General features: G+C 40.1%; 2 protein-coding genes and 1 long non-coding RNA gene across 6 annotated transcripts; 1 reads left to right on the top strand and 2 right to left on the bottom strand.

The window, feature by feature from the left end:
* The first annotated feature begins 6091 nt into the window (after positions 1–6091).
* On the top strand, positions 6092–54989 carry PDE6C (phosphodiesterase 6C). Its single transcript, XM_046654426.1, has 22 exons — positions 6092–6564; positions 12595–12747; positions 12852–12941; positions 13896–14036; positions 17787–17861; positions 18853–18917; positions 19021–19087; positions 24045–24092; positions 27733–27882; positions 28471–28614; positions 29835–29903; positions 34068–34214; positions 34454–34561; positions 35182–35291; positions 38909–38996; positions 47715–47815; positions 49597–49704; positions 49790–49853; positions 51784–51858; positions 51974–52057; positions 52419–52575; positions 54616–54989. Exons 1-22 carry the CDS (start codon positions 6106–6108, stop codon positions 54675–54677), a joined length of 2565 nt encoding a protein of 854 aa, XP_046510382.1. The 5' UTR covers positions 6092–6105; the 3' UTR covers positions 54678–54989.
* Positions 20467–33083, bottom strand: LOC124235893 (uncharacterized). The gene is made up of 3 exons (XR_006887598.1): positions 33020–33083; positions 20722–20828; positions 20467–20631 (listed from the first exon to the last, which is right to left on the bottom strand). It is a non-coding gene; the product is annotated as an uncharacterized LOC124235893 (long non-coding RNA).
* A 3624-nt stretch (positions 54990–58613) lies between the features above and the next one.
* On the bottom strand, positions 58614–91629 carry LOC124235834 (protein FRA10AC1). 4 transcript variants are annotated; one of them, XM_046654317.1, is made up of 15 exons: positions 91444–91627; positions 91273–91342; positions 89353–89429; positions 87939–88034; positions 87761–87806; positions 85235–85311; positions 83803–83886; positions 83125–83209; positions 77898–77943; positions 75381–75494; positions 74187–74229; positions 72216–72334; positions 67384–67422; positions 61024–61102; positions 58614–58788 (listed from the first exon to the last, which is right to left on the bottom strand). In XM_046654317.1, the coding sequence occupies exons 3-15, from the start codon at positions 89427–89429 to the stop codon at positions 58746–58748; spliced, it is 948 nt and encodes a 315-aa protein (XP_046510273.1). In that variant the 5' UTR covers positions 91273–91342; positions 91444–91627; the 3' UTR covers positions 58614–58745. The 4 variants fall into 4 exon arrangements, 3 of the variants coding, with proteins under 3 accessions (XP_046510273.1, XP_046510274.1, XP_046510275.1); XM_046654318.1 differs by lacking the exon at positions 67384–67422 and having other exon boundaries at positions 91444–91629; XR_006887578.1 differs by lacking the exon at positions 74187–74229 and having other exon boundaries at positions 58729–58788.
* Positions 91630–123480: the final 31851 nt, after the last annotated feature.

The following is a 123480-nucleotide window of genomic DNA, read 5'->3' on the forward strand; positions in this document are numbered from 1 at the left end:
CGTAGATAATATACACAGAAGTTCATTTCCTTCCCATACTTCATGGAGAGACAGACCATATTTCATTCATCTTGGTATCCATCCCTCCAACTTTTCCATGGGATTTATCAAGAGACTTGCACATAGTAGGTGCTCAATCAATAAATATTCATTTAATTTGTTTTACTGAAATCAGTCACTTTAGGTAAGCTTCATAAAATATTTATTTAAAAAGACCTGGTCAGAGATTACTCTTTCTAAAATATAATTTCTCAGGATTGAGCACTTCTGACAGAGGTGGCTAGCTGTCCTTCCACCAAAAGATTTGCATCCGTCTTCCATAGTGTAGCTTATTGGGAAGAAGCTGCCCTGCCAGAGGACACCTACCCGCCTCCTGCAGCTCTATAAGGCCATGTGCCTAAGTTTTGGTGGATGGGATGTGGACAAAAGTGCTGTGTGTCACTCCCAGACAGAGCTTATAAAAGCTACCCGTCCAGTTGTCCTTGCTTCCTGTCTTCCCTCATCTGCCTGCTGGTGGAGGCTTCATCAGCCTGGGACCCCACCGGTGATTCACTTGATTTGAATGAGAAATAAACTGCCATTGGATTAAGCTGCTGAGATTGGGGGCTAACCTATAACAGAAGTTCGTATTACCTTAACTAATACAGCAGCAAACAAGTCACTAACTCCTGGGAAACATTGAAGAACGTTTTACCATAATTGAAAGAACAGCTAATGCAAGAAATTTATGTCCCTACCCTCAAAAAGATCAAGCATTTCCAACCAGCTCCATTTTACAAACTGACATTTACATCCACATCCTGACAGAGAGGCCAAGACAAATGAAAAACAAGGAAATTGGGTAGCATTTATCTTCTGACTCCATTTAAAAGATGCCAAAATGATTGGTGGGAAAATGAAAAGATTAGTTATTCAGCCAACATTTTCAGGTAGAAAGAGTCAAACTAATTTTTTCAGTAAGTTTTTTTCAGTGGATATAAAGCCATCAGTCAGTTTCATCAATTTAGTTGAAAATAACATGGATCCTACCAACTGAATTATCTCTAAGATACCTGGTCATACTAACCAACTAGGTGTAGGCAGAGACTCTTGTTAGAGCAAATGAGCAAGGTGAAAGGGCCCTTTGAAGTTGGCTGCCGGGATGTGCTTGAAATCCCTGCCTTGAAAGGATGCCTTTTGGTGATGAATAGTGGTAGGAACAGCTAATTTGGCTCAGGTGGAGCTGAAGAGTGGGTTCAATATAATGATCCAAAATGCACTGAGTTAATCCAGGATATTATTGTTAGTTTCATATTGGTACTTCAACCTCATAGGCATATTTTTTGACTGTTACATAAGCATTACTTCCTGTAGAAATAGTTAACTGTAGTGGAAAATTTTAGCAACGATGGAATTAAATATTACATGTGTTCATTAATATAGTATATTACTGAAAAATGTAAACTTGTTAAGTAGAAAGTTTAAGGTAGTTAAATCATTCTTTGGTATATTCGTAGGCTTTTAAAAAGAATTTCCTGGAATTTTCATTTAACTCTTGTATTGTTGTTTAACATTTTGTATTCTAGATTTTGAATTCCTTAAAGGAAAGGTCTTTGTATATTTCTCTGTAGCAGTTAGTAAGATGTCTTATACAACTTATAGGTGCACTGTTTAATTTCATCCTACTTAAACCGGTAGTTTTGGGGTAGGTCACTATTATTTACTAGCTGAGTGAACTTGAACAAGTTACCTAATTTCTCTGTGCTTCCATTTCTCACCTGTAAAATACAGATAATAATAATACCTACCTCATAAGGTTGTTGTAAGAATTAAATGAGATACTATGTGTAAGGGTCTTAGAAGAGTTGCTGGTACAGATTATATATTATAATGTCAACTATTTTTTGGATGAATTTTTTATTATCATTACCTTGGGGCTTATATTTCTAAAAACATTCTGTGTAAATAGAATGAGTTTTTGCATCGATTTAGTTGTTGTTTCAGAGATGTTTTATCTAAATAAATGATTGTCAATGTCTGTAAAATCTAAGATATTGACCTTTTTCCTCATTCTGTTTACCAGTTGATGCTCTATTAAAAAAAAATCTCTGCTTTAAATGAACTGGAAATGCTGACATAAAAATTAAGCAGTGAAGTTTAACAAAGTCAACAATTATTTTATAGTGTGAAAAAATCATTCTAAGTGGTCTGTTTGGTAATTTTTAAAAAATACTACATTTTCTTAAATTTTGGGGTTTTTTAATGATTAGGACTGAACAGCCAATAAGAGACACAAAGGCCTTGTCAGCACAGGCCAAAGACTCTGCAAGGACCCCAAGGAAGAAGAGCCGTGGGGATGATGGCACTCACTCAGGATAGGAGAAAAGGAGAAGGATTTTGTGTGTATGTGCTAAAAGACAGGCTTCCAATATTTCCCTTAAAAAAAGAAACTTTGTCTTTATAAAATGTCGTCCAATACACAAAGCAGTCACTAAGGACCCCTCTTTCCTGCTTGCTTTTCCTAACTGATCAATTGCCTAGTCCTGTCAATTGTTGCCTGGAATTATGTCTTACATTTTTCCCTTTCTTTTTCATTCCCAAGCAACCTCACTCATAGCTTATCAAAATAGCCTTAAAAACTTTGTTTATGAATGAATGAATTTCTTTATTACATAAATTATGTGTATATTCATTGTAGATACTTTAGAAAAATCACGTAAGCAAAAAAGAAGAAAAAATTAATGTGTTGAGTCCCACCCCTTTGAAATAATCACTGTTAACATTTTGGAATACGCACCTCCAGATATGTGTGTGTGCATGTGGAATTGTACTGCAATACTATCTTGTAATTTACTGCATATCATAAATATTTGTTCATATCAATAGGAGTATTAATATAATAGGATTATTAATAAATGTACAGCTTCCTATTCTATGGATATAAGGCCATTAATTTACTCAGCCTCCGAGTATTGAATATCTAGGCTACTTCTAATCTTTTACTTTTATAATCACTCTTTTGATGAACATCCCTGTAACTACATTAATCACATACATTCTTAATTATTTCTGTAAGATAAATTCATAATAGCAGAATTGCAGGGTCAAAGCCTATACACATTTTTAGGTATTTGATAATGAACCAAATGCAAGATAGCTTCTTAATCTGTATCCCAATGTCCAATATTTCTTTTCTCCAATTCATCTCCTAAGTACAACCAGATTAAGTTTGTAGAGAAGAACCCTAATAATGTCATTTCCTACCCCCAAAACTTTCCAGGGTTCAAAATGCTCAGTCTAGCCTTTGAGGCCCCTGTAATCAGGGCCCACCCCAACTTTGCAGATTCATCTCTCACTGTTTCCCCTGTTACTCTACACTCCATGCTATTGCTTCTGCTGATACCACCACCCGGAACACATTCGATTTACCCTATCTCCACCCGCTGTAGATGTGATCCTGTATCTATATCCCATTTCTATACCATACGTACTCTCATAGTCCTATGAATGTACCACACTTCTGGGATTAATCATATTCTGTTCTATGTTTCATAGCTTTTTATATTCTAGTCTTATCTCCCTTACTACACCACAAGTGCTTGCAAAGCTCAGACCAAGGCTTTGAATAATTGTCCTCTGCCTCCCCTGCAGTAGAAGTGTAACAGTCAGGATTGACTTGGTTATGCTGCAGAACAAACAACCCTCATATCTCAAAGGCTAAAAACAAAAGAGGTTTATTTCTTACTCATGATGCATGTCCATGTCAGGTGTGCAGGGGGCCCTGTTCCATGACATCCTCACTCTGGGATTGAGGAGGCCCCTCCATCTGGAACTGATGTGGCTGTAGGGAGAAGGGAGAGCTGGAGCGTCTCACACTGGCAAGTAATTGTTCCTACCTGGAAGGGACATTTATGCTCACAACCCATAGGCCAAAATTAGTCATGTGGCCCTACCAAGGCAGGAGGGCAGAGAGTATAATCTTCCTACATAACTAGGAGGAGAGGAGAATCAGATAAGGGGGAATATGAAGTCTCTGCCACAGGAGCTGGTATGGTGTCTGCTTATAATGGACAATCAATAGATGTGTTCAAAAAATGAGCAAATGAGTGAATCCAGAAGTAGTTATAAAAACAAAAGAATGCTGACTATAATAGCGTATGTTTCATCTTTAAATTAATTTGCATTTCTATGAGTAGAGGAATATTAACATATATGGGTTTTTTGTTTTTCCTCTTACGTATAAATCTGCATATGAAATACAGAGATGTGTTTTTCTCTCTGTTTAAAGAGGGAAGGATGGAATCGGGGAACTGTGAGCACACCACACACTCTTGAGAGAAGTAGGAACTGCACCGTAGCTGCACAAAATAACTAGATAGAAAGAGTGTCCACAACGGTGTTAGAAGAAGATGACAGTCCCATAGGAGGGACCATCAGGTGACTCAACTCCTTTGTCTCAGGAGATAAACCTCTGCATTATTCTAATTGTAATGAGATGCAAATAGGATGTTATGAAGTAAATAGTAATTTGAAGAGGACCTTCTGGAGACCAGACGTGGGTGTGACAGAGGGAGGTGCAAGAAAAGGCATGTGCTTAACAAGGCCCTCTGAGGTAGTGAGCGGTCTCAACCACAAGACGTGACAGCTCCACAAATGCCAGTTTGAGTTCTGTCCCCCTGGGAAGACCAGGTTCTGACCAAGAATCTCTCATTTCATGACCGGGAACCAGCAACCTCAACAGATCTCTTCTTCTTTTTTATCTGATAGGACTCTTATCACTCCAGTGAGGTAAATGTTAAGTCTAGAGAAGTAAACGACACCCATCGGGTTGCTATTTTTGAAGTGGACTTAAACATGGGTATAACAATAACTTTAGAGTCACTGTAACGTGTGTTTTCATTCAAGAGGATCTGTTATATAATGTTTGTAGCTTTATTGAAATGCTTAAAAGACCTTGACTAAGTTTGAAATCAGCATTTAAATATTCAAGGAAATTGGTTCATGAAGTGGGTAGTTTGACTTATTAGTTGCATAATAGTGTTTAAATATTTGGGAAAATGTGCTTAATCGATGTAAAAGCTTCATAAACTGAACATTAAACAAAACTAAGTAGTGGTAAGTGTTCTTTCCACTCCAGAAGCCCCTGAGACGTTAAAGATCCTAGCAACAGACAAAACAGGTTTTATCCAGTAGATTTAACAGACTGTCCCTTGGAGCAAAACTGCATGAGGTCTGGCTATTACTATTGAAAACAAAATCCAAACTAATATTCCCAGCAGGAAAACCCAGTTAGCAGCTGCATGGGTTGCCTTTTACGATCATGTTTTTTGACAAGGATTATTGTTGAAATTGGGGCTTGATTAGGCTTGGCCCACAGGCAAATGTTGTGCTATGTTCGCCTCTCCAGAATAAGCCCAAGGTTTGTTCCTTTAAAACACTTCCAAGGTCAAGCTTTTAAATGAGGGGAATTGAGAGGTGAGGGCTTTAGAGAAAGAGTAGTCCAAGTAAGCTGGAAGATCATAAGACTTTTAAGAAAATGAAAGATTAATATTCCATTTTATGTTGCATTGATGCTAAAAAGCTTCCGTTTTCCCCAAAGGTTGATTAAAGTTGCCATATAAACAAACACACTTCCGAGGTCTAAATAGTTTCATTACAGAAAGCTATCATGAAAGAACAAGTCAAATTGTCAATCGATGCTGATGTAATATAATTAATGGATATGTCCACGATACTTCTTGCGGTGGAGAGCAGCCAACGTTCAATTATTTTTCTGAAATAGTTACTTCGACTTGCCACTTGGCTGACTGAGCTAAGATGCTCTAAGGATTCTCTAGGGACTTAGGAGCTAATAATGCTTAGGGATTTGGTGACCTGAAGAACTCGTTAATCCTGTGCTTCCAGAATCTCATTCTAAGCCAGCACCTTCTGTCACATCCCAAGTTACAGGCAGTTTGAAAGCTCTGCTAAGCAACCATTCCGCTGGGCCTTTGGGGATCCCACGAGGTACTACTTAGGGGTTCTTCAGTAACTTTGACCAGGATGTATTTCCTTCTTGGCACTATGCCCCGGGTAGTACTCTGAGGGTCTTTCTTTCTGAACAACAGCATCAAGGCAAGCCACGCCATGGGTGACATCAGCCAAGAGGCCGTGGAGAAGTATCTCGAGGACAACCCTCAGTTTGCCAAGGAGTACTTCGACAAGAAGCTGCGGGTGGCGGCGCCAGGAGAAACCTCTGAGCACAGCGGGGCCTTCCCGGGGCTGACAGCGGCGGAGGAGGCCGCCCTCTGCGCGGAGCTGCTGCTGCTGGTGCAGGAGGAGACGGGCAGCGCCGAGCTGACGGCGCACAGGGCCCTGCAACGGCTGGCGCAGCTGCTGGGGGCCGACCGCTGCAGCATGTTCATATGCCGGGCCCGCAACGGCACCCCCGAGGTGGCCTCCAAGCTACTCGATGTCACCGCGACCTCCAAGTTTGAGGACAACCTGGTGGTCCCTGACAGAGAAGCTGTGTTTCCATTGGACATCGGGATAGTGGGTTGGGCGGCTCACACGAAGAAAGCCCTTAATGTCCCAGATGTGAAAAAGGTAGGTGACCTGAAGACAGTGGGGTGGAGATGAGGTGATGGCCGGTGGGGGAAGAACAATGGGAAAGAGAACTGGGTTCAGGGGGCCATCCTTGTGGCTTTGATTGGCCCCAACCTGGGGAGTTGGGGCAGGAGGGAAGAGGAGCATCCAGGCAGGGAGCCGCCAGATTTAGCAAATAAAAATACAACATGACCTGTTCAATTTGAATTTCAGATCAACAATGAATAACTTTGTAGGGTAAGTATGTCTCAGGTAGCATTTGGTGTTTTATTGGGCAACCTACCTGGGCCTGTTACCTTCCACACCTGCTCTCTTAGAGCTCCATGCTCTGGGCACTATCCTTCTGAACAACACCGCAAAGCAGGCTGCCAGCTGCAGAGATCAGCCAACAGGCCAGATGCCAAGACTCTTGAACCGCTCCCCACGCCTCTCACTCCCAACCCTTTGAAGACACTCATTTCTTTGGGATGGATTGGCTCATAAATAGATTCTTTCAGCTAGAGACCAAATGTGCAAAATGAAAAAAATGATTCCATTTGAAAGTTCAGGTGTTCACATTGAGATCACTAGAAATGTGAGTTTAGGTAATGATTAAGTGCAGTTGACCATGCCAACCCCCCATAACTCAGACCTATCACGAATAAATTCCAAGCATGTAAATAGGACATTTGGACCCTTCCTAAAACAACAGCGTACTGTAGAAATACAAGGCATTGTCATGCTCTTTTGAAAACAGAAAAATTAACTCTTTCTTCTTACCACTGTAATACATGTTCGTTTTAGACAAATTAGAAAATAGAAATAAACAAAAAGAAGGAAATGCAAGTCGCCCATAATCCCTCTGCACAGCAATAACCATAGGCACAGCCTGGAGTTTCTCCTGCCAGCCCTTTTCCTACACAGGGACCCCGTTATTATGATTTACTGTTAACAAAAGGGGAGACGTCGATTATGATGGAACGGAGTTGAAATGCTTTCTGTGCCGGGGTTTATTGCTTGCTTGTGAAGGGGGCAGCTGGAGCGGGGAGGATAATACCCTACGTGGCTCCTGAAGCTGATTACAGGAGGAGGGCTGCACAGATCCATAAGGCGCAGGAGCTGTCAAACATTAGCAACACTCGGCAAACAACCACCGGCCAGCCCTCAGGGGCAAGGGTTGTCGTGGGCACCATAGGGTGCTCAGGCCTTTACGATCCCTCCCTCCAGTGAGTTTAAGCTAGTTGAAGTTGGCTTTTGAGGCTGACCACAGCTGCTTTAGGCGACTAAACTGATTTGCACCCTTCAGGCAAAATTCTCTGGACACCAGTTAGGAGGCTATGCCCACACACCCTGAGGTTTTCTCATGGGAATACACTTCTTGCCAGTCTCCAAGGGAGGCCATCTTGAAAATTACTAGGACATCAAACTTAAGAAAGTGACATTCAAGATTTTTTTCTGAAAAAGCGTTTTAAAGAAGAGTTGGGCAAAAAGATTTTTACCATAATATTTTATTAATGAGCCCAGTTCTCAAAGTTGAGGTGAAAATAATAGAATAGAGCTGCCTAAAAGATCAGATGACCTTGGTCTGTTGCTGTCCATGGTGAGAGTCACTGCATGGACAGGGCAGTAAGGGGAGGGAAGCGGGGGGAGGCGGGGAGGGTCTCGTCTCTCCCTTCTCCCCATTCCTCAGGACTCCTGGCTGTTGCATGTGGCACGGAGACCTACGTGTTGAAGACAGGCACCCTCCTAAGCTCAAAGGAGAGACAAAGTCCTAATTTGTTCTCCATTTGTACTGCTTCTAGGCATTTTTTCCCCCTAGAGTGGTGCTTTTCAGCTCTGGATGCACCATAAATCAAATTAGGATCTTTTTAAAAAATACTAGTGTCTAAGATTCTCAATAGACTAATTACACCAGACTCGCAGAGGTTGGGGCACAGGCATTCGTATTTTTGAAAAGCTCTCTAAGAGATTCTGATATGTAGCCAATGCTGAAAACCGCTGGTCTATTGGGGGAGCAGATGCAAGAAGAGGAAGTGAATTTCAAGTCAACTGCAGAACGTTAGAGATGGAAAGGGCTCCCAGAGTCTTTAGTCCAACTCTTTCCTGGGGCAGACAGGAAGCTGAGGTCATGGGAGCTGTATCTCTCCCCGAGTCCATGGTGTGGTCAGTGAATGAGGAGGGCTGGAATAGAATCGAGGCCTCCTCTCTCTGTGTCCAGTGCTCTTTCCACACTACCCCACATCCCTGCAGTTTTGCCACACTTAGTTTCTGTCATAAAATCTGCAAAGAGAAAGGAGATGGAAACCGATGTTTTAAAGGAAATTTCTATTAATTCTGTAACTTTTCATTGCACTTGACAATTTATAAGGTATTTTCTCACTCCTGATCTGATTTGATTCTGACAAAGACCCTGTGCAGAATGCAAGGACCATATTTTTATTTCCATCCTGTATATGTAGGAATCTTCTCAAGTCAATTAGGCAGGATGTGGTGGTTCTGAGACCATAACTCAGGTCTTCTGTGGCCTCCCTCTTTCTACCACACCTCTGACTACACTTCTCTCTGGTTGGCAGTGTGGGTGCAGGTGAGGAAAGGACTTCTCACACCTAGGCAAAGAGACAGAGCCAGACACTCCTGACATTGGAGGTCTATGAAGGTGGTAACATGGAAGCCACATGGTGTAGGATGAGAGCATCGGGCTCAAACAGACCTGGGCACAGATCCAGTTGTAAGACTAGGTAGCTGTGTGATGGATTGAGTTTCTGCACCCGAGAAATGGACGTCACCAAATGTACAAATTAAATGTACATAAAGTGCCTGACGCCTAGTAGGTGCTCAATAAATGACAGCTATGATAGTATTATATTTATGCCACGAGGGGTTTTGGGGACTGGGTGTGGGCGGCCAAAAAATGGTCAATGATTATTGCCTGTTTTTAAAACAGGTTAAAGGCAGAAAAACTTTTAATAACAGGAAACTGAGAGAAATCCTTTTCAAGTTAATCATTTCTTTTTCTATTGGGAAAGCTGTTGATTAATACTGTGGGTGGTTCTCATTCTGACTGTGGTTTAAAAGAAAGCCACGGGAGAAGTCCTGAGTTTTCAATAATTAACAGAGTGCTTATAGCTCCCTTTTCTCCCTCCGCTCTCTGCTTTCCCGCCTCTCTTTCTGACTCCTGATCTCAAGGGTTAAGGGTATTTAATCAGAATTTAACGATGCTGAGACTGGATGAGGGGTCCAGGCCTCCTGCTGCTCTAAACAGTGTTCTCCACTTGCCTTCAGTGGCTTCTTTGAAGAAGGATCATTGAGGGAGTTTAATCCGAGAAATACAGGATTTGTTCAAATAAACGTCACAAAGGCTTGTTTGCTCAAGTGAAAATGAAAAACTAGAAAGCCTCATCTCGCCTGATGGGTGATTTTATCCAGGGTTTTCTAATACGATAATAAGCAAGCATTACATTTTGAAACTAATAAGCCATTTTCTCCAAACTTCCAATCGAATTTAAGAACATTTCCTTGTGTTTAGAATCTAGAATAAAATAGCATCAAATGTTGAAGCTGCAGAGTGAAGTGTGTTTGCAAAGAAATGCTGCCTGGCTCCATCCCATGGTGTGTGTTCCTGGCATTTTGATTATTCTTTTAGTGCCCAGAATTGCTGTGTAAATGAAGGTGATCACGATCTGTAATGGGTAATAGATTAAGAGGAAAATGAAATACGAGCTGGCATGGGCAGGCAGTGGATTAAGAGAAAGAACCTAACAACGTCTAGAGACGTCTTGGCCTGATGGTGAAGATGCTACAGGAAGCAGAGAGAAGTAACTGAGAGAGGAGTTAGGAAAGAAAGGTGGCTTTTGATGGCTGGGGTCAGGGAGCTGACCCTCTGGAGGAAGTGTGCTCCTGGGCATAGGAGGCCTCATCAGCTAAGAGCATCTAACTTCTTCAGTGATTAGAAATGTTTAGAAAAGCTAGAACTAGATACAAAATAGAAGTTGCAAAAGAGAACTACTTCTCATCCAGGGAGGCCCGAAAAATCCCAGTTTCTTTTCCCAAAATTTCTTGAGCGCCTACTTTGTGTCAGACACTTTTCTAAGTGCTCTAGTCTTACTATGTTATTCTAGTTTCATGACAGGGACTCTAGACAGTAGATAATATCATTATCCCACTTTCGGATTAAAAAAGAGGACTCAGAGGCTAAGTAGCATGCCCAGGATCACACAGATAGTAAATTGAAGCCTGGTTTCAGCTGAGGAAGCCTGATTCCAGAACCTTCTTCACCATGCTGTCTCCTAAATAAAGACAGAGTTGTTTGTGTGGCTCCACTTTGGGAAAGGTACAGAAGAGATCGGGGGTGAGGGGCTGCATTTGACTCCCATGGTGTCTCACATTTTCTTTGTGAATGGTCCCATTTCCAGGGATCCTCCACTGGAGTGATTCACTCCCTAAACGTACAGTTCCCTGGGGAAGACAGATTCCACTCTAGGAGATTAGGATTCGGTGGGTCTGCTGTGAGGTCCGTGAATCTGCATTTATCTGCAGATGATTCTGAGGCACAGCCCAGGACTGCTGCTCTGGGCTGAGCTGCGAGCTCTGTTGACCAGGCAGGTCTTGTTCCCTGGTGGAAATTCTGGCCTGGAAATCACACACCGGTGGACTCTCACATTTTTACTTTGGGAAGCAACGGAGTCCAGCCTCCAAGGTTTGTGCTGCTTTTAAAAGCACCACCAACAGAGGGAAATGAAAATAACATGACTTGTGAAAGAAACATCATGTTAATTTTGGCCAATAAGTCTCAGAGTCAGGCTGAAAATACAGTTCTATTTGAAGAAGACTCAGGTTCAAAGGGGAGATGGTAAGGACCCACAGAAGGCTGAGTCTACCCTCATCTAGAGTGGGTATTCCTCTAAATTACAGCTAAAAAGATAATTGCCATCCTTGACCTTCTTCTCAAGCCTTCTATTTGTGCGTCTCTCCAGACTCATCACTCTGCCCTTTCCATGGTTAGTGTGTTAGAATCATCTCTTGCATCTACCACATGAAGCTTGTGTCTGGGATGATCCACTTCTTTTCCCCCCAAAAAGAAATAAAAAGTATAAATGAAAGACGTTAGCTTGGTAAAACATTGAAAAACTGCAAAGTATCTGGTGCTGGCAAGAGGGTGGTCCTCTCACACATGACCACTGGGAGCAAAAATTTCAACCTTTTGTAAAAGTAATCTGTGTAAGTAAAAACTATATATGCCTGTTGATCCAGCAAAAAGGATTTCCACCTTGGGGAATCTATCACATGAAAATAAAAGCAAGAATGATTAGTGCAGCGTTGTTTGCAGAGGGGAAAACTATAAATAGGCTGAATCGATGGAGGGTGGTTGAGAGGATCATGGAGCTCCCACACTGTGGAGTGGTGTGCAAGAATCTGGAAGACGCGTTCACATCCATATGCATCGGTCTGGAGGGAAGTCCTTCAGATATTGTTAAGCGATGAAAGTATTGTATAAAAGTAGAAAGGAAAATTTTATTAAGAAAGAAAAGAAAAAGCCTTTGTCCAAGCACAGAGAAAGGCTTAGAAGGAGACATACTGAGCAGTTAACACTGATTTCCACAAGTAGGTGAGAGTAGGAATTTGGGGAATTGACTGGTTTCAAGTGCACATTTTACTTTGGTAATTAAAAAGAAGAGCTCTATGAAATATGCCTTTAATCTCAGCCGTGCTCGCCTTCCCAGCACATGCTTTCTGTCCATTGTAATCCTGCATCTTTCCCTCCCCTCTTAGCACACTTTCCACTCGGCCATGACATCACCTCTTTTCTCCCGGCACAATCTCAGCCTACCCTTGGTAGGCCATAGCTAGATGGGAAATGCTCATTCTGAAATGGGCAGTTTCATTCTATGCAATCTTAGGATGGGAGTGGGTGGGAATGTTTGGGACCTCTGTGCTGAGGCCCTGCTTATCTGTTGGTACTACTTCAATTAGAGAGAATGATCTGTTGCCATTCCTAGATCTACAGTCCGTGATTCTGTGATGCTTTGGCCAATGTGTGAATGTATCTTTCAGAACAGCCATTTTTCTGACTTCATGGACAAACAAACTGGGTATGTCACCAGGAACCTGCTGGCAACCCCGATCGTGATGGGCAAGGAGGTTCTTGCTGTGATTATGGCAGTCAACAAAGTAAATGCATCTGAATTTTCCAAGCAGGATGAAGAGGTAATGCTAACTCTTGGAATCCTGTCAGAGGCTCAGGAAATTTATTTGTTGTATAACAGAAAGAAAGATATCACACCTAATTTGTTTTTCTCTGCTGTCTGTAGGTCTTTTCCAAATACATCAACTTTGTTTCTATCATCCTAAAGTTTCATCATACCAACTACTTGTACAGTATTGAATCCCGAAGAAGCCAGGTAAAGGGAAGGGGATGTTAATCACTCCATGCTGATTTGTTCTGACAAAGGCACCCAGAGATGACAAGCCCAGGCCCCTCCCATCCCTTGTAGGGGTTTAAACCACATGGAGCAGATCCTCCGACTTCAATCCCAGGTGTCCTCTTGTCGTCTGACCCCCCACCAGCACTACCTCTCTGACCCTCCATCTGTATGTATAACTAGCTTTCCTTTCTTCAGTTTATATCCTGGGTAGCCATGGTTACTTCATCTATGAGATGATGATGATATGTATAGTACCACCCCACTTGGTTGTTGTGACTATTAAAAGATGAATTAGTTCACATAAAGCTCTTAGCAGTTGCTAGTACATAGTAAGGCTATTAATTTGAGAAGCAAATCACTCCTCTGAAGTCTTTTGCCTCCTTGAGCCAAAGGGATAAAGGACAACATTGGTAGCCAGGATACCTGAGTCTGGACCACTCTCTGCACCTCAGTTTCCTCATCAGTACAATGGTGGGAGGGAGGTCAGCGTGGAGGGATTCCAAGGTGCCCTCCTGTTCTAACTTTCCAGGTAAGGTTACTTCTAACTAGTCCAGGATGCATGGAAAGAGGCATGCGACTTTCTCCCAGGGCTGGCAGGAGCCAATGTGCTGCCAGTACTGGACCCCATGCCCAGGGACTGTGTCTGCATCCAATTTTAGATCACTTCACCTTTGGAGCGGAACATGTGGACGTGGGGACCAATCATGACTTTTCTCCCTTCATAAACCCACAGCCTTGCAAAGGTCTACTCATTGTCCCACTTAGAGCATCTGAGTGGTTTGTCGGATGTGTTCGTGCTCAAAACTGGAATTGCATTGTTTAGTGATATGTATTCGCTCTGTGATGCACCTCCTGTTTCTTCTGGCTAATGCTCCATCTCTTCACAGTGTATTTTGTTCTAACTGTTTTCTTTTCAATACCTACTTTCAGATCCTTATGTGGTCAGCCAATAAGGTGTTTGAAGAGCTCACAGATGTTGAGCGGCAGTTTCACAAAGCTCTCTACACTGTTAGAACGTACCTGAACTGTGAACGATACTCCATTGGACTGCTGGACATGACCAAGGAGAAGGTTCTCACTGTTCCATACATTTGTCTCACCTAAAGTCACCTATAAAATAGACATCACATGAAATGTGATCCATTAAAAAGTGGATATACTATGTAAATAATCATGCTAGATCACAAGAACCAGTGACAAGAAGGTATGGTACAGAGGGGAAAGTGTGCATTTTGGAGCAAAAAAGATCTAGACTTGAATGTTGGCTCTTCTGCTTCCCAGCCGTATGTGTCTTGACCAAGTCTTTGCTTCTCGTTTTTAAATTAGTTAATAGATTTTATTTTTTTTGAGAAGTTTTATGGTTTACAGAACAGATGAGCAGAAAGTTCAGAGTTGCCATATACGTCCTCTTCTCCCTCCCCCTAGGTTCCCCTATTGTTAACATTTTGCATTGGTGTGGTACATTTGTTACCACTGATGAATCAGTATTGATACCTTACTTTTATTCACTAAAGTCCGTAGTTCACATTAAGGTTCACTCTTCGGGTTGTACAGTTCTCTGTTTTGACAAATGCGTTGTGTCACCCAGCCGCCATTACACTATCGTACAGAATAGGTTCCCTACTCTAAAAATCCGCTCTGCTCCACCTCTTCATCTCTCTCTCCCCTCTCCAAACTCCTTGAAACCACTGATTATCTTACTGCCTCTATAGCTCTGCCTTTTCCAGAATGTCATATAGTTGGATTCATGCAGTATATAGCTTTTTCAGATTGACTTCTTTCACTTAGTAATATGCATTTACTATGGCTCCATAGTTCATTTCTTTTTATTGCTGAATAAAATTTAATTCTCTGGATATATTACAGTTTATTTATCCATTCACCTACTGAAGGACGTCTTGGTTGCTTCCAGTTTGGGGCAATTATGAATAAAGCTGCTATAAACATTGTGTGGACATAAGTTTTCAACTCATTTGGGTAAATACCAAGGGATGCAATTGTTGGATTGTATGGTAAGATTATGTTTAGCTTTGTAAGAAACTGCCAGCCTATCTTCTGAAGGAGCTGTACCATTTTGCATTGACACCAGCAATGAATGAGAGTTCCTGTTCCTCCACATCCTCATCAGCAGTTGGTGATGTTAGTATTTTGAATTTTAGTCATTCTAATGGGTTTGTAGTAATATCTCATTGTTTTAATTTGCATTTCCCTGATGACATATGATGTGGAGCATCTTTTCTTATGCTTACTTGCCATCTTTCTATCCTCTTTGGTGAAATGTCTGTTCAGATCTTTTGCCCACTTTCTTAAATTTAAAAAAATTTTCAAACCGTTTGCTTTCTTTTTTTTTTTCTAGATTGGCCCTGAGCTAATATCTGTTGCCAATGTTTTTTTCCCCCTCCCCAAAGCCCCAGTACATAGTTGCATATCCAAGTTGTAAGTCGTTCTAGTTCTTCTGTGTGGGACGCCTGCCACAGCATGGCCTGATGAGCGGTGTGTAGGTCCACACCTGGGATCTGAACTGGCAAACCCTGGGCCGCCAAAGCAGAGTGTGCAAACTTCATTCAGCCACAGGGTCGGCCCCCTGCCCACTTTTTTTTTTTTAAAGGAAGTTTAGCCCTGAGCTAACATCTGCCATGAGTCCTCCTCTTTTTCTTACTGAGGGAGATCGGCCCTGAGCTAACATCTGTGCCCATCTTCCTCTATTTTATATGTGGAACACCTGCCACAGCATGGCTTGATGAGTGATATGCAGGTCCGTGCCCAGGATCCAAACTGGCCAACCCCAGGCTGCTAAAATGGAACATGAGAACCCAACCACTACGCCACTGGACAGGCTCCCCACCCTGCTTTTTAATTAGAGTGTTTATTTTCTTATTGTTCAGTTTTAAGAGTTCTTTGTGTATTTTGTATACAAGTTCTTTATTGGATATGTGTTTTGAAAATATTCTCTCCCAATCTGTGGCTTATCTTTTCAATCTCTTAAGAGTATCTTTTGCAAAGCAAGAGTTTTTAATTTTAATGAAGTCTAGTTTTTCAATTTTTTCTTTCATGGATTGTGTTTTTGGTGATGTACCTAAAAAATCCCACCAAACCCAAGTTCACCTAGATTTTCTCTTGTGTCATCATCCAGAAGTTTTATAGTTTTGCATTTTGCGGTTAGGTTTTTGGTCCATTTTGAGTTATTTTTTTGTGAAAGGTGTAGGGTTTGTGTCTAGATTCATCTCTTTTGCATTTAGATTTTCAGTGTTCCAGCACAGTTGTTGAAAAGACTATCCTTTCTCTATTGCCTTTGCTCCTTTGCCAAAGATCGGTTGACTATATTTGTGTGGGTCTATTTCTGCACTCTCTATTCTGTTCCACTGATTTATTTGTCTGTTCTTTCACCGATGCTGCATTGTCTTGATTACTGTAGCTTTATAGTAAGTCTTGAAGTCAGGTGGTGTCATTTCTCTGACTTTGTTCTTCTTTTCAGTCTTTTAACCTCCGTGACTCTTGGTTTACTCATATGTAAAATGAGGATGTCTCTCTTATCAGTTGTGAGGGTTAAGGATTATTTACAGACTGTTTATGTATAGGTATAGTATCTAGCACATAGTAGGACATAATAATAAATGAGAGTATCAATTTGAGACTTTATATTCTGAAAAGTTAAAGTTATTGTAAAGTATAAATAATGAAATACTTAATATTATTCACATACAATATAATGTTCATTTCTCACCTTAATTAATTAATTCTGTTGGAGCGCTCCTAGTTCAACATAACTAATGAATACCATATCATTTATTACCCATGTGATTGGAAGTTATTTTTTCAGAGTAATTGTTCTAAGTGGATAAATATAAGACCAAGCAGGAGAGCTGAGTTCTGATGGTGGCTCTGGGACTTTCTAGCTGAGTGTATTGGTTAGGATGTTTTTGGCTGCATGTAACATCAGACCCAGCTAAAAGCATCATTAACGACAAGACAGTTATTACTGCATTTAACAAGAATCCCAAGGTAGGGAAGTTCCAAGGCTGGTTAATCCGGAGCTCAGTACAGTCATCAAAGTCCCAGGTGCTCCCCATTTTTTCCTGGCAAGGTGCCTGCTACCTTCAGCATGCTGGTGAGGTCTCCTCTTACGGTGGCAAGATGGCTGCTGCAGCTCAAGGCATGACACACAAACATGACAAAATTTCTTACGAAGGTCGCTTTCATCACCTTTCATCCAAGGAACACTTTTCCACAGAAGCCCCTTGGCAGACTTCTCCCCTTCTTTCATTCTCCACAACTGGGCCACATACCTGCCCTCAAATTAATCCCAGGCACCTCCTGTTGACCGCTCATGGGCTGTGCAAGACCCATCTTCCCTGAACAAATTGCCACCTGATACCCAAGTAAAACCAGGTTCTGTTAGCAAGGAAGAGGAAGAGAACGGATGCTGGGGAGACAGACAACACTGTTGACCACTCTGCATGACCTTACCAAGCCTCTTAACCTATCTGTATTTAGTTTAGTTATGTGTAAAAGAGCTGCTATCTGTTAAGTACTTTTCGCTATGTGTCAGGATAGGTGGTCTGTATTATTCATTTAATCCTCACAAAGACCCTTTAGTATAAGTTCTATCGTGAGCTACATTTTACAGATGAAAAAGGTTAAGTGACTTGTCCACTGTCATGAGTTCATGAGCAGTACTGCTGGGAATTATAGGTCTTTTCCAGCTCTAAAATTCCCTAATTATATAAATTAACATAAAATATGCAAACACAGGAAATTCATATAAAATATGGTAGGTCATGGAACAGTTTGTTTAATAACGTTTAATTTAATTGCCTCTAGGAGTTCTATGATGAATGGCCAATCAAGCTTGGAGAAGTTGAGCCTTATAAAGGTCCAAAGACACCAGATGGCAGAGTAAGTGCAGACGTCTTTCCTTGATGACATCCATGCTAAAACCAGAGGAAGCCGTGCATAGAGGAAAAAGCACTAGCCGGAGAAGGCCTGGGTTCTAGTCCTGAAACTTTCTGAGGGAACTTGGAGTAGTAGAAAGAGCCCTGGACTAGGATACTGAGGTTCAAGCCCCAGCTCTGCCCCAAGCCAGCTGGGTGGCCCTTGTCTTAACTCATTATTTAACCTGTTTCCTTTTCTGTAAAGGCAGGGCTTGGTGGATCCACAGTTCTCAGTGCGGAGGGACACATCAGAGCCACCTGCACAGCTTTTTCAACACACTGTGCCCGGGCCCTTCTTCTGATGTGCTGGATTGAAATCTCCAGGGAAGGGTGGGGTTAGATTTACTGCCCCCCTTGACAGGAAGCTTCTCAGGACAGGCACTGTGTTTCACCACTGTGTCCCCAGCACACAGGAAAGGGAAGGTAAAGGGATGGACTGTGTCCAGGCCTCAGGTTCTTCATCTGCCCAAAGAAGTAGAGAGACTAGTTCCCAAGTCCCTTCCAGCTTTGACAGTGTATTGGCTGAATCCTGTTTCTGAGGCAGCTGTTCTGAGAAGCCAGTGCTGGAAGTGGGTAAGGGCTCATTGTACAGCTGGGAAGAGAAAACATTGACTGAGCTTGAGAAATTACATGATTTGTTCCACTGAGTTATCAGTCAAGTCTTTCTGGAAATCAGTTAAAAGAAAAAACAAGATTCCCTTAAAAGCTGTTTGGGTGAATTCAACTTTTAAAATTTAGTTCAACTGGCTTGTTCATGTAGATAAATGGCCAATAATATTTCCAGTTTTATTACAGGGTTGTAATGAGGACATCATTAGTTTGGTAGTAGTTATGCGGAGAAATGTGATGGGGAAATAAGGTTCTATTTAAATGAATTTAAAAGTATAAGTTCATCAATGAAAAGTATTTTCTTTGGGAAATAAAATTATGTTCATAATCTTTCCATTTTGTCTTAGGAAATCATCTTTTATAAAATCATTGATTACATTTTACATGGAAAAGAAGAGATCAAAGTGATTCCGTGAGTATTGTCATGATGTGGCTGCACGAGTTGCTTTTTTATTTTTGTACACAGTGCATTTCTTTGTGTAGTAAAGATTTTCTTTCTTCTAATCATTCTCAAGGACACCTCCAGCAGACCACTGGACTCTCGTTAGCGGGTTGCCAACATATGTTGCTGAAAATGGATTTGTAAGTTACTGAACAAATTCAAATCTTAAATAATATTGAATGAAACTCTTATTAGCTAAAAGATGGAAACAGTTGTGAAATCAAGAATGCACCAGGTGAGGGTGAGGTGGCCACTTCCTTTGGCACAGGACATGGGAGAGAGGAATCTTGGCAGTCGAAGGTAGGTTAACCAGAGGCTCCCAAACTCTATATAAAAATATTTTGTCAACACGAGAAAGATTCATCCATCCCACAACTTCTTATTCTGCAGCCACACAAATTTCAGACGTGAAGTCCATGACTATGATTCATGCTGGGTTTAGTTTGATCTCAAGTACAGTTACCTTGGTCAAGACTTTTGGAGTATGGAAAATTATTGACGAAAGAGAAAAATAGAGAGAGAACTTTGCCACTGACTGCAATGCAAAATGTAGTGAGTTGACAGAGGGAGTGCAGATTTTTGCTCTGGTTTTCAGGTGGGAGGGGTTGGGGTGGACGGCGGTCAGGTCTGGCTAAGAGAAGTCAGGGGTGGGGAAACAGCAAATGAGAGATCTCTGGGAGGTCCCATAGCTCTCAGGTCAGGGGACCAGGGTCACCATAGCTTTCCCACTCAGCCTCAACCACACTTTCCTTCCTTCTCATGGCTGGTTTCTCTCCCCAGCTGGACTCTCTGCCATCTGTGTCATTTTTTGGCATCCAGATGTCACCCTGCAAGAATATTTGATGCTTTCAACATCTCTTTATGTTGATGTTTTTCCTTCTTCTCCCTTCAAATCCAAGTTTCTGAAGTAGGTTTTTAGCGTTTATTTGCATGTTTGCTTGTTCTTTAGTGTCATCCTTGTGTTTTTGGCAGTTTTCATCCATCTTCTTGTTTAGTAAATGGGCCTGTGAATTATAGTGACTAATAGAGTCACCCAAGGATCATAGAGAAAGTGAAACAAAACCTAGGTTGTCTAATATTCCCTTCTACTGTCACAGATTTGCCTCTGCTCAGAGTGAAACTTGCTGGCTGCAGAATGGTGACAGAGAGGAAAATTCTGAATTGGACTGCAGAATAATCTTTACACACAGGGGTGCTTTACTTTGGGGTTTCAAGGAAGAGGCCTAAACACCGGGCTCAATGATTCCAGGACCAGGTGGCCTCAACCAGGTGACATGATCCCTTTCCCTAGTGTAGAGACATGTCAAAGGGAAGAAAAGAAAAAGAAGAGAAAAGAAATTTTATTTCTTTTAGGAATAAGCAACAATATATACTAACAAATATCATGTTTTTAAAATTGTTCCAAAATAATTGAAATTTTTAAAAAACGTCAGTCTTACCTTTATAGTGACTTGGTGGTAATGCCCAAAACAATCTGATTCCTTCCTAACTGAATCCATAGATGCCACAATTTTTCAGCCTCACTATATAGCCAAACAGCTTGCCCATTGGCCCCCATCCTTGGTTTCCTGGCAGGCCGACTACTAGGCCCCTATTTAGAGCTTTTATCACGTTTAATATTCCCAAAGCTGCCGCAGCCAGTGTAAAAGAGTTTATGGCCTGATTTTTCAGGACCTCTTCTCTCCTAGGGAAACAGTTAGAGAAAGGTAATTCCTCAAAACCCAACCGATTGAATGGTTAATTTGCCAAGTCATCCATCTGCCATAAAACCAACCTGCAGAGGGATCCATGCCCGGAGCCATTGAGGATTTTTTCCAGGTTCTGGTTCTTTCGCAGATTCCCTGCACTTGCTTTCCTGCCGACCTCCCCACGAGGACAACACTAAAGAACAAGCAAATATGCAAATAAATGCTATAAGTGTATTTCTGCTGGGAGCCCAAGATGGTGGCAAACTGTTGTAAATAGTTTAAGGTAGTTCTTTTATTATTATTATTTTTTTTTATTTTGTTGAGGTCACCTTGGTTTATAACAGTGTGTAAATTTCAGGTGTACATCATTATATTTCGGTTTCTGTATAGTCTGCATCATGTTCACCACCAAGTCTAGTTTCCATCCGTCACCGTACATTTGTGTCCCTTTACCCCTTTCACCCCTCAGATCCTTCCCCTCTAGTTTAAGGTATTTCTAACCAAATTGCTTGTTAGGCGAATTAGCATTTCCAACGTGAGTTTTAGAGAATTGACCTTGAGCCAGTTCCTGGGACTCCATAGTTAAGATGAACATACATCCCAGTTTGCCTGGGATAGCTTCTCTTTATACCTATTGTCCTTGTGGATTATTAATAGTCCTCCCTTTCACTCTCAAAAGTGAAATCCTGGGGCTAGCCCGGTGGCCTAGTGGTTAAGTTCTCTCCACTTCAGCGGCCTGGGGTTTGCAGGTTCGGCTCCCCAGCACCGACCCATACACAGCTCATCACGCCATGCTATGGAGACATCCCACATACAAAATAGAGGAAGATTGGTACAGATGTTAGCTCAGGGCCAATCTTCCTCACAAAAAAGAAAAAAAGTGAAATCCTATTATATGTACTTTTGAGAGGCAGAACCTACTAAAAACATACATAATTTGTGTATAGGGAAGGATTTCTCAATATGGACACTATTGATGTTTTGGGCCAGATAATTCTTTGTAGTGGAGGGCTGTCCTGTGCATTGTAGGATGTTTAGCAGCATCCTTGCCCTCTACCCGCTAGATGCCAGTAGCACTATCCTGCTTGTAACAACCCAAAATGTCTCAGACTAATGTCCCAGACATTTAATGCTAAATGTCTCCAGGAGGGCAAAATCGCTCCTTGCTGAGAATGACTAGTCTAGAGGATGACATCAAACATTTCAGCAGACTCAGCCAGAGTAACGCCATTCCGTGGGGTACCTGCTCTAACAGCAGTGGGTTCTGGTGAGGAAAGCAAGAGGCTATGACTCAGGAGCCCCGGGTGCCTCGACTCAGTCATGTCTTGGGCAAATCCCCTGGCAAATCCTTGACTTGGGGCAAATCCCTTGATCTTGCTGGGTTTTAACGTTCTCATCTGTAAAATGAGGTTGTTGACTTGTTGACCTAATTATCTAAGAGATGGGGCCTTCAAAAATTTTTTAAATGCTATTTTCTGGGTAATAAAAATGATCTGTAATTTTAACCATAATTATTTGTATATATCTCATGCTCCTCTAAACTGTATGAAAACTTTTCCTTTTAGCTTTTTAAAACTTTTCCCTGGGTCATTTTCTCACAAACCCAGAAGTTCTTCAACTGGACCTTGCTGGACTTTGGGGCCCTGGGCACACAGAGTTCTCATGAAAGAAGTAAATCCTGACAGATATTAACTAGACTTGGTGTGGTGATCATTTCACAATATGTACAAATATCGAATCATTATGTTGCACACGTGAAACAAATACAATGTTGTATGTCAATTATATCTCAATTAAAAAAAATTTTTTAAGTAAATCCCAGCTTTGAATGGGGAAATGACAGATTTCAGTTTAGTGATTTCTTATAGCTGAAATCATTTAGACATTAAAAGCAAAAATTAGGTATATTTCTAGAATTAGAGGCATTGAATACAGGATCAAACTAAGCTGAAATCAAGATGATGTGGAAACACAGAAAGAGAGAGAACGGGAGGGAGGGAGGGAGGGAGGGAGGATGGAAAGGATTTCTGGATACCGAGTTAAAAGCTTGGCCTCTAAGACTTGGCCCATCTGTAGGTGTTCCCCAGAGGCCTGAAAGTGTGGACTGAAACAGATGCTGCTGATGGAAGGGTGAGAAAAGAGGACTAAGCAGCTTTTTGCCTCTTTAAAACACACCTGAATGATGCTCAGACGATCAATTCATGTTATTCATTCAAATTAGATCATAAAATTAATGGATGGCACCAAAAATCGTTAAATTCTTAGGTTAGATATGCTAATAAAAACTTTGAAAGATTTGCACATTTGCTTTGTAAGAGTAGCACAGCAATAGCTGACATGGCTCAGCCACCCTCGGAAAGCGCTTACCTGGGGCCTGAGGGGCCAGGTTAGTGCAGAGGGTAGAAGCCTGCTCCTACCTACCCCCAAAATCGAAATCTAGATTTTTCAGGAATTTTGAGAGCAAGTTGTTAAACTATTGGCAGCTTCAAATCGCCCATGGTAGAAGTAGTTACAACATGGAAATTGGCAAATAATGCAAATCAGGGCTTTCCCCAACTCCTCACCCGGACCACCCATCCCACCCATCCCACCAGCACCCTCACTGGAGACCCCACTTCTAGTTTCACCCCATGAATTTGAACAAAATCACTTAACCTCTTTGGGCTTCTATTTCCTCATCTTTCAAAAGAAAAGCGTGAATTTAATTACTGAAGTTCCTTCCAGCTTTAAAATGCTGTGATTTCAAGTATCCAATATAATTTTGGTGGGAAGAAAGATATAGTCTTTTATTAAGACCCATTTGTGGATATGACACAACATACAGATAATTAAAAATGACCCAAACTGGAATACTTTCTTGTCCTTATGGATGTGAGCAATAGTCTCTGAATTCAGTACTTAAAGTGATGTCTCATAGTGAATATTTACTTTGGTGTACCTAAAAGCTTGTTTGGCTTTTTCCTCCTGTTCCGTGGCCACCTTCTTCCAACACGGATCCCACATCAGAAAAAAAAAAAAAAGAAAAAGAAAACAGAGCCTTCCCAGCATTGCTGCCACACCTGCCCCAACAGAACGGCCTTTCTGCTCAGATTTCTCCTCTCCTTGGCCTAAACAGCTAGTTGCGCTGAATTTGGAAGAAGAATCTTTAGAGGCAGGGAGAGTAAGAAGGAGCAGAGATAGATGGTGCTAAATGTCGTCCCATGACTTAATTAGCAGAAGAGAAGCTGAATTCCATGCGCTCTTAGCACATTTGGCCTAGCTGAGGTCCCGTGTGGCTAATTCGCTTTCGAGCATTCGAGCACTTTGCAAGAAACCCTCCCAACTGATGCATTCTTTCTTGTTCTGCTTTGTGGGTTTAATGGCTCCACCACACGATGTTTCAGGACTTTTGTCTCTTCTTGCTTTACAGATATGTAACATGCTGAATGCCCCTGCAGACGAATACTTCACTTTCCAGGTAACCTTGCTCTCTGCCAGGCCTCACAGCTCAGTCCAGGGAGGAGGGGAGCAGCACAGTCTCCTCCACCCTGCCCCACCCCACCCCGCCCCCAATCCCCACAGTCAACCTGTGCTGAGCTGTGGCCAGGAGGCACACGCAGGGCTTATGTCCCTCTCACCCTGGCTGGGCCAGGGGCCAAGTAGCAGATTCTTCACTGAAGGGACAAGAGGCAGGAGGAAAAGAGGGAGAGTGAGAGAGGAGATAGGGTGTTTGCCAACTGGTGTTTGGGGGCCCTGCCCTTCTCCATTCTCCCCTACTCCTGGTCATCTAGTACCAGCAACATGCCTCGCACATCACAGGTGCTCAATAAATGTTCTCTGCATGGATAGCTGGCACCTGAATTCAGCCCTCTGGGTGGTTTTCTCGCAGCCCTTTCCTGCAGCTCATGGCAACCGTTACGCGGAAAAGGAAAACTTCTTACTGGGTCCTCGGGGGCCTCACCTGCCGTCAAGGCTCTCGGTTTTATCCTTCTTCCTCCAACATCCAGAGATCCAACATGCTTTCCCCACCTGTCAGCTCTGCCACCCCCGCATCTGTCACTCCCATCTCCTCCTCACCTGTGACCTCTGTTACCCCCTCCCCACCTGACCTTGGGGATAAACTGGCATTTGGCTCTGCAGCCGCTCCTTTTCTGCCTTCTGGCTCTTGTTCTGTGTCCTAGGTTTAAGGAATGTCCAGTTAGAGCCCTAGTCCTGGTCAGGAGTAGAGACTGTCCTCCCAGTGGGGACCTTGTCTTCCTGCCTGTCACACAGATACACACAGAGAGCTCAAGCTGTGCCTGGATGGGGAGGCCAACCTCCTGGAGGGCGAAGGGCACATCCTCAGCAGAAGCAGCAAACCAGCCTGGGGAAACCTGTGCACGTTTGCTTAGCGACATGGAAGATTTCCCTCTGCTCTGCCTGCTCGTCCTCCTGCTCACTGACACGGAAAACACGCAAACACCATATGGTGCATGTCCTCCAGCTCCTTGCTTCTTGTAGCCAAAGCTTACTCATGACCATGCTGTGCCCAGCCCTTACCCCATATTATGGCAATTCGGGGCCAGGAAAGAATGCACAAGCAGGAAAAAGGGGACAAGGACTTTCTAAAGTGTCGGAAACTTTAGTAGTCATTGTCTAAACAGGGAGGGAAAGGAGATGGCCCGGGAGAACCAGGGCCACGCTCTGAGGTCTGTGGACTCCTGCTTTCTCTCGTGCCACGCTGTGGCTTCCACGGGAGAAACCACACTGGTGCTCTGATGGCCCTGGCAGACAGGAGGCTGGGGCAAACTTCAGCCCATAGGAATTTCCCAGCTCTCCAAGAAACGTCAGTGTGGTGCCCATGAAAATGCACTTCTCAGGTCTCCCACTGTGGAAAGGATAACCATCCAATGGCTGCTGGACTCAGAAATCCACTGTCACAGATGCACTGAGGCCAGGCTTCCCATGGGCCACTTTCAGCTGCTGGCTGAGTGTCGCAGGGATGCTAAAGCAACCCAGCCTCCTCTGACTGACAGTGTTGGCCCTAGGAGTCCCCAGCAGACTCATAAAACAGCACTGTGGTCTAAGATGCTTCCACGCAACCCTCCCTCCTTCCCCCTCTCCTTAGCCCTGGGTCAGACCTGCATCTTGATGGTGTTCTCAGCCTCCTCAGGCTCCCTCCCCATTTTCGCTCACGGCTTTGCCCCTGTGGATTATTCCAAAGAGCAGACAAGGATAGGGCGGCTGCCCTCCCCAAGGCTCCGCCCTGTTCTGCCTTCCCCTTCTCCCGCCTCCTGCTCATTCTCACTAGTCCCTTTTGCATCTGGGAAGTTAATGGAAAAACCAATGATCCAAAGCAAACCTTTGGTCAGAGCAAACCTGCAAAGGCGGTGGTTCTCAAACTATGTTCCCTGGGGACACAGTGTGTTAATTTCTTATTGCTGCTGTAACAAATTACCGCTCAGTAGCTTAAAACAATGCAAATGTGTGATCTTACAGTTCTGGAGGTCAGAGGTCAGAAAAGCTTATTTTGGAAGTTTTAAAAAAATATACATAGGTGCTTTGGTTGTGAAGTTATTTTGCACACAGGTAATATATTTTCTGCTATTAATTTTGTCCCTAGGCCATGTGAAGGTCTGAGTATATAACTATTTCACAGCGTTTTCCAAGGATGAAGACTCTGAGAACCGCTGTGCACTGCTTTTTTGTCCTAAAGCTTTGAAAATTAGGCAACATAAATTGAGGTTTGGTTTCTCTGCTTTTCATTCCAAGTAGAAAGATGAGCTCTTCAACTAATAAACAATCGTTTATTGACCCCCTGTCACGTGCCCCAGGCGGTCCTATCACGTAGGTGGAATTCAACCATTCATGGCACAGCTGTTTGGTAAGGTTAGAAAATAGCCTCAGAGACAAAAATAAATGATTCTGAAGCATTTGAAAAATATCTGAATGCTAAATTGTATGGTCCGGGCTGTGGTTGCTGTTGGAATTCTGAAAAATCAGAGTTCCGTATGGGCGAAAATGAGTCAGAGGAAGCTTCATGGGGAAGGCAAGAGCGAACCCGGGCTTCCGCGGATGCTAAGGAAGCCAAGGGCAGACCGAAGAAGGACTAACGCGCCGTGTTGAGTCCTCGGCTACCTTTGCCTTGCTACAAAGCGTGCGGGTGCTACCCCATGGTTCTCAGCCTTCAGAGGCCATCAGAGTTACCTGGGGCACTTATTTATAATGCTTCCCCAGAGATTATGAAACAAGCTAAAAAAATCTGTTTTGTGTGGTCCTTGGGTCACACTTTGGGAAACACTCCTAAACTTCCGTGTCTGCATCCCCCACGAGACAGTTATCTTGAGGTTAAGGCCTGTGATTTATTCATTTTTGTACCACAAGGAACTAGCCCTGACACATCATAGGGACTTGACAGATGTTTACTAGTTGGCCTCATCCCAGAACAAAAGATCTTGATGGATCAGTCAGGAAACAGAAACCACAATGAGGTATTGCATCAGAGAGAATTTAATGTAAGGAATTAGCTAAACTGGTGTTGGAGGACAGAAAAAGTGAACAGGGAACACAGAGGTAAGTGCTTCCCATCCCTAGGGCTGGGGGGACAAAGAGAGGAGGGGGTTGTCACAATACAGACACTTGGTACATTTAATCGAATGTACTAGGACACTTGTATGGCTGTATAGTCCTAGCCATGTTCTGACACAATGTAGGAATTGTGCGTCTAACACCCAAAGATTATTCTCTTTTTAAATTAAAAATAGCCCAAGGAGGGAGGGTGGCTATAAAGAGGTGGTGCAAGGGAGCCCTGTGGTGATGGATTAGTTCTGTGTCTTGATTCTAGTGGAAGTTGCATATATCTACACATGTGATGAATTTGCATAGAAACACACACACACACGCATACACAAATAAATAGATATAAATCTGATGAAATCAGAATAAGCTCCGTGGACTGTACTAATGTCTCGTTCCTGGTTTGGATAGTGTACTACAGTTACAAGATGTTAGCATTGGGGAAACTGGGTGAAGGGTACCTGGGACCTCTCTGTACATTTCTTTTGCAGCATCCTGTGAATCTACAATTATTTCAAAATAAAAAGTTAAAAAAATAACGTAAATGTCGTTATTGTTTGTAGAAAGGACCTGTAGATGAAACCGGTTGGGTCATTAAAAACGTCTTGTCCCTGCCTATCGTCAACAAGAAGGAAGACATTGTGGGAGTGGCTACATTTTACAACAGAAAGGATGGAAAACCTTTTGATGAGTATGATGAACACATTACTGAGGTAAGTGCAATTATAAAATAATGGAGGTAAATGAAATTCATGAAATCATGGAGGAGGCATTTTTTGTTATTCTGGAATGATATTTGGGAAGGGCAATTAAGACATGAGTCACACATATCTGTAGTCAATATGTTGTTATTGTGTATTTCTATTTCCTGACTTCTATAAACTGCAACATTTTCTACCAAAGTATGAACTTTTGGCTTAGTCAAAGTTCTTTACAATATTGGGAAATTGGGAAAGAAGGTTTCTATCTCTTTTCTCCCCACCCCCTCTTCTATTTTCTCTCCTTCCTCTTATCACCCCCAGGCCTCTCTCTGATTTTCAGGTCATGCTTTATCCTACTGGATTTTTTGTAATTCTTCTCCTCTAATAAAGTTTTTGTGGTGCATGGTACACTTTGAAAAGCAAGGGCTTAGCCAATTTTATTGTCTGGTGCTAACTATTAGTATGATTTTTCTTAGGTTAAAACAAAGAACTGGGTTGTTGATGGTGGAAGGGAAATTGATAAGAGAACATGCAGGTTGTTGCTTCCAAATTAATTTTCCTTTAATTCTAGAGAATCGAATCACGTATTATCCCTTTCAGACGCTCACACAATTTCTTGGATGGTCTCTTTTAAATACTGACACCTATGATAAAATGAATAAGCTAGAGAACAGAAAGGACATAGCTCAGGAAATGCTCATGAGCCAGACCAAAGCTACTCCTGATGAAATCAAGTCTATTTTGGTAAGTGGGGAATTCAGTCCTGTGGACATTAGGTGGTATCTAACCATGGATTCTGGAATTCGTCTAATTATTCAGAGGTCTGACAAATGAGAATAGGTTTAGTCCTGGTCTAAGGAAGGGGAGACAAAGAAGGAGGGGTAGGGGGATGACCTGGGTGGCCCACCATACACAGGGTGTTACGAGACTTCCAGGCTGCTTGGTTGGAATAGCACTTTGTTAAAAAACAGCTCCTGGGTATATGGGAGCTGGAGTAGTGACTGGTAGATTCAAGTGTGTTAACAAGCAAGAAAATATTCTCAGGAAGGGAAATGTATTGGTCAGCTATTGCCATATAATGCGGCATAACAACCAAACACCTCAGTTATTGTTGTAACAGTAAGCATCTTTTCTGATTCATGAATTTGTGGATTGACCAGGCTTCAATTGATCTTGGTTGGGTTTGGCCCCAAGCTGTGAGTCTGATTTGCTCTATGCATCTCTCACCCTTCTTGACCAGCAGCTACCTGATGGATGTTCTCCTCACGGTGGTGACGGAACTGCAAGACAGCAAACCCAACTGTGCAAGCACATTTCAAGTGTTTACTCACATCACATTCACTAAAATTCTCACTGACCAAACTTGACCAAGGCCAGCATCATGGATGGTGGGAGAGCAAGTAGATATTAGCAAACAGTGTTTTAATTATCACCAAATGAAAGGAAAATATCGCACATTCACTGTGTCTATTCTTTTTATTTCCATACATTTTAGAGTGTTTGCATAGGTCTAGTTTTGCTGGGGTGTTTTTTCATTTTGTTTTTGGCTTTGCTAGGTGTTTTGAGAATTAAGAGAATTTTATTTGAGAGTTTGAGATGTTGAAGATGAGAAGGTCTGAGGAGAATAAAGGGAAATTGCTATAAACTAATAAAAAACAGATGTAAGCCACTCGTTTTTCTCTTTCTTTCTTACCTACGTACAAACAACCCACATCTCTTTTTTTTTTTAAGATAGCTATTGATACATTTTTAGGGAATAGAGAAATCAATTATATTACATTATTTATTGGAGAAAACTGTTCATAATAAGGTGCTTTATGTCTTTGTATCCAGAATGCGTCTTTGTCACATAACTCATTATGGCATATTTTCAATATATTTTAGCTGATTTTAAGAGGAGAAGAATCAGATACAAATCTTCTGCTTTATAGGAATTTCACACTGCAATTGCTTTTGCATTTTAGAAATATAAAGAGAAGCTAAATGTAGAAGTAATTGAAGACTGTGAAGAAAAACAACTTGTCACAATTTTGGTAAGTGTTTTGCTTCTGTCCTTAATGCCTTTTTAATAAGATATATTAGGACACACTTTCCCATTTTTCAAGTAAATGTTGAGTTTCCTCATCCCTGGTACCTTTCAAGGCTAAAAAAAGGGAGATTTCTTCTAAAGAGTCATCTTCTAGCTCCCTGTTTTTCTTCCTTTTTCTCCCCTGCAGTCCGATCCACACAGATAATTTAGAAACACAGCTAAACTAGACTGTGGCATAAGGGATTTCAGGCACAGACTCTAGAGATATCATGGCCTAGTTTATTTTAATAGCTCTGGACTTCACCATGGCCAGCCCAGAAGACACGTCAGGATTACAGCAGAACATAGACCCTTCTAGGCACAATTATCATCTGCCATCTCTAGCTTTTCTCCTGCACCCTGGAGGAATTTAGTTTTTTCCCATGGTAGTTAGGCTACCCCTATTTCTTCTGGTTGAAATTAACTTCTTTCCCACTTCATTAATTCTATATTTTATTGTGTCTGCTGTTAAAGTTCACTCAAATCCATTTTCTACAGTTTACTGTTAAAACCATCCAATAAATTATTTTAATTTCAGAGGTTATCTTTTTCAGTTCTAGAATGTACATTTAATTCTGTTTTTTAAAGATTCCAACTCTGTATTAAAACTCTTCATCCTTTTATCTACTTTGTCTATCTTCCCCTCTATTTTCTTGAATTTATTGGCCATAATTATTTTAAATTCTCAATCGCAATCCCTGAATCACCTACAGGTCTGCTTCTACTGTCTCTTTTTACTCTTGGGTTGCAGTCATTTGATCATTTTAAAGCACGCTTCATATTTCTTTCATTGAGAACCAGGCATTATGGATAAAAACTTGGAGGGGCTCTGGGTGATACTATCTTTCTGCAAAGAGAGCTTGATTTTCTTCTGGGGGATGAAGAGCATTGGCTTTAGGTTTTGTTAGGGATGGTCTATTTCAGTTTTGCCCTTACTACTGGAGTAGAGCCCTTATTTCTAGAACAGCCCTTCTGGGATCCCAACTGAAAGCCTGGGATATTTACCAAGCCCCTAAACCTCGAATTTCAGAGGCTTGACTTCCATCTGATTGACATTGAAATAACATCACATTTATTTCCCTCGTAACTACCTCGTCCTGTTTTCCACTGCCCCTTTCTGATCTGTGATATAAGTCTTCTTTCTAAGGTAAGACATACTGAATATCTCCTCTTCCCATCTTTTATGGGCTCTGTCCTCCCATCCTAGCTCTTGGCTCTGTGGCCACAGAGCCATTGGCCTTTGATCCCTTTTTGAGGGTCCCATTCCCACTCTGCATATTTTCCTGTCACCTGAGCTCTTCCTCCTTCTCCTCCTCTCCTTGGCTTCACCTCTGAGCCCTTTCCTCTCACACTGGGCCCAGAAGATGACCCTTCATTTTCCTCACCTGTCCTCAACAACATGCATCTTCTTGTAAAACCAAACTTTAACTGACATCCATGACACTTAGGAAACTCTCCAGTTCTCTATTTAGAGGAGGAAGGATTTTTGTGTTGGAGAAGCAATAAAATGGACAAAGAACCAGTAGCTTTACCAAAAGATAGCCTATTTTAAATGTAAAATCTGCTCCAGGCTCATCCCAAATCATTGCTGCATAACACCTGTTGCCAATCTTCCTCTTTTTACTTGAGGAAGATTGTCACTGAGCTAACATCTGTGCCATCTTCCTCTATTTTGTATGTGGGATGCCACCACAGCATGGTTTGATGAGTGGTGTGTAGATTTGCACCCAGGATCCATAAACTCTGGGCTGCCAAAGCGGAGCATGTGTACTTAACCACTACGCCACCAGGCCAGCCCCAAAAGCCTTTATTTTTATCAACCTCTCAGTATCATGGACTTCAAAATATCTGATTTCTGTATTCAAGTGTTATTTTATTGGTTCTCCTGTAACTGCAGATGGGGCCTGGGAGTCATGGTTCCGAGAATTTCTTACTTTGTTTCCCGCTGAAGTACACGTTTACAGTTTAGTGTGACTGACCCTGTGATACATTAAAAAGCATTTTCACACTTTATCTTTACATAACACCCTGAGAACTGTAGGGCAGATAAGAGGCTACGTGGCACCCCCCCCCCCCCACACACACACCTCATAACTCTCTTCTCTTACTTTGATTCTTAAAATATGTGCTGTTCTCTGTCTCCCCATGAAAATGTATGTTTCAGGGGCAGCGAAAAGGTCTGCTTTATTCATTGCTGTGTCCCTAATTATTAGGCCACAGATAGGAACCAATAAATGTTTGTTGAATGACTAAATAATAAAATGAATAAATGAAAAAGAAGAGTGTGTATGGGCAAGAAATCTTGGAGGGTTCGGAGAAAGAAAGTGATGAGAAGGAGTAGCAAAGGGTTAGGGGCGTCCTATGAGAAACGGAGAAAGGAGCTTTGTGAAGTGTTACTATGGGCCCTGAATTGAATCCCCTCTAATCTTTGAGATGTGCAAATAAAATTGGAATTGCTTTTGTTTCATGAGGAAGATTGGCCTGAGCTAACGTCTGTTGCCAATCTTTCTATTTTTGCTTGAGGAAGATTGTCACTGAGCTAATATCTGTGCCAATCTTCCTCCATTTTGTATGTGGGATGCTTCCGCAGCACGGCTTAGTGAGCAGTGTGTAGGTCTGTGCCCAGGACCCGAACCTGCAAACTCTGGGCTGCCAAAGCAGAGTGCATGAACTTAACCACTACGCCACTGGGCCTGCCCTCTGGAATTACTTTTTAACTAAAGCACTAAAGACAAAAATGTTACTATTATCATTCACATTTCACAGATGAGATCACTAAAGCTTGTTCAGTCTGGGAAAGGTAGCTAATCCAAACCCAGAACTGAGCACGGGTCTCCTGACTCCAAGCCATTGCTTTGCAGGAAAAAAAAAATCTCTGCCTAAAGTGACAGTCTCAGAGTGGCACTGGTGAGAAGGGAGCCGCAGGGAGTGGAGAGGAGGTGGAGGGTGCGAGGGGCCAGCCCAGACTCGGGGGTTAGAGGACCAGAAACCATAATTTTACTTAAAACAGCTGTATACCATTTGGTGTTGAAATTTGTGTAAATAGAGTGTGAGCCATCCCCTGGGGAACCGTGCACTTACTGAGAGAAGTGACCACAGCACCGCAGCGAGGACATGCAATGGACTCAGTCACTCCCCGTTGAACTGAATCGCTCCTGCGCGTTTATCTGGTGCACCACCTAGTCCTTGCTGCCTCCTGCCTCCTGGCACTTTCTCTCCTCCCATGGGAGCACCTCCTCCCTGCCTTCTGCCAAATCAGCTGAATGCACGCTCCTCCAGAATCTCCTGCTTTAATTCCCCCAGCTGGCCGTCAGTTTCCCCCACAGTCACAGGCCCTGGACGCTGTGCTCTGTGAGTATTCTCAGCTCGCCCTTTCTCTGGTCTGTATTGCATGTATAACCATTTCAATAAATTCAGTTCCTTAATGGCAAGATCCAGATTTTTATTCCCCAAGCCATGTCAATATTCATGTGCCGAGTTCACTGTTTTTTTCACATAGGCCTAAATCCTAACAAGGGGTGGATTAAATGAGATGTCTCCAAGCAAACCAATATATTGCAATGTCTTCATTCATTCATTCAACAAACGTTTGCCCAGGACCGCCATGGGCTGGGCCCCACAGTTGGGATACCCCAGCAAACAAGATAGACACGATCCCACCCTTGTCAGCTCACAGTCTAGTGGGAAAGTGCCACTGAGCATGTAAAGAAAATACAATAGAATCAAATTAAGCCATTGTTTACTGTCTAAGGAATATTTCTCAAATAGGCAAAAAGAGAAGTTGAGTATTGAAAATGGGTAAGTTTGCTGCAACTGAACATTTTATTTTGCACCAAAGAAGGAAAATAGCCACTGCAGTCGAATTTGGAATTGAATTCCATCACTTAGAAAGTTTCGTAGTATAGTCCGGTCTCAGTTTCGCCATCTGGAAACTGGGGATGACCGTGCACGTTTGTTGTGAGGATAGTGTATGTAAACTGCGTAAGCCAGTGCCAGGCATGCAGAGGCTCCGTGAGGGGCACGTGATGGCCTTTCATTATAATTTTGTTTTATGCCCAATTCTGGATATGTGCGACTGAAGGGAAGAAAGATGAATGTAATCTGAAACAGTCCGTCCCTGTTTCAACAGAAAGAGGACTTGCCGGACCCGAAGGCCGTGGACCTGTATGAATTCCGCTTCAGCGACTTCCCCATTACTGAGCACGGGCTGATTAAGTGTGGGCTGCGGCTGTTTTTTGAAATAAACGTGGTGGAGAAGTTCAAAGTACCCGTAGAGGTCAGACAGTGTTTAATTTAAAATGCTGTGACATTCTCTTGCTGTGCTCCACTCGGGTTTCCCGGGGCTCAAAGGATTAACTTCAGTTTGGAGATTAAATTATTACTAACTTTGTAAATATAGCAGCTTAAACTCTGTAAACAAGACAACCTATCTTTTTAGATAAGATTTTCACGGACCTTCTGACCTTTTGAATCCTATTCCAAAGTCTGAGGGGTGTTGTCTTCTTCTGGGGACAGGTTCTGACCAGATGGATGTACACCGTGAAGAAAGGATACCGTTCTGTCACTTACCACAACTGGCGGCACGGGTTCAATGTGGGGCAGACCATGTTTACTTTGCTGATGGTAGGTACAGAGTGTCATAAATAACTGTAAACCTGCACATGGCCCACTTGAGCATGGCAAGAAGTGGATCCGGTCCATCATTTTATTTTATTTTTCCTTTTTTTTTGTTTTTTGTTTTGGTGAGGAAGACTGGCCCTGAGCTAACATCTGTTGCCAATCTTCCTCTATTTTATATGTGGGATGTCACCACAGCATGGCTTGATGGGTGGTACATATGTCCACTCTCAGGATCTAAACCCACGAAGCCCAGGCCGCCCAAGCAGAGCATGCGAACTTAACCACACCACTGGGCTGGCCCCAGTCACTCATTTTAGATCAGTAATTTTGGAATTCATGGCCACAATCCCATAAACCCCAAACTCCCCTGTACATGATGCCAGGGAACGTGGGTATCCAGTGCTTGGCTTGATCCCTCTGACATTTGTGTACTAACCTCCTTAAAGGAAAACTCAGTTACCTGCTGGGTTTCATAATTGCCCGAAATGAGCTACAATACTCACAAAAAGTAAAGCCAACTTGCTCTGAAAACACTGCAGCTCCCCTGCTCCGCTGCAGGCAGGCCTCACTGCACGTGCTGCAGAGGTGTCTGAATCCAAGTAAATATATATATGCTTCTTTAGACAGGAAGACTAAAGAAGTACTACACGGATCTTGAAGCTTTCGCCATGCTCGCTGCTGCTTTCTGCCACGACATTGACCACAGGGGCACCAATAATTTGTATCAGATGAAGTAAGTGAACACACGCAGCAACGGCGACGTACTAGTGACGTTTGAAGGTGCCTAAGGCTCCATCCTTTAGCCTGATCAGTTCCTCTTTGTCATGTTTAGGAATCGCAGGGCCGTGTTCTATTCCTTGCGAGCTTCGGCCCTCGTGGTGTCCACCCTTTCTCCCTGACTGCCTCCCCTTTCCTTCTGTTTCCATCTCCAAATGTGCCCCTGCCTTATTGGTAAATGCCTTCACTCCTTTTTTCAACTTCGTTTAATCCGAGTATTGAATTCCTACATTAATGTGCATTGATCTTAGGCTGACGCTCTTGTGTGTACATCCCTGGGTGACGCCCCCCAGCTCAAGCTAGGGAATATTTCTCCCTGGGCGCACCACCTCTCACGCCCCTGGTCCTTTTGTTTCTGCCGAACTCTCCTTCAGCTGGCCCTGCCTCTTAACATCATTGCCATCTTCCTCTCTTGCCTCCAGAAAGGGTAATAATAAGGGTGTGAGCTCTCAGCTCACACAGATTTGGGGTCACCGGATTCACAAGTTATTCAAACTTTCTAAGCCTCGATTTCATCATCTGGAAAATAAGAATTATAATACAGGTACTTCACAGGTAAGGTCGTTGTAAAGATTAAATGAGGTCATGCGTAGAAAACACTCTGCTCGTGGTAGGCTCTTGGCAGTTCATAAATATTAGGCATTATTATTATTGCTGTTATTATTATGTCATTGGCAGTCTTCAAAATTCATCAGCAATGCCCATGGCCAGCCGAGCTCCCTGATAGTGGTTTTTAAGATGCTCTATCTGCCTTAGCCACACTCCGTCCTCATCTCTGACACACGAACTACCCCTCTCTGGAGAGAGTGAGATGTTTCAGAGAGACTGCGCTCTGGAGTCTGGTTTTGTGGGGTCCAACTACTTCCTGGTTGAGGGATCTTGGGCAAATCACTTAGTCCACTTCAGATTTAGTTTCTTAACTGTAAATTGGCTGTGATATTGACCTCTCAAAGACTGTTGTGAGAATCAAATGAAATTCTAAATGTGAAACTGTATAGTAGTTGCTCAAGAAAAACTTATTCAATGAATGGAAAACGCTTGTGAGCAGTGAATTCTCACCTTCAGCAACTCTACCTATTGGGATTTGTCTTGAAAAGTGGATCTGCATTCTGGCTTTGGGCAAGGGCCGGCTTCATCTCGGGAGGTTCCAGCCCATGCCGGCCATTCTGCACTCCTGAACGCAAGTCTCCTGACCGTCACTGAGTTCTCTTCCTGCCTCCTAGTCAGTAGTGCATTAGTCAGTTCAGTTCCAAAGGAACTAATATTTATTGAGCATCTATTGTGTGCTAGAGATCAGACTAAGCGCTTGGTACCCATCACCTCGTTTAATCCTCACAGTACTCCCACATGGGAGGAACTCTTATCCCTGGCTTTGACTGATGAAGAAACAAGCTCAAAAGGGTACAGTCCACCTTGCCTTAGATTGAAAGAAGTAGCCGACTTGGCTGCAGCATCTCGCCTCCAGGTTTGCAGGAAGGATTCAGCCACATCCCTGACTTCTACTTTGGCTGGCGGGTGGGGTCTGTGTGGGTCCCTCTGTTTGTTGGTGACTGGCATGCTGAATTTCCTCTGCCATTTCTCTCTGTAAACTGGAGAGCAGGAACATGTAGTGATGGCTTTGTTCTTTTATAGGTTTCTTTGTTCCTTTTTCTTGTTTAGTTTTTCAGTTCTCTTACCTTCGGTCTCCTTCACTCTCCCCCATCTTGTCCCAGAAGGAATGCAGTTATCCGAAAAAAATCAGAGGAATTTTAGAAATTTATCTCATCCCCCATCCCACGAAGGTCTCTCCTCCACTGTATTCCCTCATGTGTCCTCTAGTCTATTTGATTATTTTCCACAGTGGAGAATCCACTTGCTCACAAGGCAGGCCATTCTATTTTTAGATGATTCTGACATTCTTCACAATATTGAACAGAAATTGGTCTCCCTATAACTTCTATCTGTTTGTCCTAGTTCATGTCTCAGGAGCTGCCAAAATGCATATAATTTCTCATCCCCAGGCTATTCCTTCATATGTTAAAAAACTATCATTTCTCTCTCCCCTTTTCCTGGTTGAACACACCAAGTTGTTTTAACCAGTGCTTATATAAAGTTTCCATACGTATAATTCTTATTTGTTATTCTTCTCTGTACCCACTCCAATATCTTATGTCATTCCTAAGTGCACGTCTCGGGGCTTGACACTAATGCAGACATGATCTGACGCACTTTATATTTAATCCTAGTTAAATTTCATCTTCTTAATTTGATTCTTTATTCCACTCAAATGAAATTGCCATTTAAATTGCACTCTGTCAGCCAATGGATTAGTTATTTTTTCCAGGTTTTTATTATCTGAAAATTGGATAGTCATGATTTCCATCAATATTCGTTCAAAATCTATAAAATTGTGCATCAGGACAAAACTGGATTTGAACTTCATTCATTTTTTAAAAATCTCCAGTGCTGACACAGAGTTGGTATTTGAATATGTGTGAAAATTATGAGCAATTATAATATTGGTCAGACATAGTCTAATTGTTCCCTAACTGGAGGATTTGTTTACCAGACCTTTTAGTGGCTTGTTCATGACTCCTCCCCTCCTTAAAGTTCTGTTCTTTCTGAAATAAAATGAAATGTCTCTACTAAGGCTTCCACCCATATTTCTGATTTCTTCCGTCCTTAAAATTATTTATTCCATATTTCCATAACAAAGTCTTCACATCATCTATGTAGCCCTTTGACCTCATCCTCTCTCCATCTTTTCCTTTTTTCACCTTTTTCTTTGCTTTTTTTTTTTTTAAAGATTTTAGTTTTTCCTTTTTCTCCCCAAAGCCCCCCGGGTACATAGTTGTATATTCTTCGTTGTGCGTCCTTCTAGTTGTGGCATGTGGGACGCTGTCTCAGCGTGGTTTGATGAGCAGTGCTATGTCCACGCCCAGGATTCAAACCAACAAAACACTGGGCCGCCTGCAGCGGAACGCACGAACTTAACCACTCGGCCACAGGGCCTGCCCCTCACCTTTTTATTTTCAATGTTGTTTCCCCTTCCTCAAAAAGAAAGAATTGAAGAAAGACAAGGTACCAAAGACTGAGGTCCCCACTTACATAAAACTGTGACCTAACCCTTAACAAATGGGAAATTTAAGTTTAAATTTCTGTCACTGTCTTGAAAGAGGAAAGAAATTTTATTTTATAATCATTTTCATTTTGGTTCCTGGAAATTCTTAATCAACGCTTTCTGTGTGAAGAAACATAGGGTTTGCTACGTGGTCTGTAAGTCAGAGGCTCCAGAGAACCACCATAAGCTCCAGAGAACGTACAGATTTTAGATGCAGGGGGTGAAGCAAACATTCTAGTTTAAGCAATTCAGTCATTTTATGCATTCAACAAATTAGGGTTTTTTAAAGGACATATTCTCATCTTCTAAATCTAAAAAATCTTTTCCAGTACATTACTTTTGAGCACTGAGTCATTAGGAGAGAAGGAGAGAGAATAAATGAAAAAATCCTCAGCTAGTGAAGATTCTGTGTTGTATTGACTTATGTGTAAGCTTTAAACAGCTAAAATTACAGCAAATCCTTTTCCTCTTAGATCCACGTCTCCGTTGGCAAGGCTTCATGGATCTTCCATTTTGGAGAGGCACCACCTGGAGTACAGTAAGACTCTACTGCAGGATGAGGTACGTGAGCCTCTCTCTAGGCTGGCTCCCAAGCTCTGGATCAGCGCACTAACCCACAGAAGATGCTTATAAAGAAGATGGCCTTGAGTTACGGCAGTTGACAGTGTACCCATTATTGAAATCATGAACAGAAATTGCTATACTGGAACAGTTTTTGAAAAACCAAGTTGGAAGTAGCAGAGATAGAGAAAAGAGCCATGGAAAGTCATAGAATCTCTGTGGGTCTGTGGGGAAAGAAGAAAAAACTTATGGTGGATGTGAGAGAGATCTGTGCACCCTAAAATATGTATGAATGCAGAGAAGAAAGGAGGCTCCATAACGAGTGATTTTCTTACTCATGGGGCCCACACTGGAAAGCGTTGTCTTTATCTTTGAGAAGGTCAAGTCTGGTAGTGGAGGCAGGCATGAAATTGGGCTATAAGACAGAATCTGACCACTGCCATCAGAAAGGCACTGAGTTAAGTTCAGAGAGTTCTGGAGGGAGATGCCACATACAGGACTGGACAGACCATAGGGGAGAAGGAGGGCTGGACACAGGGTGGCTTTTATGCAGGAAGTGGCTTGAGCTTGGTCTTGAATTCACTTAGTATGTGCTACTTACCTTCCATAGACGGTAGTCATTCTTCCTCCCTATCAATTTTATTTAAGAGGTATCTAGGCTTGTGGAAAAGTTGTGGATATAATCTAGTTATAGTTTAAAAAAAAATCTCTTGAGAAAGTTCCAAACCAAAACTGGGTAAAATGAGTCATTATTAGATGGAGGGGAACCCTGTTTTGTCATAGAAGAAGAGGCTTGATTAGCATCACACACGCTCGTTAGGATCACTAAGCCCTCTGGAGAGCGCAGCTTTTCTCCGTTTCTATAAGAATCTTTTATTAAAGGCTCAGAGGAGAGAATACACTGAAGTATGCCCAAGTTTAGAGACAACACTACATTCTTCAAGGCAATGAAAAGCCAAGCGGGAAAACTTGTAAGGCAGAGTGACCAGGCAGAAAAGTGGAAACAGAAAAAGAAATACTTGAGTGTTTTTAATAGCCTGTGATCGAGGCTGTGCCCAGACACAGGGACCTGGACCAACTGCGCAGGAACGTGGATTTCACAGGGCGGCGGGGCAGCCTGTGAAAAACAGATCCTGGGCTTCATTTCACACTCACTGACTGGGCTCTCTGCGGGTCGGGCCCAGGAATCTGCATTTTTAATAAGAACTTTAACAACTCTGATGTACAGCCAGGACCTCTCCCTGCAGTAGAATTTACACCATAAAAGTGATGATAATATCTGTTCCATGAAAATTAGAAGGAGTAGAATTGAAAGAAGGTAAGAGTAAATTGTTCTTACCCAATTTCTTATGAGTCTTTGTTTTACTGGTTGGGACAATCTTGTATTTTCGAGTAAGAATTTTCTATACAATCCGCTATGTGATACCAAAGGCAGGTAGTGTCAAATAGAATTTATCATTTAATTTTACATTTACTTACTAAAGGAAAATATCTTTTAAAACTACAGCCAAATATTGAAATGTTTGACATTGGAGCACTCCTAGTATGTCGTATGTTTTTCCTTTTGGGATTTGAGAGTTTATAACAGAGTTACGGTTTTCCATCTTAATTTTTTTTTTTTAGTGTTATTTACCCCGCAGTCCTAACTGGTTTTGATGGCTATATAAAGGCGTTTTATTCTTTCTAAAAGGAATATTGCATCCCGGTAATCCATACCACCCTGGCGAGGACCTGTCTACCATGCTATTCGACCTGCTAATTGCAGACCTTTTAAGACCTGTAAATAGCGTCGCCAGGCAATGCAATCACAGAGCTTTTTATGACCAGGCCAATTGAACGCGGAAAGAAATGAAATCTTTAGCCATCAGATGTTCTTTATACATTTTTGGAAGACAGTGTAGTTCTTCTACTTATTTATTTTTTGTATAAAGAAAATATTTACATTAAAAAAACTTTAATTTTTTTAAATAAGAGAAATCCTTAGGATTTTCCAGCAATTTTGACAGTTTGCGGGCATGACTCAGACATTTTGTTTGCGTATTATAAGGCTTTGACCTAAAATGTCCGTATAGCCCAGTAGAGTTGGAGTCAGTGCTTTGAGGATTAAATCACCTGTATTCTAACCAGACAGAGATCGACCCTTGAACCTGTGCTAGACAGAAAACGCTTCTTAGTCAAATTTGTAAGAGTATAGATTTTAATACTGTAGCGTACTGTAGAAATGACAAAATAAATTGCTCAGCGTAAATAACAGAACCCGTTTATTATTCAGAACACTTCTTTATGACGTTTATGATCATTTTACTTACGGTTTTTCATGCCAACTCCATCTTGTACAAAGAAGCCATGAAGAAATGACCACATCTTGTGTGTGGTCACCAGTGAGCCAGGAACGTGTTGGCCACCTTCTCTCAGGGGTGTGGCAGCTACCACGTTGAAGACGTGAGCTGCCTGTGCTTTCTCTGGCCTCACCAGAGAGCCCTCATCAGAATGAATTAGAGCCATTTCTGCCTACCTTGGTGTGCTACACAGAATTTCTATTTTTATTGCCATTTTAATAGTAGGGAAAGAACAAAAATAGACTCTTTCTGATGGCAAGTGAAGCCAGCTGGGCAAGTGGGGGCCCAGATGGAATGGGGCTGGGGGTTAGGCCTCCAATTATGTAGATATTGAGTTTCCTTTGCTATTCATGTCTAGTATATTCTTTATAGCCTTTTTTATATATTTATTCTTTTCCATTTTGTTTTGTTTAATTTCCTCAATCTTATGGGCTATGTCCCCCAACATTTAAGTTGTTTATTCTCGGCAGCTTTTTTTTTTTTTTTTTTTGAGGAAGATTAACCCTGAGCTAACATCTGCTGCCAATCCTCCTCTTTTTGCTGAGGAAGACTGGCCTTGAGCTAACATTTGTGCCCATCTTCGTCTACTTTATATGTGGGACGCCTACCACAGCATGGCTTGCCAAGTGGTGCTATATCCGCATCCGGGATCCGAACTGGTGAATCCTGGGCTGCTGAAACGGAACATGTGCACTTAACCGCTGTGCCACCGGGCCGGCCCCATCTGGGCAGCTTTTAATGTGAATTTCATCAACTATAATGCTTTTATTTTCAGTTTCATTTTTTTATTCTACTACTGAGCTTCACTAGTTCATTTTTAATTTTACTATTGTTATCTGACAACATCATCTTTGAATTCTTATGTATTTGAGACAATGGAGAATTATTGGTGTGAATTTTTCACGTTTCACTCGATATTTCCTTTGGTATATTTTTTACCTGTCTTTTATTTGTGTTCCTTTCTTCCTTTGTTTTTTCTTAAGGTTTGGGGGAGTGTATGAATACACTACCTTTATTTATTCAGTCAACCATTGAAAGACATTTACATGATTTCTGATTCAGGGCTATTACGTATAATGTGGCTATGACTATGTAGTATGTGTCTTTTCATGAACACGTGCATGCATTTCTGATTGCCGTATACTTGGGAATAGAATTGCTTGGCCACAGGTGTGCGTATGTTCCGCTTTAGTGGGTATGGAGAAACAGTTTTGCAGAATGGTTGTACTAACATACGTTCCTATCGACAGTCAGTTCCAGTTCTCTGCATCCTCTCTAAAATTTGATGCCTTCCCTCTTTCTCATTTTAGTCATTAGGGGATGCAGTATTATTGCATGGAATTTAATTTGTATCAAATTAAATAGCATTGATCAATACCTATGAGATACAGTTTCATACGTTTATTGGCTTTTTGATATTTTTGGGGTTGCTTGACTTTGCTTTCAACTTGATTTGTGGGAATTCTTTATATATTCTGGTTTACATGTCTTTTGTTGGATATGTGTATTGCAAATATCTTCTCTCTCTCTCTGTGTTGCCTTTTCACTCTCTTAATGGTGGACTTTGGTGACTAGAAGTTCTTGATTTTAATATAGTCCATTTGATCAAAATTTTTAGGAGTAGCTCTTTTTTTTTCCCCTCTTAAAAAAATCTTTGCTACTCAAGGTCACAGAGATATTTTCCCCTAAAAGTGGTATTGTTCCTCCTTTCTCATTTAGATCCACAATCCTTTTATAATTTATACGTGGTGTGAGGTAGAGATCAAGACACATTTTTTTCCATGTGAACCTAGTACCATTCATGTAAAAAGTCACCCTTTTCCACCACACTTCAGCGCTACTTTTGTCATAAAGCAGGTAACTGTACAGGCGTGACTCCGTTTCTGCCCTCTATTCTGTTCCACTGATCAGTTTCTTTCTCCTTTGTCAATACCGTGTTATCTTATTTACTATAACTCTGTAATAAGTCTTAATGTCTTATGGCATAAATTCTCTAGCCTTGTTCTCCTTCAAGATCATCTTGGCTTTTATTAACCTGCCTTGGCTTTCATTAACCTTTCGCATTTCTGTAATATCAGTTTATCAACTTACAAACACACACACACATACACAAACCTGTTGGTATTTTGGTTGGAATTGCATTGAGTCTGTAGGTTCTTTTGTGGTCTTTATGCAGGGGTTTTATCCTATTCCCTATTGGAAATTACTCGTCCCTTAATGCAAACAGCTCTCCGCTGAAGAATACAGGGAGAGAAGGGTGGGAATGAACTGAGGAAATCGTCAGCTTCCTATTTATTATCTCCAACACTCTTTCACCAATTCTATTTCTTTTGTGTGGGGAGCACACCTCTTTTATTTTGGTTTTCCAGAAGTTGGTAAGGCCTGTGTTGAGCAAAGTCCACAAAGCTACAGGCTCCCTGTGTTAGGATCTGGCCATTGCTGTCTGCCTTCGTCACTTCTTGTTACCCATGGCTTTCTCTTTGGCCCAGGAGACTAAGCAGTAGGAGTCAGTACAAATGTCTATCAGCATAGCTTTTCCATCAACTCCTCCTGGGCCCCTGTTCTGTGGTGTCAAACTGGATCTTCAGGGACAGCCTGATGTCCCTTGTGTGCTGTCCACATCCTGAGACCTCTTGCTCTAATTAAGGTATCACGGATTCTGCCTTTGCTAACTTAAAAAAAAATTGCATATGTATGTATGTATTTAATCCTCATTTTTTTCCAAAAAGGATTTAATGGAGTTTCCAAAAATACATATAACGTTAGAGAAAAAGAAAACGGTGGCTAATGGAAAAATAAGATGAAGCATAGTAAAGGCCCCAACTGTGCATAGTGAGGTATAAACATTTGTTAGACATGGGCCACAAATTTGGTCAAGAGCTTTTTAGCAAGTGTACAAAACACAAGCAGGCTCTTTTATACGAATCTATATCCATAGCTTAAAAAGAAACCACTTAGGAGCTCTCCTTTTAGGAAACTTAGCTATGAAAGGAAGAAAAGAGAAAATGTAAAAGAATATGGAATTAAGAAAGGGTTTTTCAATCAGGAGACCTGTACATGTTTTTCGATGAAAATGAGAATGAGTGAGAAAAAAAGATAGGTGAAATTCAGATATATTGTGCTATCAACAGAGGAAGCCGTGCTGAAAAGTTAAAGGTACACCCATTTTTCTTAATTATACCAATTTTAAAAGTATGTCATTCTTCTTCCTTTTTTTAGTCTAATATTAATTTACTTTATAAAGTGAAAGACCTTTTGACAATCTGTCAGCTTTAACACAGTTGTTTCATTATTTTGGATTGGAAAAAGGTATGACTTAAATGGAGTATGACAGTGCTAGTCCTTTTTATTTTTATATCTTTCTTTATATACATAGCTTTTTCTCTCACACACATGTATATTTGGCAAATAGCGACAGGTATCCAGGTTTACAAATATGAGCAACATGCATTAAAATAATTGGTACATAAAAAATAAATATTGATTTATTTGATCGATGGTTGTAGATTATGCACTCTGTCCAATCTGACACTTGGTGGAGACAAGAAGGCCTATCCTAAGGGATTATTTATTTAAATTCAGCAGCCTGTTTTTCTCCTCTGCTAATCTTAATATTTTTTTGTGTGAGGAAGATTGGCCCTGAACTAACATCTGTTGCCAATCTTCCTCTTTTTGCTTGAGGAAGACTGTTGCTGAGCTAACATCTGTGCCAGTCTTCCTCTGTTCTGTCTGTGGGATACTGCCTCAGCATGCCTTGATGAGCAGCGTGTAGGTCTGCGCCTGGGATCCGAACCTGCGAACCCTGGGCCACTGAAGTGGAGTGCAGGAACCTAACTGCTACGCCACCAGGCTGGCCCCTATAATGTTTTTATTTGGTTCTTTTTCCTAACCATTTTTTTGTGTGTATTTTAATTTTATTTTTTAAAATTACACATGTTTAAGGTGTGCAACATGATGTTTTGATATGCATATACATAGTGAAATGATTACTACAGTCAAGCTAATTAACAAATCCATCTCCTCACACTGTTACCTTTTTCTGTGTGTGTGTTGAGAACACCTGAGATCTACGCTCTTAGCAAATTTTCAGTATACAATGAGTATTAAAATGACTTCATGTGCTATTAATTTGTCTAAAAGTTGAAGGCATTTCCACACAGCTCCCTTTCTCCCCAGTGCCTCAGTCAAGGACGGCTTTAAGTGTTCCTGGATCTACAGAGTATGTGTCGGAAGCACTCATACACATTACTTTTGGAACGTAACAATGTATATCAGTGGATAAAGAAAGGCTGCTACTTGCTTTTGCAAATATGCTGCTGGGTCACCACCAGTCCAAAGGAAGACCACCAAAATCAGGAGCAGGTTCAGTGGGATTAAAATTCCAAATGCCCCATTTACTCCTCCTTTTTCCCCCGCCAATCCAGACCAGGTTGAAAATACCCTATATCCAGAAAATTGGGTCAGAGTTCACGCCCAAGGGGCTGCTGTGAACTGTCTCAAGAAGGAAGTTGGTTTTGATGTAGACAAGCTTTCTTTTTGTTTATTGTAATTTGGCATGATCATCAACAGCCATTTTTTCCATTCTATCAGTTTAAAAAGACTAACTGTAGTTGCTATTATGAACTCATTATTTTAACAAAAAATATCACAGCTTCCCTTTCTATTATTTATATCTGCTGTGTAAAATACCATTTTTCTTGTCCTGGATGTTTGTTATAGAAAGATGACTTTGTATAATATATAGTATAGTATTGAAAACTTGAGTTCTTGTCCATTTCTTGCTTTTTAACATTTCAATCTCCTCGAATGACAGAGAGCCATATTTGGTCTTGGGTTTGTAATTCTGTTTTAACTTGGAGCTAGCTTCAAAACTTTGTATAACAATAATAATGATACAGCAATAATTAAATTTTGTAGCAATTGACAGTTTTGAAATGCATTCCCAGTGACCGTCTCATTTGAGTCCACATTCCACAAACATTTAACGGTCGTAGACAGTGCTAGCGAGTTAGCAGCGCAGCTGTTATCCTTGTTTAAGAAAACAAATACTCGCAGATGTTAAGTGACATGTCCAGGATTATTTAACTACCAAGCGGTGAAGCTGGGAACCGAACCTGGGCTCCTTGTTGCGAGGCAGTGCGGTGCCGTGCTGCCTTGGCTTAGATACCAGCCCTGCCGTGTACTAGCTGTTTAACCTTAAGCAAGTTACTTAACCTTTCTGCTCTGTGGCTTGTTGTGAGGTTAAGCGTCTTCATAAAGCACTTAGAACAGTGCCTAGTAAGTGGTATACCTTGTGTGAATGTTTGCTATTGTTATTTGGGGCTTAGTCCAATATTCTTTTCTAAATTTTGCTGCCTCTGTCTCTAGGTAGGTTAATAGACTATTTCCTCTTTCTTTCCAGTGGAATTTTTCTGTATTTCGTAGAAGTCAACAATTTCATAGCTGTCAACTTCATTTGGCAAAACCACTATACATCCGTCCTTTGGCCTGTATGCCTAAAATGGTGTACTTGAAATATCAGACCTTTTGTAAACCACTCCCAGGGGGTGGCCCGGTGGCAGAGTGGTTAAGTTCGCCTGCTCTGCTTTGGTGGCCCAGGGTTCGCAGGCATGGGTCCCGGGTGCGGACCTACACACTGCTCGTCAAGCCATGCTGAGATGGCATCTCACATAAAATAGAGGAAGATGGGCACAGGTATTAGCTCAGGGCCAATCTTCCTCACACACAAAAATAAACAAACAAAACCTCTCCTAGATTCGCAGTCTCACTTTCTAGAACACTAAGAAACGAAGCTGATCCACATGTGAAGAGAGTATCAGTGTGAAACTCTTTGAAGAAAGGTCTAGTTAAGTCTTTGTAAAATATAATCGCAAGAAAACATTTGAAGAACAACTTGGGAGGATTTCATTATTTTTTCCTGTGTACACATGAGTAGTAGTATAATTTGCAGAAGTTTTCCAACAGTTTCTATAATCACTCTGAAATTATCTGGTGGGTAATTCAACATGTCTAACAATTCGACATCTACCAGGCATTCTTTATTAAAGCTTCTCAATTAATACAAGCAAATTTTAAGTCTATTGTTATTTTTTTAAATGGTCCTGGAAAAAACACTTATATTTACTCCAAAAACTTATACATTGATTACAGGAATATTTGCTCATAGTATCTCCTTTTATAGTTTAAATTACCTTACTCAAAGCACAGTAGGGGCGTAACTTCATCGAAGAGAGAAAATTGAAAGCAAAAAAAGTGAGAGAAAGACCTAGTTTTTCTTCTCTCTATAGTAGAATAGTCTTTATTTTGTTAAGCATTGTTTGGTTGTTTGTTGAATGAAAGGCAACTTAATGATTGCACTTTGTGAATTTTCATCTTACAGAGTTTAAACATCTTCCAGAACCTAAATAAACGCCAGTTTGAAACAGTTATTCATTTGTTTGAAGTTGCAATAATAGCAACTGACCTGGCTTTATACTTCAAGTAAGTACGGAACCCCCTTGCACTCTGGGTAGTTCTGCCTTCTGTAAATGGTCCCTTGCATTAAAGTTCAAAGGCATTTATTCATTTTCCTTTTGGATTATCAATAGAATACTCTCAAGATGAATGATAGTGAATTTACTAGACGTCTGGAAACATGTTTTAAAAAGCTAAGCCCCTAATATTAATTAGTTTGTTATCTGAAGAAGTTTGAATTGAAGAATATGCAGCAAGGTTGGTACACTGCCAGAAGAGTGACGCGCCAAAACCTTACGAGGTGGCTTTGTGTCATGGTGAATTCCTCATGGTTCAGAGTCTGGTATGTAGAGCTGCAGGCATAGACATTTCATCCTGCCCGAGTCTGGGGGCTGAAATATGTTGGCGATACTGATGCACATTAACCAAACTCACAAGATTCTGACTTATATACAGCAGAGCACCAGCCTATTTATAATACTAATAATTACCGAGGAGACCAGATACTCTAATCTTCTGCATGCTTTCTTGTCAGTGAACTATAAAGTTGCTTGCCAAAAATGCATTAGGACAAGATAACTAGTTATAGAATCTAAACATTTAAAGACTTGAATGGGCAGTATCAAATTGTGCCTCTCGGATCCTTCTTAATTAAAAATTTAATTTTTACATAGTTCAGACATGAAGACAGAAACTTAAAATAATATAATTGATATCCAAATATCCATGACCCAGATTCAACAAATGCTGAGATTTTGCCACACTTGTCTTAAATCTCTCTTTTTTTTTTTTAAGGAGAAAAAAAGTGATGCAGTGAGGCATCACACCCCTACTCCACCATGAAAAACCCCTTTTTCTCCCTCACAGATGTCACTTTCCTCAGGTTGATGCGTGTTTGTTCTTTCCTCCCATGTTTTGTATGGTGTTGTGTGCTTTAAAATTTTCCGTAAATGGTATCATACTGTACATACCTTTCTGCAACTTGATTTTTTCACGCACTATGTTTTAAAGATTTCCCTTGATGGTAAATGGAGATCCAGTTCGTTCATTTTAACTGTATATTCAACTGTACGAATACACTATGATTAACTTAGCCATTCTTCTATTTGTGGACATTTAGATTACTTCTAGTTTTTCATCATGGCCTTCAATCCTTCATTGTGCCTCCTTATAGATACATGACAGTGTCTCTAAAATACACACTTAGAAATGGGATCGCTGTAGGGTTTGCATATCTTCCATTTTATACCGCATTGCAAAACTGCCCTCCTGACTCATGCCAATTGAAACTCCCACCAGCAGAGTTCACGTTCCTGTTATCCCATACCTAGATGACTCTTGATCTGGGCACATTTAATCTACTTATTTGTTGGTTTTGTTAATCTGAGTATGAGATGGCATCTTATTGTTGTTCACATTTGTATTTTCTTGTTTACCAGTGAGATTGAGCATCTTTTCATATATCTTGGGATCTAATTTTTTGTTGGTTTTATGCATTACATCATCTTATCACAGCTTTGGCCTTTATGTGTATGTTATGACCTCTTTGTCACATGAAACCTGTAGTTTTAAGGTATTCACACTTATCAGTTTTTTCCCTTTATGGTTTGTGCTTTTGCTGTTTTAAACCCTTTCTGTGCCAAGGTTACATGGTCGTTCCCTGTTCTCTTATCCCCTGGACCCTTAGATCCACTATGTGGACATCTGATGCAAAGTGGGAACATGAAGTCTGAAAAGTACTTATTAAAGATACCTTTTTATCTCTGGTCTTACATGCTAAAACTGTTGCACAGCTGTATCTTTTTTAGGAAGAGAACCATGTTTCAAAAAATTGTTGATGCTTGTGAAAAAATGGAAACTGAAGATGAGGCCATCAAATATGTAACAATTGATCCAACCAAAAAGGAGATCATCATGTGAGTAGTCAGAATTGTATCCCTCTTTGGGCAAAAATAGCTTATTTCAGATTTCTATTTTAACCGTTTTTGCTTCCTTCCAAAGGGCGATGATGATGACTGCATGTGACTTGTCAGCTATAACCAAGCCCTGGGAGGTGCAAAGTCAGGCGAGTACAGCTCCGTGTCCTTTCCTGTCACACTCTCAGGTACTGTCTAGGCCCCAGGGAAGAGTGAACACGAAGACATCTGGCAGCCTCAGAAGTTTGTTATTGCTATCAAGTCTATGACTATAGATTTTGTCAACGATTATCTTTCATTACCCTGGACTTGTCTTCTAAGACAACTGGTTTATCATTTTAAAACAAGAAAAAAGGAACTTGAGAAGTTAAGACAAAAATAAAATGTTCCCTGTTAGGTTTCTGTTAACGAAGAAAGGCAACTAGCTCTCAAGCGCTGACAAATCTCAGTGAGATAAGAGGTCATTGGGTCGGGCCCCACGACAGGCCGACAGAAGGAAGCTTGGAAAGAAAATGCTTTTTGAAAAGAATTCCTTATCATTGAACAGGCTGTGAAAAGTTTCTCTAGAATTATTTAGGGAATGTCTGAGTTTTTAGTAGAGGAGCTAAATGAGCACCAGACAAGGAGGAGCCATTAGTGCTTTCCTCTATCAAGGGTGGTTGGCTCCTACCATCTCTTCTTCAACGTGCTGTCAACTAGAGACGGCACCGTCTGTGAGTTCAGGTTTAAGGGTGCCTTCCACAGAAGTTCTTCCCCAACCTTGGGGAGAGTGGGGAGCCACTAGTTCACCTCTTGATTTCTTACAACTTGGTTGAAAGAAGCTTCTCTTTTTCCCTCAGTAACCTCTAGGGAAAACCCTAAGGAGAAGAGAGGTCGGAATTCACTGGGTTCAACTCTGAATGTGATTAATATTTGTAAAGATAGAATAATCGGATCCATTAAGTCCACAACCAGACACTCGTGCTTCTTTCACCGTGACACGCCTGCTCTTCATCCTCTAGTCTTTACACAATCACCCAAGCCAGAAAGCTGGGGTCTTGCTTGAGTCCATCTCCCCCCTTTCAAAATCACTCCTGTCTCTCATCCTTGCTCCCACCTTAGTTCAGCCTTTCCTCCTCGTCTGTCACAACTGTGGCGGTAGCCTCCTAAGTGGTCCTTTCATCATTATCTCCCCAACCTTCCTGTTGCTGGGATCGTTTATAAATAGAGCTCTTCTCAGCCACTCCACCACTTAAAAGCCTTGTAAACTCCCCATTGCTGGAGGTTTTCCACCTTTTTTAAAAAAATGAAGTAAAGTCCATTTTCCTCCTACAAAAAGTTGTACAAAGGTCACTTTATAAAAGAGAACAGAACAAAGTTACCTTATCTTAAATCTCTCTTGGCCTCTGCCTTCTTGGGCTACCAGTACACTCTGGAGGAGCCCTAGGGCTCAAAGGATGAGAACCACCCGCCTAGAGAATTAAGTTCAAACTCCCCAGCAAGGCTCACGTGACCTGTCACCACCGGCCCTTAACCCACCCTCCCTGTTTATTTCCCTCACTTTCTCCCCCGTCACTGCCTCACACTCTGGGATCCTACTCAAACGCTGTACTTTCCGTTTTATCTCTGATCTTTACTCCCTTCTCCTTGATCCACAGCACTTCATACTATTACTATCACAGCACTTGCCACATTGTTTACATGACTGTCACTAGACCGAGAGCATTTTCAGGAAAAAGGTCACATTCTATTCCTCTTGGCAAGCCTGGCTCATGCCAATGTAAGGCAGATAGCAGGTGTTCAATAAACTTGATAGATATTGGGTTTTAAAAAACTGTATAGATTAACCCTCAAATATCCTCACACTGTAATCAAAAAAAGCTGTGTTCTAATCTGTGTGTGCATGTGTGTGTGCGTGCCCACAGGCAGATACACAGACGGTCCTCACCTTAAGATGGTCCCACTTGACAATGGTGTGAAAACAACTCACATCCAGTAGAAACTGTGCTAGAAACTGCATCCTTACATATCACTCAGTAACAAAATGCAAATTCTCTATTAATAAGTCACTTCCGTGAACCAAGTCTCTCTTATTTGCAGGTGGCACTTATGGTTGCAAATGAATTTTGGGAACAAGGAGATCTGGAGAGAACAGTGCTGCAGCAACAACCTATTGTAAAAACCTTGACATAAAAATGCACTACTTATTACGCATTATCACTACAAGTCAGTCTATTTTGTTCACTGAATCTTAGAAAACTATCTTTAAAGGATTTATTTCTCTTTCTAGCCTATGATGGACAGAAACAAAAAAGATGAACTACCTAAACTTCAAGTTGGATTTATTGATTTTGTTTGTACTTTTGTATATAAGGTAAGTAACCAAACATATTCGAGTGAAATATATAACCATCTGGATGAGAATTCTTCTTTCAAACTGTAACCAAAATCAAAAAGTCACCCACATGGAAAGCCATTAGGAGTGTCCTTGTTTCTCCAGTGTTTGAGCTATTCCCTAATCTTTCATTCAGGGGTGGACTGAAAGGTGAAGGAACTCAGATGTGAGCAAACCAAACGGACTGACTTAGGCAGGAAAGTTTCCATGGCACTGAGTTCCACTCATTTTAGCAGCTCTGAGCACTGTAACAATTCCTTACAGCTCCTTTTCTGCATATGAAAAATATTGAAAATCAACTACATGATTTAGGTAGTTTCTGACCTAAGATTCTCTCTAGGAATTCTCAAGGTTTCACAAAGAAATCACACCTATGATGAGTGGTCTTGAGAATAACAGAGTGGAGTGGAAATCCCTAGCTGATGAGTATGACGCAAAGATGAAGGTAATTGAAGAGGAGTTGAAAAAGCAGGAAGAAGGAAACGCTATCGAAAAAGGTTAGATGTAATCTTGTTTTTGCTTCTTGTAAAGTAGCCAGAAGTCAGGCTGAGCTTAACCTCACATGATAAAAGCATAAACAGTGAAAGCAAATTGGAAACTTGCTTTCCTGTACACAGACTGGTAATTATAAGAAGGTGATGGGTGGTTTTCAGATTTTTTCCCCCAAACAAGAGCTTAGGTATAATTCCAGATGGAAGTGACTGGTCCAGTTGAAGTAGGGGTTGGGGTTAGGCTTCTTCAGCCACCTAGAAGGTGGCTCCTGGGTGTACCTCTGCAGAATACGGAGTTTTTAGAAATAATATGAAAACCATAGAATCAGTGGGATCAGAGTTAAGTGAGAAAATAATTTTAATCCCAACAGTATGCATTAGCTGTGAGACTTTGGGCAACTTGCTTAACCTCTCTGAACTGAATATTCATCTCTAAATACTGAGGTTTTACAGATCTCCAGCCTCACTTCCAGACTTAAGGAAGCTCTACATGTAAAGTGAAGCTGGCCAGCCGAGCGGGGTGACCTGAGTGGTACTCCAGGACTTTGCCTGTGCCTCAGATGTCTCCGCCCTGTGCTGTTTTTCCCGATGAAGTTTCTACTCCTGAAGTCTTTCTGTTAGGTTTAACATTATCCTCAGAAAGCCTCTGTTAAGATGCTTAGAATCAACTATTAGTTCATGAGATGACGCAAATGTCATCTTGAAGTGGAATGCTAAAGTCACGGCTTCGTATTTTGTCTTGAGAGTTCAGCACTCAAGAGGTTTTGTAAGAAATTGTTGTTTAACAAAGAAATCATCTCTATCTGGAAAGGCCTTGTAAAACAGAAGATACAACATTCCTTTTAGATGTTTCTATTGTGTTTGGTGTATTTTAAAGAATTCAGAGAGAGAGAAAGTATTCGCTTAGAAGGTTAAGGATGTCCTTCAACAGAATAAAAATGGGAGTTTCTGACACCTTGATATCCGTTCACTTAGGTATTTATCGAGGGTCTATTCTGTACAAGGCCCCGTGTTAGGCAGGCCCTGGGAAAGGGGGTCCTTGTCTCACAGAGCTGACCATCTGGTGGGGGAGCTAGACATCAAACCAGAAAATGGACAATTGATTATCTAACTATAACTCTCAGAGCAAGCATGAGGTGTGTACCTGGGGCACTGGGGAAGGATTTCCTGAAGAAGGATGCTTATGCTAATCTCTAAAGACAGTAGGCTTGGACTAAGAAAGGAGGAGGGGTTGGAGAGGAAGGGAACGAACAGAATATGCACAAAAGCCTTGAAGTGGACATAACCTTGATGCAGCTGAAGAACTTAAAAAATTGGTTTAGTTGGAGTCTAGAGAGCAAGGGGGGCCAAAGTACCAGATGAAGCCGGTAACGCTGGCAGCTCTGCCCAGAGCCTGTTGCCCTGAAGGCCTTGCTAAGGATTTGTCCTCCAGAAGAGGCAGGGGAAGTCGTTAAAGGGATTTAAACAAGAAAGCGATAAGATCTGATTTGCATTTCAAAAAGATGATAGAAGTAGTAATTTGTACTGAGTGAGTGAAAAGCAAAGGTATTTCCTAGTGCAATTACTCTCTATCTCAATTTTATGATGAACAGGGTATCAGGTCTTGTCAGTGGCTCCTGACATTTTCTTTTCATAGTCAGTATATTGGATATGGATCTTTGTACTTCATTTGCATAAAAAATACTTCTGAATTTGTTTCCTACTACACTGACAAGTCTCTGTGAACCAAGAACATTATTTTGTATCTCCAGACGACAAGCTTTGTGCCTGGCACAAAGCAACAACTCAGATTCCCAGACTGCATAGTTCAGTGGCTCTCTTAAAAAACAGATGTTTAATTGGCTAATCATTTATTAGATTCTTTTCTTAAATGGACCAATTCTGAATATGAATTCAAGTTTTTAAATGGTCAAACTCTTAGTACTTGCTGTAAGTTAAATCTATTAATTAGGCTATAAAGTTGACATTAATATCATAAGAATGTTAGAATAAAAACACTATATATCCACTGACTCCCAATAATACTGCTTTTCTCCTTTTTACTAGCTGCAGAAGATTCAGGAGGTGGTGGTGATGACAAAAAGTCCAAAACATGTCTAATGCTCTAACAGTCCAACTGGTCTAAATTTCAAATATTCTATCTACTTTTGAAGACAGAAAACGTTCAAAGAACGTCTGCAAATTTCATTCAGCAAACCATCAAGTAACAGAGTAAGAGGATCTTCTGAAAAGCTACCCTTGTGACCATCAAGAGAAAATATATTGCTAGCCTGAAAACCCTGAGGGTCAAATAAAGTTCAACAAAAGTGCAAAATAAGATGAAAATAGGTGCATTTTTGGTGCCAATTTGTTTTAAATTAAAAATATAAAATCCTAAAACTAGTCACCACTTCTTTTTTTGCAAGTTCTCCTTAATTGTATTCATTTGCTAGGGCTACTGTAACAGAGCACTACAGACCACGGGGCTTCAACAACAGAAATTTGTCTTCTCACAGTTCTGGAGGTCCAAGGCCAAAGTGTTGGCAGGGTTGGTTTCCTGTGAGGCCTCTCTCCCTGGCTTGTAGATGGCCGTCTTCTCCCTGTGTCTTCACATGGCCTTCCCTCTGTGTGTCTGTCCTAATCTCCTCCTCTTACAAGGACACAGTGCTATCGGATTAGTCCTGCTCATACGACCTCATTTTACCTTAATCACCTCTTTAAACACCCTATCTCCAAATAGTCACATTCTGAGGGACTGGGCGTTGGAATTTGAACATACGAATTTGACAGGGGACGTTATTAGCCCATAACATTAATAATTGTGATTCATACCTCAACTCCCTTCCTAAGCCAAAAACCTCTCATTAACATATCTGAATGTAAATACAGTACAGAATGTATAATGTATGTAAATATATATAGGAAACAAAGAAAAAGGATGTCAAATATGATTCCATCTGAAATGCTTATCATCCCTTCCCTCTACTTTTCAGCCCTGATAATGGAGTGGTGAAAACCACAGCACTTCTGGCAGCATATAAACTATGTCTTCGTCCTATGCCCTTCCCTCTCCCCAGGTCTGAAATCAATTATTTTACATGTAACTAAGAATATTCTTTTATGTTCACAAGTATTCTTCTCATTGAAAGAATTATGAATTTATAAGACATTACCTGGATAATCCTAATACAAGTTAAATCAGCTATTATGCAATATTAAGAAGCATGTGATTTGATTAAGTGAGAACTTTACTATCAAAAGCAATCTGGAAGGACTTCAACAGAGGTTACTTTAAAAAAAATGATTACTAGAACTATCTACCAGACATTCTAAATATTGACTTGTCAAAAGAAACTAAGGACAATCAACTACTTCTACTACATGGGGCATGCCTGAACATCAGGGAAAAGATTTCTTCCTTTACCTATCTATAATCATACAACAAATTAAAAACCAAACCAAATAATGGTAATTATGTCGTAGATTTTCTTGTCAAAAGAGACCTCAATTATAATGAATCTGATGATCTATGAACCTCAAATGTTTTTATTATACAGGAGATACTGTTCAATTTTAGCAGCCAAGAAATAAATCACCATTTGTTACATTTTTACATTTAGTACTTAGAGTCACAAGATTGTGACTCTCATATTCGAAGGTAAGGTCCACAAGAAGAAAGACTTTTTGTCTATTTCTGACTGTTTTGCTCATAGCGCTATCCTTGCACCTCGAGTAGTGGCTAGTACAAGGTAGGTGCTCAGTAAATACGAATGAATAATACTTTGAATAAATGTCATAACAAACAGGTATAATGAGTGTTTTTAAGTTAATAAAATATTTTTAGGGAGAAAAAACCTCAATATATACACTCAAATGAGTACTATTTAAGTGATCACCGTGAGCAAGTGATACATGTGCACTTTATTTCCATTGCTTAAAAGAACTCTGAAACTCCACTTCTAGGATTATTTTAGAACCTGCATGAGAAACTCTCCTTTTAGCCTTATGTGATTTTGGACCCCTAAATATCGGTCAGCTCAAAGAACTCCCCGTCCTCAGTCACTAGAAAGCAAACTGAGGGGTAGAGATGTGCTACCACTGAAGGTGTGCAAAAACAGACGCTTTGCTCAAGTAAGTATACGAAAGCACAGCTGCACACCACTGACAGCACCATAGCCAAGTCTGAGTAGGTATGGTGGTGAATTAATCTTTAAATTCATCATCTTGAGGCCCTTTCAAAGACTCCTTAAAAATATGACTCCCATTATCTGTCTCTGTGTATGAATGGATTAAGTGTTGTGATTATACGTACTGATCTAAATGAACTTTATAAATGAATTTGATGTCCATAAACTATACTTGCAATACCAAATATATAGATCTATTTTAAAAGGATCTTTAGATATTCTTTCTAGTCATCATTTAATTTTGCAGGAATTCTGTTTTCTGATGACCACTAAGAAAATACATATGTGTTATATATCTGTCTATCTCTCTATTTCTTTTTGCTTGAGGAAGATGAGCCCTGAGCTAACATCTGTGCCAATTTTCCTCTATTATATATGTGGGATACCACCACAGTGTGGCTGACAAGCGCTGTAAGTCTGTACCCAGGATCCAAACCCGTGAACCCAGGCAGCCGAAGCGGAGTGTGCTGAACTTAAGCACTACGCCACGGGGCCAGGCCCTGAATATATTTTTATCATAAACATGTTTAGCTACATATATTCTATTATTATATCAGTTTTGCTGCCAGACATTTCAACACTTTCTTCTCAGAAATCACGATTCCTTTTTATTCACAAGTAGTGAGATGAAAAAGACACAATTTCTTTAAATGAGGGGACTTCAGAACAATGTTTATCATTAAAAACAACACTGATTTAGTCTTCTGATGGTTTAGAAATGACTGCATAATTATTTCCTACCTAGTTCCTTTGTAGCAACGTCCAGCACAGTGCCTCACATATAAAAGAAGCCTGATAAATATTTGCTGAATTAATGAACAACTATTCAATAAAAGGAAAATCTCTGATACTAACCATTTAAAAATAAGACATTAAATTACTTATTTTGCAGTTTAATGCCAATCAGTCCATGTTTAAATGTCATTTAAAATAGTCTATCCTCAACAAAATAACTGGAATGCTATGATCATTTTCTACAGGTCCTCTCTTTTTATTCACAAATCATGTATCGTCTCCTCTATCCATCTCTTTGCTCTTTATAAAAATAGGTCTTACCTTTTTTAAAAAATAAATCATTTTGAAAATTTGATAAAAACTATGGACTCTTTCCCTAAAAAACACACATACTCCAGGAGGTTTACACATAGATTCTAGGAGTGTTCAGATCTCCTGAAGCATATCCACTGACTCTTGGGAGTATGGACCCCAAATTAAGAAGTCACAATTTATAATATATCTCTGCATGTAAGTATATCCATATTTGCATGACGGTATCTGAGACAAGCTCTATGCACACAGTATTATTTAGTTAAATTATCTTACTGCATATTCTCTATTGGAGAGTCAACTTTTGTCAACACATCCACCGTTTTAGACTATTGGGACCTCATTTGGCCCTCTGTGATACTAATTTACTTTATAAGAAATTACCTACACACTGGGAAGTCAAATTTGATTCTAACAAACTCCCTTAAGTGGTAGAGGTGAGAAGGAAGCAAGAGAAAGCAAAAACAAAGAAAAAAAACGGCAGCTAGAAACAGGTGGTAATGGGAAAACAGGTGGTTAAAAGAAAGGTGCCAGGGTATCAAAGGAAAGTAAAGAAGTTGAAGACATACTTAACTACTTTATAATACTTGTGAGACCCAAATGATTCTAGTAATTTAAACTATTGAGGCAAGGGAAGATAAATATGAATCAAAATCAATACCAAAAAAAAAAAACGCTACAAAATACACGAACAATGGAATCTCTGTACAGTGTACTAGCTCCATCCTCTAGGAGCCACAGACGGAACAGAGTTGTAGCTAAGCAATTAAAAAGATATGTTAGGGATGGGGAAAAGTGTCTCCAACAGAACTAAAAAACTTCCAAAGCATCTGACATCCCGAGAGTAGCTAGGTTTTTATTTCCAAAGACAAATCACTCAAACTGGAACTTGGAGATAAAACTTTTGTGAAGAGTTTTGAAGTGTACTTTCACATTAAGGAATGCAGGCTTCTCTCTTCCATCTCACAGAAATAAATCTTGAAAATACTCATCAAATTCTTCTTCCCTATTTAAAATAAAAAGTATACATATTGATTAAAATCAATAATTAGAGAAAAAAATCACTAGGAGACACATTATATGATAGTAATAAAAATAAAATACTTTAATTCAACATATTTGCATAATTTCTTCTATGTATCAATCTATTTCATAATTCAGCCATCAAATAACTCTTAGCTTCCACAATAATCATAACTATACCCAGACTGATTAAATTTAAAATGTTTTACATATTGGCACCTCTCCCTAAATGTATTTATTACCTAAGATTTTACTTTAAAGTACTTTGTGAAATGCCATCGCTTCTCTTGACTATTTTGGTTGACTTTATAACTCCTCTGTTCATTCTCATTTCAAATTATGGTCTAGTCAAGAAATGAAAGAAGAAGAAACTATTTTAAGGAAAAATACAAGTCTTACTCCTAGGAATAGGGAAAATCTGCTTAGGCTACAGATTTTTATTACTCTGAGAACAGTAAATACGTATTTGCAGCAGTAAAGATTATGTCTAAAAAAACAGAACTGTGACAGGAGATACTAAATTATTTTATAATGTGTTAAAATACTCTGAAAATTGTAAAGTACTAAATAATATTAGTGCTAGGATCCAAAGTGGTATAGTGGAAAGAGCACAGGTTTTCAAGTCAGACAGTGTTTAAGTCCAAGTTCTGTCACTTATGAGCTGGGTGAGCAAGCTACTTAACTTCTCTGGGCATAGTTTCCTTATCTGTAAAATAGAGAACACTCCATCTCCTCAGAGAGCTGCTTTGAGGATTAAATGCATGCACAGTTGCTTTTCTTCCTCCTCGGAACAGGGAATCAAGCTGGACAGTCAAATTCAGTCTACCAGTCTCTTTAGAAAATGTTCTTTTAGATCAGAGAGTCACAACGGGATTCCATCATTCAGTTTTAAATAACTGTGAAGGCATAAAGCCATCACAACCATGTTCAAATTTTTAAAAATTAATTATAGAATCAGATAAAGCCGATTTAAGAATTATCTGCAATTTGATAGTCCCCATGCTACAGTCCCTTTTCCCCAGCATGACAGCAAAATGTAGAAGAATTTTAAACATTTTAGTAAGAACTTAAATACATGAAATTAGCTGAATCTCTGTGTGGACTCAGATGTTCACTATTTGATCCCTGTCAAGTTTCTATAAGGTTGCAAAGAGTTTTGGATTATGAAAGCCTTCTTAGGATTTACTCATGTATCTTTATTGCCTAAAAAGGTGAGTTTACTCTAAGACCTATTCTATCATTTTCAGCTGTAAAGCTCTTCAAGGGGAAGCTATACGGTTGAAAGTTTAGTCAATAGTTTAACTAGGATAGCATTACTTTATTTACAGCAATAACTTTTTTACAATCTGATCTATTATGACCACACATTAGGGAATTCTTTATTTGGCTGAAAAAAAATATAGGTTAAGGTCACAGATAAAAAGGAATCTTGTTTAAAAAAACCTCTTTTCAACATACCTGAAAAGCACTGAGATCATATGATTAGCAAGATGTTTTATAATCAGCTTAAATTAGTGAATTATGACGGCTTCAATTATAACTGGTTCTATCATGAACCAATAAGCCTAGGGACTAACAACTTTTGAGCACTTTACTGTATTTCTAGGTATTGTACCAGGTGCTTTCCATTCTTTATTTCACTAAATCTTCAGAATAAATCCTACGTAGTAGGTATTATTTTATCATCTTTTAACAGATGAAGTTCAAGTGGTGAACATCCTAGCATATGACAGGAGCTGGTAACATTCCAGCCCACATCCAGACAGCTCTTCCAACCCACAGAAGAGAACGATGCAGGCACCGAGTTATCAGTCTCTGGGGGCTAAGGTGGGTGTTAGAAGTAAATTTGACACCTGTACATATCTTCAAGGGGCTTCCCTGTGCAGGTGGGTGATACTTATAACATCAGGGATCGGCTGCTCTGGAAGCTAGTCAACAGCCTTCTCTGAAGCAATCTAAGCAAAGACCACAAGGTCATCTGTTAAGATGACCTGAGGAAAGATTTACTCACCAAGAGGAAGCCAGACAAGTTCGCTGTTTATGGCCACAAACAATGGCTGAGAATAAACTCTGCTCTTACCAGGCTAGGTGATCCTTGGCATTAAATAGACATTCACGATGCTACGTTTTTTCATTAACTATTACCAAGAATGGCTGTGGCCACAGCTTCCTAAACTGATGAAAAGGGCATGCTTTATCTGTTAACAGTAGGACTTACTGCGACTTTTCATCTGTCTCTGGTACGGGGCCCTTCCAAAGTTCAGATTCTGAAGTACCTTCTTCCTCATCAGAGTTTTCTGTTCATTTAAAAGAGACTTTTTAAAACGTGAGGCTTATATTTTAAAACACACTTTGAGCTACTCAACAACGCACTTACATTAACTTGGATTTCACTGCAGTTTAGCTTTAACTTTTATGGCTCTCTGGAAATTTAATCCACTCTTCCAGACCAATAAATTCTTTTCAAAAACAAATAAATAAGCTGAGACATACCAAAGAGGCTCAGCAAAGAGACCAAGGATTTCAAGTCTCATGGGAAATTTCTCTAAGTTACGCTGAGTTAAAGTAGCAATTTCCATACTAACTCTTATAAAGAAATTACCTCTTCCAATATATTTGTCTTTGATTTAGTTTCTTCTTTTTATTGGTTACACAAAAGACATGCAGTTGAGGTTTTTGTAGAAAGTATATTTACATTAGTATCAAGACCTCAAGAACTGAACTAGCACGTAGGACTGGCTAGTTAAATTATGAAAAAATATTGGTCAGTTTTTCAAATTAATGCTGATTACAGTAATTAGAAGAAGCCCGTTTCCATGAAGAAAATTAGGAGTAAAAATTCTGTAAATCGTAAACCTTTTTTTGAGGAAAATCTGGCAATATAGATCAGTCTAAAATGTACATTCCCCTTGATCAGCAATTTAACTTTTACTTAGAATAAATAAGGACCTCAGATATATGTACAAACATGCTCATTGTATAACAACAACAAAAGAAAACAACCTAACTCCCCATCAATTAGGGATTAAAGGTTGGTTAAACAAATACCATACAACTGTTAAAAAAAAATCTTAGTATATCTATACGTATCACCATGGCAAAATGACCATGCTGTATCAACTGTTTAAGGAGTTACAGAAAGTATGCATAGTATAATCCGATTTATGGTTGAAACATTATACATATCTATGTATAGATATATATAGTATTATATATGCATGTATATGTACATATGTATATATGTATTATAAGTTTGTAAAGACCAAACTTAATAGCGATTATATTACCTGTAGGCCCCAGATACTTTACTTTCTACTTTAAGCATTTCCAAATTTTTGGTATTTTAAAAAATGGTCATGTATTACTTTTAAAAATCAGTAAAAACAATAAAGATATTTCTGTTTTAAAAAGTAACAAAATAGATACGTTTCAAATGAATCACCCTATATCAGTCAACTAAAAATTATCAAATACTGAAAAATGTATTATGAGACAATAAAATCATATGCCACAAAATAACTACATTAGCAAGTAATTCCTTTCCAATGACTGTTAATCTAAAAAAGAACTCACGCAAATTTTGCCCATCAATACAGAATGTCTCTAGTTAAACACAACACAAAAACACAAAAAAAACAGCACTGATTTGCCACGGTAGTTCTAGCCTTTTACCTGTTGGACTTTGATCCTTGGATGAACATGTGTGTCTGAACTTTGGTCCTAACTGAATCTATTCTGGCACAAATTCTAACAAAAATGACCAGAAAAGGGGGGAGGGGTGTTGTATTTCTAATGATCTACATACAAAGATGATAAAGTTATAAAGACCTTGGGAACAAGATTCCTGCTCAAGGATGGTCAGCACTGCAACTGCCAGTGTCCCAAAGTGAATGTGTGAGGAGAAAAAATAACAGTCTTCTACTCTTATTTTTATGAAACCTCAATAATCATGAGACAAATAAACCACAGAAAAACTAACTAGTCCTAATAAAGTTATCACTGTTGCGTTACCCTGTTAATGATGTCAGAGAACAAAACCTACAAGGCCTTTGAAAGTGGGTAACTAATTTCAAAACGCCTTACAATCACCAGTTCTCTAGTTTCCTCTCAAGAGTACTCCTCACATGCCAGCTTTCCTACACCAGTTTTCTGATACCAGACAATCTAGTTTTACTAAAAAATATACAATCAGTTTAGAGTAACATTACAAAATAACTCTTTTTGAAAGAGCACATTTTGAAAAAGTGGCCAAATATCCTTAGAGAATCAAATCTACAAGATTGGACCACATGACTTTTAAGGTCCTTTACAACCCTATAAATCTATAATTCCCAGTTCCCTGAGGGTGACTGTAACTACAAATCATTCCTATAATGGCCACAACCTGCCAGATGTGGGAGGGGTGTTACTAAGGAAATAACTAGAAGAACGGGCAATACGAAACAATGTTCCTGCATCAGAGTCCAATCTATGCAGTAATTATTGGCAAGTGGGGATCTGAACTAAAGTGCTGACTCTGTGTCAGAAGGGAATCTTGGAGGTTTTTAATCCAGCCTTAATCCAATGATTGCATCTCTTGTTGCAACACTTCCCATAACAAGCGATTGTCCAATCTACACTTAAACACCTCACTATTTCCTGAAGCAGCCTGTTCCTCCATGCCTCTCTTTAGATAGTTCTAATTGACACGTTTTTCCTTGTATTAAGGCAAAAATCTGTCACTGGACAATGTTCATCCATAGAATCTAGTTCTGCCAACCAGTCACCAAAAATAAGTATCCTATATAGCAGCAGTCTTGCAAATATCTACAGTTTCCATGTCTATCTTCTTACCCTTTCCCTCCCCAGCCCTCCACTTTTCTCCACGCTAAACATCTACAGTTCCTTCAACCTTCTTCCTATGACACAATTTCAAGTTTTGTCAACATCTTGGTTGTTCTACTCTTGACCTGCTTTAAGTTTTCAACGTTAGAAAGTGATGCAAATTGCATACAATTTTCCCTATATACTTTGAATAATGAAAGCAGGTCTATCACCTTGGTTTTTCTGCATATTATATAACACCTAAATAGCTTGGCCTACTGAAGGAGTGGCAAGTCTCCAATTACAATAACAAATGGACAGGTCAGACTTTTACAGACTTAACTTTTGATCTGACCAATTCTAGAGAACAAAGCATTTGTTTAATGTCTGGTATTTTTCTTTTCTCTGACATAACAACAATACCTACAGGTTATCAAGAACTTTGTGTCAGACACACGCTTACCATGTGTTTAACACATACATCATCTCATTTGACTAACAAATGATCCAACAAAGTCTCTTTATACCCATTTTACAGATAGAACTGAGACACAGACAGATCAAATCATTTGATGTGGATTTGTGTAATGTATCTTTCAAAATTGGAGGATAAAGAGTGGACTTACATTTGATTCACTGATGAACAGTCACTGATGACATAGGTAAAAGGGCACAGACTTGGGATTTATAAACCTGTGCTTAATCCTACCTCTGCCATTAACCAACTATTTGACCTTAGTTAATTTATGTAAATTCTCTGGGTCTTGGTCCTCTTGCCTGCAAAATGGGATATTATACGTCTATTATTAAGATTAAATGAGGTAACACAAACCATTTGCCATCATGGCCAACAGAGTAGACAATCACTAAACACAAGTTAAAATTCTTTTTCCTCATAGAAATTGGGTTTTTCTTCATGGATTTCGTTTTAATAATCCATGTGTTAAATGGGGGTAAAAATGTAACTGAATATCATCCAAGTGTAAACAAGAGAAAGAAGAGGAAAATTCGAGTTCTGAAATTGCCCAGACCATCTGAAACAGATCACTGACCACGAAGAGGATGTCTGGGTTTGGCATACCATAACAAGGTACTTGTCTCCTACTCAATATGGTAGATGGTTTTCTGGTTGTCAAACGAATAGCAGGTCACCTTGAGGTGGATAATTTGTTTCTTCAAGAACCAAATTAAGCCAGAGGTTCTTCAGGTTCGGTACAGTGTTCTTCCCTCCCAACTACTAGAAGTCTGACCCAGCTGGGGAGAGGTAAAGAGATTTAGGGCTATTTCTAAGAGACGGGAGAGGCTCAAGAAGGCTGCAAGGAGGACAGTGGAAGGGAGAAGGAAGGAAGGAGAAATGAAAGAACGAATACAAATGAGTAAGTCAAGACCTTTCCCCAAAAGATTTTTTAATAATGAAAAATTGGAATTGGAAAAGGGTAAGCAATGCTTTTTCTACATTAAATAGGCCCTCATACCTCTCATTGCAATGTATTGCTGGAAATAGGTAAAAAATAAAATTTCCCATTTTAATCCATGTATGCTTTTTATTTACTACTTCATCCTCAGAGAGCATAAGACTATCAGTCTCATTCCTGGTCATGTTCTAGAACTGTCATTACACTTCACCTAATTTAGGAGAAGGAGCTACTGATAAATTAGGATTCACATGGGAGAAAAGAAGTGTCAGTGCTTTAGGACACTTCAGATATGCTGAAAACAAAATTAGTATGAACAAAATAATTTTAAGGAATATGTTGTATTCCTAAACTAGAGAAACGCCTCCACTGACACCTTTCTCTCCATTAAATTTTTTTTTCTTTTTTCTCCTCAAAGCCCCCCGGTACATAGTTGCATATTTTTAGTTGTGGGTCCTTCTAGTTGTGGCATGTGGGACGCTGCCTAAGCATGGCTTGATGAGTGGTGTCATGTCTGCGCCCAGGATCCGAACCAGCGAAACCCTGGGCTGTCGAAGCAGAGTGCAGGAACTTAACCACTCGGCCACGGGGCTGGCCCCTCCATTAAATTTTTAAACAGTAAATATCTTAAAATTTCTATTTTTCCCAGTGCGAGATTTTTGATTACTGTACATTTAAAAATTCTCCTTAAGAATTGTACTAAAATGCTAATAATGTTTATATTTGAATGGTGGGATTTGGAGGAATTACTGAATTTTTTCCTGAGTTTACCATAGTAAATATATATTACTTTAAAATGAGAAAAAAAAATTTAATTCTTAAGTTTATGAATTTCCAAGTAAGCCTAGAAATCTCAAACTTCTAAATGTCTATAAGATAAGTCCAGCTGTTATAACATGAATTAGATATGCTATTGAATTACACTTCATTGTTAGGCTCTAAGCATACTGCAAGGTCTTTAAGAAGTTCAACACAGTATTACTGCTGAGACGTAAGGCTACTGTTCATATATCAAAAACGGATGCCCCCTTTTATGAACCCACAGGAGGTTTTGCTCTTAAAACTCTGCCCAGAAAAAGCTGAACACCCTGCGAGTTCTCTTTATTATCATATGGGTACTACTAATCATTCTACTGGTGGTTTCCTTCTTTGGTTTGGTTGTTAGGAAAAACAGTGACAAATCTGTGATCTACCTTTGTAATTATGCAGGACTTTTTGGTAAACATTTGTCTGTATTAATTTTACCTCTAGCTTTACTTTGCTATTCTATCTTATTTTTCCAATACTCTGATTTCACCTTTAGAAAAATATTTTGGGCCAGCCCCATGGCCTAGTGGCTAAGCTCAGCATGCTCCACTTCGGCAGCCCAGGTTCAGTTCCTGGGTGTGGACCTACACCACCCATTGGTGGCCACGCTGTGGCAGCAACTCACATACAAAATAGAGGAGAATGGCACAGATGTTAGCTCAGGGTGAATCTTCCTCAAACTAAAAGAGGGAAATAGCACAGACGTTAGCTCAGGGTGAATCTTCCTCAGCAAAAAAATTAAAAAATCTTATTTTATTGTATATATTTTCCTAAGTCACTGTGAATACTTTTTGGAATGTTGCAGGAAAAAGGTAATAAAATTTCTGGGGCTGGCCCCATGACCAAGTGGTTAAGTTCGCCCGCTCCACTTCAGCCACCCAGGGTTTCACCGGTTCAGATTCTGGGTAAGGACCTAGCACCACTCATCAGGCCATGCTGAGGTGCCATCCCACATACCACAACTAAAAACATACAACTGTGTTCCGGGGGGCTTTGGGGAAAAGAAGGAAAAATAAAAAATCTAAAAAAAATTGTAGAAAATATTCAATGAAATCCAATCTTGTTTGATCCAATCTGGTGAAAACCATAGGACTTACGAAAAAACTAACCAGTGGCAACCAGTTGCGAACATTTTGCTTTCCATGTACAAACCATGCACTTGATTTGATCAATCAAAATCACCAAATGATACACATAACTCAGTCTTGTGCAATATAAGCAGCATTTTTTAAATCTTAATCCACCTCCCCAATTCTTTTTCTATTCCAAGCTTATCCCTACGTTTCTCTTCCTTCATATTCTATAATATGAAATCCAGTGTAATTACTGAAAAAAAAATTTATCCTCTTCTATACTTAAAATAGGAAACTTTTAAATGTTCTAAATTGGGGAGGAAATCACACACTTTTGGTCTTATTTCTATGATTTTCCTCATGTGGTACAAAAACAAAAAATAATTTACATCAGAGCAATCACAATTCATGGGAAACCCAAACTTCGAATAACTTGAACCTATATATTTTCATTAAATAAAGAAAATACTTGATACTTACGGTTTAAGGAATTTTCTGATTTCTCTGAGGATGAATGTCCTGAAAACGAAACAGTACTGTTTTGTTAAATCAACGTGCAGTGGTGCAACAGCTTTGGCTGTAACCAGAATTCTTCCCAACAGTCTAGTTTACTTTATAGTCTTACAGAAAAGCATGTCACTGTCTTCTAATCTTTTGTGTTCCTTAGACTAATCTAATTAAAATGTTCAGTTCTTTCAGGCAAGGGTATTTTACGCTCCTGTATAGCCTGGAATACCCAGCACAAAGCTAAAAAAATAATGAACACCTGTAAAAAAAGACTCTCATGTTGCTAAAAACTCCCAAAACTTCATAGATTAGCTGCACTATAATCAATATTCTATCTATAAAGACGTTCAACATCTGAACACAGTTTATGAATAAATACTTGCTTTTCACAATAACTTTTCAAAGATCCTATACAGGTGAGAATTAATTCTCAGTAACTGAAAACCACACAAAAAATTATGTCATAAAATAAACATCTTTAGTTCTACAATGAGGTTATCCAGTGAAGAAAATAGAAAAAGTACTGAAGATCTATTAACATAATTTTAAAAACTCATCACTATTCAGAGTCTCCTGTAATAAGACCTCAGGGGAAATATTTCTGAAGGCTGCTAAATCAAAAAATGACAGATAACGGGGCTGACCCCGTGGTCGAGTGGTTAAGTTCACGTGCTCCGCTGCAGGCGGCCCAGTGTTTCGTTGGTTCGAATCCTGGGCACAGACATGGCACTGCTCATCAAACCACGCTGAGGCAGCGTCCCACACGCCACAACTAGAAGGACCCACAACGAAGAATATACAACTATGTACTGGGGGGGTTTGGGGAGAAAAAGGAAAAAAAATAAAATCTTAAAAAAACAAAAAGATAGATAACATAGAGAGTAACAATTCCTCTAATCTCCCTGGATAGCGGGTCTCATTAGCCAAAGCTGTCATATGAATGGCCGCTTTAAGGCCAGACAAAGAGGGTGTGAGAACTACAGGGTAAAGCTCCAAAGAAGGCAGCAACAGCTTTATGTTATTATTTCTCCACTCTTCATTTCCTAGTCATCAGAGAGACCACAGAAAACACAGCTAAGCTTCTGGCGGCAAAAGAAATGTACTTTGTCATCTCTGTCATATGAGGAACCTGATACCCACTTCCAAACGTCTAAAGGTAAACAGGAGGTTAGGCTTACTCTGGAGGCCAAGGGGCGTAACTGGAACCAAAGGGAAGAAGTTGCAGGTTTGTGCTAAATGCAAGGGAAATCTGCTAGCAATTACACCCATCTAAAATGTAAAGGAATGTTTTGGATGGTAGTGGGTCTCTTCTCCCTAGAGGTGTTAAAGCAAAAGCAGAAGTAGAGGATACAGAGCAGTGCGTCTCAAACTTTATTGTGCATATGAATCATCCTGTGAACTTAAAAGTGCAATTGTAATTCAGGAGATCTGCAAAGGTCTGCGATTGTGCATTTCTAACAAGCTGCCAAATGATGACAATGCCAGAGGACCATACTTTGAAAAGCAAAATCATAGAATGTCTTTTCAATCATGACTCCAGGGCTGAACTCTGATGTTCCTTTCAACATTGAGAAACTAGTTGATTTCACTGATTGACTCACTCATCATTTATGGGATGCCTACTATGTGGAATAAGCACTATGCTTAGGAATTGGAGATAAAGAATTAAACAAGTCACACAGTCCCTTTCTTAACAGAAAATAAACAAGTTATTCCATGGGTGATATGTATTGCTAAAGGAGAAGTGCAGGGTGCTACTGGAATGTGTAACAGGGACCTAACTTTGCCTGGAGGAGTCGGGTGAAGGGTGTCAGGAAAGGCCTCCCCAAGGAACTGAGCTAGGGGCTGAGGTGGTGGTGAGAGGGGAAGGATCTTGAACTTCGTGCCAAGACAGTCTACCCAAATACCTTGTTTTGCTCATACCTGCGAAAACAGACTGGTCCTCAAAGTCAAGCTACTCATCTTCCTTTCTTACATTTTCTCTCTATCCATTTGTTCAGCCATCTAGCCATCCTACTATCCACCCATCCATCCACTTATTTAACATTCTGTATGAGAGTAACCTGAAGCCATGGGAGTAGATGAGATCATACAGGGAGAACAGAGAGAAAGGAGAGAAGTTTTATAAGAGCCGTGAGCAACTCCAACACCTAAGGGTAAGACTGAGAAGAAACTATAGTCAAAAGAGGCTGAGGAGAGGCCAGAAAGATAAAAAGAAAATCAAGAGAGTAGATTGTTTTGAGAAAGTGTGTCAACAGTCCAAATGCAGCTGAGATATTAAGCATTTATTAATTAGTACTCAAGTTTGGGCCAAATTAAGGTGGTCTGGCAAGAGTATCACATCAAGATCAACCTAATTCCAGATGATCCCAGATAAGAAGACATTAAAGAGTTCTACACAGTTTTCCTAAAAGTGTGCTAACATGTTGTCATTTTCTGCTTTATACCACAGAAGCTGGGGAAAAAACTATATTCTGCACTCTCTGCTACCAAAGGTGCTCTGAATAAACAAGAAACAGATGTCTCAATTTCACTTCACTTTGGTTTTTCTATCTCTGAAGTGGCCCTGAAACACTCTTCAAAGTCTTCCATTTTCTCATTCTTTATTATTTGTGCTTAACATGTGCTAGTGTGGTGCTGGGGATCCAGCACTGAACACAGCAGATGGAATCCCTGCCCTCCTTAGGCTTTTATGCAGTTGTCATACGTATAATGAAGGAAAAATTCCAGGGCTGTGACAGCATTATAAACGGGAGTCCTAATTTAGATTCGCGGTCGGGGATGGAGTCAGGAAAGGATCCCTGAGGACGTTAACATTCAAGCTTAGACCTGAAGGATGCGTTAGGATGGGACGGGGGTTTTAGGAAGCGAGGAGGCAGCATCTATGTAGTTCCTAAATGGAAATAAGTTTGGCATTTCTAGAAACTGAAGGGTTATGTGGGTGGACTGTGAAAGTGAGGTGGAGAAGGGTGAGAAAAGCCTTGAATGCCAGATCATATAGAGACTCTGAGCTTCGTCCAGATTTTGGTTAGATCCCAAGAACAACAGGAAATCATTGGTTTATGGAGAATGGATTAAAGGGAGGGGAAGGGGATGACAAGACAGTGGCAGAACCATATGGAGAATACAGCAGTAGCCTAGATGAGAAAACAGCATGGTTCGAACTAGGGTGGAGAGAATTTGAGAAATATATATTCTTGGAGTAAAACAGATAGAACTTCATGACAAATTGAACATAAATAATGAGAAAAAAGAAAGCATCAAGGATAACTTCCAGATTTCTGATATTAGTTTTTAGGCTGACCGAGGTGTCATCTACTGAAATATGTAACACTAAGGAAAAACATTTATAAAGAAGATTACGTGTACATAAATGTATAATGTGAGGGGTCCAACCTCACCCCTCATCCCCAGTATCCAGCTACCTAATTATCTATTTTGAAGGTACTGAATAAACTTTTACAAGGTAAGGATTAGTTCTTCTTTAATTTGGAATATGCAATGATTAACACGGTATCATCCTATGATATGAATGCAACAATATTATATAACACAATAATGAATGCAACAAAATTCTCAAACATGATACATTAAATATTTTACTAACACTTGAGGATAAATAAAAATTTTTAAAAACAAGTTAGATTTTCACTTATTAATTAAAATTTACTTTGGAGTTGGGAAATGATTAAGATAGAGACAACAAGGCATTCTGTTTCATATGCCAGTTCTCAATAAATAATAGAATAACAGTATTTCCCTCTCATCATTTATCAATTATACCAAGTCTAAAACTTGATGATACTATATGCTTCAATATATTATGATATGCAAGAAGAAAAAAATGCATGTAAGAATGTAACATAGCTAATGATCTTCATAGCTGCAGCAAGGGAGCCCTCTCCTGTCTAAGCATTATGTTAGCATTGGCCTAAATCTAATTCAATCTACTATTACCTACCTAATATAAGTCTGATTCACATTCAGTTATAGCCAAGTTGACCCTACTTTACTATGGATTGAAAAAGCAACTAGCAGTAAACTTCATAACAGCTAACTATGTGCCAAGTACTACGCAAACTGCCCACATGCATCAACTCATTTCAACTTCTGAACAATCCTATGAACTAGGTACTATTATAATGACCATTTACACATGAAGATTAAGGCCTAGAGAGCTTAAGACTGCTGAGGAAGAAGTAAGCAGTTGACTGACAGATTTGAATTTAATACTTATGTACTAAGTGTATGTGCACAGTACCACGCTAGGTCCTGAGGACAGGTATAAATCACTGTCTATCATTTCAAGCAGCCCATAAGCTACTAAGAAGATCACACAGACCATGATAATCGAAATCATAATGTTCTAATTTCATAGTGACTTAGAGACCATGTACTGCTTTATAGTGTTTAAAGTATCCTTCACATTCTTATTTGATTCTCCACAATATGCTCAAGCAGTACAGAGGCCAGGCATTCACACCATTCCTCCTTACAGACGAAAGTAAAACGCAAGAAGTTCAGTGACTTGCTCAAGGTAACAAGTCTATAAGTGACAAAGCTAGGAATTAGAATGCTGTTTACAATATTATATCATCTGCCAAAAATGAATCAAAACTAATCTTGTTCTTGAAACTCCTGTAAGTTACTGTAAATTCTTATCTAAATTCTTCAGTTTCCTTTTAACTGCTATAAAATAGAATTCTAAATGCATTCACCAATTAAATTCTACACTTGAGACACATGGCGGATTACACTTCACATTCAGAAACCTGAGTAGATGTTATATCTTAATTTCCTTTTACCTTTATCCTTCTTCTTGGAGGTCTCTTCCACAGAAGATAATCTGGATTTTTTATGTGATGACTCTTCACAATCTTTTTTGGCTTTATTCTTTCTTTTTTTTGACTTGACTTCTTTTCTCCTTTATGTTGAACAACATAAAATTAAAGTTAACTTTTTCAACTGGTTTTTACAAAAAATAAAAACCAATGAGCAAAAAAGTCAAATCAGTTAAAGTACTTATTTTAAAAAATGTAATTTACATAATAAGGAATCCTTAAATGAGTCTATAAATATTTTAGGTTAGTATATTAATTAAGACAATTCTGTAAGATAATGAAGCCTGAACACACTGAGACAAAGAATTGTTTTTTGTAAGTTCTGTATACAAACCTTAGTAAATATAAATCACAGGTTTACTCATTTCCTCCTTTTTATATTCTATCATTTAGCCATTTAAAAGAAAATTACAAAAACAAATCTTATTTCCATAATTCCTATCTACCTACACTTTGAAAAAACACATAAAACAAGAAGAAAACCACTGTAACATTTCTAAACCACCAGGAAATAGAAAATTCTTCTCTTAAGGATAAAGGAATATAGTAAAGGCATAATGGAAGGAGGATGACTTTATTGTTAACTCCTATGTCTACTTCAGACCGTTTATCCTCTTACTGCTGTAGCTTTCTCTCTTCTAGGCCAGGTTTACAAGGTTGTCAGTACCATGGATGGCAAGCCATTGGCAAGTGGTTAAGAAAAGAAATAAGTAGGAAAAGGCGATAATGCTGAAACCGGGACTGGGAAGAGGGATGAAGAGACAACAGATGGTTATTTTAAGACCCTTGCTTATCAGATTTTCCAGACTAAGGCACTTACACCAAATTCTGCAACACTATATAAGACAGTAACCACTTTTCTGCCTCTCATAAGAATCATTTCAAATTTGAAATGAAGCTCCAAAGTCAAGGTCAAAAATACATCTCTAGGATCTTTCAGTATCATTGATGGAGAGGAAATAAAAGTTTAGGCTATTCAAGTAACCTAAAAATTCTACTAATTTTAAGAACTGAAAATTATTAATTATATAATATTCATTTTTAATAACTAAAATACTAGGTAGGGCACATTTATAACAAAGCTGATTTTAAAATTAATATACTAACATACACATTTTACAAAGTTGCAGAATCTTACTGTTAGACTTCAACTGTTATTCCGGACATGAAACCTGACAACAATCACGACAGGTCACAGGGATTTTGTCTGAACATCTTCAAAGCCAGGGCCTCCACTACGCTTGACTTACCACATGCAAGGTACTGTGTCAAGCCCTTTACAAGCACTTTCATTTAATCCCCACAATAACCTTCGTGTCCTCTTTTAGAGATGACAAAACTGAGTCTTACAGAGGTTAAAAGCAGCTTGCCTGAAAGGATAACTAGTAAGTGGAGTATCTGAGAGGAATACAAAGGGGTCCGATCTCAAAGCCCATGATCTTATATATACTGCACACTGCAGGACACTGATACTCCTCCCCCACTCAATATGGCAGACACATTCTAGCTCATTCAATAGGAGCATGACTTTGACCTCTGAAATGAATAGAGAGGTATATAATCCCCTGTAAGAATGACAAACTCCAATTAAAATACTGTTTAAATGAGACATAAGAATCACTTTATGAAGATCTCCTTTACAATATAGTTTCTAAGAATATTATGGTATCTGAACATTGACTCCAAACCAAAAATTCTGGCATCTATTTACCACCCTGCCTAGACCTTTACATTTAAAACTGCTTGGCTAGAGTAAGGCATGGCCAACTTTCAGTTCTCCGGTTTAGGTGGTCTTACAGTATTGCTGGATATTCTATACAACCGACTAATTAAACCAGCAACCACCCAAATCTATATTTAGCTATCCAGTGCAGATAAGTAACTACGTCCAATATTACTCAACATCAACAACAGTATATTTAAAGATAATATTACCTGTGATAAAAATTTAATTTAAAGGAACATTCTTGGCATAATCCTGAAAAAAAGAGAAATTTAACACCACTGAATCACTGAAGTTGAATAACTACACTGCTATTCTACTTGTAATATCACAATTTCTCATTTTTCCTTATATTCCTTTACCATGAAGGGAAATAAATAATCTGAAGAAAACAATCTCATTCTCTCCACCTCAAAAAACGTATATCTGTAATAAAAATGACATTAGAATGCTTGAGGAATTGACAATATTCTAACATTACTTTAGAAAAATGTGCTGTCAATTTACTCTAAAAGCAAACTGTATTTCATAAGCAGCATTAACGTGCATCTCACATAAAGAGATCTAACCACAATAGCGAGGGCACAGTTATTTCCTCTGAAGCACTCTAAGAGTTTTCAAATGGAAAAGAGCTTTTCAAAAAGTTCCACAATTGTGGCCTCTTCTTTTGTCTTAAATTCACTCACACTAGTTGACTTTTCCTCATGAGCGCTTCCAGGAGGAACTCAGAAACTAATCTGGATTGGTGTGTATTAAGTAGCATACAGGGACATTCTTGACTTCTACCTGGAGTGGGCAGAAAACTCTGAGGGCATATTTATTCAGGACTCAGAGAAGGCTGTTAACATAATGGAGAGGAAAAGCTGACAAATAAGACTAGCTCAGGGAAAAAAAAAAAGAATGAACGACAGATTCTGAAACATGCATATTAAAAAAAAAATGCTGTATTCTGAGATATAACCCTGAGCTTTTAAGACTGATATCAAGAACAATTATGCCCTCCTAAATTTTTTCTTCATTGACAGTCAGAGAGAGTGTATTTATTCATTATCCATACCACAACAATATTGCTATCTGCTAACTGGAGATTTTACATTGCCTTTTCTGACGTTCTGCATTGGTGACATTTTCAAGTTAATGAGAAGAGGTCTTCACTTTACAAATTACCGGTTTACATTTGGTATTAGAACTGTGTCACCTAAAAGTCATTGTATTGCTTAGAATATGAAAATTTTAGGCTCAAAAGTTCTTTGCAACTTTGCAAAGCTCTAAGAAAAAAAGAGCACTTCCAGGAAGATACGCTAAAATTGTTTAATTGAATCTTAAATTAGCCAATATATTTTAAAATCTAAATTATTAGACAAACTTGGAAGCAATCAATCATATCACACCTAAAGTTAACTTACTTAATTTAACAAGGGCATTTCTCTTTTCACCATGCTCAACATAACCAAAATTAACTTCCCAACTCTTTAAGCCTTCTTTTTTATCACAACATTTATTTCCACAGAAAAACTGGCCTGCAAAAGAGGAAGGAATGTTAGCTATGATAGTTGGTGACAATATTTATCTATACAATTTGGTATTATCTCTGAAATTTACTCAACATAAAGTTCTCAGTTCTATAAGTCAGCATTAGAAAACTGACCACAATAATTATAGTATTCTCAACAAATGTGTATTCAACAAGTATCAAATCAAAGAGCTGAATGAACTATTTAAAAAGAAAATTAGTCACAGAATTCTTGCTTGAGAGACCGACTGTTTATATTTAGATACAGAGTTTTAGCAACTCCCTGTTAGGGAATCTCATACTTTGGAAAATGGGCATACTAAAAGAGTGTACTCATTAACTCCCTAAAAAAAAATAAATATATTTTCCAAAGTACATGCACATACACCTGGGTGAATCCTTTTGAATATTTAATAATAATATTAAAATTGATTAAAATTGATATTTTTAAGTATCAACATAATGGTATCTATTTCAAGTACCAGCATAAAATGGCATTTAAAGCATATTTTTAAATGCTGTCACCTTGAGATGAAGTAGAAAAAATAATGAAACCCAATGCTCTAAATTTTAGAATCATTTCACACTAAAATCAGCACCACACTATCATGTCCACTGTACATTAAAACTTTCTGCAAAAAAAGGCTAACACTGATGATCCAAGAAGAAAAAAAAAGAAGAAACTACTCAACAATTATTATTTTATTTTTTTCAGAGAACATTCTTTTTTTTTAAATAGGCTCTCTCTCTTTTTTTTTTTGGTGAGGAGACTGGCCCTGACCTAACATCTGTTGTCAATCTTCCTCATTTATTTTTTTTCTCCCCACAGCCCCAGCACATAGTTGTATATCCTAGTTGTAGGTCATTCTAGTTCCTCTATGTGGGATGCTGCCACACCACGGCCCGATGAGCAGTGTAGAGGTCCATGCCCAGGATCCGAGAACCAGAAAAACCCAGGCCGCTGAAGCAGAACACACGAACTTAACCACCTGGCCGTGGGGCCGGCCCTAACAATTAGTAACTTTGACAGAAAGAGACAAGATCAAACTTTTATTTGCATAAACAAAAAAAAGGAATTTATATCTCAATGACTTGTATCAACAGAAACCTGAACTTTTCAGAAAAAAAGAATTATCAAGATGAATTTTGAAAATTATCAGTCCAAAAGGCTGATAATTTTTTTAAATTGGCATTTTTTACTCATTTCAAATGAATACTTCATTAAATCTGTACATGTTTAGTAATGGCTCTATTGTTAAAACAGCAACAAAATTATAACTTCATAAATCACAGCAATAGTTTCTCTCCCCTTCCTAACTAATCCTTTTCTCAATTATATAAATTTAGAGAACGTCCCTCAGTTGTTTTTAAAGGCAGCATTACTTACCATCCCCTCAAAATTCCATTCAATTAATAAGATAAAATTTTTAAATTGTGATAGAGATTTCATTATTTCTCATTGTTTTAGGTAAAACACAAACTAAAATGCAATCCTAAGAAAACTTAAAAATAGCTTTAAATTTATTCTTTTTCCTTCTCCTCTAGAGCACCTTCAGGGCTGGTCCTTTATTAACTAAAGAAAAAAATTCCTACTATTTAATTTTGCTTTATTGTATATCAAATTTCACCCGACACGGACATCTAATTTATGGAAGATGTGTATGAGCCACATCAGTGGCATAAATGTTTAATTATTTTAAAATGTAACTTTTATTTAAAAGATTTTTTAAGTTAGTAGTTTAAAATTATTTCCTAAATGCTCCTATTACAAAGTTTTCAGAAACATTAACACCTAAAAATACAATTAACAATAAAGAGCTAGTTTTATAGCATGAGCATAGTATCTCTATACTAACAGACATTAAATTTTCAGAAAAATTTTATGAATAGATTACAACAATGCATAGAAAAAGCATTTAGTGACTGTCTACCAAATATATGGTCTTTTGCTATAAGACTAAATATCTGGGCTCAATTTTAGTGACTCCCAAAAATAAGAACTAGCCTGCCCAAAAATTCTATTAGGTTCAAAGTGATGTCTAATTCCTGCTTTCAAAATGTGGAGTTGACTGGAACACAGTAATACCAACTCATTATTCCAAAAATTGATAAGAGACAAAAACAAGTGTTTATCTGTTGATAGTCTCCTTGCTACGAAATCTTTAACTCTTACAACATTTTCTACTTATCCTCAACTGAATGTTCTAAAAGCAAAAATTCTAAAGGTAAAAAATCACTAATGCATTATATTTTGACCTTTGCTAGTAATACATCATGAATCTACTTTCCCTAATTTTACTTTTGTAGATAATCATTTATCATACATTAGGAATAATCTTACCTAGTGACTTCAATTCAATAACAAAATAACCGTATCCTATTAAAAAGTAAAATTAAAAAAAAGAATTACCTTTTCCTGAAATTACTTCTTTTTCTACTCGCCATCTAAATCCAAACTGATGAGAAAAAAAATTACATTTACGCCAGAGTAAGTTTAAACATTACTTAAGTTGTATATAAATCTAAACTTGGAGTCAACAATTGACATGACGACATTTACCAACCTAAAAAGTAAAACCAATTTCCATCATGATAGCTTTTACTCTCCTTATAGGATTCCAGGTACTTAAAAATACATTTGAACAACTACCCACTTATCTATTAAAGAACTATCTTCTCTACTTTTAAATCACCTATTAAAAGTTACAGGTGCCAGGCTGCAAGATACCTAAATTAATATAAACATATATCCTGGTTAATCAAAAACCTCCCTGAAAATAAAATTCCAGGACCAGACGGCTTCTCTGGAGAATTACCAAACATTTAAAGAAGATTTAATACCTATCCTTTTCAAGCTATTCCAGAAAATTGAGGAAGATGGAGCACTTCCTAACACATTCTATGAGGCCAACATCACTCTGATCCTAAAACCAGACAAGGACAACACAAAAAAGGAAAACTACAGGCCAATATCACTGATGAATATAGATGCAAAAATCCACAACAAAATATTGGCAAACTGAATATAGCAATACATTAAAAAGATCATATACCATGATCAAGTGGGATTTATGCCACAGACACAGAGGTGGTTCAACATCTGCAAGCCAATCAATGTGATACACTACATTAACAAAATGAGAAACAAAAACCACATGATCACTCAATAGACACAGAGAAAGCATTTGACAAGATCCAACATCCATTTATGATAAAAACTCTCAATAAAATGGGTATAGAAGGAAAGTACCTCAACATAATAAAGGCATATATGACAAACTGACAGCCAACATCATACTCAATGGGGAAAAACTGAAAGCCATCCCTCTGAGAACAGGCACAAGACAAGGGTGCCCACTCTCAGCACTCTTATTCAACATAGTACTAGAGGTTTTGGCCAGAGCAATCAGGCAGGAAAAAGAAATAAAAGGAATCTAAAGAGGCAATGAAGAAGTGAAACTCTCGCTGTTTGCAGATGACATGATCTTACATAGAAAACTCTAAAACATCCATATGAAAGCTACTAGATGTAATCAATAATTACAGCAGAGTTGCAGGGTACAAAATCAACTTATATAAATCAGTAGCATTTCTATACTCTAATAATGAACTAACAGAAAGAGAACTCAAGAACACAATCCCATTCACAGTTGCAACAAAAAGAATAACATATCTTGGAATAAATTTAACCAAGGAAGTGAAAGTCCTATACAGTGAAAACTACAAGACTTTCCTGAAAGAAACTGATGACGACATAAAGAGATGGAAAGATATTCCATGCACATGGATTGGAAGAATAAACACAGCTAAAATGTCCATACTACCTAACGCAATCTATAGATTCAATGCAATCCCAATCAGAATCCCAATGACATTCTTTACGGAAATAGAACAAAGAATCCTAAAATTCATATGGGGTAACAAAAGACCCTGAATTGCTAAAGCAATCCTGAGAAAAAAGAACAAAGCTGGAGGCATCACAATCCTTGACTTCAAAATATACTACAAAGCTATCGTAATCAAAACATGGTACTGGTACAAAAACGCACACAGCTCAATGGAACAGAACTGAAAGCCCAGAAATAAAACCACACATCTATGGACAGCTAATCTTCAACAAAGGAGCTGAGGGCCTACAATGGAGGAAAGAAAGTCTCCTCAACAAATGGTGTTGGGAAAACTGGACAGCCACATGTAAAAGAATGAAAATAAACCATTCTTTTACACCATTCACAAAAACAAACTCAAAATGGATCAAAGACTTAAAGATAAGACCTGAAACCATAAGACTTCTCGAAGAAAATAAACGCAGTACACTCTTTGACATCAATCTTAAAAAGGATCTTTTTGGACACCATGTCTTCTCAGACAAGGGAAACAATAGAAAGAATAAACAAATGGGACTTCATCAGACTAAAGAGCTTCTACAAGGCAAGGGAAAATAGGATTGAAACAAAAACACAACCCATCAACTGGGAAAAAATATTTGCAAATCATATATCTGATAAAAGGTTAATCTCCATAATATATAAAGAACTCACACAACTCAACAACAAAAAATTAAACCTGATCAAAAAATGGGCAGGGGACATGAACAGACACTTCAGAAAAGATATACAGATGGCCAACAGGCACATGAAAAGATGCTCATCATCACTGATCATCAGGGAAGAGCAAAGAAAAACTACTCTAAGATGTCACCTTACACCCATTAGAATGGCTAAAATAACCAAGGCAAAAAGTAACCAATATTAGAGAGGTTATGGAGAAAAAGGAACCCTCATACGCTGCTGGTGGGAATGCAAACTGGTGCAGCCACTATGGAAAACAGAATGGAGATTTCTCAAAAAATTAAAAATAGAAATACCATATGACCTAGCCATCCCACTATTGGGTATCTATCCAAAGAACTTGAAATCAGCAATTCCAAAAGTCCCAAGCACCTCTATATTCACTGCAGCATTATTCACAATAGCCAACATGTAGGAGCAACCTAAGTGCCCAGTGACTGATGACTGGATAAACAAGATATGGTATATATATATATATACAATGGAATGCTACTCAGCCGTAAAAAGGATAAAATCATCCCATTTACAACAACATGGATGGACCTCAAGGGTATTATGTTAAGTGAAATAAGTCAGATGGAGAAAGACAAACTCTGTATGACTCCACTAGTATGTGGAAGATAAACAAACACGTGGACAAAGAGAACAGATTAGTGGTTACCAGGGGAAAGGGGATGTGGGTGGGCACAAAGGGTGAAGTGGTGCACCTATAATATGACTGACAAATAATAATGTACAACTGAAATTTCATAAGGTTGTAAACTATCATAACCTCAATTTAAAAAAAAAACCACATTGAGTTTAAGACTTCATACTCAAAAAAAAATCCTGTTCTATGACACTAACAGAAAAAAAAAAGAGGTTATGGTACAGTGAAGAGGCGGTGTACTATAGTGCAAGAGAGAGCAGCCTTTTGAGTCAGACTGTTTGGGGTTATGTCTTAGCTCCACCATTCAGCAGTTGTGTAATACTGGACAAGCTATTTAACTAATTTGTGCCTCAGTTTCCTAATATGTAAAGTAGAGATAATGAGTACCTACTTCTTTGGGTTAAGAGGTTTAAATGGGATAATACATATAAAGTACTTAGAATATTACCTGGTACATAGTACACCAGGCAGTAGCAAACTGTGGCCCATTGGCCTGCTGCCTATTTTTATATAAAAAGTTTTACTGGAACACAATCACATCCATTCATTCATGTATGGCTTTTTTCCCACTGTCTTTGTGTAAATAAAACCATGAGAAAATGCATCCTAGTAAGGAAAACAAAGGCACTACTCTAACTTTCTCCAACACCTCGAACAAGGTATGTCAAAACAATTAGTATCTTTCCCCACAAAAAAAGATCCCCCTCGTGTGTGCGGGTCAGGGCGTAACAGGAAATCTCTGTACTTTCCCCTCAGTTTTGCTATGAACTTAAAACTGCTCTAAAAAAATAACATCTTAATTAAAAAAAATCCCGCTTCCACGATAGTTCCTATTTCTCTAGTATCCACATTCAAAACCTGTGAGTCATATCTGATTTCTTACTCACGCTTACTCCAGTATCTAACTACTTGTCATGTCCTAATAGGAAAATATAATTTGTTTCAAAGTATGATTTCCAGTCACACACTGTTTTTTTTTAAAATGGAGAATACGAATATTTAATTATTTATTTATACACATTTTCTCCCCTCAACTAGACTATAGGTTTTTCTTGAAAGACAGACACCACGTTTTATTCCACAGTACCCAGCCCAGTCCTCAGCAAATACTGGAGAACAATCAACAAATGAGACAGAGGTGAAAAGGCGGCTTTGTTAAGTGCTCCTAGAAAGACATGTTTCACACGCAACTTGTAGTGTGGTAACTGTCAAGTAACTCCAACTGTGATGGCGCTTTTTGGATTCGACGTAGTCAATAACTAGTACCGGACATGAGAGCTAGTTCACAAGAAATAGAAGTCGTCTTTGCGATACACTACATGCATGGGTTTGTAAACAGGGTTATAAAAATGGACACTACTATTATCTACAAGAATATTGTGAAGAAAACCACATATTAAAAACACTCCTGAAAAAATTATTAAGCCAATCATGGTTCTGAGATTTAACGTTTTTTTTTTTTTTTTTGAGGAAGATTAGCCCTGAGCTAACTACTGCCAATCCTCCTCTTTTTGCTGAGGAAGACCGGCCCTGAGCTAACATCCATGCCCATCTTCTTCTACTTTATACATGGGATGCCTACCACAGCATGGCTTTTGCCAAGCAGTGCCATATCGGCACCGAGAATCTGAACCAGCGAACCCCGGGCTGCCCAGAAGCGGAATGTGCGAACTTAACCGATGCGCCACCGGGCCGGCCCTGAGATTTAACTTCTTAAATGAAAAAGAAATCCTTATGATAATTAAATCTAAGACAGCTTTTTAAATAGGTTGTCTTTCTTAATACAACGCACACTACCCAAAACATACAGATTTATCCAACATTTCCTCCCCTCCCATTTCAAGCTGAGATCATCTGTTCCTGGGTCACCTTCTCTAGCTACAAATGTGAAATTGGAGATAGGAATAAAAATCATTTTAATATTCACGAAAGTAAGATGTAAAGTGGGAATGGAAATCTGCCATTATAATTAGCACTGATAAGAGTTAATTTTACCAGAATAGACACTTCTATAACAGATGTGCATCTCCCTCTTTATAAATGGTACTCAAGTTGGAAAAAAAGCCTATCAATTTCAAACATCATCTGTGAAACAAAACATCATTCTGCAGTGTCAAATCATTCATCATAATCACTAGAGGCTCTAGACAACAGTTAGAATGAAACAGGATCCAGGAGCCACTTGTGTTTAATTTGGACTTTTCATGCCTCAGCTCACAAGGAAGCATCCCTGACTAAGGACCCTTTTGTAAACGCCACAGCTGCAGAGATTAAATGGTCCAAATGATAATTCATAGATGCAGGACAACTTAGATTTGAATTAGCATCTTTAAAAGAATAATGTGGGGTATGATTGTATAATAAAAAGTAATACTGTACTTGAATCAGAACCTTCTATAAATATTTGGAAGGCATACCTTATTTTCTTTGTATCTACTTAGATCTGCTATGCAGTATTCCTTGAATAATTTATCATAGTATTTCTTTGCAAGTCTCTTCTCCCTAGATCCATAAAAAAAACATAAATCTTATACATTTAGAAATTCACCTATAATTTGCTACTTGGAAGCAATGTCAAATAAATAACACATATGCTATAAATATTAATGTTTTAAAAGAGGCCTATTACTTACATGTGCATAGAATATGTGAATAGTAACTATTAATAGAGGTTCTCTCAGGGAGGGAAACTGGAAGACTGACGGTCAGAGATGAGAAGGAGACTTACTCTTCACTTTCTACCCTTTGTAATGTTTGGATTTTTAAAACCATTTTCAGGTATTACTTTTTCCCAAAGTATTTTAAAAATTTAAAAAGAAGCATACTAAAGGACAACAAACAATCCTGTAAAAAGATTATAAATTATTTCTTAAAGACAAAGTGAAGCAATGAGAAGTCAGTTAAAACTGCTAAAAATTACCAAAAGAACCAAACCAGATTCACTATCTGAGGCATGGTTTTATGTCCCTGATTCAGAACTGTTCTCTGCAGGGGCTGAATGCCTTGGATAGGCTACAGAGTAAGAAAACGTTCTGAGAACAGGAAGGACAGGGCTAAAGCATCTGATGCCTTATGCCCCAAATGGCTAAAATTACCAATTCATGTCCATTTCATCCTCCTCGTTCCACAGGAATCTATGATTTTCTCGTATAACATCCATGTCTGTCTTATCATTTTCCCTGGAAAAGAAAACTATTTCAATTTAATATGAACATAAAATTAGTCGAATTTAGGAGGTCAAACAGTTCTATGAGATTTTTGAGTACCTGAGTAAAACTACAATACTCTAGTTTTTATGTGTGAGTATGCATGTTTATAAAAACTATTTCAGTATTTACAAAAGGCACTTATAAAGAGTGCTGTCACAGAAGCAAGTTAAATGGATAAGGAATCCGTCCATCTCCAGCAGTGGTTTCAATTATAAAAATGGTGCTAAATTACCAGAGCTAGGATGAGAAATCTGAATAAGCACTAATGGACAAATGGACTAATGGAAAAATGAATGAAAATAAGTTTCAGAATTTAAAAAAAGTCAGTAACAACATCCTACTGACACCTAATTTAAAAAATACATGAAGAGTTTTCCATAGCTCATTTTACTACAGCTTGTTAGGAAGATTGAGTAAGGCAGGAAGAGAGTTGAAGGGGATGATTTGTCAAGATGTTGACAGTTTAGGGCTAGAACAAGGGAAAGTTGGGGAAAACAGGCTAAATTGAGAGAGGAGACAAGTTTGGGGTAGATGAGAAGGTATAAAGTTTCTTAGGGCTATACGACCTCAGAAAATTGTTATGTCAGAGGAGGAAAAAAAACACAAAACCTAAAGGCTCTGATAGAAGAGCCTCAAACACAGGAAAGAATTTCATGTGTGGGAAATATTAACAGTGAGTTTTCTTGTTTGCCCCACCTTTTGAAAAGCAATCCCAAACACTGATATCTTAAAAGTCCACTATTTGGGGGCTGGCCCCATGGTGTAGTGGTTAAGGCTGGCACACTCAGCTTCGGCGGCCCAGGTTCACGAGTTTGGATCCTGGGCATGGATCCACACCACTGTCAAGCCATGCTGTGGTGGTGACTCACATACAAAGTGGAGGAAGACTGGCACAGATGTTAGCTCAGGGCTAATCTTCCTCCAGCAAAAAAAAAAAAAAAAAAGAGGAGGAAGATTGGCAAGGCAACAGATGTTAGCTCAGAGTGAATCTTCCTCATCAAAAAAAAAAACTTCACTATTTCAAAGATCCTTGCCAAAAAAAACACTTTACTACATACTCAGGGGTATGAGCATTCCTCACATATCCTGTTATTGCCAGCAGCAGATCTGGCTCAGCAGGCTACCTGAGGCCTGGTGCCAGAGAAATGGGGTTCACTATGAGCTACTCGGCTAGAATCTATGGATGGCCTCTCCACTTTAGGACATAACATGGAAACTGGAATGGAAAAGCAGGGGAGAATGACAGGATCAGAAGACACAGTAGCTGTAACTCTTTAAATACCTTCCTCCCATTCTATGTAAACTTCATGACACTTACCCCGATCGCCTGAAGTCTTCTCTTTTGCCACCATAGTATAAAATATAGTCATTTACAAACTTTGTATGCCTTTGATACTGAAATGCAAAAAATTAAGGATTTCATTTGCTCACAAGTTCTTCTGTGTCCATGATATATTAGTGAGTAGGGGAAAAAAGCACAGTATGAGTCTATTTGGGTTTTTAGTATGCAAATATATAGTATAGATGCTTATAAATTCAAAAAAGATCTAAAAGGGTAAATATTAAACTGTTAAGAGTGAACACTTTAGAGTAGAAGGGCTTTCACTTTCTACTGAATACTGTATATATTGTTTCAAACATTTTTCAAACATACACTACTCTTGTAATAAACTATATCTCAATCTGGGGAGAAAGAAAGCTTCCTATTCTATTGCTGAACTACATACAGCCTCATACCACCACTCATCTTAATCATAATATGAAAAATAAATCATAGGTCCTAATATTAAAGGTAAGGAGTAGAATTTACCTTTCATTATTATAAAATAAAATTTAGTTAATCCAGTAATGATAAAGCCTCTAAAATAGAAGACACAACTTTTAGGATATTAAATCCTAACTCTAAGCTTTCAAAAAGAAGTAAGTAGAAATCACATGTCACTTTTTATACTTTCTTTTAATATTAAAAAAATCCACAGTCGTGTTTATTTTCAATGCAGTATAACAAGATATATGAGCACTTTACTTTTTGTTTTAAAAAGTTCAATGGTACTCTCTCCAGAGCTGAACTTGCACATAACAGAACTGACCCCATCTATAATACACTGTCTGTGACTACACCCTATCGTATTAAAACTAAATAGTGATTTAATTGATCCCAACGTGTCCTAACAGAATACTGAATCAGAATATGATGGTTCCAAAACTGTCAACAAAGCAGTTAACATTTCAGAAAAGAAAAAAAGAAAAGCCAGATATTCAGGGATCTGGGTTCCAGCTCCTGGTCTACTGCCAACTGGTCACCTGACTATGGCGAGTCACTTAAGTCTTTTAGAGCTGGGGTCAGCAAACTTTTCCTGGAAATGGTAAACATGCAGGCCATATAATCTGTCACAACTGCTCAGCTCTGCCATTTTAGCATGCAAGCAGGCACAGCTGACACCTAAACGAGTGAGCATACCTGTGTTCCAACAAACCTTATTTACAAAAACAGGTGGTGGATGGGACTTTGCTTCTGGGAAGATGGAGCAGACAAAGATGTACTTCTCCCTATTCTTTCCACTAAGAACAAGTAAAAACCTTGGAAATTACATATAAAACAAACATAGAAGACTGACAGGTGGAGAGGAGAAGACATACCAGCTAGGGACCTCAAGACCATGGTCGAACACGGTGGTGAGTTCCCCAAGTTTTCTTTTTGCCTCATAAATCCCAGACTTAGAAGTGAAGAGGCTTGCAACCTGAAATGTCAACAAGCACAGACAAAAAAGTCCCAACGAAAGCCAGCTCTAACTGAATAACCAAGAGAGAAGAAGTCTAACAAGACAGGTAAATTTTAGATGATAACTACTCTACTCCAGCCAGGCACTCCAGGAACAACTGTGGCCCCAGCTCCACCCATGCCAGAAAAGGCGACCCACACCTTCACCCTCACCAGGCTGTAACTAGATGCCCCAATGCCCCCAGCTGAGTAGCGTCATAGAAGGCAGAGGAGATGCTGAAATGATAAAGGAACAAGTGGAAGATGAGATCCACAGGACAGTTAAGCTATTGGGTTAGGAGATAAGAGAAATAAATAAATTGGTGATGAGAGAGAACTTCTGTAAGTCAAAGAAAAGAATTAGGAATGATAACAAAGCCAAACAGATGACTACACATAGTGGGTATATCTAACTGACATTGTTTCCTTCTCCCAACCCTGACCATAGCAATAAATACCCAGAAATACTTCCGGTCTTGCTTGGCCTCTCTTTCATTCTCCAATATTCTCAGCAGTAACATGGATAGCCAGTGGGAGCAGTTAGTGTAACGAGCCACAGTCTTATCAAAAAGTTGAGCTGAGACAAGACTACAACAGGGAAGCAAGGTATAGCGTAAAGACAGCCCCAAGTCACAGCTGAGAGGTGACGCCACAGCAGGCCTGAGGACAGTCCACACACAGATCTACTTTTAAATACAAGTTTGACAAAGACCTTAAATAGCCAAGAACCAGGTAGGAGGAGAGTAAGAGTTAAAATGAGACTGAAGATAAGAGTAGTATAAAAATGAGAAATGGTCCGAGCTTGGCAAAAACAGCCTAGAAAAAACATTTGCAAGTTCATGGACTTTGTAGAACATTTATAAAACATTAGTAATATGTTTTGATATTTCTTGTCTCTAAATCTTTCTTATATATTCGTAAAATAAAATTGTACTCAAAAGTATAAACAGCAAAATTCCACATCAAGAAACACTTACTTTTAAAAATAAAATACAGATCTATCTGACTTAAGATTTTATGAAATAAAAGCAGATTTTAAAGTATTCTATTAGTTATAAAAATCTAGAAATATAAAAAGGATACAGCATCCATAGCTATGAGATGAAACCTTCTATTTCTTGCTTCTTCCCTGTTAAGACAAATTTTGTTTTAAGCAAATTCAAATGTCTACATTCTAATTAATATAATCAAATTCCCAAGTCTCTGAGTTTACAAAAACATCTTCAACCAAAAAAAGGGAAAGTACATTGAAATACCATACCTATCCAGCAATTCTGCTGCAACTTGTTTATGGGCCACCTTTCCATGTTTTTCTTTCTGAAATGGCTTTTTGAGCAGTAAATCATCTTCAACTGTCCTGGTTTGTGAAGAAGAAAAATTATTGCAAGACTTTATTTTTCCCAAAAGGGGTTTCTGGCTTCTATTTTCATAACTGAAACATGTTTTAAAGAATTCAAGACTTAATTTAAAAAAGATTCACTGATCTTTAATGAGACAGTTTACATCTCCTTAAATAGCTTAATTAATATCCTAACTTCATTTAACACCTATAAAATGCAGAAGATGAAACTAACAAATGCACAGGTTCTGGTGTCAGATCACCTAGGTTCCTGGGTTCAAATTCTGGCTCTGTCATTCACTATCTTAATCTTAAACAAAGATTAAGGTTCTTAATTTCTGTGTGCTACAATTTTCCTGTTTGTAAAGTAGAGATAATGAAGCTTTTGGTAATTGATAATATGAGAAAAGAAGGGCTGATTATAGATGATATAGACTATAAATGATCAGCCTCAGTTAGCAGACAGATATAACCCTAGTGCAGAGAAGAGTATCCAACTAGATTTGCTCAAATTCTATTCTTACAAAGTAATATTTCTGAATGAAAAATCTTGAAAATGTAAAGCATCATAAAATGTAATTTATTATAATTATTTCTATTCATGAAGACTGAGTCTCTGACAAAAATGTTCAGTCCCAATTATACACCTCATATACTGCTCTCAGTGTAAAGTAATAAACCAAGTTTTATAAATTTGGTTAATATGAATCAGTCAACCACTCTTAAGTTAATGGATAAAATCAAGTTTCTAAGCACTGAAAGCTGAAAACACTGCCCCTAAACACAGCAACTCCACCAAGACGTAGCCTCCTTGCAAGGCCCAGGCTTTATCTGCTGACAGCTCTTGTCCCTTCCAATTCAATAAAAACTGCCTTGAGCTCCTTCCCGTGACCACTTACTCTGCTCATTCACAAAACCGTAAGAACTGTGCTGCATCACAATCTCATCCTCCACACGAAGCTCATGTTGAAGTCAAGCACTAGCAAAGGGACCACCAACTAAGCCCCTTCTTAGCTATGAGATTCACAAGTAAAAAGTCCTTGACAGTTAAATGAAAAATAGATGCAAAAGAGAAATATAACAGCTTTAAATGATTTTTCTCCTGCTTCCCTTTCCATAAACCTCTTCACAGCATAAATATTATTTTCTCATTTTGCACACAACTGTTCTCAAATGTCTGAGTCAAATTCATTCGAGTTTAATGAACAAAAACTCATCCAGTAGAGCATGCTTGTCTTCACATGCAAATACAATCCAAAAACTTTCAATATTATTTATTTACACCTCATCTCAATATAGAAAGGATCGGAAACACAGATCAATAAAAATTTCTTACCGTTTTTTCCTTTTGCTGGATTCTCCACAGTGTTCATCATCACTAAAATCAGAGTCGTAGCCTCCATGGCCATGCATCTGTAAATGAGCGTAAAGTCAGTTACTTAGAAACTAAGCTGTCCATAGCTCAGGAAACAGAATAGCTCAAAAGTAAGTTATCTTTAAAAGCCATAATGGTTTTAAAGGATCATGGTGAGTGTATCACTATTCACGGGCTATCTAGCCATCTAAAACTTTCATTCACTTTGAAATAACAGACTTACCCTTCAGAAAATGAAGCAACATTTTCCTCCTCAATTACCGTTAGGCCAAAAAGGAAATCTCTTCTTTGACCTTCCCATTGAAAACCAGGTCTAGAAGCTACCATGAGACTGCATACAAGCTTCAGAAATGCTTCACTTTTATTTGATTCAGAGTATTACCAGTTGCTGTGTATTTATCACCAACTCCGTTCCAGACGTTACGCCACGTACTTTAGAAACACTGCTGCTAATTCTGCAAGTTAGGAACTATTATCTCCATTTTAGAGATGAAGAAATCAAGGACAAATGAGGTTAAGTAAATCAATTTTCCAGAGCAAATCAGTGGCTAAGCTGATCTACTTGATTCTTAAGTGCATGATTTCAATTACCCCAAACTGCCTCTCTGGAATATGCTAACATTTTGATCATCATATTCTATTAGACTTAACTGTATCTGTGAACAGTGCACGATCAATTGATGAAAACTTTCCTATCTCTTTTCAACTAACGTGGAGATTTCCTTTTTCCCTTTTAAACCTAGTTTCTTCAAGGTAAACCACCTTGCCCTCTGGCCTAGTCAACTTTATCTTGTTTCAATTCATTTTTTAATTGAAATTCTTAGAAATACTCAAAGACTGCAATTGTCACTCAGTTGTGTTGGAAGAAGCTCCTAGTTTCAGCATTACATTGAATTTGGCACACATATTAATGGGAGATAGATGGATGATTTGACCATTTGATGTCATAAATATCCAATCCATACAGCTAAAAGGAACCAGTCCGGGTCAAATGATACATCAAAATTTTTCAAGTTTAATATTCACTATAGCAGGTATAGCAGGAAAAAGAAGAAAGAATTGCCTAAACTCCATTGTAATGGACCTAAGACAAAGATGTTTCTAGTCCTGGCTACCTGGAATATATTACTTCATCTCCTAGGGCTTCATCTGCTATATAAGGGGGCTATATCAAATAATCCTTAAATCCTATGAGTCTGTGATGGTACTATAGTTCTATCTTCAAACTTAGGTGTGTGGGTGTATAGCTCCCTTCCTTGCTCCACAGAATTCCAGGAAGGCCCCAGCCAAGGTAGAGGTGAAGGCTGGAAAGCCACAGTTCAACTCTACCTTCACTTGATCTGTCATCACCTTACAGACACACTTGGATCTCACACCCTTTACCATGTCAACTCCTTGCTCCAGCTGTCTTAGCACATCTGTTCAAACCATACCAGCCTCTCTTTCCTTCTCTTATGTCCTCACTTTCTTCACATCCTGATGGGGGACAACCATGGTGCTGAGCTTAGAGATGTGTTCTGGGATCAGCCTGCCAGAATGAAAATCCTGACTCTGCACTTTTCCTTTGTCTTTCTTTGGGCACGTTCCTTAACCTCTCAGAGCCTCAGTTTCCCATCTACAAAATGAGGCTAATAAGAGTACCAACCGGTCTCATAGGACTGGGCATTAAATGAGTCATCTCACATAAAGAGTTTGAGAACAGTGTCTGGGACAGTAAAAGCCTGTAAATGTTAACTATCATCATCACCATCATACTGTTCCCACGCCCCGCGACACCACCTCTACCCCTACTCCGCCTCTCCCATTTCTTTCTTCTGTAGTGGCTTCATCCATCCCATACACATCTCAACTCGGTGGTCGCACTAAGAAGCTCTCACTCACTTCGCGCTACGAATCAACTGAGAAGGGCCGAGAGAAGTTCGAGAAGGGAGACGCCGGGTGACTCCAGAATCTGCCATCGAAAAAAAAAAAAGTCAACTAGTAGCAGATAAGGAAGAAGTTTCGAGGTCCTTCTCCCCGACCCCAAATATACTCATAGCGCTTCTCACACACCCCTTCCCTCCTGCCCGCTCCGCGCTGAGTTCGCCGTTTCCTCCTTCCGCAGCGGCTGCAGCGACGACCACCGCCTGCGCGAGCCGCTGCAGGGCCACCACGGCCACCCCGGCTGCGCAGGCTCCCCGCCGCCGCCGCCGCCGCCCGCTCCCAGCCTCAACCTACGGATCCCGGCTGGGCGCCACTTCCGGTCCGGCTCGGCTGCGCGTCACGATTAAATGACACCGTCCCCGGGCGCGCCGACCTTGTGCTACAGACAGAAGAGCCCCGGGAAACAAAGGCAGCGGGAGAAAAGGGCCGGAAGGGGGGGGGGGGGCGCGGCTGAGGCTTTTTGCTTTCTCAAACTCTCCTTCCTCAGTTTTTTCTGGGCCCTCTTTCCCTTACCCTTTCGGGAGTCTAGCATTTAATATCGTGTGGCACTGCCCTCTATAAGCCCACGCCCCTAGTTTGAAAATACGTTTTGTTTTAGAAAAAAACCATGCTTGAATATCACCGCCCGTCCTCTTTCTAGTAACCTTAGTAACGCCTTCTCGGAGCATCCTCCCCGAGTGCTTCAGTCTCTATCTGCCTCTCCGCCCCCTCCTCTCCTCTAATAAAACACTTCTCATAATTAGAACAAAAATAACTTTCCATCGTTTCACCACCCACTCAATAGATACCAATCCAAGTGCAGTGCTGGTGGCAGAGGAGCACATCGAATATATAGGGCATAGGGGAGATTTCACAGGGTCGCGGATTCTTTGCAGACAAGCGACCTGGCGTGTGTGGAAAGAGATCCAAAATAGTTCCTTTAAAGAAAAAAACGCAGGCAGGAAAAGTTCAATTATTTTAAACCCCACCAGGTTCTCCCTGTGTTTTACCTTTTCAGCATTATGATGCCTCGTTCTGCTTTGCAGCCTCTTCCTAGGTTCCTGTCTTGTCTCCCTCCGGCTGATGCTATTCATCTTTGCTTCCTTCTCAGTACCCACACGGTTCCTTGGAAATCACAAGCGCTAATTAAGTACTCGTTGAACTGAACTGGCACGCCGCTGACTTTTACAGCAGGCCTATTTTAGAGAAAACCTTGGCACGTAATACACACTCATCATTTTACATCTTTTGCACTAAATAGTAGATAACAATATCCTTATAGATTCAAGGCCCCCGTCTATGCCTGATAGTAAGTTATAGATACACCCTGCTTTACCCAGTACAGTGAATGTGATCTTAAAAATTTGTAAGTTGAATTATTTCAAAATGCCATCTGATTATACTTCAGTAAAAAAGTTTATTCAAAAAAATTTAAAGCAATAGGAAGCCTCAACACTTATATTGAATTATTTTGTCAACCAGGTCCTTTTTTAGTAAATATCTAAAATATATATTTAGTTCTTTTATTATTAATAAAACCAAACACTCCTGTACCTTATATTCAATTTGCTTTCTACCAATATTTGACATTTAATAGCATTTTTCTTAAATGTCAAAATATACCATTCTTAGTATATTTTTGTCTGTTGCTTCATTTTACACTTAGAACCAGCCTGTGCTGCCATGGTATTAGCCCCATGTTGCACCGGAGAAATAGAAGCACAGAACTTAAAGCCACAGACCTGGTGAAGGTCTGGAACTGAGAGTACTAGTCTCTTTACAAGACCCAGTTTTCTCTCTGTCTCTCTCTGTCAATTTCAGTCTCCCTTTCTCTCTCTCTCTCTCTCTCCCCCCCACTTTTCTTTTTCACTCAGTGATTGTGTGGGAGGTAGCTCCTGTTTCTAACATCTTAAGAATTTCCGATCTGTTGCTACCAGACCATTCAGCCAAAGATTTGAATTTTTCCCTTTGAGGCAGCAATTACTGAAAGAGAAAATAGAAAATATATGTTAGGGATAGATCACATGATCTGAACTAAAAACAGTTAATACAGGATAGAAAACCTGCCTGGTCAGGAAATCTCAAGTTATTAATGATACCTCAACTATAAAAAACACAAATATTAAGCACCTGCTCTGGGGAGAGCACTGTCGAAGTCATCAGGGTTATGAATACATAAAAGCCACTCCTTACTCTTGAAGGTTGACTAGTAAGAAAGAAAGAATATACAGAATAACAACAATATATTCTATCATGTGCCAAGTGCCTAGTAAATGGCATGAGCCTGTGGTTCCCCATCTGTAAAATGTGTTAGTTCAATGAACATGAAAATTTAAATGTGCACCAATGCTGTGTACTCAAATAAAGCAACAAAATCCTATAATAGTTATGTAGTGGGGGTGTGAGAAGTTGGTCCCCTCTCCATCACCTTTCCCTGACACACACTCTTATTGCCCACTTCCCCCCCCAAAAAAAGCTGGTCTGGAAGACAGGATAGTAAAGAGCCACACTTCAAAGTCAGCCAGACCTGTGTTCAAGTTAGGTTTCTGCCACTTACTAGATAAGAGATCTTGGGCAAATTATTTAATTCTCTGAGTCTTAATTTCCTCATCTCTAAAATAGAGATAAAAGTACCTAGTTTAAAATGAAATGATGGAGCTCAAGTGCTTAGCATGATGCCTAGTTTGTAATAAGTATGTAATAAATGCTACTTGAGGAAAGAATCAGATTAAAGGCATTCTTTCTTGAGAATAAGTTTAACAATTAACAGCTTCTTGAATATCGCCCAGAAACAGATTCGCACATATATAATCCCATGATTAATGGCATAGGTTTAAGCATGGACTTTTCAATAAACAGTTCCGGGTCAATTGAATAATATGGTAAAAAAAAAAAAATCTTGATTCCTGCCTCACACCATCACAAAAGTCAATTTCAAAGAAAACGTTTTCCTGATATTTCATATTTCATGATATTTTCCTTAGGGCAGGAAAAATTTCCTTAGATAAGACACGCAACGACATAAAGCAAAAAAATTAAGGATTTCTGTTCATTTAAAAGACAATTAAAAAGTGAAAGGTGAAGTCACAGAGTAGGAGAAAATATTGCAGGATGTATATTCAACATATCAGAAATATAAAACTTTAAAAATATACGAATATAAAAAACTTTAAAAATCATTAAGTAAAAGGCAGAAACCCAATAGAAAAATTGGCCAAAGACTTGAACAGAGACTTCACAAAAAAAGATATTCAAGTAGCCAATGCACATAAATCAAAGTCTTCATCTTTCCTGTTTATCAGAGATGGAAATTAAGAACACAGTGCGCACCGTTACACACCCACCAGAATGGCTAAATGGAAAAGACAGATCTAGTTCTGATGAAGATGTGGCGTGACTATAACTCTTATATGCTGCTGGTGGGAACATTAATTGGTACAACCACCTTGAGAAAGGTGTTCGATAGTACCTACTAATGCTGAATGTATATATCCTATGTCTCGTATATTCCACTCTGCAGTGTATTTTCAACAGAAAAGTGTACAGGGAGACAGTAATATGCCAGTTGAAAGACCTCAACTACAGAGCGCTAATTAAAAATAATGGCACTATATGCCCCAAACTGGAAGCAACCTAAATGTCTATCAGCATTAGAATAGTTAAGCAAATTGTGGTTTATTCACTCAGTGGGATGCTGTACAGCAACAAAAATGAACAAGCTACCACTCTGTGCAACAGCATAGATGAATCTCATAAATAATCCTGAGCAAAAGAAGCATTGTTTATGCAAAAGAATACATATGACATTATCCCATTTCCGTAAAGGACAAAAGCAAAAATAATCTATCTGTTACAAGTCAGGATATTGCTTTCCCTGGTAGCTGTAGGGGAGGTGACTGGAAGGGGGCACAAGGCAGTTGGGGGTATTTCTGGGGAAATGGTGATATCTGTTTCTTGGTCCTGGCATTCATTACATGAGTGGCTTGTTTACAGCTATGATTTATGCACTTTTATGTCTGTGTTATACTTCAATACAAAGTTTATGTTTAAAAATTTTAACTATTCCGGGCCTGGCCCCGTGGCCGAGTGGTTAAGTTCGCGCGCTCCGCTGCAGGCGGCCCAGTGTTTTGTTGGTTCGAATCCTGGGCGCGGACATGGCACTGCTCATCAAACCACGCTGAGGCAGCGTCCCACATGCCACAACTAGAAGGACCCACAACGAAGAATATACAACTATGTACTGGGGGGCTTTGGGGAGAAAAAGGAAAAAGATAAAATCTTTAAAAAAATATTTTTAACTATTCCTAGAGGTTTTTAAAACTTTGACTCTAATTGGTAAATGGAAGCCTTGGCGACTAAAGCAATTTTAGGCATGACGGAATAAGTTGGAGAGTGAATGGGTGGGATTTCCTGGGGTCTCAGAAATCATGCCACATAAATGCTCACATAGTCAAAGACGTATTTCCTGTAGGCACCAGGATGGAGGCAGACAGGGGGCTCTGTAAGTGCTGAGGAATACTCTAGTCAGCACCCAAAGGATGAAAGCACCTGGGCCTTGAACTCTTGGCAAGGTCAGCTTGTACTTCCTGTGCATTTCTAAGCCAGCATCTGGCAGAAGGCAACTCTACAACTTCTGTAGTAAATCTTGGTCCGTGAACAGAGACACAGTCTAATAGCTATCTTTTGCAAGCTGGTCAAAGATCAGTCACTTGCTTGTGTAAGTGTCTGGAGAAGGCTGCCAGAGCACAAATACTATGGTCAGATGGATACTGGGAAGCAAAATGGAGAGACAGTAATATGCCAATTAACTAAATGAATTGATTATCACTTTTAGACCTGCTCCCAGGAGCAAGAAGAGAGACAGGATGTCTTTGAAACCCCTCTCTGAGGGAGTCGTGGATAAGGAGCCTTGTGACTGAGAGATAGAGAGACGCTTATCAGGTCAGATGAGATGAGGCGCAGAGACCAGGAACGCTAAACGTCACCGGAAAACTGATGCACTTATTTTTTGCCATATAATATCTGTGGATATAAAGATTTCATGCCTCACTCAGGAACATGCAAAGAAGAGAGACTCACTATAATAATGAAAGTTAATGGTTGCCGTATCTCTGGATCCTTCTTCAAGGGCTGGCTAGACCTGGGCCTGTAATCATAGAAAAGACATACGCTCCCCCCCAACAACCCCCCCATCAAGGCTCAAGCTCTAGGTGGGAAACAGACACAGAAATAGGTCATTACAGTACAGCTCTGTGGGCAGTGATAGGAATAGGCCCAGAAGGCTATGGAAACACCAGGGAGGGCCCCTAGCCCTGAGAGAAGGAAGATGGGAAACTCAGAGGAGACAGAGGACTTTATGTTTATGTCCAAAATGCCTAAACCACAGGTTTAACTCTGTACTACAAATTGCACTGACTTTGCATCCAAAGGAAAGGGAGATATGTCCTCCTGGGCCTCCCACCTTCACCGATGACCCCCAACAGCCTTGCTCTCTTTATAAGGTGTAAGCGAGCACCAGGTAGGAATTGACCATATTACATGATTTCACAATTTACGAACACAAGTTGACCATATAGAGAGTGTGCTGGTATCATAAAGTAAAATGTCCAGTGAAGTAGATCTGTGCATACTTAAGGATACATGTCATTATTATTATGTGGTTAGGCAATTAGATGTGAATAGTAAGCAATTTTCCTAAATGATGCCTTAATTAACATATTCTCTGAAAGTAAAACCTCTTTAACTAGTTGTCCTGGTACTGAAGGTGATAATTGGTGGTAGGAAATGGAAATACTTAAACACACACAGATAACATAAATGACTGAATAGGTTCGGAGGAGCAGTGGCAAACAGGAGACAGGGAGCTCAGGCCTCTCCCTGCCTTGGCGTATGGAAGCAACAGCACCCAGAGGAATACAGGTTTCCCCCACTATCCGAAAGTAGAGCCTTCCTATGAAACCTTTCATAAAGCAAAAACGCAATTTTTGCTTTTCGCCTTTTTTTCATAAAAGTGAAAATCCCCTTTGGATTTCTTCCTGCCAGAGAAAACAGATACTAATGTAGGTCTGTTGTAAAAGCAAAGTTGTGTGAAGCAAATTTTGAAAAGTGGGATATGCCTGTACTTGGATCCATAAATGGAACTTTTTCAATGACACACTTTATTGTCAGGAATTTTGCTAAATTGTGTAGGAGGCATACAATAGACATGCAGGCCAGAATGGCAAGAGTGATCCGTTTTCCCACAGAAGTTGGAAATCTGGATTTTTAAATTCAATTTTCTAATTTTTAATATTGGCATCTAATTCAAGCTTAAAAATCAAAGCAAAACACCACCTGGAAAAAAAACACTTCTGTGAGCTGAATTTAGCCCATGGGATGCAAATTTCCAAGTGGGTGATCCATTGTCCTCAGAACTGCACTTCAGAGGTTGTGGTTGAGAAGCAGAGGTTATGAGGCTGTCTTGGATGCATCTCTAGGGAATAAGGGGAGCTCCTGGTAAGTCAGGCACGAAGACTCCTTCAAGGGAGGAATCAAATGCTCAGAAAAGGGGGGTCAGAGAAGTCACAGCCTGGGCCACAGCAAGGGGTGGTCCTCTGGGCAGGAATATCTGTGCTGGCTGTGAAAACCATGGTGTCACGCATACTGGGGGGATGGAATCCGCATCCCAAAGCACACTGACAATGTTGAATTTTACCTGAGCCCTTTGCTCCTGGAAAAGAATGACAACGAAAAGAATCCTTTCATTTTTGTGTTCTGGAAAATAGCTTACTGTGAAGAACCACTTTTTCCCATATGACTTGGATAAAACTCAGATGCCCCCTGTTTAACCCAAGACAAAGCTACACACAGACCCATTCTTCTCTTCCTAGATGATAAGCTGATCTACTCGTTCCCGCTGGTCAACTGGAACAAAATGCTTGTCAACCAAACTTTGGGTAAGCTTCCTTCCTTCCTCCATGCACCTGAACTTTGGCCCACACTAGTCTGAGCCAGCGTAGAGCCCCTCCGGAGAACAGATGGCCTCGGCATAAAATATTCTCTGATCTCCTATCTGATATGTCACAGTTTCATTTCCCCACATTCAGTTTTCTCTAGCCTTGTTCACACCTCCCTATAAAAGAAAACCTTTATTTGCCTGACTCTTGAGACACTTGCAGGTTCTCCCCGTTGCAATAGTCTCTTTCCCCCTTGTGATAATTTTTTTGAATAAAAGTCTCCCCTAAGTCCGGATTTGTTTTTTATTTAACAATGTCCCTATGCATCCTCTACTACTTAGCACAATTTCTGACAATAAAGTGTGCTATTTAAAATGTTCTGTTTATAACCAGAAATATTACTCTATTGGATGATGCCCTCTTACACAACAAGAATTAAGCTGCAGCCGAAGTGACCCCAAGTCACTGGACATTGAGCTGCTAGACGTCAGGAGTAAGGTCACTAGTCTGTCTTGGCTTCTGTGACACCACATTCAGTTTTCTCTCTTCCTCACAGTCTGTGCCTTCTCAGGCTCCTTGTGTCCTACAGGGTTGGGGCCGGGTGTTCTTCTCTGCCTGCACTATCAGCCATTCCCGTGGCTCAGAGGACCATCTACATGCTGATGTGCCCCAGTTTCTATCCTTTTAATGGCTGAACAACACTCATTGTATTTGTGGGTATGTTATATATATACACACCACATTTTGTTTATCCATTCATCTGTTGACAGACATTTGAGTTGTTTCTATCTTTTGGGAATTGTGAAAAATGATGCTATGAACATTGGTATACAAATATCTATTCAAGTCCCTGCTTTAAATTTTTTTGAGGTATGCCTAGGAACAGAATTGCTGGCTCCTATGGGAATTTTATGTTTAACCTTTTGAGAAACCACCAAACTGTTTTCCACAGCAGCTACCATTTTATATTACCACCTTCTTCACATCCTCACCAACACTTATTTTCCTTTTTTTAAAATTTTTTTTTAAATTATAGACATTCTTGTGAGTGTGAAGTGGTAACATTGTAGTTTTGATTTGATTTCCTAATGACAAATGATATTGAGCATCTTTTCATGTGCTTGTTGACTATTTTTATATTTTCTTTGGAAAACTGCCTATTCAAATCCTTTGCCTATTTTTGAATTGCGTTCTTTGTTTTTTGTTGTTGAGTTTTAATTTTTTATAGTTTCTAGATATTGATCTCTTATCAGATATACAATTTGCAAATATTTTCTCCCTTTCTGTAGGCTGTTTTTTTGCTTTCTTGATGGGATCCTTAGATGCACAAAAGTTCCTGATTTTGATGAAGTCATATTTAAAAAGATAATTTTTTAAAAGGCTAAAATCATGACTCTTGTACAAATGTAAAATTAACACAGATCAGAGACAATCGGGAAAGCGAAAATGAGTTTACAAATGGATATATAACTGGTCAATATCCACAGGGCAATGATCAGTTGCACCTCCATCAGACAAAATTCATTTGCATTTCTATTGACAAAAATCACTTGTATTGCTATCAGTTTTATGGAACTTAAAACATTGTAAAATAGCTCAAAGACGATGAAGGTCTCAATAACTCAGTAGGTCCTGGACAGGACAACTATTAATCTTTTTTGCCTATTTCAAAGTCTTTCATAATTTTTCCTGGTGCCACTTCAGGGCACCCCCCCTCTGCTATCCCAGCTGTCAGCTGAACGGGCTGCTCTCAGATTGCCTCAAGTCTTTCGGCGCTGGGATAGCTGCTGAGGGCAGTCAGTTCAGCTCAAGGGTTATTCATTAAGCACCAGGTGGTGGAGGTGCAGCTCTCCAGCCATTCCTGCTACAAATAATATCTACTGTGAGCCAGCATCATGCTATGAGCACAGTGAGGATCGAGGCAGACTGGTCTCTGTCCTCTTGAGCTTTACTGTCCAAACAGGGACAGGAAGAACAAGTAAATAAACAAACAAAATAATTACAAACTGTGATAAATGCAGTGAAAGAAAACAGTTGCCAACATAAAGAATCACCAAGAGGAGCCTGCATAAGGAGGGTGGTCAGGACCAGCTGCGCAGAAGAGAACATTTAAGCTGAGACTTGAAAGATGGAGAGGAGCCAGCCACTCCGAGTGTGGGGCGTGGCAGGAAGCCAGCTGAGTGGCCAACTACACAGTCTGTCCTCACCCTCTGTACTTCCAGGGACAGGTCTGCAGCAGCCACAGTTATAGCTTATCCCTGACACGGGTGTGCAGGCAGTGAGAGAGGCCAACTCCTGCCCCCCGCCCAGGGATGTCGCTGGCTGCCTTTGAGTCTAAGCTTCAAAAAATCTCAAGGGGAAAAGAAGAGTCCCTCCCAGACCAACTCACCCTCCTTCCTCTTTAGTCTCAGTTCCCCCTAAACACCGGGTATCTGCTAAGTGAAGCCTGAAATGTCTCCAACACGTGAACAACGGTTGAACCCACAAAAAGAGATAAAAGGCTTTAAAAATGCAAATGAGTGGGAGAATTAACACATTAATGTGACTGTGGAAATGATCAGCTCTTTTGCTGAACTGATTTGATTAGAAAGCTGCAAAGCACAGGGGTCTTGTGAGCAAGAGGAAAGACCAAGTGTGGTATAGGGTGACGGGACGCCAGAATCAATGTCATCTGCCTCACAGTTTTGTCCGGGGCCTGGGCACTAATTCATCACTCTTCTGAAATCATTTCGTGCTGTTCCATGACTCTCACCAGGAGGCTGGCACCAGAAGGGCAAGGTTGGGAACCATCTGCCGGAGTTGGAGCACTGTGAGTGGATGGGCTCATGGGGACAGACAGCAGAGGGAGGAGAAGGCAGAGGGCAGAGTCTGGGGGCACTGATATGGGCAGGAGAAGAAGCAGGAGATGGAGAACAGACTCAGGGAGCCCACAGAACCAGAAAATAAATGTTGTATCATAGCAACCGAGGAAAGTGTATAAAGAAAGGAAGTGGCCAATTATGTCAGTTCAGAGGGACAGTTTCTCAAAATGTGCGTGGCTCTGGGAACATCCACATCAGAATCACTTGGGGGATTATTAAGAATTCAGATTCCACACCTGGATTGAAACCTCTGGCACTGGAACCAGGAATTGGCATTTGAATAGGTGCTCAGGGATTCTGATGTATGTTCTGGAGTGATGCTTCAATATGTGAGATGTGGAATCAGAGCCACATCCAATTCTGGTTCCTTCACTTGAGCTGCTGGGCAAATTATTTAACCTCTCTGAGCCTAGTTTTTTTTTTTAATCTGTAAAATAATACCTACTAAATAGGGTTGATATAAGAATAATCTTCACATGAGATTATAATTATATATATATATAATATATGTGAAGTGCTTAGCACAATGCTTAGAACACAGTTGGAAGTCAATGAATATTGACTTCTATTTTTACATAATAAACAAATGTCACTGGATTTGGGAAGAAAAGGGTAATTTTAAACTTTCCAGTTGTCAGTAGAGCAGCTTGGAAAATTTCTGGGAATTAAAAAGGAAATCCGTAGATAAGAAGTAGAAGCAGCAAGTGAAGATCACAAGTTCAAGTTCAGGAGAATTTACAGGAGAAGGAAAGACGTTTGGGTTGGTAGTTATAACTGGGTAAAGTTGGTAAGAGAAAGGTTGTTACTAAAACAGCAGTGATGGAAGGTTGCTTCAAGGACAGAGTAAGGGAAGTTTCAGTGGTGCCAACATTGAAGGCACTAGAAGAGAACAGGTTTGGAGAAGGAGCTCCATCCCAGAGAAGACAGGAAGGAGGCTAGGAGGTTAGGTAGTGGGGTGGATAGAGTTAGAGAAGCCAAACTGCTTCCCCTGACACCAGAGGAAGGAATTAGAGCAGGAGTTCACCAAGTGTAAACCCTGATCTAGCAGCAGTACCATCAGGAACTTGTTAGAAATGCAAATTTCCCAGCTCCAGCCTATACCTACTGTGTCAGAAACTCTGGAGGTGGGGCCCAGCAATCTGTTTTAACAAGACTTTCAGGCAGTTCCAATGCACCTAAAGTTTGAGAAGCACTGAATTAGGGAATAGCTGAAGAGGCAGGGATCCTTGAGACAAAGCCATGTAGTGCCCTGGGCAAGGCGGTCAGCTGCAGATGAGAGTGGCAGGGGGAGTAAGTGGAGGCCGGAGGAGCAGAGAAAGTGGCCTAGGAGGTGAGTGCTGGAGTCAGCTGGAGATACGTACTATACTATAATGTGCTGTGAGAAAGTATGAAAATGTATGTCTCACAATAGCAACACATCTGAGTTGACTAGGAAAATAATTCAAAATATTCAAACAGCTGTATGTACTGAGATATTTACAATATCAAAAGATTAAATACTTAGTTGTCTAACATTGGGGAAATATTAACACAGTACCAAGGTATTCATTAAAGCCTTATGAAGACTATGAGACAATGAGGGAAAATATCTATGATACAATGTTAAATGAAAAAAAACGCCTACAATAGCATACATAGGTGTAATAATTATATATGAAAAAGTACTGTTGGGGAAATGATTGGAATTTTAAAGTAGGTAGATTGCCAAAGGCTACTGGGGCCAAGGTCATGGCTATTGAACTTGCCACCGTGGGAGCCGTGGCGGTTGTTGGTGTAGTTAGTCAGTGAGGGCTTCTAGATTAGATGAGCTTTAATCTGGCAGTTGACAGCCATGAGATGGTGTAGGGATCAGGAGCTGCTGTCCAGCAGGGGCGATGGCTCAGAGCCAGAGCAGGTAGGATGGAAGCATTTAAGTGTGTTCAGAGCCCCTGAGGCCACTGACTTGTCTGCAGCAGAGGAACGCTGTAGAGAAGAACAGCAGATGGCTTTGGAAACCCAGCAGGATGACATTTTAAAACCAAAATTTGGGACTCAAGGCCTGCCAAGTTTACAGCTGCTATTGGGAGTGTGGGCCAGCATATCTGAATCTGGGCATTCCTGGGAAATGTGAGACCAGGGCAATCACGCTGGATCAGCAGTTCCAGGAGCTCGTCTACAGTTGGAGACTGCAGTCCCCAGTCATGTTAGAGATAAGAAAAAGGAAGGCAAGGGAAGTTTAACAACTTGCCCAAAGCTGCACAATTTTAATGCTACAAAGGCCACGGCTGAAGCTAGGTCTCCTGTTTTAATATCATGCTTCCTGGATGAAGGACCTCAAACCCTCATTAAAGAGTTGGGATAAGATGTGACAGGTAACAGGGACTTGTGATAAATCACTGCCCAGAAAGCAACATGGTGAGTGTAGTGTTTGAGGAAGGCAGTGATGTGTGACCTGGACAGGAAGAGCCTGAAAGGAGCAGGTCACTGGGGACCAGCAGCAACCCCGGGCATGTGGTTAATTAGAGCCTAGACCAGATTGCTGGCTATGAAGTTAGTCAGGAAAGAACAAGGCTTTCCTCACTCTCACTCCACACTTTCCCCAGTTTCCTTCTGTCCCTTCCTTAGAACTCATTTCATTTACCTTCAAAGCTCATTTGCGGATACAACTCAGAACAAACTTTACCCAGCTTGTGGATTTTCTAGATATTTTTTTGCTAGGCCGTGCTCTACATTTTTCAGAGCCAGTGCTATACCCACTGGTAATTGAAAGGAATCAAACCCACTATGAATGATGAGTGGCTCTGAACTCATGGCTTTCTACAAATGATGTGGTATTTAAATAGGAAATTGAGAAACACAGAGGTCAAGAGCATCTCACCCAAATACCACTCTTTCTTTTCCACTTTTGACACCTCTGACACGCCCCCTAGCCTCCACTTCCCTTTGCTTCTCTAGGACAGCAGCTGGATTCATTCAGGATGAGATGGGAGGCATCACACTGAGAACGTTAGGTCTGAAAGGACAAGGTTCCAGGCTGAGCCCCCAGGAACACAAGTGGCTGAAGGTGAAAATGAGACCAGAACCCAGGTCTCCTAATGTCCTCTTTGAACTACAACTTTTCTCTCTTTCCTCCTCCCTCCCTGAAATGCAACCTGAAATAAAGTCCCAAAATAAAATAAAAATTTTAGTTCAAAACTGTACTGATGACATGTATATATAATATATATATATATACATATATACATACATACACACATACAGATTAGAGTCAATAGGAGGAGATAAAGCTATGGTAAATGCATAGAAATTCAAATATCACCTTAAATACAGTAGTTGAATAGCACTCTCTAAGTTGAAGTACTTTAAGGAGGGGGAAAATGAAGAATTTTTTCTGCATGTTGGATCTGCCATCAGAAGACATTGGTCCACACGTGCTCTTCTTTAGCATATCGCTGTTACTTCCCTCAGAACTGTGTTATGTTATTCCTCACACTTGTTTCACTTTCCTTTAGGGACCAAACCTGCTGAAAGGAAAGGACCTTCTCTTATTGCTCTGCGCATGCCTCATGATTCTTTGTATTGTTTTGGGCACATTGTTTGTTCTTCATAGGGTTTTGGCACAATATTTTCCTCTTCATAAACACATTTGTGGAATGACAGTGCATAAAATAACTTGCATCCAATGTTTTTGCAACTTTTCCCTTCACCACTTAAAAGATAAGAGACAAATGGCAAAATGAATATGTCACATCAACTGGAGAGTTTAACAACTTGCTTTTTAAAAGAAAACAACTTAGGCAGCTATGGGCTCAGACATACAATTCTGAAATCAAAATCACACAGATGAGTCTGAACAGTTGACTCAAGTCCTTAGAAACAAATTGAAAATTCAACCCATGGAAATTTTGGCAGAATCAAATAAAATGTCAAATTGCATGTAAGCCAATTTCCCTTTCTATAATCAATGAGTTGTTCGAAGGCAAAAAAAAAAAAAAATCCTCAGGATTGTGTGTACTCATAATATTTGTAGGAAAATGGCCTGCTTGCTTTTCTGTAAGAGCGAGAGGAACAGAGTGGGTTCCTAGACTCTTCTCAGATGCTTCAGCTAAAAAGTTAAATGAGCACCAGTGCCAATAAAATGAGGAGGAAAATTATGCCAAGCCCTTGGCGCCAGCTGCAGCAATTAAGTAAGCACCTGCTTTATGCTTCATCTGCTGGCACCCCCTCCTTGCTTCATTTAGGCTAGTTTCTGTGTTTTTAAGAATAAATGCACCTCACTGGACAGGCACACAAATGTGCTTTCTTTCTTCTTTTTCTCTGGCTATCATTACCTGGGGCAAACTGGGTGGCAGGAAGATCCAGACAAGGGCAGGGTAGTAAAGACAACTACATTTCTAAACTCGAGAGTTTTAGAGAACGTTGGGGGCAGACGTAACCATAGCAATGAGCTCTGGTATGAGAGTACTGATGTACGCTGCTTGTACTAAGCAGCAGATTATACCATCCCAGGGAGACCCTGCAAATGAAGAGGTAGATTAGATTTCTGGAGCAAAGTTTCCATTGGCTTAGTTCTGAATCTTAGCTATACAACAAAAGCAAGTTCCTCTGCAGAGATTTAGGCTCAAAAAGAGATGCCATCAAATAGTTCTAGATGGTTGTCAGCAAAGGGCTAGCATGAACATCAAAGGAGATATGAAAGAGGTGACAGTGCTTTGAAAAGTTGAAAGGATTATGCAAATGGGAGGCAGGTATTAAAATTAAAAATGTTCATCAAAATCCATCTAATAGAAACTAGCTGGTAAGTATATTCATCCACTGGAAGTGAATTAGCACTTTTCAGAGCCCTGAGCTATATTTCCTCTTTCCCCTTTTATTGTGTCTGTAAAAGCTGGCTCATGATGCCTGTATCAGAGGCAATTGAGAGGCTTAAATGAGACTAACTTAGATAATATATGTGAAGCACCTTGCTCCATGCCTCATATATAAAGAGACAATAAATGTGAATTGATTTCAAGCGCATTATCCTGAGAATTCCTCATGCTTGCAGCCCACCAATAGACAGTTCACATTAAATTACACATTTCCAAGAGAGAAAAATGGAAAGGTCATCCTCAACAGTACACAATCGGTGAAGCCAACTGCCTCTCACATGGAGAAAACAGACATAAAACAAAGACATCTATCCTTCAATTCTTAGGTGTCAAAGTAGCAGTTCCTCTCTTCCCATACTGATTACTACCACTGTGGTCTCCAGCGGGAAATGTCAAAGCTGCTTTTGAATTCCCTCTAACACAGCCAGGCACATGCAAAAGAGAAATACTGAGACTAGAGCAAGAACTTCCAGCTACAGATAAGCATTTGGAGAGCAGGGACATCTCTACCCTGCTCCCTGCTGCATCCCAGCGCTGACAGGAGTGCCGGCACATAACAAGCACTAAATGCCCATTCATTGAATGAGTTCACCACATCAGAGACCGGAGGAAGAAAATGAGATATCAAATTAAAGGTGCTTTGTTCCATCTACTTACTTGGCTTGTCTTGCTTCATTTGCCTTTGGTGTAAAACGAGGCCACATTTGATTCAGTGCTCAAAGCATAAAGATTCTGAAGCTTCATCTTCTTAATCAGGAAAGTCCGTCCTACTCTTCCTAGTGTCCTTGTCTCGTTAATAAGAGCAAGGGCTCCAGGAATAGATAGTCCAAAGTGGTTAACCTATTGATTTCTAATTAGTTAATATTACCTCACAGAAGAAGAAACCAGAAAGTCTGGTCAGTCTACCAAAGTGGTCTGCTGTCTGCTATTCATACTGATTTACATAAGTGCAAAAGAAGTGAAGTTCAGCTGTGTAGAACAAGCCTCTATTCATTTTAGATATCGCTACAGCACTAAGACAGACAACTGTTGACAATCCTGAGAGATTCTTAGGGAGTGTCCAGAGATGGTGCTTCTTTCTCTCTGGGAACCCATCCTTCGAACCTCTGCACCAAACAGGTCTGTGCTTCCAGTGTGACAATACTAGTGTGATACAGAACTTCCAGTTTATACACACTCACACACATACAGCCATTTTGTCCCCAAGGCATGTCTACAGTGCTTGGGTGGGTGGATCAGCATGTCCAGCATCAGCCTTACACTGTGCCCAGAACCTTTTTCTTGACTCTCCTCTCCCCTGAAGAGCTAGAAACTGAGCTTGAGCTCAAGAGGTAACATTTGAGCAGAACCTCAAGGATGGGAAGAAGAAGAGGAGATTAGCGTGGCAGGAAAGCAAATAATATCACCAAAGACAGAGTAGCAGGATACCCAGGGCTTCCAGCAATCTTCATTTGGCTGGTCACAGAATTCATGCAGGGGTCAAGAGGTGGCAGATGTCATAGAAAGGCAGGGCCATTTTGAGGACCTATTATGAGGGGAGCTGTGTGGAGTACAGAGGGGTCAAGATTTAAAGAAACAGTCATTCTTTCCTTGGAATATGACCAAGATCCCTGGAAAGGTGTTATTTCTATCACATTTTAGACTTGAGACAAGGAACCAAAATCAAACACCACAATTCAGTGTCCTGCAGAGCAGTGGTGGCCCCAGGGAGGCTGCAGAGAGCTACAACAGCATATTGGGAATAGACAATCTTCCAAACTGTTAGACTGTATCACATAACAGGAATAGTTCTATGATAGGAAAAGGTTAAAGGTGTTATAGGAGCCCTTGAAAAGACACTCAAGTCAGTCTAGGACAATCAGAGAAATCATCGTGATAATGAGAGTGGACTCCTCAAAATCTTATCAATCTCGATTGGTAAGGAACACATTCATTCATTGATCTGGCCAAAGAGAATGCAATTGGCCATGATTTGCTTAGACCAATCATTTCAATGGTCCTTTTCCCTAGCCATAAAATACAACCACCTAGGGAGCTAAAAAAAATTCCCAATGTCTAGGCCCACATCACTGATTCTAGACCCAAGTGGGCTGAAGGAACAATGAGTACGAAGGCGTGGAGAACAGGGTGAACTTATGGGGGTATTCACAGTTCTACATGCCTGAAACACAGAACAGGGAAATGAAGGCATCACCTGAGGCCTCAGGTGACACTGGGGCCACCACTGCTCAGGGGCACATGGAAGTGGTGGTATAGGTTCTAATTCCCTGTCTAAAATGTGTTAGACATCCCTGCAGCCGCATCACAGTAGATGCTATTAAATAAGGGAATCTTAAGTCTTTGACAAAGGGTGCAATGGTTAACAAAATGAGCTCAGTTCTATCATCTAACACCTGGGGAGCAAATCAGGGGGCTAGACCTGCACCTTTGGGGAGAATCAAGACTATAATGGAGGTACCACCCTTGGATTATCTTGTTCCCACTACTGTCTTTCCATTATAGTTTTGAAAACTATAATGTCCACAGGTTACCTTGCAAATTTCAGGAAATCCCCAGGTTTGAGGAATGTGCTCAGGAGAAGTGACAGTTTCTTCTCTAGTTGCAAAGCCTGATAATCTGCAGTCACGTTTTTGGGCTCTACCAAGAGCTTATTGTACTGAGAACTTATTCCAATTCTACCACTTACTTACTACGCGCTATTAGGCAAGTTACTTGCCCTGCCCCAAACTCAGTTTCATCTGTAAAATGAGGGTAATGATGAGTTGTTATGGCAGAAACTTTGTGTTCGCCAAACCTTGTTTCGTTTTCCTCTTGATCATACACCTACAGGACATTTCCTAGCCTCCCTTGCAGTTAGGGAGGGCCATGGGACTGAGTTCTGGCCAATGGAATGCCAATGGGCAGAAGAGATGCAAGCCACATCCAGGTATAGACCATAAGAAACCTCCCATGGGATCCTCCTCATGGGCAATTTCTCCCTCTCCCCATATCTGCTGGCAGGATGCAGAGTGCAGTGGAGGATTCCAAGGTCCTGGGGAGGGTGGGGACATGAGTAAGCAATCAGCCTTTACTGTATTAAGTGACCAAGATTTGGGAATTGTTTATTATGGCAGTTAGCCTACCCTGACTGATACAGCAATTGTGAGGATCAAACAAGGTAATTTATTTGTAAGCACAGTGTCAGGAACGTAGTAAATGTTTAGTAAGTAATTGCTATTTATTATTATGTGATATCTGCCCTGCTTTAGATGCATTCCCATTTCTGTTTTTCCAGTGCTATTTCTTCCTTTTGATCCAGGAACCAAGGCGTCTCTGGATGTCCATCCCTGCTTTGCTTTTAAGCCTGAGCACAATGTTAATGTGCTCCTTCTCTCCAGACCTTGCTTTACTAATAGCATTTCCGTGCAAATAATATGGGGGTAGAGGGGATGCTTCTATTGACATGATAATGGTTCTGAAATGAGTCAGAAGCATGAGGCAGTCCAATTGGCACAGTTCATCACAGCTCCATTTTTGCTTTCCCTGCCTTTCCTTATGAAGGCTACAGGGCTGAGAGTTAAATTAGTTTGAGAACTGACTCGAATGAGCAGCACAATCTGCTCCACTGGAGACAACATTTTGTAAAAACTGTTCCTGCCGAATTTTCATGAAACTTCCAAATTTTAATTAGAAACTGGAGAAGCAGATGGATGGCAAAAAGAATTTAAGGTAATGAAGGAGCAAGCGCTCATGCACTAAGGTTAAAATCACAGCCATGTGACTAGGTGGCCACTTAATCAACACGATCTGAGGAGTTCTAGGGGCTCCCCTGTGATCCCCAAATATCTCATTGCATGTCGGCAATGCCTGAAAAGTTGTTCACAGTAATCCTTCACAATGGCATGTCACTTTACATGTTCTCTGTTAATGCTCTCAATTCACCTGCAAGGTAGGGTTATATGTAGGAACCTCAAGGCTCTGTGAAATCAAGTGATCTGCACAAGATCACACAGCTGGTAAAGGGCAGAGCAAGGACTCTTTGCATCTCCTGGCTTCAGGGTTCCTTCCACTACAGCATAATTGCCTTTGCCATTATTAAAGCTTCATTTCTTTGGGTTAAATGCATCTCCTAAGTAATTGACCATTCAAATGAAACCTTACCTGAATCTTAGTGTATAAGTGGAGTTGTTCTGGCTGAAGTCTATTTATAGGGAGGAGAGGCAGAGAGAGGGAAAGTTCAGGGAGGTAGATGCAAAGCCCAAGAAATACAGTCTAAAAGCCTGGAGGTTAAAGCCTCCGTCCCCTATTTTAATGCAAATGGCCTTGGAGGAACAACTTGCTGTCATTCATACCTTGCAATCTATCAGGTCATTTCCTACCACCTGAATTAAGAAGATAGAATGGACCCGGGTTAAAGGGCCCCGCCAACGTAGGGCAAAGTGGGAAGGAGAGAAGGAATAGAATAAAGGATAAAAACCAAGTTTACTGTTTACTTTGGGTTTGCCCTACCAGTGGAGGGAATTAGATTCTTCTGTAACTAGTACGTTATTGTGATTCTTGAACATTGGTGCTTTCAAGCTCCTAATACAGAAATAGAGAAGGTCTGGAAATTTAAAAAAACAAATCCCAATCCAAGAAGGCCTTATACCAGCTTAAAGTGTGATAGGTTCTAGAAATACCAGAATTCCTTGTCCTTGTCAAAGAATACTTTTCAAAAAGTCAAAAGCATGACCCTTATACAAATATAGAATGAACACATCAGAGATTCATTCAACTCACTAATGAAGGATGGTAAAGCTGATTCCAAAGAGAATGCGAGGAACTGCAATCATTTGGGCGTTGGAGAAAGAATGTTGGAATAAGACGGTAGGATTAGATACAAAATTGATTAATGTGCTATAGGCAACAGAACCATAACTTGAGGATTATGTTTTCTGCCTTTCAGAATTCATTTCTGTCTCTCTTGGGCATAAGTCTACTAGTGCAGATGTAACTTTACAGTGGGCCTTGACCAATAGTAAGCAGAAACTCAAGCATAAGTGCCCTTCTCAGCCCAGCTCGTTATTGAACCCTTGGGCAGCCTGTAAAGTGTTCTGCTCCGACACTGAGAGGACATGCTGACCTCCCTTTGACTTCTTTCCAAGTTTTGAGTCCCAATGACTCAAGCTGGGCTCAGGCAGGTCAAAACTTTTCCAGCTCATATTCTGAGTGGCCTTTGAATGTGTGCGTGTGTTCAAAGAACAAGGAAAGAAAATAAGTGGAATTAGAACTTGTCTTAGTCTGCTAGGCTGCCAGAACAAAATATCCCATACTGGGTGACTTAAACAACAGAAATTTATTTTCTTACTGTTCTGGAGGCCGAAAGTCTGAGATCAAGGTGTCAGCAGATTTGGTTTCTCCTGAGACCTCTCTCCTTGGCTTGTAGATGGACACCTGCTTGCTGCGTCCTCACATGGTCCTTTCTCTGTGCATATACCCCTGGTGTTTCTTCCTTTTCCTATAAGTACACTAGTTCTGTTGAATTAGGGCCCCGCTCTTATGACCTCATTTAACCTTAATTACCTCCTGAAAGGCCCTATCTCCAAATACAGTCATATTAGGGGTCAGGCCTTCAACATGTGAATTTGGAAGGAGACACAATTCAGCCCATGACAACATTTATTTAGCACTTTCTCTGTGCTAATTCTTTCAAATACGCAACCTTCTTGAATGCTCACCCCAACCTGCAGAGATGGGTACATTTTACAGATGTGGTCTGGAAGTTAAATAACTGCCCAAGATCATTCAAGTAGCAAGTGGCAAGGCTGTCTTCCGACTCTGGGGAGACCATGTCCTAGGAAGTCAGGAGCTAAAGGCAGGCCATTTGTGGAGGCGCTTGGGAATAAGGTTCCAGAACCTCTATAAATTCCTTTATTTGCTATTTGTTGTATTTCTTGACCCTTGGAATGAAAAAGTCCTGTGGGCTTGCCTTCCAGGCAGCATCATCTGGAGAAGCCATGGAGACTGAGTCCCAGGCATAGCCAGTGCTGTAAGAATCAGGCTATTAGAGACCCAAGAGAGTGGGGGAAACCAACCACCAAGCTCTCCAAATTCCTGGGAGCTGCAAGATGCAAGAGAAGAGGGTGCAGGCAGCTGGCTTGTGCCTAGGGTTAGTGGGAGAAAAGCCTGGACAGGTCCTGATAAGTTGGGAGAGACAATTTGAGGCGCTTCAGTCATTCCCTCACTGCCTTCTTCACACCCTCCCTCCCTGCGTTACTCAATTCATATTTATTGAGCTCCTCCTGTGGCTGGCACTACCAGAGGCTGGAGGATTTATAACTCCTACCAAGAATCCGTTTCTTGATTCTCTCTAAAGTCCCCTTTTAAGGAAAGATAGTGTTTCTCACCTCTATTTCTGCAAAAAAATTACCCTTACTAAGAAATCATCAATTAATTTTCTCATTTTCCTGGACTAAAATCCTAGTTCTGCCACTGGCTAGATTTATGACCTATTTATTTCACCTTTCTAGCCTCAGTTTCTTTATCTGAAAAATGGGCATATCAAGAATACCTAGCCCACAGAGTGGTTATGAGAAATAAGTGATATAATGCAGCATGCATGTAAAGGTTCTTAGCACAATGCTCAATATCCAAGCAAGGCCCGGCGAAGGGGATCAGAGTATGTCACCCCCAAGTATGTCACTTTGGTGTAACGACTGTTGTGAGCTGAAAACAATTAGCTCTCTGCCCTTTCTTTTCCTGCCTAAAAGCAAGGCATCAATTTCCCTTTGTAAAGGTAACATAAATTTCCTTTTGTAAATGAGTCTCCCTCTCTGGTACCAGGAAAAGAATTACTCAGGAGACAGCTTTTATTACCTGAAAGGACTCTTCTTACTAGACAACTCTTATTTACCATACATTTCCTAGTCACTTTTCCATAACTTACCCACCCTCCAGAAGCCCAAACCCCCTTTCCTTTGTCTAGCCTCTTCTCCATACTTTAGCACCGTTTGTTAAGATGATATATAAGCCCCCAATTCTACCACCTCCTTGAGTCACTTTTCTTTGTGAACTCTTATGCATAAGTATATAATTAAATCTTGTTTTTTTTCTCTTGTTAATCTGACTTTTGTCAGTTTAATTTGCAGGGCTCAGGTACAGAACCCAAGAGAGTAGAGGAGAAAGTTTTTCCCTCCCTACAGAGGCATAGAAAGTTTTTCTTCTTGTACTTTTTTTCTTGTTTGACATTAGTCTCTTTGTTCCCAAGTTTTCCCTAGAAACCATTCCTCAGAACCCTTGCCATCTTTGTGAGGATTAAAAGGCAAAGGAATAAGGAGGTTTCCCATATCTTTGGGAGCAGAGGGACCACAGTGGGACACTCTCTGCTGCTGCAGCCACCTAACACTCACAGGGAAGCTGGGGCCCTTGGGGAGGCTGCCAGGCTGGATCAAGGCAGATTTGGCGTCCTTGGGGTTTAGTTTCAACTTTCTTGACACCCTAGTCAGGAATCTGTGCCGCTGTTACTGCTTCACTAGCTTGATCGTCTCTTAACACAGCCTTTGCCCACCCTTTGTTTCCTCTTGTTTAATTCTCATCTCCTCCCATGGACGGTGTGACGCTCGAGGGCAGGAGCTACATGGGTCTTGTCCTCTAATGAACGTCCATTGCCACACTGTGCCTCACATGGAGAACACACATTTGTGAATGAATGAACTGAGACAGCTATGCTAAGTAAAAAATAAAATTCATTTGTGCATATCAAACTAAAAAGCTTCCGCACAGCAAAAGAAACCATCAACAAAGCGAAAAGACAACTCCTGGAATCTGAAAAAATATTTGCAAACCATATATCTGATAGGGGCTTAATGTCCAAAATATATAAAAAACCCGTACAACTCAATAGCAAAAAGCCAAATAATCCAACTAAAAAATGGGCAAAGGACCTGAATAGACATTTATCCAAAGAAGACATGTGAAAGCCCATCAGGTACATGAAAAGATGCTCAATATCACTAGCCATTAGGGAGGTGCAAATTAAAACCACAGTGAGATATCACCTCCCGCCTGTTAGAATGGCCATCATAAAAAGCTAAGAGATAACAAACGCTGGTGGGGATGTGGAGAAAAGGGAACACCTGTACACTGTTGGTGGGATTGTAAATTGGTACAGCCACTATGGAAAACAGTATGGAAGACCCAAAAAGTTACAATAGAACTACCATATGATTCAGCAATTCCACTTCTGGGAATATATCCAAAGGAAATGAAAACACTAACTTGGAAAGATATTTGCGCCCCCATGTCCATAGCAGCATTATTTACAGTAGTGAAGACATGGAAACAACCTAAGTGTCCACTGATTGCTGAATGAATAAAGCAGTTGTGATATATACATATATATATATATATATATATATATATACAGGCTATTTAGCCATAAAAATTGAGGAAATCCTGCCATTTGCCACCACACGGATGGACTTTGAAGACATTGTGCTAAGTGAAATATGTTAGACAGAGAAAGACAAATAGTGTACGAGCTCATTTATATGTGGAATCTAAAAAACACCAAACTTATAGAAAAAGAGATCAGATTTGTAGTTACCAGAGATAGAGGGTGGGGGAGGGGAAGTGGAGGAATGTGGTCAAAAAGTACAAACTTCCAGTTATAAGAGAAATAAGTATTAGGGATGTGAAGTACAACATGATGACTGGAGTTAACACTGCTGTATGACATATAGGAAAGTTGGGATTTTCTTTTCTTTTTAAAGATTGGCACCTGGGCTAACATCTATTGCCAATCTTCTTTCTTTTTTCTTCTTCTTCTCCTTCTTTTTCTCCCCCAAACCTCCCAGGACATAGTTATATATTCTAGCTGTAGGTCCTTCTGGTTGTACTAGGTGGGACGCCACCTCAGGGTGGCCTGACAAGTGGTGCCATGTCCTCACCCAGCATCCGAACTGGTGAAACCCTGGGCCGCCGAAGTGGACTGTGCATACTGAACCACTCGGCCACGGGGCTGGCCCCGGGAAAGTTGTTAAGGGAGTAACTCCTGTGAGTTCTCATCAGAGGGAGAAATATTTTGTCCTTTTTTCCTTTTTTCTTTTCTTCTTTCTTCGTTTTTATTGTATCTATATGAGATGATGGATGTTAGCCAAGCCTATTGCGGTAATCATTTCACAATATATATAAATCAAACCATCATGGTGTATACCTTCAACTTATACAATGATGTATATTAATTATTTCTCAATAAAACTGGAAAGAAAATCCATTGTTTACTTAGTTTAATCTGAGCAACATAATTACAGTCAAATGTTGGGTGGTGGATACTCCTCTTAAACAAGGCCTGTGTCCGTCATGACATGCTTCACTGTTGGTCCAGAAGAGTAACAAAATGGCAAAGTGTTGTTTTCCTGGAAAAACTTTAACAATCAGCTCAGAAGGCTGATGCTGTTATTTGAGAGCCCCTTTGAAATTTGGCTCTACTGTAGGATGGAGACGGAGGAAATGCCATCTCTGGGCTGTGTTCCTTCAGGGTTCTGTGATTTACCCTCAGACTAGAATGAGGGGACCTATCTTACAGGTCCAGGGCTGAGGCGTATAGTCTGGGTCAGGAAGGCAGCCATTCCAGCTGTTCTCCCCCTCCTCAGGCCTGGGTGCTCCTCTCACCCTCCTCCCTCCGTCGTTCTGACAGCTTCAGAGGGGGGCTCTTACAAGAGTACCTGGGATATCCAGAGACAGATTGGAATAATAAGAGCTTACTATGTGCTAAACACTTCCTTACATTATCTCCTTTCCTCTTTATAACAACTGTGTGAGGTGAGTACTAGTATTATCTTCATTCTACAGATGAGGAAAACTAGAATGAGAAAGTGTAAAAATTTGCCCGAAGTCACTCAGCTGGTAAATGGCAAAGTCAGGACTTGAGCTGTAACTGCCACAATAGACTGCGTCCGACTGCATTGGGATGCCCCAGGTATCCCCAGAGAGTCTCTGGTTAGCCTCAGCTGTCTCCGTGCCTCAAACACCATACAAACAAGTGAAACAGTACAGACATTTTACACAATACTTGCCTCACATAGACAAGGCCTCAAGCACTGTCCATAATTTCATATACATCAAAAGCAAGGAATCATGTGATAAACATTTTAAAAATAGACAGAAGTCAGTTTGAAGCTAAACTGTGTGGTCTTGGGCAAGTCATTGAACCTCTGTGAGCTTCTATTCCCTTGTCTGTTGCGTGAGGATGATAATGCCTCACATGCTGGGCAGGTACGATGATCAGTTGAGCATCTGGCCTGTAGGAGGCCCAACAAGTATCGGTTCCTCCATCTTCCTTGCTCCACCACGTGGAGCAGTTGGGGCAGAGCCAAACGTGGAGCCAGGAGTGGGGCTCGTGGGGAGCCTGATGCTCCTCTGCTGTTGTCGCCCATTCCTGCCTGGACCAGCAGGGCACTAATCCTATGGTCATAACCAGTTCCATCATTCCCTTGCCATTTTCTGCAGTCAAATTCCAAGCTTCTTGGGTCATCATTTCTACTGAAACTCATGGGTGTACTACAGGCCACAAGTCACGGGCAGCAATGGAAAGCTCTTAGTTCTTCCAGAAGGAGAGCACAAGGCCAAACAAAACAAAACAGGCCCTTTCTACAGGGATAAGACAAAAGCAACAAGACTGAGATCCAACACCATGAGTTCAAGTTTCCAAGGCATGAGCAGTCTAGTTGCATATTTTTCCTTGTAATTTCAGAATCTTAGACCAAAACAAACAAAAAAGCAGTTAATGGTCTTGAAAGGATGAAGGAGTGTCTCTTTTAAGAAAAAATCACTGCTAAAAACTATCTCAGGAGTAATTCAGGCATAAAGTAGAAGCAGCAGCAAGGAGACTCGTCATATTTTCAACTTTATATTCCAATAAACAAGTCCCACTCTATGGCAACACCTCTCAGAGCCACTGCTTTTCCTTAGGACCGGCTCAAATTATCTTTCTGGCTCAATTATGTTCACCTTGCCCATGACTTAGAATTATGCTTGTTTCGTTCCCTAACAATCTCCTATTTTTGTTATTCAGGTCTAGCCGGTAGGAAAAGTAGCCCACCATGGCCTTGCCTGCATTTTTTTGGTGTTTGACTCTGAAAAATTCAAATATACTTCCAGAGAAAATGCTAAATAGCTAAAACCATATTTTATCAAAAATATTATGGGATCACTTGCTTCTGTATACTTTTTTTTAAATTGAGGTATAATTGACATATAACATTATATTTGTTTCAATATTTGTATATACTGACATAATGATTCAATATTTGTATATACTGCAAAATGACCACACAATAAGTCTAGTTAACATTTGTCACCATACCTAGTGGCAAAAAATTTTTTTTCTTGTGATGAGAACTTTTAAGATCTACTCTTTTAGCAACTTTTAAATACACAATATAGTTTTATGAACTCTAGTCAATATAGTCAATAAAGTATGCTTCTGTATACTTTTGATTTAAACTTTATTGTATGCCTTTTGGTTAGCTGCAGTACATGTATCTACCAAACACAAAATGAGAAAAGCAAAGTCTTTCCAGGCCTCTCTTTTTACAGGGTATTTTTCCTTTCTGAGGAGAGAAAGTAGGAAGTTACGGAATGCTAGTGCTATAAAGACAGAGAAACTGAGGTCTAAGGAGACGAAATGCCTTGTCCAAGGCCTCAGCCTCGCCACAGCTCTTGCCAGAGGATGTCTGTCAGTTTGTTTTGGATTCTGTATGAAGAGCATTCAGCTTCCCTGAGTTAATGGATTATTGATTAATGTTCAGAAAAATGCACAAAGACGTTTTTTATGTTCCCCGCTGTGAGAACTTCTTTTATTCCTTCTCAGTGGGAATGCTAAGAACATTTGGGGCAGGACAATTCTTCGTTGTGTGTGGAGGTCCCAAGAGTTTCAGGACGTTAGCATCTCTAGTCCAGCAACGGCAGCCAGGGTACAGCAGAAACGCCCTTATGTATTTCCAAACAGCTCCTAGGAAGGAGGTACTGCCCTTAGTTGATACTCATAGCACCTGATGGGATCCTGGGACCAAAACAATGAGAAGTCCTCACCCTCCTCCCTCCTCTCCTGCCCTCCCCAGGGTCTTCTGTAATACTCGTCTCACTAAATAATCATTCCTTTCTTCTTTTCAAGGTTTCTTGAGTATGCAGTTACAACCATGAGTGGTGTTTATCCATTCACCAGCTTTAGGCATACGGTGCAACATAAAGCAGAGGGTAACCAGGCCCAATGTTTTCAGAATTTCTCAGGACACACAAATAGCTATCAGCAACTTACTTTTGGACAGGCAAGACCCTGCTCATCACTCTCCTTGCCTTTCCAATAGTCTACTGTCTGATAGAATTTCTGGGAGGGGCAGTTTATATGTACAGGATGCTTAGAGATCACCCAGCCCAAGAGTTTCCTTTGAAAACCAGAGCCTAGGTGTTAAGAGCTGTGCCCAAGGGGTGGGCCCCGGGGTGCAGGGGTTAAGTGCGCACGTTCCGGTTTGCCGGCCCGGGGTTTGCCGGTCTGGATCCCGGGTGCGGACATGGCACCGCCTAGCACGCCATGCTGTGGTAGGTGTCCGACGTATAAAATAGAGGAAAATGGGCACGGATGTTGTTAGCTCAGGGCCAGCCTTCCTCAGCAAAAAGAGGAGGATTGGCAGCAGATGTTAGCTCTGGGCTAATCTTCCTCAAAAAAAAAAGAAAAAGAGCTGTACACAAGGTCATACAGCTCATCCATGACAGAACCAGATCTTGACCCATTCTGTTTCTTCCATGTTCCAAAGACAAAGTTCTCACATGCCACAGCTTTGCCAGGGACCAACCCTGGTTACACACCCAGACGAGCACAAGATGCCAATACTCATCACCTCATCGGGGTTCTGCACTCACACATTTCTTGCCTGCTCTTGTGTGAATAGGTGAGATCACCTTTGTTCCAGGAAACCACTCTGAAGCAAGGAGACAGTGCTGTGGAGTGATTAAGAGTGTGGAATGCCTCAATTTTTTTTTTTTTAAAGATTTTATTTTTTCCTTTTTCTCCCCAAAGCCCCCGGGTTCATAGTTCTGTATTCTTCGTTGTGGGTCCTTCTAGTTGTGGCATGTGGGACGCTGCCTCAGCGTGGTTTGATGAGCAGTGCCATGTCCGCGCCCAGGATTCGAACCAATGAAACACTGGGCCGCCTGCAGCGGAGCACGCAAACTCAACCACTCGGCCACGGGGCCAGCCCCTGGAATGCCTCAATTTTAAGCCAGATTAACCTCTCATCTTGGGCAAGCTGCCTAGCCTCTATGCCTCAGTTTCCTCATTTATAGATTGGGAGTCAATAATAGCCAAACTTTGCATGTTATGATTAAATGGTTCTAATGAACCATGAGTAATGGTTCTAAGGTACCTACAAGGTGCCTGGCATATTGTCAACATATGTTAAGTGTTGGTTGCTGTCGTCCAAGTCATCATCATCATCATCATCTTCATCATCAATTACATTGTTTTTCCTCCCCTGGAAATTTAAACAGAGAAAGAAAGCAGAGCTGGTCCAATTTCTCCCACTAGCATAAGGCAGAAGGATCCCTTCCTTTGGGACATAAGCAATGGCCTCCAATCCATGGCTAATTCAGTTTCTACTCAACATTGAAGACGGTTATTAAAATGAATAAATTCAGCATGCTTAACTTTGGTAACAAAATTTATTATTTTAGGAGTAAAGAAAATTACCAGCCCACATCTCTAAACTATCTTTTCTCTTTTACAAGGCCATTCTAGCTGTTTCTCCTAGTTAATGATCATTCAATCACAGGAATAGAAAGATAAATAAATTGCGGGTCCTGCTTCCAAAGACGGTTTTTTAAGCAGTACATCTTGCTGCCTTTCATTCAGTTCACCCTGGTTTCACTCTGTGCTGGGCTTAGAATCTTGATAAACTAAACAGGGCCAGAGCTGAAATCCTACTGGATTCACTGACTCTCCAACTCCCCTCTTTGCAGACCGCACTCCTAATGGGGTGGTTCCCCAGGCTTCCATGCTGTTCCCAGTCCTCTTAGAGCCCAGTCATTTGCTTCCTATTGAGGAGTGGGTGAAAGGGTGTACTAGGCATGTCCTTTCAGTTTCTGTATTTTGATGGTTTGACACCTGGGGCCTTGCTGACCCTCCAGGGACTGCCCCTCCCAGAGTTAGCCAATTCCTAGAGAGAGTAAATGACTCACCTGTGAGTGTATCTTTCATATGCAAATCAACCAACCCAGTATCCATATCCCCAACCACCTCCTCTAATAGGCTCTCACACTCTGGGCCACTGTGCACCTGTCCTAATCATCCCAGGGCAGGTACCAGATAGCTGGGGACAGCTCTCATGCCCCAGATCCCACTGAGATTATTCAAACTAGCACAATAGCGGCTCTTTTCCACATTTTCCCCTCACTCCTTCTGCCTCCTGGCTGACCCAGGGGCTTCCCTCTGTGGCCATCCTACATGGCACTCCTTGCCTTCTGTTTTATACTCCAGGAAACTGTGAGTATAATAACTTCTTCCTTCCTGACAGTCATTTCCATGTCTGCACGTCTTACCATACCTGATTAAAACAAATCTTGGGTACCCTTACAACAAAGGGAAATAAAATGGGAGGAAGAATCAGAGACAAAAACCAGTTGGGGAGGGAGGGTAGAACTCAATTCAATAAACATAAAAGACTAGAGTTGATGAAACGCTCTCACAGACACAATTTCATCCAGCCCTTGGCAAAGGCCTGAGAGGTCAGCATTATTAATTTCATTTCACGTAAAGAAGTTGAGACCCAGAGAGGTTAAATGATTTGATCAAGATCCCACAGCCAGTAGGTGGTAATGCCAGGATTTGAACTCAGATCTATCAGTTGCTACAATTCTATGGCTGCCTCCCAAGTAAGCAAAGAGAAAATAAGAAAGGAGAATGGTAGGCCAGCCAGGCAGTACAGTGGTTAGTTCAAGTGCTCCGCTTCAGCAGCCCAGGGTTCACAGGTGCAGATCTTGCGTGCAGATTTAGCACCACTCATCAAGCCACACTGTCAAGGCATCCCACATAAAATAGAGGAAGTTTGGCACAGATGTTAGCTCAGGGCCAATCTTCCTCACACACACACACACAAAAGAATAGAGAATGGAGCTATGATTTTGTAATCTGCATATTCATTCCGTTTGCTTCCAGTTCATGGGGCTTACAGAGCTCTCTGGAGACAGAGACTCTGTCTTGTGCACTTTGCATCCCCTAATGCCTAGTGTGTGACAGAGTATTCAGAAGTACACATTGAACCAATTAAGGAATGAAGAGCAGGCAGGAGTACATCGAAAGAGGGCAGGTAAGCAGTTCCAAGCCCCTGGGAAACCACTGACTCTCTCTCTCTTGTCCTTGGCTTTGACACACCATGTAGCATTGCTATATTGAATTGATGAAGGAGATTTTGAGATGCTTCCTACAGAAGAAACTGGAGCTTCTGTTAGACTAGTTTTAAAAGAAATGGTCAAAAAAATCTTTCTGTATGGTTTTGGAGAGAGAAAGGCCAAAAAAGCTGCTCTCGTATGGCTTGCATCTGGCCTTGTTTTTCTTAAGCAACTCTGATTGCTTAGGAAACTCTTCTTCCGGGGCTGAGAGGTTTGGTCTAAGTTTCTCAGAATGTCTAACTACTCCTCATCACAGATGGCTGGCCCTAAGATTAACTACTAGTTTCTTGTATTTTACCACATAGATGTAATCTACCAACTTTAGCTGTAACGTGAAATCTATTTTTCCATTGACTCCTATCCTGAAATTGGAGATGCATTCATGTGCTAAAGCGGCGCATTTTATTTACAACCAATGGCAGACAGTAAGTCTTCTTTGCTACCACCCTTCAAAACTGAGCTACCCACAGGACCACTATTCGGTTTTTCTGAATAGTTTGGCCCTACTGTGTGCTTCAAAGCTGGAATTTGGGAATCAGATGAATATGGGTTGAGTTCCAATTAATAGTAACTGTTTGACTTTGGGCAAATAATTTAACCTTTTTGATCTTTTACTTCCTTAGCTGTAAAATGGGGTAACATTAGCACCTATTATACAAATTTGTTGTGAGGAATTAATATGTAATTCAAATATATAATACAATAATATAATATAATATGTAATATGACTATATGTATAATTTATTATGTATATTATAAGTATATAATAGCCAGCCCTGGTGGTCTAGTGGTTAAGATTTAGCAGCTCTCATCACTGCGGCCAGGTTCATTTCCTTGTCAGGGAACCGCACCACCCATCTGCTGGTTGTCATACTGTGGTGGCTGTGTGTTGCTGTGATGCTGAAAGCTATGCTACTGGTATTTCAAATACCAGCAGGGTCACCCATGGTGGACAGGTTTCAGCAGAGCTTCCAGACTAGAGAGATTAGGAAGAAGGACCCTGCCATCCACTTCTGAAAAAATTGGCCCTGAAAGCCCTGTGATTAGCAGTGGAGCATTGTCTGATAGAGCACTGGAAGATGAAAGGATGGTGCAAAAACACTGGGCAGGGTTCCACTCTGCCATACACAGGTTCGCTAGAAGTCGGAATTGACTCAACAGCAAGTATATAATATTGGTTGTTGAGCATTAAAATAGGAAAAATGTTTTATCAATATGCCTGGCAAGTAATCAATATTAAATATATGATAGCAAGAGTTAGCACCTTTCATTCTTCTGTTCTTGGCTGGGCATTGTGGGCCTTTGCCGTCTGGGCTGTGGGTACAGAATTATCAGCTCCTAGTGAAAATTCTCTTCTCAGCCACTCTCTTCATCAACTGTCTAGTATGTCCCTGCTTTCTTTCTAACTGCTGTTTTTCCTCCTTTGACAAAAGGGCGAGGCCATGTTCCAACTTCTTGTCCCCATAGCACTTTCACCCATTAATTCAACAAGTATTTATTGTTTCATTTTTCTGTTGCTACATTAACAAACCACCCAAAACTTACTGGATTAAAACAACAATTATTTTATTTGCTCACAGCTCTTCAGTCTGGTCTGGGCTCAGCTAGGAGTTCCTTCCGCTGGTCTTGCCCGTGGTCACTCTTGCGGCTGCATTTACCTGGCAGGTCTGTTTCAGGCTGAATTCGGCCTGAATGCTGGGGTGGCTGGTGCGGCTGGCCACTCCTCACATGGTGGCTCAGGACTCCTAGAAGTCCAAAAGCAGAATCTGCCTGGTCTTCTTAAGACCCTGGCCTGGAACTGACACAGCATCACTTCTGCCACATTTTGTTGGTTAAAGAAGGCTGGTCCAGCTCTCAGGGGAGGGAGCAAAAGGACATGAATACTGAGAGGTGTGGTTCCTTGGGGGCCATTAATGTAACAGACTCTCAAAAGCACATTCTCCATGCCTAACACTTTGCTAGGCTCACGGGTGAACACGTCAGACCAGGGTCCTGCCTCCGTGGAGCCTACGTCCTAGGCAGTGGTTCTCAAAACTTGAGAGTGCACCAGAATCACCAGGAAGCCTGGTGATAACAGATTTCTGGGCACCACTCCAGAGTTTCTGTTTCCGTTTCTGTTTTGTTTCTGTTTGTCTGGGG

The sequence above is a fragment of the Equus quagga genome, chromosome 2, assembly GCF_021613505.1.
Source record: "Equus quagga isolate Etosha38 chromosome 2, UCLA_HA_Equagga_1.0, whole genome shotgun sequence".
Classification (NCBI taxonomy): domain Eukaryota; kingdom Metazoa; phylum Chordata; class Mammalia; order Perissodactyla; family Equidae; genus Equus; species Equus quagga.

What these genes read in the sequence shown, in the direction of transcription:
- PDE6C (XM_046654426.1), top strand. Translation starts at nt 6,106, where the DNA reads ATGGGTGACATCAGCCAAGAGGCCGTGGAGAAGTATCTCGAGGACAAC. An exon ending in AATAATTTGTATCAGATGAA is followed by an intron (nt 35,292 to 38,908) that starts GTAAGTGAACAC and finishes TTTTCCTCTTAG; the next exon opens with ATCCACGTCTCCGTTGGCAA. An exon ending in TGCTGCAGCAACAACCTATT is followed by an intron (nt 51,859 to 51,973) that starts GTAAAAACCTTG and finishes TTCTCTTTCTAG; the next exon opens with CCTATGATGGACAGAAACAA.
- LOC124235834 (XM_046654317.1), bottom strand. Translation starts at nt 89,429, where the DNA reads ATGCATGGCCATGGAGGCTACGACTCTGATTTTAGTGATGATGAACAC. An exon ending in TCCAGCAAAAGGAAAAAACG is followed by an intron (nt 88,035 to 89,352) that starts GTAAGAAATTTT and finishes TTCACAAACCAG; the next exon opens with GACAGTTGAAGATGATTTAC. An exon ending in ATCTCATAGCTATGGATGCT is followed by an intron (nt 85,312 to 87,760) that starts GTATCCTTTTTA and finishes TTTGCATTTCAG; the next exon opens with TATCAAAGGCATACAAAGTT.